General features: G+C 39.8%; 5 protein-coding genes, 1 long non-coding RNA gene and 1 pseudogene across 6 annotated transcripts; 3 read left to right on the top strand and 4 right to left on the bottom strand.

Annotated features, from left to right (window-relative positions):
• Positions 1-6,904: 6,904 nt before the first annotated feature.
• gpr139 (G protein-coupled receptor 139) lies at positions 6,905-21,916 on the bottom strand. Its single transcript, XM_028455732.1, has 2 exons — positions 21,449-21,916; positions 6,905-8,099 (listed from the first exon to the last, which is right to left on the bottom strand). The coding sequence occupies exons 1-2, from the start codon at positions 21,594-21,596 to the stop codon at positions 7,099-7,101; spliced, it is 1,149 nt and encodes a 382-aa protein (XP_028311533.1). The 5' UTR covers positions 21,597-21,916; the 3' UTR covers positions 6,905-7,098.
• Positions 21,917-32,101: 10,185 nt separating this feature from the next.
• On the top strand, positions 32,102-41,129 carry proza (protein Z, vitamin K-dependent plasma glycoprotein a). The gene is made up of 9 exons (XM_028456290.1): positions 32,102-32,257; positions 33,724-33,844; positions 34,984-35,132; positions 35,211-35,235; positions 35,300-35,413; positions 35,484-35,618; positions 38,142-38,257; positions 38,943-39,060; positions 40,232-41,129. Exons 2-9 carry the CDS (start codon positions 33,766-33,768, stop codon positions 40,765-40,767), a joined length of 1,272 nt encoding a protein of 423 aa, XP_028312091.1. The 5' UTR covers positions 32,102-32,257; positions 33,724-33,765; the 3' UTR covers positions 40,768-41,129.
• Positions 41,130-53,302: 12,173 nt separating this feature from the next.
• gprc5ba (G protein-coupled receptor, class C, group 5, member Ba) lies at positions 53,303-73,790 on the top strand. Its single transcript, XM_028454836.1, has 4 exons — positions 53,303-54,040; positions 66,760-67,792; positions 68,022-68,143; positions 70,574-73,790. The coding sequence occupies exons 2-4, from the start codon at positions 66,760-66,762 to the stop codon at positions 70,616-70,618; spliced, it is 1,200 nt and encodes a 399-aa protein (XP_028310637.1). The 5' UTR covers positions 53,303-54,040; the 3' UTR covers positions 70,619-73,790.
• Positions 73,791-77,277: 3,487 nt separating this feature from the next.
• iqck (IQ motif containing K) lies at positions 77,278-94,989 on the bottom strand. The gene is made up of 10 exons (XM_028455019.1): positions 94,968-94,989; positions 93,566-93,679; positions 93,355-93,482; positions 93,139-93,274; positions 92,254-92,351; positions 90,512-90,564; positions 90,318-90,395; positions 90,112-90,196; positions 81,317-81,428; positions 77,278-77,582 (listed from the first exon to the last, which is right to left on the bottom strand). The coding sequence occupies exons 1-10, from the start codon at positions 94,987-94,989 to the stop codon at positions 77,308-77,310; spliced, it is 1,101 nt and encodes a 366-aa protein (XP_028310820.1). The 3' UTR covers positions 77,278-77,307.
• Positions 94,990-95,219: 230 nt separating this feature from the next.
• Positions 95,220-112,487, bottom strand: LOC114468357 (SUN domain-containing protein 1-like; annotated as a pseudogene).
• On the top strand, positions 108,566-108,991 carry LOC114468358 (uncharacterized). The gene is made up of 2 exons (XR_003674639.1): positions 108,566-108,676; positions 108,935-108,991. It is a non-coding gene; the product is annotated as an uncharacterized LOC114468358 (long non-coding RNA).
• Positions 112,488-115,508: 3,021 nt separating the features above from the next.
• LOC114468237 (SUN domain-containing protein 1-like) lies at positions 115,509-142,849 on the bottom strand. Its single transcript, XM_028455018.1, has 15 exons — positions 142,719-142,849; positions 142,508-142,635; positions 142,292-142,427; positions 141,294-141,365; positions 141,078-141,171; positions 140,269-140,327; positions 139,482-139,639; positions 139,098-139,394; positions 138,918-139,004; positions 138,262-138,477; positions 136,858-136,942; positions 136,145-136,260; positions 135,894-136,061; positions 115,908-116,000; positions 115,509-115,831 (listed from the first exon to the last, which is right to left on the bottom strand). The coding sequence occupies exons 1-15, from the start codon at positions 142,768-142,770 to the stop codon at positions 115,718-115,720; spliced, it is 1,875 nt and encodes a 624-aa protein (XP_028310819.1). The 5' UTR covers positions 142,771-142,849; the 3' UTR covers positions 115,509-115,717.
• Positions 142,850-144,179: the final 1,330 nt, after the last annotated feature.

Genomic DNA, 144,179 nt, shown 5'->3' with positions numbered 1-144,179 from the left:
TTCTAGTTATATTTACTATTATCTTTATTACATTTTAAGCTACAAGTTGTACGGCTATCTGAACAAAATGTTTTTAAGGTATATCTATCTATATATATATAAACGATTAAACAGCAGTCTGCATTAATTAATTAATCTTTTCAAAACATGTTTAGCTTTTTGTTTACGCACGAGTGTTGCCCAATTTTCTGTCATGCATTTAAAGTCAGCTATCAACGTTATTCATGGAGGTGCAACAGTAGATCTGATGATGGGCACAACTTCCTGTGTGATAACAGATACGGGCGCTGTGATGATTAAGATTATTATGCTTTTTTTCTTAATATGTTACTCACATTATAACCGGAAACAGAATTGAGTTTATTTTATAATTAATTAGAAGTGTATAACCTTGTTGTGTTGTGGCTGCATGTTCTTTATATTGTTGATTTTATACAGAAAGTAGCACCTATAAACATATTTCATCATTGATTCTTCTAAGAATCAGGATGAGATGCTTTTAAACTAAGTAGAAACACTAACACGTTCTTGTTAAGGTTTCCGCAGTCATCCTTGAATTGTGTCTTTTTCTTCTTCTTCTTGCTGATGAGAAAATGAAGGACATTTTACACAGAGTGGCACATTTTAGCTATTCTTTATTCAATAAAAAACCTATAGAAGTACAGTTCTGTATACTTTCTCACAGCACAGAAGTACATATACTTTATATTTTTCCAATACATTCATTAGGAGAGGAAAAACTGATGCAGGCCTAAAGTCACTCCAGTACAATCAAAAACACAGTTTCAAAACACTGTTATGAAGTGAGGTAAAATACTTAAAAAGAGTCATTCTGTAGAAAATTACAATCAGAAAATACGCAACAAAAATGCTACAAGCATCAGTCGCACATTTGGATAAATTACAAAACATATTACAATACTGTGCTGAATGTAGTATATATGATTAAGATTAAATATAAATAAGCACTTTACTTTTTAGACACATTTAGTTTGATGGAACAAACTGTTTTGAAAGCCTCTTTATTTACATTTTGTTCTTTCACTTTGTGAAGGTCACCCACTGGAAGGATGAACCTTTTCAGTAATGATACAAAAACTTATAAACTGTTATGATAAGAAATTATTATTATTATGAGGTTTTGCCTGCTAGAGAGAACTGATCACGTGGCTTGCACCACAATATAATAAGCACCATGATTTTGGTGATGACTCAAGAAGTGTAATAATATGATACAAAACAACCTGAAAAATACAACACATTGAATATCAGCACTTTGGAAAAATGGTTTAAAGACAAAGTAGCTGAATTTTAATGCAATCTGATTTGTTTTTGCACCAGAAGAGCAACAGAGGTTTGACATTATAATGTCCCCTTGAACAGAGTTGGGATAAATGGAATTGTAAGCAATGCATCTCAGTTTAGCAGTAAAGTACCGTAGTTACTTTCCTCATTGGCTGCATTTTGTATATTGTCTAATAGCCAAACCTGTGCATGACCTTTAACAGTTCATGTAAACCTTAAAAAATCCATCCTGTCCCCATAAGGCACACTTTTTCCTACACGTGTGTACAGGCTGTTTTAGCTTTAGGGCCATACTTGCTACAGATACAGTACATGCTAACAGACACACACTGTGAAGCACAGCAAGAAAGACACTGAGGGGCGGATTCACTAAGATCTGAAATAAAGAGTGGTAATTCAGTTGCTTCCCTAAATCCTTTAGTGACGCAGTTTCCTCACCTGCTGCGCGGAATTCACTAAGATTGCAGCAATGATTAGTGCACGTGCAGAACTGGTGCAGACCGCCCTTATTTAAATGAGCGTTTTGTACATGTTATGTTGAACACGGAGGGTGAACATGAGTGCCGCGGAAGCCTATATAAAATGTGAAGCAGCAGAATTGGAGGTGTTGGAGCAGATAGATAGATATTTTTTATTCATCCCGCAGTGGAGAAATGCGCGTGATTGTGACTGACGGATGGGTGCATTCGCGCGGCTGATCGCATGCATGTGTGAGACTGTAATTGGCGGAGAAGAGATGTGCATGCGTGCGGCTGATTGCGTGCGTGTGAGACAGTGACCCGAAGAGGAGAGATATGCGTGCGTGCAGCTGATTGTGTGCATGCATGTGAGACAGTGACCCGAGGAGGAGAGATGTGCGTGCGTGCGGCTGATAGTGTGCATGCATGTGAGACAGTGACCCGAGGAGGAGAGATGTGCGTGCGTGCGGCTGAGTGGGAGACAGTGACCCGCGACCAGCTTTTTACTCTCTCTCCCCCACATACACAACTGGAGCATTTTTTTAATCCCCGCTGTGTTTTCTGTCCACATTTACTGCAGCGAAGATCTCTGCGTGTGTGTTTGCACCTGCTTTTCAGACGTACTATTTTCTGGTACTAAAACTATCACCACAAACAGTTCCAGATTTCATGAATCACATTGCTTGCCCTGCATACATGTATTTGCATTTCCTAATCCCATATTTTTGCTCCCCCTTGGAGATCCGCCTACTATGCATATTCATTAGGGGCAAACGCGCTAAAAGTCGGTGCATTGGGAAGCGCAGCGGCGGCTCACTTCTGATTCCCTGGGTTTTGTACTCCTTATTAGCCCGTAGAGTGACGTTTGCTTTTAATACCACTAAACCTTTAGTGAATCTGCCCCTGAGAGTAGATGGATTATGGTGCACATTTTAGGACATCCTCAGGTCTCAGAGTGAGGTATCGGGTCTCAGGAAAACCTGTCATTTATCAAACCAAACAGACTCATGACTCAGCAAAACCTCCATTAAACAAAAATGTCATCAAATGACATGGCCTCAGGCTTCAAAATAAAGGCTGTAAAACGCAAAATGACTTTGTATTTTGAAGAAACCGGAAATACACATGACGTCATCAATATCTGCTGCTTCGGATATGAGGGTAAGTTGAAAGCTGTTATTTTTTATTTATTTTTAAAAGTGAAGATATATCAACGTTTCATTTAACTATTAATCAAACAATATGTTGATGTATTTTAACTTTAAAAGAATAAAAGCAAAGAACGGCTTTTCAACTTACTTCTTCATGTGTACTTACGGTTCCTTCAAAATTCAACGCAGGATCGTGTTTTACGGACTAAAGTGGTTGAGTCTGACAACTTTTATTTTATTTCACAGTGTTTCATTTGACAGAAGTTTTGCTGAGAAATGAGTCTGTTAAGTCTGATAAATGAGGTTTTCCTGAGGATGTCCTAAAATGGACACCGTAGGATAAAGCAAGATGCAGAGAAATATATTGTCGCCCATTGATAGATTCAAGTCTAGTTATGTGTTTATTAATGCCGGATTGTAAAAAATATAGGACCATGGCATTGATTGCTTGGCACTGTCTGTTCAAACATACACACAAAAACCCACGCACACACCTCGAGTGACAGACCAAAGGACACCTGCTTGTGATGCCCTTTCACCTCTTGTCTAATCCCTCAACTTTGGTTTCCCTGTGTGTCTGTCCCAGGAGGTCGCTGCAACGAGGGGAAGTTTTCCACGTACACAAATGTAATATTAACATTGACAAACTGCTGGGTTTGGTTCAGGCATGAAATACATGTCATGGTAACATTGATCTGGTGGCAGCTTCTCAGGCAAAGAAAGAACCTGTTTTTTTTTTTTTTTACAATCGTATTTTTGTGGTGATCACATGCAGGTCATTAGCTAATATTGATCCACACTTAAGCACATATTTTAGCACTTCTGGATCTAGAAGTGACAATCTGCGGGGAATGACACTGATAAAAGGGTGCTTAAGAAGCGAGCTCAACGGTTACTCGTTAATAACCCTACAGCCATCTAATAATGCTCAACATCCACATGGATTCAGTTCTAGGTTTCCAATTACGTCAGTCGATTTTATGATGACAAAGGAGAGAGAGAAATGGTTGCAGTGAACACACAGCCAGGAAAAACCGAGTTGATCAGTTATTGAGTGAAGAGGACACTTGAGAAATTAACATTAAGCAAGAGCTTTTGACTTGAAGTGGGAAGAAAAGGGATGAGCGAGAGGAGTGGTGAGGGGATTTAGGAACAAATGGCAATCCTAGCTCCTTTATCGACAATGCAATTGTAGAGAAAAAAAATCTATTTGTGAGGAACAAAGTGAAAGTGTCGCACCAGTTCTGTACAATTGAAGTAAAAAGAGTGAAAAATGGGAGGCTAGGATTGGTTTTATTCTGGTAAAAACCATCTTTGAGTCTCATGTTTTCCACTTCTTCTAAGATATGGGGCGCTGACTTTGTGGCGACACTCTTGTACTCCCATGTTATATGTGATTGTCTTTCTTGGACAGGATGTAACTGGAACTGAGCACTCAGTACAAGCAGAGCAGAAAGAAAATCAAATTGAAACTTAAGCAGAATTTCACTTTCTGTAATGTGTCCTCGCAAACGTTCTCCAATTTGGCAGAACGTGATGCTTTCTAATCTTTTTTTATTTTAACATTCGGTATAAAAAACAGTGCTCCATCAGAGATTAAAAAGTATATTTTATTGATCAGTAATCGGTGATCGTATTGGCTGCTACCACTTTCAAGCTTTAAAATCTGATCTTAAAACCCTTAGTTTTGAACATTTTATATTGCTTGTATTTCATTTAAATTTAATAAATTATCAATTAATCACTATCCCTTTTTGCAACAAGGTTCATGTGCCAATTTAGGACGAAAGGGTGCTCAGTGGCAGGAAGATCAGTTAACATTGGTGTGATGGTATCAGGTCATAGAGGAAGTGTTGGCTGTGGCCAGCTGGATCATCAAGATCAGCTCTTCTTTTGTGAATGCTTTATTAAACAAGTGATTATAGTGATAATATTATTCTATTTTGTGGTCCCAAGTATTCTACTCACTGGAGTTACTTTAGGAATAAAAAGCTGATTGAAGAGTAATAACACAAGAAGACACTTTCTTTTACATATGAAGCCTAAGTGTCCTTTGTTAGTTCTTGAAGGACTGAAGTCCTTCTGCTTTTAGATGATCACCTGCATCAAATTCCCTCTAGAACCAAGGTTGGTAAACACTAGTGTAAAGTATAGACAGTTGGTTATCACCTGAGGCATTGATTGTTGAATTCTGCTTCTACATTACTATGTTCTTCAGGGGTGTGACATTACATAAAAGGCTTCATTTTCCTCAACATATAAGAGCATGTTGTTGAATCTCCTCAATGCATTCTAACAGCTTTTTTGGCATCATCTACTGTTTTCCACTTACCTTTAGTACTTGAAATCTCATAATTACATAATAATATATAATATTGTAAAACAAACACTACATGATGCACATTCACACATTCACATGGCTATAATGCATAAGATTATAAATGTTGAAATAATTGTAATTTATATTTTATCAACCCTGACTCATCTGTTTTTTCAAACCACAATGGCCCATTTTGACATAGATCTACTAGATCTACTAATCATAATTAATTCATTTCTTTCCGTCTGATTTAGCCACACATTTTAGAACAAATTACATTAATTTAGGAAGTATAGGAATCTTTTAATTTGAGTTCATTTTTCAGTCATTTATCCACAAATCTGACCACGGGATTTTCCATTCACATCAAAACTGTCGGACCCATGCTGTTTTATGAAGGTTCGCTATGTAATAGTTGATTACCAAAAATAGGCAGGATTTTTCACAGTAGAATCATTCCACCCTTCCAAAAAAAAAAACATTTATGCCTAATATAATAGTTTAAAATACATTTTAAAAACACTATACTCACTCCTAATGAAGTGTCTCAGTGAATTTAGATTGTTGCCATGTATGTCTTTATCATTGTTAAAGACACAAAGAACATTTGTTAGATTCAAGCAGGGTAACAGAAAACTGTTTTTTTTTTTTTTTCTTTGGGCAGTTCTTCGTTCTCACTGCATTAATGAAGCCTTCAAACACTCCAAAGTTTCAACACAATAAATGTGCATTGCTCTCAAAAGGCTATGCAGTGTATGCTGTGTAAATATGAATACTTATGGCTTTCTACCTGGCAGCACGGTGATGTACTGTATGTGATTTTAATGTGGTACAGAGTTTTACAGGGATGTTGAAAGTCGCGGCTGCATACTGTAATAGGATAAAAATAATAGGATTAAACACAATTTTAGATTTATATAGAGACCTAAAGGGTTTATGAGAAGTTCTGTAACATCCATTATACTGATCCAGACAACAGGGGACTATCTAATAAGAGAAACTTCCTCTGATATCAGATATGTGATAATTAGATTAGTAACACCTTGGAGTCTCATCCACCCTAATCTTTACATTTCACAGATGTACAATAGGTCTACTAGTCAAGTCTAGAATTATGACATATTACACCAATGGCAACAGTAGTGTGGAGAATGAGACAGAATGGGAGTATTCTTTGACTTTGTTGGCCATGGCAAGTGCTAAGATGACCTCTGCACACACAGCCACAAAAGGACAATTAGAAAGAACTATTCTAACTATCCAACATCTTCTTTTACCATGTTAAAAGATGGCTCCTGTGTGTAATTGTACAGAAAGTTCCACATCACTAAAGATGCCTGCTGTGAGCCGTAAGATCAGTGGTAAAGGCTCTGTATGAGTGGACAAAGCGACTAAAATCAACGGCACAGAAAGTTACATCTGCTATACAGATGCCATCAGAGAGCAACTGTTACAGGCCCAGAATGTTTACTTATCACTTTAAGTATCACAAATTATAGCCTAAACCCTCCATCAGTGTTTCTCTAACAGTCATAGACACACAAAATCATTTTTGTGTTGGATTTCTTAACAATCAGATTCGATCTGATGCCAGTCGCTGCTTCTCAAAGACTTTATTGAGGATTGGAGCGGCTGTTTTCCGCACAGCTGCTGTTTGTTTTTCCGCCCTGTATGGTGTACAACAAGCGAGCCACTTTGTTATCGCTCAAAACTAACTAAGCTGACACCTCTGCGCTCTCCAGGCGTGTTGACATTTTCAAACCACAAAAGGGTCTCATGTGAGCATGACAAGTTGCTATGGAGACAAAGGCAACATGTGCTCCTCAACGACTGGCGGTGGTGACGGCAGCTGGTGGCTCAACACTCAGGAGGAAATACAAATTGGTTTGCCATTTTTGTCATACTGGTACACCAACATCTTGATGCAGTGGGAGTTGGCTGGAGAGATCCAAGGACTGCTTGTGATGGAGAAATTGTGGCTGGCGTAGAACGGCTGCTGTTGCTTCCTGCAGTGGACTAGCGCACGCAGCACATTGGCCGCCATGCTCCGGAAACGTTTACTGATGAAGCAGTAGAGGAAAAAGTTGACGCCGGTGTTGAGCAATGCCAGCATGTTTGCCAAGTCAGTGAGCATGTGGAGAAGTTGGCCGGCGCTCGGCGAGGCGGGGGGCGGTGAATAGAAGTGGTAAAGGATCATGAGGGTACGTGGTGCCCACAACACAGCAAAAAGAGAGGTGATAGCAAGGAGGATTGCTGTAGTCTTCCCGGTAGAATAACCACGGAGACGGAAACAGTTGCGACGTCTGCGCAGCTTTCGAACGATGACGGCGTTGAGGGAGAAGAAGACGGTGCAGGGGAGCAGGTAGACAGTAGCGCAGTGGGCCCACACCAGGACGTGCTGGACCACTGTTCTCTTGCTGCCCTCTACTCCACCACCACCACCACCATCATTGTCACCGCCCCCAACACCTGGCAGGCTGTGCCACAGCTCAGGCCACCAGTAATAAGGTGCAGCCGAGATTAGGCACCCAACATACACGGCAAATATCACCTTTCGAGTGCGGGCTGGGTAGGACACTGAGTGATAGCGTAGCGGGTGGCACACAGCAATGTAGCGGTCAATAGTGAGAGGTACGGTGATCCATATGGAGGTGTGGATCGAGCAGAACTCCAAGACCTGCACAGCACTGTTCAACAATGGCGGCAGTGGCGTTGCCAAAATAAAGTCTTCTAATATGAAGTCGACAAAAACTATGAGCAGAAGAACCAGGATGTCAGCGGCTGCCAGAGCAAGGAGATAGTTGTAGGATGACTTCTGACGACGAAGCACCAGCTGGGACAGGATTACCACTGTTAGGACGTTAGCTAAGAGGAGGGGGTAAAGCAGAGGATGATGGGGAGGAGGGTTGTTGAATGGAGAACAGGGGAGTTGACGTGGAGGGAGAAAATATAGGGGCATTGAGGAAGGGATTGGTGAAAGTTAGGACAGGGAGGAAAAACAAGGAAAATGAGCGTTAGTAGGCAGGTAAGTGAAAGAGTCAGCCATAAACATGACAGCAAGAGAGTTGACACTAAAGAGACATTTTCTACATCAGGTAAATCTAGGGTTTGGTGAGTAATCACATGCAAAACTAAAAGCATTTTAACAAAGTGCATGCAAAATAAATCCCCTGCCATGCAACCTTTTCTCACAGTGTTAGCCAAAAATAAAAAGGATCTATCTTTCTAGGGCAGTTATTGACCCAGCTCTCTTTGACTGTAATCTTCCTCTAATTTGTTGTGCCCTATTTTGTTCACCTCTGCTCTGTAATTCCAGCAGTGTCTCTGCCTTTGGCCAAATTCATATAGAAGCATAGAGAAAACAAAAACATGACATAACAGACAGTCTCAGAGCTTCTCCAAGAGCTGAAAGGAAGACCAAGGACACCTCGACAAGCCGCCAAATTTCTCTTTAATTCAGAGACTTATAAAACAGACAAAAAAGACACGCACACAATTGTGGACTATCAGAGCGAGTTGGAGCACTGAAAAGAAATCCCTCACACACAAAGATAGAACCATTCTCACAAACTGAGCCTGGTTGGAACTGATGAAACGTTTAAGGGACAGCATTAAAGAGAAAAATGGATTTTATTGTGGCCTAGTCACCAATGGTGACCTACATTTTTCCAGTGACACAAACCATTTTCAAATACCAATTTTCAACAGTGAAAAAAAAAACCTTTTTTCGCCATCCAATGCCAGAAAAAAAATTGCTGCATGCAGAGAAGCTCAAATAAACTACGGAATAATGTATTACCAAATTTTTCAAGAAGGGACGAAATGGTGGACAATTAATCTTGTAATTTTTTTTTTAAATCTCTCTAAATATATATTTTAATTATGTTATACATTGGAGGGAGTATAATCATGAGTATCAGAGTAAAATGTTATGTTTTAGTTATTTTAGCTATAATTCCCTTTCTATGAAGCAGCAGTCTTTCAGTCAGTGCACCTGAGTCCATCTATTAGACATTTTTCTTTCTTTCACTCACCTTTGTCCAACCTTTTATTTGGTCTGTGCAAGCTTTTCCTGTCTTGTTGGATAGGGTATGATTTAACCATCCAATACCTCAGTGAGCCATCTATCTCCCTTTTCTGCTTTATTTTTTAAGATGAAGACCAACAGGGAGCAGTGACGATTGCCAAACCAGATCTAGATTCTACAACAAGGTATTTCACACAATTTTAAGTGAAAATGTAATATCCTGGTTTAGTCATGTGTCTTCTTTTTGAAACAGAGGTCATTAAGGTCCCACAAAGAGACACAACCACAGCATTAACAGGCAACACCGCTGCTTATATTGCAATTTTGTTGCACTGTATTGCTCATGTATTTGACCTATTCCGACATGCTCGTCTTATATTTTTTTAAAAACAACAATTTGACACAAATTAAAAATTCCAAGACGTCTGGTGTCAGGCTCTAATAATTTATTCAATTAACAAATACAAATGCAAAAATCAGTTGTTGTGTAGCATAAATGTTCAGTGTGCGCCTTTAGGCAAGTGTCCTTTTGCACTTAGCAGCTGCCACTGTGTGTGTGTGTGTGTGTGTGTGCGTGTGTGCGTGTGAGACTGATCCCATTCCTGTCTGCATAACTGATCTGGGAATGGATTAGACATGGCACTTTAGAGTCTGGTGCTTCACACTTCACAGCCTCAGGCGCTATCAACTGATTACACATTAGAAACTCGCCCTCAGATAATGACTGAAGATCTGCTTGCAAGACTGAGAGAAAGCACACAGACATACTAAGTTATTTTATATAAGTGTGACTTTTAATATTCACACATAAACATGCGGATATATGCCAATTCATTAAACATCCAGCCTCAATAACCACAAATAAGGTGTAAAAGCTGCTTGCAAGACTCAGCAAGTCGATATGAGAGCACATGTGGAGTCAATACCACACGCCTCGATCACTTATTCAGGAATAAATTGCTTTCATGTGTTTTTTTGGTTTGTCTTTCATCCTTTTGGGGCCTGTACTACGAAGCTGGATAAATATATCCGGTAGGCTTTACACTGATCTCATCGGTTGCATCGGATTGGCCGTTATTTCACATCTTATGCAATTAATGTGATTGGCTGTAATGTCTTAATTCGCCGATCCGATCAATGATGTCATTGTCATGATGAAACTTTCTGTAGATGCTCCCATTGCATTGTTTTATCCGTCTCATTTACACTGAAGAGTTGTTTGCCTTACGTGACACGGCTTTATTTCACTTTTGCACAAAGGTGAAAACCTATGCGCGAACGGCAAAAATGTCTCGGTTGTAGCGAAGCAGCTGAGCGCCAGACTTCTTCCCAAGTCTACCGGCTCTGAAAGCGGGGACAGCGTCTGCTGTTAGTGTCTGTTTGTATGTGTGTGCGTGCGTTCGTGCATATTTTGTTTATTCAGCCCGAGCATGTTAAAATGGAGAGTCATAGAGCGGAGTGATGCACTCATTGACTTTCGCTTTTATACCGTAGACTTCTGATCATTTCAGGGTGGTGGTGGACACAGAAGCACGTGCCCCACATCCGCTGTGCACCTGTGAATAAAGACTATAAGCAACAGCAGCTTCTGCCATGCCACATTTAGGAAATATGTATTTGCTCCTAATGCTAATGCTGATGGAGGGTTCATGTAGTTCCAGTGTGGTCTGCCTGCACAGCTTCATCTCCAACTCTCTTGTCGTTGAAGCTATCCTCAGATTCGGGGTTAACTCCTTTGCTTCACAGCAGTCATTGAGTATGACATGGGACTCCGGTTTAATTCAACAGCTACAACGTTTTTTTTCCAATCACTCAAAAACAGCATACAGCTTATAATCGATCTGCTCCGGTCACATACGCTCCCTCACTTCGCACATTATCGAGCGACCAGCACATTCATTTGCAGTTAAAGGGCCACGCACCCACACACACACTGAAAACAAATGTTATGTTCTGGTCCTGCATGGAAATTCTTTATCTCTTCCACTCCTTCACAGTCACATGGCACCGTTTGATTTCCCATGAATCTGTATCAGGGAGTACCGAAGGAATTTGGTTGGTACCTAAAAAAACAACCTGAATTCATATGATCGGATTGGTGATGAGTGATATTATTTTTTTTAACTCGCTGATCGGTGATCGGCCCAAAAATCCTGATCGTGTAAAGCCTAATATCACAGTCACCCGTTTGGAGTTTACGTTTTACAAAATGTGGAATAACAAGGGAGGGAGGAATCATAACCTTTTCAACTTTGACCCTCTAAATGAGGCTAAAGAGATGTACATCACTATAGCACAACCATTATGAAGTGATTAACCCAGTGATTAACCCAGGTGATTTCAACCTGAATGCGTACGCGCTCACATAAAACAGGTGGAGATTGGAGCATCTGACCAATCACAAACAAGGAGAAATTGTGCAGAGCAACTTTTGTCACGATGAGGAACAATTCTTTGAAATATGAAGAATTAAAATCCATAATTCAGACAAAAGCAACACTGGTTGCTGCAGAAAAAGTAGGAAGAAATGAGTGCTGGCAGAGGAACTGCTTCTTTCAACTCAGGAACATCTCCAAACTCAGGAAAATGGTGTCTCAGAATGATTTGGAGCTTATCATCCATGACATTGTGTCTTGACGTTTAGACTATTGTAATAGTTTATTCTCATGTCTAAACAAAAAAGAGCTGTCTCAACTGCAACTAGTGCAAAACTCTGCAGCAAGAATCCTGACCCATACAAATAGGAGGACTCACATATCCCCTATTCTAAAAGAACTTCATTGGCTGCCAGTGTCTTACAGGATCAATTCTAAAATTCTCGTTCGAGCTTTCAGAGCCTTGCAGGGTCAGGCTCCTTCCTACATCAGTGATCTGATCCAGCCTTACACCCCTGCTCGGGCTATGAGTTCTGTGGATCAGTATCTGCTGATGGTTCTTCTAACTCGATTTCGGACCAGAGGAGACCGATCCACCCAGGCTGTTGCTTCCAGGCTTTGGAACAATCTTGCACTCTCTCTGCATTTCATTGACTTTGTTGACACCTTCAAAAGCCTAAAGACTCATTTATTTGTTCAAGCTTTTAATTAGCTTTTCTTGGGCTGCTATGACATTATGTTTTTGTGTGTACTGTTTGATTCTATACTGTATATTGTGTACTTTTTGATTTTAAGCTGTGTTGTGAAGCACTTTGTGGCTTTTTGTCTGTGAAGGGTCCTATATAAATACAACTTACTTACTAGATAATTGATGACTATACAAGATGACGCATAGGTCAACCGAATTACTGTCTTTGAAGTTTACAGTGGAGACCAAAACAAAATTTCTAGTGGCAATTTTGACATGTTTCCTTTCTTTTTGGAGTAAATTATGTGATTATATGATTCAATGAGGCATGATTTTATCTAATAAAAACAATGTTGTGGGTAGCATCGTAAACTTTGTCCTCAACAACACAGAATTATGTAGGAGTATTGACTGATTTCAAAAGTTTTGAATAAGAAAATAAGGTTTATTTTGTTATCTTGTAATCATTATTATTATTGTTTCTTTTCTCTCATAACTTTTTCTCTATAGCAATCAAACATCACAGAAGTAGATAGGCTCAGTTTGGTTTTTCATTATGCTCTGGGAATAATGATCAGTTCTTCTTCATATTCCATATATATATATATATATATATATATACTTTACAGCCCCCCTGTGACCCTCAGGTGAAGAAGCTTTAATAATTGGTAGAAATTCATAAGCATTTTACCAGAATCGTTTCAGTTTGACTCGACTCGTGCATCTTGTCCGTCACTCTGCATCTGGTTGTGTATTATCCTGTAAAGGATCTCCAGACTTTGATGCCTCAGAAAAACAAAGGGGGTTCCTTTGCAGGATTTACATTTCCATGTTGTGTAATTGATAATTCATTACATTTATGACGTAATTATAGTTGTATTTGTAATTTGAAAAATCTGTTGCTGTTGTAATCATAATGAATTTGTAATTGAGTTCAGGTAACTGACTTTGTAATTGTATTTGGAATGGAAATTCTGTGAAAACTGTCAATTACAATTTAATCAAACGCAAACCTGTGGAACCATGATACTGTTCTATGGCTTATATATACGTAGTTAAAAATCATTCAAATGTTTGATATTAAACTTTCTAACTGTCCGTTTTCTTTAAGATAACTTAACCATTTAAAAAAAAACTTAAATCAGGGGTATACTGACACAAAAAAGGCTCAAACACCCACACCAAATATATTAATATCAATATTTTTATAGAGAAGGAAGCCTAACAAAGTATCCAAGATGATAAACAGTATTTTTTAATGTATTTTACAGCTGATTTAAGACATGGGTCAAAACTTTTCATAGGAGTTGCAAACAGAAAGCCAACACAAGAGGAAAGTTACGTGTTATGGGGTTATTAATTGTGATTCATTGAATTTAAACTTTAGTAATTGAAAACAAAATTGTAATGCATATTCAGGGGAAAAATACATTTAAAAAAAATTTAATTGTAATTTAAAAAATGCCGTATCACCGTAATCATAATTGAGTTGGAATTGAACATGGATAATTGAAGTCGAAATTGTAATTGAAAAATGTAATTGACCCCTACCACCATTTATTTCAGTTGAGTCTTACACTATTTTGTTGCTTTTGAAACACGATCCATCTGCTCAGAGTGCAGCGGGGTAAAAGAGGTTGCAGTACTGGGTCCTTCTCAGCAGGGACTGTAAACACGTGCTGGAGGGATTGTGCATTGTTAGTTTTTTTATTTCCATAATTGCAGGGGAAACAATATCCAGCTGTGGAAGCTGGCAAGACTAACCTGGTGATCCAATTTTAAGCCGTGCGTGTGTTAACGTTCAGTTTGTGTGTGCATGTGAAAAAGATGACTGACCACTTTGTCTGTTTGTGTGGGAGCCCCCCCACTGCTCCTCTAATACAACAGGAGACAGAGCCATTGACGTTGTTTAGTGGAGAGAGCGAGGCTCAGCATGCTCCCTGAGGTGTGGAACGAGGCTGACTCATCCCGTAAAAAGACGTGTTCAGATGGCCGGCTGACAAATGGCACAGGGAGTTTTAACCCCTAGACAACTGGAGATTAAACCAAAGAAACAGTCAATCTCTAAGGTAGAAAGAGACAGTCGATGTCTTTCTAATCCAATAAAATATAAAAGAATTGCAGTATTTAGGTTAAGATGATACTTTCATTTTTTTTCAATCTTTGTCATTTGGAGGAAATTGAAGTAAGGCTTAACGGCTTATCAAGAGTCTAATAAAATAGAGACGAAGCAGAAGAGAATGATGAGATAATAGATGGAGAGGGAAAGAAAGAGTGGTCTGAGGAAGGTCACACAGAAAGGGAGCAGGTGATTGAGGAATGGAGAAGAGGATTAGAGAAAAAGCCAGAATGAGACGACACACAGTAATCAAGAAGAGGCGGTAGAAGGAAACGAAGAGAAGGGGTGAATATCAAAGCTTGCTTCAAAGGTCACGGGCACTTTGTTCCTGATGACAACCGTTTCCCTTTTGTCTCCTATATGAGTGTCCAACCGGACATAAAGCAGGGAGAGCTTTTAATTCCTCTGAACAAAAACCAGGACATCATCCCTGCCACAAAGATGATGCAATGAATATTTTTAAATAATGCTTCATAAAGACTATGCTGATTTCCCCCTCATCATAAGAAGAAACATCAAAGGCTGCTGAAAAGGACATCCTTCCTATTAATGCTCTTTGGTTACAAAATGACCCAGTAGCTTTCATTTTAGCCAAGCCTTATTGTCTGTGCCGTCTGTAGTAAGGAACATTTAAAGGAACCTATAACTAAAGTATGATCTCACTCTGAATCAGGCAGTTAGAGTTTAGACTCGTCATGAAGAGAAAAAGAAGCCTTGTGAGCTGATGATAATAATATTGATGACTGCAGTGCTCGACTCAACTCAGCAGCCGTTCATTCTACACACATACCACAGAGGGAGTTTAGACACGATTCTCCTCACATCAGATATTAAACTGCAGTGATGTGGCGCAGCTAGTAAGCACAGCATGTGAAACACTGTCACCCACGCTCAATGGACACTCAACCCAAATTACAACTTAACTCAACTTAAAGACTGTTATGTAACCTTTGCTAGGAGGAAAGAAAGACGATTCAGAAGCTGCATGTGCAAGAATTAGCATTTTAAATGCATGCTTGTGGTGCTCGACGTGTTTGACAGACTGTGATGTAGTGAATACTTAAAGGCATCCGATCGTTACTGTCATAGAGCGTTTTCCTTGTTCAGCTGTAAAGGTATCCAAAGCTGATAGTGTCATCTAAATGTTCAGCTGACCAAAATTTTCAATGTCTGATTTCTTATTTGTCGTTGAGCAAGAAAACCCCGAAAATTGGTCCCTCGAGCATCTGCTATATTGTGGGAACCGACACGGCAACACTTAGGGGAAAGTATAAAAATAATAATTATTATTGTTATCACAATCTGTCCACCGTAATGTTCCTGCATGGTCTTCTTAGAAATAATATCATAATGTCCAAGGAACTGGATGACATAACTGAGCGTTGGATTGAGTCTCGCTTTTCCAAAACAGTGCCTCTGTAGCAGGGCCGTATCCCTTCCTCTGTCCTCTTGCAACCATCCTGTAACGTCCCACTCATGACAGGCTCCCATGCTTATTATTCGGGGTGTAACGTTTTGTTTTAGCAATGATTTGATTCAAATCACAATTTGCTGTTGCCGATTCATTTCAAGGATGACATTGGTTGATTTAGAACGATTCAATACGAATCGATTCAGTAACTTTTTAGCCAAAAATAATAATTCAACCAGTGTGACTGGGAAATATAAACCTGAATACTGTACAGTACAGGCCAGGTTTCATAGATTCCTGATGTTTCTTGTAAGGGAATCGTCTATGAATTCATTATGGCCAATAACAAGTAAACAACATTTAATGACAAATATATTCACATTTTATTTGAATAAAGTCCAACCAACATTCCAGTTTAAATGAACAGGATGTTAACTTTTCTGCTCTCATTTTTAATACTTAGGGGCGGATTCACTAATATCTGAAAAAAGGGTGGTAAACCAGTTGCTTCCCTAAATCTTTTGGTGACAGTTTCCTCGCTACTTTTCGCTTTAACATGATGGTGAGCCTGAGGCAGCTTCTGCAGAGCTAATGCTAATGAGCTAATGCTAACATTGCTGCTGCTGTTGCAGTGAACGCTGTCAGAAGGCCTGGTGGCCGACGGTGGACACAGAGAGCAACTCCTTTAGAATATCTCCATCTTTCCTTGTATCGACACAATAGATTGATTACCTTTATAAATGATTTTGAATCGCTTAATGAACCAAGAAGGCCAACTTGCCAAGCACAGATCGCTGTAGTTGAATCGTAGGAATAAATAGATTAATCGATCTAATGGATGAATTGTTACACCCTTACTTATTATCTATTCCCAAACACTGCAACCCTCACTTGTCCATTAGCATCTGGATAGCTTTCTGCACTCTTTACATCTCTTTGTTATCTAATCACAAACTTCACCTTTGGAGTGATAGTACCGTTTACCATGCTGTCCCACCACACATGCCCCGTCACTGCTGAAGATTGAAAGATCAATAGCTTAACCTTAAAATTAATGGAAACCTATCTCTCCATTAACTTGCAGCTGACACCCGCCCCACGCTCCAGTGTGGGAGTCCAGGTTATTAGCAATCAACATGCCTGACCTTTTCATTTTGGGGTGGGGCGCGGGGGTGGTGGTGGTGGGGGGGCTCCAAATCACAGGGGTGTTGGTCATACTGCTGACAGCATCACAAAATCTGTTACAGTGAGAAAATGTCCTGCAGTAGGTGAACGTGCAGATGGAAGACAGAACCTGGGAGAGGTTCACACAAAGTGACAGAAAACAAAGACCTTTGAGCTTTTGTTGTCACACATGGAGTTCACGCCAAACAACCGCTAACTGAAGTCTTTCTGTCTGAGTCACATGAAGTCAACAGATCTAATCCTATCCTGCAGAAACCCAAGAGACAATTTTAACTTAATGTTTCAAATTGTGTATTTTTATAAGCCACCTTGTGCCCCAATGTTTAAAGTGTCTCCCTTTTTATACCACAATGAATGAAATGTTTAAAGTAACAAAGTGCCTTTATTCAACTAAATCAATGTGATAAGTGGAAAAAGTTATCTAAAACAAACATTTTGAACTGGATCAGATCTCTTGATATCGGCTGGCTTTATGACAGCCTACTAGCTGAGAAAACACCCTGTTGCACCATTTTTGATAATGAAAAACTATTCGTCAAAGCTAATATTTACACATCACGCTATCTTCAACACAGAGATTTATCTGATAATTCACCTGGAAGTATTATAGCCGGAGAGTCCCGTGGAAACAGATGTCTAGGCTCAGACGACTCATTTTCCCGGACCTCCATTAAGCTCCTCAGCATTGCTCATCAGCTGATGGTTACCCACTCTACAGTTTGTGTCTTGCATGTTAATGCATTGGGAGATGCCGTACTGTACAGCAGGCTTTACTCATGTAATCCCAACATGTCAGAGACTGTACCATACAGCCAACCATGCTGTTTGCTATGTTCACACACATCTGTTCTGTCTTCAGCTCTGTGGTTTAGAGACAAGGAAGGAGGAAAGAGTGAGTTAGAAATTAATTAAAAATGTGGCAATTCATTTTAGCACCGTCGCTTGTAGCGCCTCCACTCAGGGCTCTTAGAGGTGCGACTTCACCATCATTATTAATCTCTCTTTCTCTATTAGCACTCTGATCCTTCTTTTACCTCCAATGTTCTTTTTTCCTTTTCTAACTTGTCCTTACTTTTCTCTCTTTACAATCTCAGTTTATCATTTCTCATGGTCACAATAGTCTTTCATGGTCACTTGACTTGGGTAATCAATTTTTTCATTACCTGCCTTCGTCTTCTTTGCAACGTCGCCCCCATCCAAGCTTTTCCCTATAGTGCATCATACCACTGATGCTGGTTTTTACACAAATCTCAAGCTCCATAACAAAGCTACAGTTCTGTGACAAATCTACAACTCACACATGCTGCACTCATGAAACATTCATGAGTCAGGTTCACAGTGGAACAAACTCTGTCATCGCGATTGAACAAGTTTACCTTGCTGCAAAGCGTCAAACCCGATTCCCAAAGCCTCCAATACATGGCAAGATTCATGTAACCATGCCTCATGCGTTACTGTCACTGGCTGAGAATTAACAAACAGCTGATTGCATTTGTGGAGACGACTTGGTTTCAAAATCCAATTAAACTCCAGCAGAAATGTTAGTGGAAAGAATTAACCTCACAGCATTTCAATTTGCCAATACAAGAACGAAAACTGTGCAGTATTCAAGGCAGTCTCGTGGGTTCTTTACAGCTGGAGTTCGCATCGTGGGTTGTCATCATGAATCAGGGAGGGTGGAGCACTAACTTTCCCAGTATCAGGTTTACAAATGCATTCCCCAAGCAGTAAAATCAACACAGTATAGATCTTTAAAGGTAGAAGTATCGCCACAGGCTGTCTTGATCGCTTGTATTGCTACGGGTAAAATAAGTGAAACATTGTATTTCAATCGTTATGAAAATTTTCCTTATAAGTTATGCATTTAGGGCGTTCATTCTTATAGTGGATAAAGGAGGAGGGTTTTTATGTGTCAATGTAAGAGTTGCGTTGATTGAGTTTTTTGGTAATATTAAGAAAGAAATAGATACAAAATTCCTCTCTGATTTTGCGACCATTCAATGTCCAATGTCAAGGATTTCCTTTTTTTTTTGAGCAATTTTGTATTTTACAATTTATCTTGGTATTTCTCCCCCTCTTTTAAAAGAGTTGCCTTTATTATCTACTTTACTCCACTGTGGGACATTCAGAATATAATACTGTCGTAGCCGAAGGTAAACCTTTATATGTAAAAATATCATTATACCTCACTGTTTGATGAATACTATGCTGTAGTGTGGCCTGCAGATCTAGTCGTATTTCTTATTAAAACCTTTTTTTTAACCTTGAACATCTTTAGAAATATTGTTTCATAATAATAATTCACATACTTTGGTTTCACTAAAAATACCAACACAAATGACTACCCTAGTGGCCATGGACTGGTTTGATTTCCAAAAATAAATAATCACAATGGTCAGGAATCTTTGGGCTCACTCAGTTTTTACAGTGGTTTTATGAGCAATCAGATAGATTAAACACATTACATATGTATAATGTATACATCATTTAAAATTATGGAGAGCCACAGTGTGTAATGAATGTGTTTTATAACATTATGTTGGTAACATACAGTGATCTCATAGCATGCAGCACCATTGACGAGTGATTGTGCAATCCAAGGCTGTAGCTTTGTGCCTCACAGTGATGTTCATTTCCTTATTTAAACTAAAAATGTAAAAATTCAGCCGTTTTTAAAGAAATCTTCAAAATGGTTAATTCAACCAGTCAGTGAATCAATGTTTACATTTAATTCATTTTGTTAATATTTGTTGTTTCTTTAGTGGATAAGAGGCAAGGCGCTGCCTCACTTGCCTCCCCTTGACTGCAGGTGCTTACATTACTATAATAATGGAACCATGTGGTCAAATAAAAAGAGAAGAATTTGTTTGGCTGTTTCTATTGGCCTTGTGACACAATGACTGTCATTATCTGGCCGTTGGTGGTTGTTTTTTTTGTTCATTTTGAGTTTCAGTTGAGGTCAATTTAGCGTTTATCTGTCATCTTGGGGTTTTGTGGAGTCAGTACTTTCACCTGTTTTCAGGGCTTCGATTTATATTGGGAAGTGTTATTTTTTGTTCAATCATGTCAGCCCGGTTTTAGAAAAGAGTTTATGGTTGGTTGTCAATTCTTAGTTCTCAGTATTGTCTTTGTTGTTAAAGCTTCATGTCCATATCTTCATGTATTTACGTCTTGTGCGTACGTTTGCGTGAGAGAATGAGCATTCCTTCTGACAGAGATGGATGATACACTTTCATTAGTTTCAGGTGTGTTGGAGCAGGAGGAAATGTAAAACCTGTAGGTTAATGTCTTGGGAACGGGATCGTGGTAGGAAATCTGAGTCCTGTTGTTAATCCCTGCAACTATGTTGGTTATGTTTTAGATAGACACACGGACTCTAGAGAGAGAGGTCATGTATCAAATGCTCAAACCTTAACATTTTACATCAGTCCTTTTCAGAGGTCATTTAGGATTTACCATGTGTCCAAGGTTTTTCATTACTAACCACAGAGCAACACAGTCATTTACAACTTTACTTCTGCAGTCAATTCAGAGACTCAATCTAAGCACACAAACATGTCTTTGAATCAGAAATCTTGGTGTGAACCAATGCAGGCTCAACAAGAACATGCAAACTCCACAGCTAAAACCCGCGACTTGCTAGTTTTGAGGCAGCAACAAAATGCACAGCTTCACCATGTGCATTCACTTATATATGTTAAAAGTGAAATATTTGGCCATAGGACTAGAAATGGAAAAGTGAGCAAACAAATTGCATGTGCGTTGATTTAACGATGGTGTGTAGTGAACGTGCATCTCACAGTCTTTTTAACATCTGCAGAAGCCTTGATGGATGTCCCTCGTTTAGCTGACCTCCAAGTTGTCTCCCTGTCTGTCCCTGTTACACACACCCACACACACTCAAACACAAAGATTGCGCCTGCCTGTAGAAGACCATGATGTAGATCACACAGAGAAACAGAGAACTGATCTAGTGTAGTGTGGTGACAGAAGTGAAAATAAGTGTCATCATTTGAGGTCATTGAGATAAGCCACGTAACGTTACATTGTCCTATCAACAGATGAAGCTTTTCCTTGATAACATGTTTCATTACACGGAGCATGAAGGGACTAATGAGCTGCAAACTCTAGACGAGCTCAAGCACACAGACGAATGCCTACAAAGTACGTACGCATGCAAGTGACAGCCACAAGGTCAGAATGACAAATCAACAGTGTTCACAAAGTGACACCCATGAGCATGTGCATGACACAATCACTCAGTCCTGCAGGCAAGTGCACAGAAAATCAAGATGCAAAGCATACCTCCTGCCAACCATTGGTGCAGGCTCTAATCAGCAACAAGCAGAGATTTACACAGAATGAGATGTGACAAGACGCACACACAGACCTTGGCATGCGTGTCTTACCTGGCAGGCCAAGACAGAGCAGAACACTGTAGAAGATGACCGGCAGTGGTCCGAGGGGGCATCCCTGGGCAACCTCCTGGGGATTCTGTCCTGTGCTCCAGGTGCTCCTATTTGGGGAGAAAACGGGGAAAATGTGGCTGTGCTCCATGGTCTGCTTCTTGTCCTCTTCAACAGCAGAGCTCAGAGTTAACAAGCGCAGCTACAGGACTGGACTGCCCAGTAGCCGGTTTGGGAGAGAGGGTGCTCTGTCCTTGGGTGCCAATCAGCATGAGTATGTGTTTGTGCAACACAGCAGGAACTTAGTGTGTAACGAAGGATGGAAAAAGATGGAGTGAGAGACTCAACAGAGAGGGGGGAGATGCAGAAGATGATATGTGTTAGTAGGTGATAGAAAGGAAGGCGGCAAGAAAAGCTGAAAAGGAGGCGTGAAGTGGTGAGTGTGGAGGTAAGAGTGGAGAGGGGAGGATGCTGGCTGGATGCTGTGTGTGGAGGGGATGAGAGTGAGCTGAGAGCACAGCAGGAGGAGGAGGGACGAGGTAGAGAGAGGGAGGGATAGAAGTAAAGGAGAGGCGTCAGGTGGGAGGCGGGGGTGCACCGAGAGAGGCATGAGCGGGTCTGTGGACAGAAGACAGATAATAAAGCTGATGAGGAGACAGATGTGACAGATGAGGTAAAGATAAAACGATTTACCTCCCCTGTGTTAAAGGACAGAGCATGGTTGCCCTTATCAACGTGTCTTCTTGGAAGTCACATGTAATACCGTAGACTAGATTTTCTAATGGTTTCAACCAACACAGAAATCTCTCAAATTTATGTTTTGACATCTTATCAACAAGTCAAATTTCCTTCTAAAAATGTCATCATGCATGTTGTAGTAAATAAAGGATGAGATCTGCAGCTCCATCTAAGTTGTCGTGCAATAAGTATAATTTTCACACATTCTAAAATGTGATCATCAACACTAGGCTAACACGACAACATCAGATTCTTATTTCAAGATTCAACGCTTTAACAGTACAGCTTCTCAGACACTGTGTTACTGTTTTATAAATAACATCAATTTCATCTGCACCTTTAGAATCCTCAAACCCTAAGAATGATCTGCCGATAGGAAGAAGAACAAAATAATGGTCCTTATTTGGATGGTTTTCATGGACAAAATGTCTAGAAATACCAATGAAAAATATAAAAAGTTGAGAAAATAATTTTTTTTTCCTGATTCAAAATCCTATAAAAAGAAAAAAATCCAGAATAATTAAATAATTTGGTTTCATGACACAATCCTGTATTTAAAAACGATCTGATGAATGTTTGAAAAGGTGTAATTATATATATATATACACACACATATATATGGTTAAAAATGGTCACAATGATTCCATAACACAAAAGGTGGTGAAATACCTTATTTAGCTTTCACTGATTAATCTTTTCACTTAATTTCAACTTTTTACTCAACCTAGAATGTAGAATTTGTGTGACAAAAATAAAATAAAATGCATGACAAAAACCACATCGAGCAGTTTAGGATACAGCTGCTGTTGGTTAGCCTGACAACATCAACGGTTTGAGAGCTTTAGGTGTTTCTGTACCAGATATGCATGCTTCTCTTATCGTTCAAGGATTCTCTCAGAAATAAAATACCATTTCTAAATCCTAGGAGAACAGAAATGCATGTGAGTTTGTCTTTATGTGTAGCCCTACCTAACAAAGACACCACGCTCATTTCACATCTACTCACTGTGTGCCTTCTCAGCACAATACAGGCATACATTCTCCACGCCATGAGGTAAACACAGCCACACTGAGCACATGCCCCCCATCAGAGGGAAGTACTGGATGTAATTTATAAGGTAGTGGGCAGGCCTTTGAAGAGGACCTGAGGGCTAGATTAAAGACATGTAGACATTAATGAGGTTCACGTGGAGGAAAATGGGTCAGTGAAGTGATGACAAGGCTAGCATGGGATCACTATGTACCATCGTTCTACCTGTTTGATGCTTGATTTCTTCACTTTTGAACCAGTTCTGCACGGAAACCAAGCACAGTATGAAAGGAAAACCTGATTACATCTGCTGCTGGTTGACCTGCTTGTGCTGAAAGTGCTTGAGTCAGACAAAGACGGAGAATAAAGGTGTGAAGGGAGCCATCAGCAGGAGAAAGGAGCCGTGCACGTGCAACCGATTCTTTTCTCATACACTTGAACACACGAGGGACGCAGGCAGGGGAGCTCTACGATTAGATGTTAAATAAAATATGACCCGATGACGTGAATTGATCACGTAGAAATGTGGCGATGAGGAAGGTGATTCTTCAAGAGTCATTCATGTAGTCGTGCACTGCACAGCGCCCACAGCGCCAGCCTGCTTTCAACCATCTTTGGTCCTTGTTATAGAAATTCAATTCCAGTAGAAAAGATTGTTGCTGTTAAAGGTATTGGCAGGGCTGGTGTTAATTATAATTGTAATCGTGTAAATTATTGAAATCTGTTGCTGTTGTAATCGTAATTGAATTGCAATTGAGTTCAGATAATTGACTTTGTAATTGTAATTGTCAAGAATATTTGATTAAAAAAAACTGTCATTTACAAATTAAATGCAAAACTATGGAACATTGTTATAGTTCTGTGGCGTACACAGAGGCCTATGTAAAAAAACCATTATTTAAACATTTTTATTATCACGTTTACCTGTCAGTTCTGTTAAAGATCATTTTACCATTTCAAGAAAAAGTTGGAATCCAGGGGTGTACTGATAGAAAAAGGGCTCAGACGCCCACACCAAAAATATGAATACCAATATTTTCATTGATTAAGAAGCCTAACAAGCTAACCAAAAGATCAGAAACAAATTAGATGATAATATTTTTTAGTGTATTTTACAGCTGATTTAAGACATGGGTCAAATCTAACCCGTTATCATTAGAGATGCTAACAGAAAGCTAACACAAGAGGAAGGTTAAGTTTTATGGACTTATTTATTAAAGGGTCAGGAATTGTGATTAATTGTATTTGAACTTTGATAAATTGAAAACACAATTGTAAATGACTTTCAGGGGAAAATAATAATTGTAATTTTAATTATAATTGGAAAAAATTCCAGTCAGTAGAAGTGTTGTAATTAAATAATTGAAGCATAATTTTAATATAAAAATGTAATTGACCCCAACCTTGGGTGTAGGTGTGCCTTATGTATCGGCTGCTAGTGGATTCAACAGAAAACATGAGTGTGAGGATATTTGAATGTGTGATCAATTATAGCAGTGTGGCATTATTGTTGAAAACCAAAGCAAGGAGATGGATAGTTGTTATGTATTTTCAGGTGGCTCTACCTTCACCTGGCCTCATTACTTCCTGTGGTGATTTATGTTGATGAGGTCAGAGGTACAGCAAGTTTATGAGAGTGTGCGTCTTATTAAGTATTACATCATCATTACATACATCCTCTGGGTATCTCAGTGTCAGGTTTCCTCCCGCGGATGAAGAAACACTCGAGCATACAAGACCAAATGTGATTTTGTATTTTTGTGGTATTTATACTTCTGCAGCAACATACAACAGCTATTATCATCATTGTCGTGTTATCATTGCTACTACAAAGTAGGACTGAACGATTAATTGCATTTGCGATATTATCGCGATATCATAAAAAGCCATTTTCTAATTGCAGAGGCTGCTTTTTTTTCTTGTCCTGTCTTGTACTGTCCTGTTAAGTTCAGAGAGTGTTTAAGATGTGCAGTCCACATGTTTACATGTTTCATGAAAAAAAACGTGAAGTTAGATGTGTTGAAGAGGTAAAGCCACAGATTTGTTTGCTTTATTGTTGCAATCTGTGCTTTAAATTTTACATTTTCTATTTATTTAAAGTTTAAATAAATCTGAAATTGTTTATTAAGAAACAGAGTGATTTATTGCTTGTGTTCATTGAAAAATACATGACAAGAGGCCCTTGAGAAAATAATTGCATATTAAATTGCATTCGCAATATTGAGGAACAAAATAGCAATTAGATTATTTTCCAAAATCGTTCAGCCCTACTACAAAGTCCTTTGAAATGCAGATTTTAAGTTGCATTATAAGAGTTTTACATCCATCCATGAATCCTAAGGGGTTGGGAAATATTTGAAATTTCTATAGTAGCATAAAACATTCTGTAAAAAGCAAAAGATCCAGAAAAGCGAAACCATTTGGTTTTCCGACACAATCCTGTTGTAATAAATTCTCGGTGATGTTGATATTTAAAAATAATCTGAAGAATGTTTGAAAAGGTTTAATCATTTGAATAAATAAATATATATGGTCACAATAATTCCATAAAAGGATGTCAAATATCATAATTAGCTTTCATTCATTAACCGAAAAATAAAATGCATGACAAACAACGGCCTCTACATACTGGAGGACAAGAAAGTCCCTTGAAATACAGATTTGCAGGTGCATTCTAAGAGTTTTACATCCATCCATGAATTCTATGGGGTTGGGACATATTTGAAATTTCTACAATATGAAAATTTCTCAAGAATAAATATTATTTCTTGTTTTTAAACTATGACAGCACGTTGCTTCGGAGTTTGTGTGTGTGTAGAATGAATTTGTGCAAACATTTGCTGCATTATATCTGGTCAATTATTGAGACGTGTCAGTCTGATGAGGAGCACAAGGTTTAGAGGAGCTCCAACGAAAACATTAATTAAAAAAGCATGATTGAAATTCACAGTTCACAGTGAATAATGGAGACCCTGAAGATGTACAGTGGAAGGCATTTCGATTTCAGCCTGATAAACGCATTACACATTTGTCAAATATCAGGTGACATTAATTATAGATGCTGTCTGCGAAGCCCGGGGTGTTTGCTTAGTGTGCTTGTTGGACTAGACCCTGGGTTTAAAGAGTACAGGGTCAACAAGGTTGCACGCGAGTGCTCTGCTGCTCTTTCACTCCTGCAACCCTCCAATTTAAGGTAGGCACTCAAAAAAATAATGAGACCCCTGGAAAGAAAGGGGAACAAGACTAGGAGAGAGAAAGAGTGGGTGAGATTAGAGACTTCCAACAGGCAAGGGAGTGATGAATAAAACATAATGGAGAGAAAGAGAGAGAGAGAGAGAAAGAGATGGAAGAAAAATTTGTGAGCGATTATTTGCAGCTGTTAACAGGTCAGCATACATATGCTCAGTGATGGACAGTATCAAAGTACATTTACAGTATTGTATTCAAGTACAATGTTTGAGTATCTGTACTCTAGTTGAGTAGTATTTTGGAAGGATACGTCTTATTTTTACTCTATTACATTTGAGAGAAAATTTGACTTTTTACTCCTCTGGGGAACTTCATCACTCACATTGACAATGATTGACTTTGTGCTTTAGGTTTATGTTTCCTAACACAAACCTAAATGTTATGATAGGTAATTAAACATCACATTGTGTTAATCAGTTGTGTTACTATTGGGCAGAGGTGTAAAGAGTACTGATATAACCTACTCAAGTAGAAGCACTGTTACTTGATTGAAATTGTACTCAAGTACAAGTACAAGTCAGTCATATGTAAAATACTCAAGTGCAAGTAGCACAATTAAATAGTACTCAAAGTAAAAGTTACTAGTAACTTTCACCCACCATGTTTATTTTTGTAATAAATCTTGATACGGTTCCTTTGCATACAGTAAACATCTCATGTATAAACTTAAAAAGGTAGACGAAGTTTACATTGCATTATGATACTGTCGCCTTTGGCCTATGTTTAAATGTAAATATGTCAGAAAGATGCGGCCAGGGATTTGCATCATCATCAGTCCCTCTCTCTCGTAGTGTTTTCTCTGGACTGTCTCCTATACCGTGTATGGTTTTGATTCATATTAGCAGCAGTGGCTTGTTCGTCTTCTGAGAAAATAACCTCCATTCAATGCTGTTTTGGTGCCGTGCATTATGTTTAATCTGGTTAGTCGGCTATGATGTGATGCCTTGTTGTCTGGTCATTTCATTTTTTGTAGTTTCACAATGTCCGTTGATCATTTTAAAGCAAAAAATAATAATTTGCTCAGTATTGGTTGGGCGTCAAAATGTAAATTACTTTACTTCTTTTAAAATGTACTTAAGTGCAAGTAAAATGACTGGTTTATAAATAGAAGTACCCATAAAAGCAAATTAAATAACAGTAATGTGAGTACTTCTAATCCATTACTTTCACCCCTGCTATTGAGTATGTGTTGCATTGTTGTATAAATAAATGTAACAAATTGTCCATAAGTCAATTCTTAAATGCACTTACTGATGATGAAAATTACGTTTGAGATTTTTAATTATTTTTATTACTTAAAGCTATAGTTGCTAATCTGTGTAGAAACACTGTTTTACTGGGTGAAATGGTCCTTCCATCCCCAGAGTAGTCAGTACATTATGTATTCAGAAAAAGGAATGAAAAGAATTAGACCTCTAATCCAGCCGCGTGCCTGTAAAAACTTTGACCAATCCCTGCTATTCGGTCCGATTGGGAAGAACCAATCAGATGCCTTCATATGTCTAGTCTTGCCCACACGCCCCTTGGTCCCTCCCCGTGACAATAAAAATACGGTTTACTTACATGTGAAGTAATTTGGTTGATGTCCAGAATGTGAGGGTGAGGCTTTGTATGGAGCACTGAGGGGAGAGGGAGGAGCTTGGAGGAGGGGCCTCTTTAAAATCTTGCAAACTCTCCAACATTACAAACTACAACTATTTCTAATTCAATTAAATCAGTAATACCTGACTGAAAGCCGCAGTATGTAAGTAAGTATATTTGGCTTCACTTGGTCAAAAATCCATAATCATCTTTGAGCATATTGTAATTCAAAGTGTTCTGATAGAACAGTTAAAATTTACATCTTCTTTTGGCTCTGTGTTTGAAGTTTAGAAATCCAGGAGGCACAACAGTTAGACGGCAAAGCAAGCAGGAAAAGGAAGACCAACGTGGTGAAGCAACAGTCCAAAGTCTCAAACATACTCAGCAGGAACGGACTCTGTGGAGGGCAGGGCGAAAGTCCGCCCCACGTACTGGTAACAGAGGGGATAAATCGCATGTAAACCTAAGAGAAGCTTATCCAATGTGGAGAGAACGAACGCATTTAATTTGAGGTCTGGATGCTGAGTCCTGTGGGCCTGTGGCGGGGTTTCTAATAAGGCATGATCTAGAAATCAGACTCATAGTGACATCACGGTGGTTAGTGTATCTGCAGCCATCAACCAAGCCGCCGCGGGGCTGATAATGTGGATAGAGGATGGATACCCGACCGAACCCTGACAGGACCCGACGGCACCAAACGGGTTGGGTTCGGACAGATATTTATTACTGGTGTTCGGATTCGGTCACATAGTGTCGTTTGAATGCAGCGTTCTTCCTTTCCTGCTGCAGCAGCTACAGCCCTGAAGAATGCAGCTTCAACTGAAGCAGTGACAGCAGGATCCACGTTGGAGGGAGAATGGAGCAGAGGAGGACAATTAATAAAGGAATACACCACTGAAACATTCCTTTTCCTGCACAATAACATGAATTATGCTCATCTTTGACACATGGATTATGTAAATAGATCCAATGGGTCTCTGGTGTGCACTGCATCCCTGTTTGTGTTTGACGTTCGCTGGTTACCCCTGTGCTGATCTGATGTTGACATTATCAGTTGTTTGTTAGTGAAATCGGTGTTTACCACTAAAACAAACAAACATATGTCATTTCTTTGAGAAAAAAAAAAGAGTTTTTTCCTGTTGGGTCGGACGTAGATTACTGCAAGACCTGTGCACATGCCTCTGCATACATCTGTGGAACCAAACAGTAGTTTAGTCCACCGCGCTTGTCTTCTTTCAGTCTCCAAATCAGTCTTCTTCTGATTCTTTTTTATTTCCGGGTGTTGGAAATTGGACCCGGAACAGCAGTACAAAATGTATCTCACAATCTGTTCAAGGCAATAGGGAGAAATGTGTGTGTGCTCATTCTCTTTGGTTTTCAACGCTCAGTCATCACCCATTAGCATTAAAAGACTTCAAATTCATTTTTCCCACAAATCCTGCCCTATGCTCATTTAAATAATAATTGAACTAAGTTACTTTTACTTGTATTGGAATTGTTTTTGAGTGTCTGTATTTTTACTGAAGTAATGAAGATCAGTACTTTGTCCACGTATGAATAGTTCAGTCATAGGAAGTATTAATGTGGTGTATATATGAGTCTGTGCAACACATGCAGGCACCCAACAACTACTTTGCTCTGAACTTTGGATAAAAAACACCAGGGATTTTTTTTTTTACAGCACTTTAATTTACACATTCACATGGATGCTTGCTCAGACCTGTTCTCCCACTAACACACTTTTCCCAGAGATGGATCTCTCTGGACATGTCCAGACCCTGCCTGTCATCCCACATCAGAGACCAGCTGGTCAGAGCAGACTCGTATAAATTCTGATATTGGACTTGGGAAAATGAGACATTTATCGTGAGTGCAGCTGAGACTAAAGCCAAATGGCATTCTATGTAAATTACATTGCTCTCCCAAACACTAACATTATAACAAGGTCAAGGAAGAAGGACTTTGCTTCTTTCTTTCTGCAGTTCTTCTAATCTCCACCAATAATCGGCGCTCACTTTAATTTTCAGCTGCATGCATTAGCTGCTTTGTACAGAGCCCCACTCAGCTCTTTAGTCGTGTGAACTAAAGTGTGTTTGTTTGCTGTGGTGATGTTATTGATCACTTCAAATTGCATTCTGTGTTGTTTGTTCTTGTGTGCATGCTCCCTACTCTGATCTCACTGCATTGATAAGGGGCATTCAAAAGCTCAATAAACACTGAAAGTGTTTAACAGGCAGAAAGCGAACACTTGCTTTTTAAATGCATATACATTTCTTTGATTACTAGAGGTTTGATTTTGAGATGGGTTTATTACTTTTTCTCTTGACAAGTGAGCATATAGCATGTCAGCTGATTGTTAAATTAAAATGAATTATATTCTTACATTTTTGATAGGTCTTTTAATTTACAATAACTGTGTTTGTACAATTTCTATCTATCTGCTACTACTACTACTACTACTATTACTACTAGAGCTGGGTATCATGGCCTATTTCCTGAATTGATTTAATTCTGATTAATAAGGTTTGAGTCGATTAATCATGATTCAAATTAAATTCAGTCTTCCAACTTAAGTTGAGGCGGCTTACTCAACGGAGCTTCGTCTGCATCTGCCATGTTTGCACTGAATGCAGTCTTGCGTTGAGCAGGCACAGTAGTCAATGCTGCTATTGTCAGACTATAGAACGAGACAACCTGCAGAGTAAAAAAAAAAATCAATTTCAGCACCTATGAATCGATTTTGGAAAATTTCAATGAAATCAATTTTTTTTACCATCTCTACCATCCAAAGGCAAACAAGACTTTGATTGACAGATCCACCTTGAAACAAACTGATATCCAATCAGGAAGCAGCTGAAGACTGGGCTGGGACGTGCGCGCACTAGCAGAGAAAATGATTCCAAGAGTGACATCCTTTGGGTTTAAAGAATATACCTTGATTAGTTATTGATTTGGAAAAATTATACCTCATTCTACTTCACAGTGTGATTATTATTTGTTTGGTTAACAGAGGAACAGTGTACATTTTAAAATGGCTGTGGCGATTGATACGGAAACGTATCAATAGACTGCCGATCTATTCATACGCAGCGCCCCTCATTGGCCAGTTTATGTGACATGATCGGTGCACCACGTGACTTCAAGTTCCAACGGTTTTATTTTACCTCATATTTATTTTTTGCTACCTCGCTAACTTTTATTTTTGCCCTAACCCTATCCTTAACCCTAGGTAAATACTCTAAAATGTTTATTTTTTTTCGTATATGTATTTTTAAAGGTGGAATTTGCCGTGTTAAATATGTTAAAATGAAGAAAAAAAAACAAATATGACAAAAAGTGGGACTTTTGACTTGTCTTGACTCAGGACTTTAGTTACATGACTTGAGACTTAGTTGAGAAACAGATACTTGTTCCCACCTCTGCTACTACTTAAACTACTAAAACAACAACAGCAACAACACAGAAAATGACCATGGATTTTACCTTTTTAAATTACAAGAGTTGTTTACTCACCTTAAAGTGTACCTGTAGTGATTTTTTAATTAAAAGCGCTATCATAGGATCATAAATATTAGTAGAGGTTTTCAGATAACCTTCTATAAAAGTCTTTGTAAAACAGTCAGGAGTAATAAAAAAAAAAAAAGCTCACAATATCAAGTCCAAACACGCACGGGCCAGATCAGTGAAAGGATTGGGTTCTGACACGCACTACAGAAACCTAAATAAAGAGGAAACAAATCAGGTGGGACCTCATTTAAACACTGCACAGGAATCAATGACTTGACGTCACATCCGGCCGAACATGACTGCTTCTGTATAAAATCAATCAAAAAAAGTACTTCAAATGTGTTTTTGTTGCACATGTGTTGTTTATGAGTAATACAATAAACATGAGTTTTTAACATACCTAGTAGCAGGTTCTCTTTGTCGGTTTTTGACTGCCAAAAAATAAGAAAGTCAAAACCGTCTAAATACGGGAAGCTGTCCAACTTGGCACCCCACAACAGACCCATGTAGTTCTGCCAGAGAACAGTAGATGTGCTGGGTTACAGCGCCTCTCAGCGGTGCATGTATGTCATTACACTGAGTAGAGTCATCAGTGGGTGGTGGTCATCGGTGTTCAGGCTCGGATAAACCCAGCAGTCCGACGTTTGGATCCACAGGCCCGAACTGAGGGACTAACGGGTATTCTCCAGGTTATACCGAGGAGGAAGGTAACGATAATCACCGCCATTACTGCTCTTTGTGTGTGTGTGACGTCACTCAGCGGCGCATCTTTGTCTAATCATGTAAACAAGTTGTTTATTTATACAGGCTTAGGAGGAGCTACATTGTAGCAGCACGATTTATCTCCATCTCTGCTTTACAGATGCGATACGAAGCAAACAATCGACTGTAATTAATGACACAATAACAACTGCCTTCTGATGTCTAACAGATACAGGATGATGATGGACATGGAGATGACTGGTGGTTTTGTGTAAATAAACAAACTGCACATGTATACACTGTATGTATATGGCAGGAGTCACTTTGGTGAAAGTAGTAGCCCAGATAATATGAGCATCATTGGTGTAGCAACTCCAACATTCTTTGCTATTTCACCCAAATGTAGATGAATGATGATGCTATATATACTATGTGGTAGTGGTGTCCTGATCCGATATTGATATTGGATATCGGATTTTATCGGACTGCATCTGAAATCACCGATAAAATTTTCCGCTCCAGCACTTCTCTCCACAGGTGACTGTGGTTCAACCTCCAACAAAGTTTTTATTCAATTGTAGAATACTGCAAATATTATACTGAAGGTTAAAATATACGTAACCAATTGGTTATTAGTAAATGGGTCAGTTTTTCTCATACCTACTGTTGCTGACTATTGTTCTCTGTCTGAGCAACATCACTTGATCAAGCCTTTTCTAACATTCCACACTACAAAATAAGCAATAAAAGTATGTATGATTCGTGCTGATATTGTATCGGATTGATATCGGTATCGAACCGATAGGCAAGGCTGCAATATCGGTATCGTATCGGAAGTGAAAAGGTTTCATCGGGACATCCCTAGTATGTAGGTAGCACCTGCATTAGCAGCAAGTTAAAGTGATGCTGTTATAGCAGCCGCACACACAAAAAGGTGTCATAAGTTAGTGAATGACACCTTACTAATGCTAACGACAGATAATGACAACGTAATGGTCAGCCTTGTGTATAAAAGTCCAAGTAAAGTGTTACCAAAAGTGTTCAAATGGCATTTTTTTGAGCGTCATTTCAAAACTTTTTTTTCCTTACTTTGAAAAGGTTTTTTTTTGATTGAAAATACCTTAAAAACACAAATATAGCTCCTAAAGCATATAGCGCATTATTACCGTTTTATATGAAAACACAACCAAACTGTCTGTAGATCACTGACCTGCTTCAGTTTAGTGAACTGGTTAAAAATTGTTAATTTAAAAAAAAAAAAAAAAAACATGCTCAGATCAGAAAAGATGACGTCTTCTTTCCAGTCCAAATGTTATAATATAGCTTGTATCCCAACATTAATTTAACATCAACACATGCTTTTCCAAGAATATTCTCACAGAATATAGTGAAGTATATACTGTAATACTTCACTTTAAAGCTTGTTGTCTGGGTATTTATTATTTTTAATATGTAGTTTTTGTGTCTTTAGGAGCACCTACGGGTTTGACTGTTCAACACATCCACCGTTACGATGAGGCCACTGATAGCATCTGCTGCTGTGCTGAGTCTGATGGCCTCAGCCATGGCCGCCTTTCAGAGCCCACATACAGGTGAGAGGGACGGGCTCAGAGCTAAAGAAGGCTACCCCACATGTCATTATGTTCATACACATTTATGAGCAAAAAGAGAAGAAACCTCGATGTAGAAGTGGCTCATAAATACATATTTTTACCTTATTCCTGTAGGCGCTACTATGGCAAAACTTTAGGTTCTTTCCAAAATACTTCAGTGAGTAGGTATTGTTTTTTTGTTTTAATAAATTCAAGTGTTTCAAAAACTAGACAATCATATAGCATATATCCAAAGCTCTTATTGTGAAAGGCTTGGGAGTAGAGAAACAAAGACAGTTGTGCTGTCTGTTCAACCGAATTAAGCTTTTTGAAAAATAAATACAATAATAATGATAATAATTATAATAATAACTAGAAAAGCACTCGGAGAGCGTAGACATCCGCCAAGCAGCTCAAGCTCAGCTAACACGCTCAGCTAACATGGTAAACTCAGGATTACCGTGACTACCTGTCAACATTGAGCTGTTGACTCTGAGAGAACAGACATCATCACAAGTTCCACAGTGTGGATGGGAAAATGATGGCAAAAGAAAAATAGAATGAAATATATTGACCGTCTCGGGATGTGTAACATATACAATAATGCAAAAATATTAGTAACGTAATTGATAAGGTTGACGACAAAAATTTGTGTCGAAGCGTCATTTAATGTTGTAAATTACTGATAAAATCAGGACGGCAGCCGCTTTCTGCTTCATTTTTGCTGCAGTACCATAAATGAACTGCTGAGCCTTGTGAAGAAGAATTGCGCAACAAAAGAAGAACCAACCTAAAGTCTCAAAAGTTTGGTACCATTTCACTGAAAACTGAAAAGTAATATGTTAGAATCAAATCAGCAGAAAACCACTTATGTATATATTTTTTAAAAAAAAAATCTCAATAAAATTTTAACACGGTTTTAAAACTGTAATGAAAACTTTTGACCACTGCCTCCAACTCCACGTATCAATCACTCTTGTATTCAATTAGAAATTCACAACTCACAGTTTTTTAAGACCGGATATAATTCATTTCAATTTCGTGGCAACAAAACCTTGTTAAAGCAAAGTTTGATCGTCAACAGTTTCACAATCTGTTGCTGTTGCACAGACGAGTGTAACGTTGAACTGTGCCCTCAGTGTTTGTGGATAAGCAGGAGGCGAGCTCTTTGATCCGTCAGAAGAGAAACATCGGTGGTGAAAAGGCCTCCACCCTGGAGCAGGCCTGCATGGAGAAGGTGTGCACATACGATGAAGCCAGAAGGTTCTTTCAGGACTCGTACCGCACGGTGAGCTAACTTTAGCTGAACTCATTTTTATTGACACGTTTAAGAGTGTTTCTTTATTGCACGTGTTCTTTTACCCAGGACATCTTCTGGTCAGTCTACATTGGTAAGTGCTGCATTATTTTCCCATGCATTGCTTTCCTTCTCCGACTGTGTCTTTCTGTGTTCAGATGGAGATCAGTGCGCTGAGAAACCCTGTAAGAATGGAGCCATGTGTTCCGACAGCGTGGGAGGCTACGACTGTGTCTGCAAGTCGGGTTTTACAGGCGTTCACTGTGAAACAGGTCAGAGACAGATGCCGCTTTTACTTTTCTCCTCATGTGCGAGGTCATCAACTTTTTTTCTGTGATGCAGACCAGACTCTGTGCACATTGGAGAAGAACAAAGGCTGCTCCCAGTTCTGCAAACCAGACTACGTGTCTTATAAGTGTTCTTGTGCGCGAGGGTGGAAACTAAGCCCGACAGAAAAGGACAAGTGTGTTCCTGCAGGTACGCCTGTTACAGAGAAAATAGGAATAACACTTTTAATGCTCTGAAATTCCCTCCCTTTTGATCCTTGCAAAAATGTTATGAAAACTTCCATGGCTTAAAGCAGAACTAAGTAACTTGCGCTTAGCTCTCCCTCTAAAGGTCCCTTTTGGTTATGTCACTGTCATAAACCCTCCACACCCCCCGCCACCTGCCCCACCCCACAGCTACATGCGCACCTTTGCTTTCCCAAGACGGTAGCAACCGATCACTGAAAAATCCTAATACAACAGTGACACAAAGGGTGCTTTCACACATATAGTCCCATGTGACCATGTGAACAGTGTGAAGAAGAGAGACAAGTAAAATAAATGAATGATGTGTGAGTAATATGGAAGGGAGTGTGGAAATGTGTGTGATGTGTTTGTTTGTGTGCTGACAAAGTGGCTCTGAAAATAGATGGATGGATGGATAGGTAGAAAGATGGATGGATATTTGTGTGTGTGCTGCCTGATGGAGCGCTGGGTTGCGAGTGTGTGCATGCCTGTTGCGCAACCACACACACTACGACGACCTTGTGTTTGCTGTGTGTTGCTGCTGAGCTGTCACTACATGGAGTCGCTCCATTCCTCGGACAAAGGTCTTCTCTGCCTTTTTTTTTTTTGCTTGCTCTAACATGATATAAGTTTGAGAAAAGTGAATTTGTAGACAAAATCTAGCATTAGTTTGTATTAGGCTGCGGTAAAGCAGTACGTCTTGCCACAGGGTCGGAGGCAGGAAAGTTGCAAGTGCCGTTTTCTGGCCAGAGACAGCAGGGGGTGGGGAAAAAACCCCAATCACCCCATAAAAACTTGTATTACCCTCACAGGGACTATAAGAAGGATTTATTAAGGTGAAAAAGTTACTTAGTTCTGCTTTAAGGTCTGTCTTTGGTTAGACCTTGTTAAAAGCTGTTAAGTACTTTTGAAGTGATATATATAATAATATATAATAATGAATAAACGGCAGTGAAAATATTACCTCCTTGGTAGAGGTTATTTAATTTTTTTTTTAAAAAAAGAAGTCCAATGCCTATAAAGTCTTAAGAATCTGGTATTAAAAAAAAAAAAAAGAATCTGGTATAAAAATATTGCCATCTGTTGGTAGAAGTGTGAACAGCCTGCAGTTTATTGCATAAATGCAGTACAATACATCTCCTTTCAAATTAAAAGCACACAATTCCTATTTGAACAACAGTTGGCTGTGAATTATTGTATTTACACACAATTAATTAAGGTGAAATAATACAAAAATACAGTTTTTTGTTTGTTCTAAAAGGTTTTTAAATGACAAGAAATCAGAAGCAGTTGGTATTTACCGTGCTTTGATTCTATTGGTCGCGTCAGAATCCGGTTGTTTTAAACATATAGTTAGATAATCAGGCTAAGTATGTTTTATTATGGGCTTTTCCAAAGTGATACAAATTTCAATTATACTTATAAAGCAATTCAGTATCACTTGTTTTATACAAATATAGAAAACAAATTAAATTTTTTTTTTTTTTTAAAACAACCAAAAAAAAACACACGCTTTTTAAGAACATAGCTTATCTTAGAATTTAGGAGGTCGACATATCTACATATTGTACATGACTGCAAGAGATTCAAAAATTACTTAAGTCGTCAGAAACATCCTAATAAAGTCAATAAAGGGCCCCCAAATCTTTTCAAATATATATTGCTTTGACTTATAGATGTATGTTATCTTATCCAAAGATTAGCCATACAACATTTGTTTTAACCATTGGGAGGCACTAGGTCTGTTCATGAAATTACTTTCTGCTTTACTAAATGTATGTTTATCCTGATAAATAGTATCTATAGATGTCAAGCTTGGTCATTAAATTCCACTTAAATGGACCAGTAAGCATATCCATCACAGAAATACAGGTGTATGATATCACATAAATCTCACAATATTCAGACAACAAGGAGCTTAACATACTAGAGGACAAGGATTAAAAATTAAGAGGATTTGAGCAGTAAAACAGGTAGCATCTCTCAGAGGGCAGAAGCTCAAATAGATCATGAACAGTGGAGATGAGGAGTGTCTCCGTTGAGTTTATAGCAGTTATCAACGCCATTGGTTCCTTTCAGAGTTATAAAAGTCTATGTGGGGCTCTGTCAAGGGCCTCCTGCCTCTGTTTATTGTGAGGAAAAACAACTTGTATTATTTATGATGGTCCAGGATATACACAAACGCATCACAAATACGGTCAGAAAGACCGAAAAACTGGTTATAAGTGCTCATTAAAAGGCTGATTTTTACAGATATAGTGGTGAACAAATCTTGCTTTTAAATAAGTGTCATACTTCATTCTGTGTGTACAACATGTAACTTAGAGGTGAGCTTTCACTTCCTGGTCTAAATATTCCATCACTAACTGTTTTTAGACTTCACTCCACAATCTTCAAAGAAACAAAACAAAGATATTACCATGTTTATGTCAAAGTTCCAGTCATGGAATGTGATGCTTCTCCTAATCTTTCCCATCGTGTCTCTCAGGTCAGTTCCCGTGTGGAAAGGTGAACGCTCTGAGCCCGTGGCAGGGTAGGCAGGACTCCATCGTGCGTGGCAACTATGAAGGAATCAGCTGTACGAGCACAGAGTGTCCCTGGCAGGTAGGAAGGTTCACGTGCACACTTACTGACACAAAGGGCCTGTACTACGAAGCTGGATTTACTCTCATCGCACTAACTTCAAGGATTTGTTCCGTGTGTGATGTACTACGTCGCTGGCTAACGTCTTACCAGGCTAAATCACCATGGTAACTTAGGCTGTACACCTAACCTGGTCTGGACCAGGTTATGAAGTGAATAAGATCTGAGCGAGTACAAAGGTCCCGCCTCCTGACCAATCAGTTCTCTTCGAAAATGATCTGCCCATAGTCAATAGCTCCTGGTTGGTGCAGATCTGATGGCTGCGTTTTGGAAATGTATCATCTCACTGCTTTTTCCTGCCTGTGTTTCTTCCTTCCTGCTTTTTCTGCAGCAACAGTGTTTTTGGTCTGAATTATGGATTATAATTCTTCATATCCTTAAAGAATTATTCTTCAATTGTGACGTAAGTTGCTCTACACATTTCTCCGCAAATGTGATTGGTCTGATGCAGCAATCTCCACCTCTGTCACAGAAGCATGCATGTATTCTGTCTGAAATCACCTCATTTAAGTGAACATATTCATATCCTACTTCGTAGTACAGGGGCTTTTTGGTCAGGTGAAGTCCGTTAACGGAGAGATATCCCGGATATATGTATCCAGCTTCGTAGTACAGGCCCGGAGTGACAGTAGTGGTTTGTTTGCAGGCCCTCCTAAAAAGTACCGAGTCACCAGGTTACTGCGGGGGAGTCATCCTGAAGGAGAATCTGGTTTTGACTTCAGCTCAGTGTGCAAAGAAATACACGTCATTTCAAGTTGCTGTTGGTAAGTGGAGGAAACACACAGATATATTTATAGATTTATTCCAACGTGTGACTTTGGGAATATAGTAGTAAACTCCCTGTGACGTTTCCACACTCACTGTTTATCATCGTCTGATATTACAACTGGTGTTTGTAATATCAGTTGTGGGGTACCCCAAGGGTCAGTTCCTGGACCTATAATTTTCTTATTTGAATGGATGATTTTGTGTCAGTGTCATATTTACTTGTGTATATTAATTGCAGATGATACTACCTTATTTTACTCCGAAAAAACATTTCTTGGTAATTGTAGAGATCGAAATGATGATGTTTAAAAAATGGTTTGATATTAACAGGTTGTCCTTAAATATTGGTAAAAATAGATTTATGGTTTTTGATCCAAAAGCATCAGATATTGAGGAATTACAATACAAAGAACAAATTAGATTATGTTTTTGGGTGTTATAATAGATAATAAGTTATCATGGAAATCGCATATAGATTATACAAAAGTTAAAATATCCAAAATTATGGCTGTTTTCCACAAGGTAAAGCTGTCACTGAATCAAAAGTCTTTGTGTATATTGTATTGCTCACTCATGTCTGACTTATTGTATAGTGTGCCTGTAGACCACTACCTGTAAACCACTGTCAAATCCAATGTTTATTTTACAGAAACAAGCGCTGAGACTTATTAGTGGAAGTGGATACAGGGAACATACAAACCCAATATTTATGCAGCAAAAATGATACAAATTTGGTAGAATACAACATTTTAAAAACCACATACAAAGCTCATTTAAAAATCTTACCCACAAATCGGCAATCAAAAATCATTGAGAGAAAGTTATTATGACTTGCGAGGAATGGAGATAATAAAAAAAAAACAAATTGAGAACAGTTACAAAAGAAAGGTGGATTACAGACGGTGGAACAATCTAAATAACAACATCAAAATATCAAGATCATTTAATATGTTCAAAAAGAATGTGAAATGTATTGTGTTGAAGAAATATGAGACAGAAGTATAACTGCGTTGTAGTTTGCCTTTGTTTAATATAATTGATTTGTTATGGAGGAGGGAGATGTTATAAGTTTGACTCTTTTTTTTCTTTTTTCAATGTGGAGGAGAAATAAATGTATTTTAATGTCTTGAATGAAATAAATAAACAAACACATCTGCTTCTTGGCAGGAAAGCGCGCCACAGAGTTTGAAAGCAACGAGCAGACTCTTTATGCCAAACTAATTCACGTCCACCCGCGTTATGTGGAGGGTCGTCCTGAAAACGACCTGGCTGCGATCGAGCTGAACGGCCGCATCAGATTCAGGAGCAACGTGGTGGCCGCCTGTCTCCCAGAAAAAGACTTTGCCGAGAGCATCCTGATGGCGGGAGACTTCCCCGCTGTGGTCACCGGATGGAAAGAGTCCACAGACGCACTCGCTTTCCAAGGTCCGCTTACACTCAACCAGCTGTCGTACCAGTCGCTGCCTCAGTGTGTGGACACTCACTCCACCCTGATGACCAATAAGATGGGCTGCACTCTTCCTAGGGCTAATGCTGACTGCACCATGAGCTCTGGCAGCCCTTTGCTCACTCTGTACAGAGACGTGTTCTTCCTCACTGGGGTGGTGAGCCGGCCTGCACAGGCCGACTGCACCAAAGGTTACATCTTCCAGAAGGTTTCCCGACACCTCGGCTGGCTGCAGACGCTCATGGCTTTACCTTAGACGTCAAAGTTACACGTAATAATTTTTACTAGCTTAGCCGGAATGCTTTCAAATAATATCCATAACTATCCTAAACCATAGTCCTGATAAGAAATGCTATTATATGTGCAGTTACTAAACCATCCACAAGATGGCCCTGTTAACCCAACCAGAGCAGCACGTTCTGCATGTTTTCTTACAACCATAGAAGCAGTGAGTGATGTCTGAATTATTCAGTGTGTGTTTTGTGAAGTGGACTTGGCTTTTAATAGCATTTAAGTGATACATTTTAGCTGCACCACTACCGGTGGAGATGCACCTGATAAAAGTCATTGTAATCACTGTTCTGTGAGTGTAATAAATCCTCACACCACACCCAGTGATGCTTTTGTTGATGTTTTAGTCTCAGTGATTGTAAAGAACTGTTTCCACAGGATGCAGGAAACACATTAGACTTTGTGAGGGAATAATGTAGCTACTTTAAACCAATAAGCAGACTTGATAAGACTTGTTTGACATATTACAGTAAGGTTGGAGTACAATGGTTGGCCTTCCCCCTGGAAAGCTTTGCAGTCCAACATATATGCATCTTTCAATCAACCAACAGTTTAACACTGACACACTCAGGACAGCCTCCTCGTTTACATTTATATTTTGTTGCGACCCAAACCTGCCACAATTAAAAAATGAATAAAAGTAAAAATAAAAAAAAAACAAATAAAATTTTTTTTTTTTTATATGTATGAAATAGATTAATAAATTAAAAAAAATGAAATAAAAATTTAATTAATACTTGTATTTTATTTTTGTTTCCACTTTTATTCATCAATCTATATTTAATTTTTGGATAATATTTTTTTATTTTTGCATTTTTTAACTTTCGTATATTTTCATTTAATTTTCCTTTTTTTCACATTTATTTAGTTCATTTTCAATTTTGGCAGGTTTTGTCTTCCATACCATTGACTGTAATTATCTATTTGAGCTGTTATGGCACGTTCACACCAAACGCGTCAAAAGCGTCAGGTGTACATACACAATATATGGTGGACGCGCTTCTAGGAGTGTCGAGAGGTCCCACACCTCCCATGCGGTGCGTTTTGAAGCTTTACACATTTTGAGATTTCAAGCTTTTGACGTTCGTCCAGCGCCTCCAACACGGCTGACGCTAGAGTTGGGATTGTTGAACTTTTGGGGCATATCGCGGAGCGTCAACCAATCAGGAGCTTTCTCCAACCATGACGAATGCAGAATAATGAAAAAAAAAAGACAGATGGACAGGCGTTCTTCTGCTGGAATAGAGACTCATCCAAACGCAGCTCTAGTGAATCCAGAAACGGCGCTGAGGCGCCCTTCGACAACGTTGTCCAAGCCACAATAATGTAGAGCCGATGAACGTGGTTCGGAGGCGGCGTGTTCAGCAAGGAACTCCAAACTTTATTCTCCATTCAACCACACTTCTCTATAGCCCTCTAACATCACAGTGCACACACTGAGTCACACCAAAATACATCCAACTGGAAACACCGCCTTCTCAACACACTAAGGTTCCCCACCACTTCACAGTCACTGGGTGAATTATGAACGTAACTGATCGCCATCCATCATCCATTGTATGAGCACCAACGACAACAGAGAAGCCCCTCTCCAAAACGTGCTCAACGCACTCTCTTCCCAAGGTGTTTGGACGCGCGTCCAAAGCGTCTTCGAAGCTGGTGACGAGCGTCTGATTCAATGAGCACAAGCGTCCAACTAGGGGCGTGAGGCACGATTTTAACGCCCGAAACGCGTTTAGTGTGAACCCAGCATTAGAGGAACATCCAGAACAACCTGCACAGGAAGAACCTTGAGTTGTCAGCGTTTGAAGATCCACTAGTTTAGCTTTACCATCTTGAACATAAGATATACAGCTACACAAAGAAAGCTGAAGTGGTGGCATGTTTTGGATTGTAAAACTTTACATGAACTTTTTAATTACAAGAGGGGAACCACTAAATAAGCAAATACAGGCATTAAATGAATACCCCCTTTTTTAAATCACAGACAACCTTGCCGTGCTTTGACATACCGCTGTGTTGTCTGGCAACATTTTCCCACGGACGCTATCCTTGCACAGTCTTCTCACAGCCTCCTGATGAACAAGGCCACACCATGTAATGCAGGCGAAGAAAAGAAGGGCAGAAAGAATGTGTGTGAGTGAAGAGCAGGAGACGCCTCCTGACAAAAAAGAAATCGGGCCTGCCACTTTTGATCGGGAGCCTGAAAAGGACAGCTCAGAGAGCCGGGGCCTACGCTGACCGTTACCATGGCGCTCACCAAGGAGATGGCTCCTTGCTCCCAGAAATGGCTTCTCCTTTACCAGGGCCGTCCAGTGGAGATTAATTTAAGTAAATCTCCCTCTTTCTGCTTCTGTTTTCTCTTTATCTGATCATGCTTAGAAGAGAAAAGATATAAAACATGCTCAACATGTAGAGATACTTTGTATGCCAGTGACTGAATGTAGCTTCTCGGGATCAAAAAGCAAGTGCATGAGTTTCATTTCACTCTGAGTCATGTGAGACCACGACTATTTGATTTGAGGAAAGTGGCAGATTGATGAAACATAAAGTACTGGGTTGAAGAGATGGTCAAAGTCTTCCTGATAAAAAGCACTGACAGTTCAAGAGAACCTGGGAATTCCTGACAATGACACAGTGTAGAAGTGGCTCATTGTGTGGACAGTTAGATGGACCAAGACAAGATTAGACATGAATGAACTGGCCTCAGGGAGGTACATTAACAAGACCGTCACTAATGGGGGGCAGTGAAAGCACTCTGAGCCAAAGCTTCCATTCTACACAGATCAAATGTTTCTATTACTGGCTAAGATCTCCACAAAGTGCTTATGTACTTAAATTGGACAACAATGAATTAGCGGTGTGTGTGGGTACATCTGGTCTACTGTCCTACTAAACCAATAATCCCAGATTTCTCCCCAAAAGTTGCGTGCTGTGACCTCAAACCGCCCTGCTGCTGATCAGGGGGTGTGCTTCTATATATATGCATTAGACATGAGCACTTATTTGGTGGTGGTGTTGAGGGGGTTGACGTCAAATGACAGACAGAGGGATTATCTGTCTGTGTGGTGTCTGGTTTCCACACAGGGGGTGAGCTGCCTGTCTGAGAGCTGAAGGCAGATTGACTTCAGATAAAGTCAGAAAGGTTACTTTGCATAATCAGCGTTTTACAATCTTTGATGGTGTACGCCTATGATCTCATTCAACGATCTCCATAAATCCACTGCCACAAAGTCCTCTGCCTTCAGGACTTCACATGCACCGGGCTCACCGGAGAGACCCTATACTGTTAACACCCATCCCAACCCCAACTTGCTCTAAGCCCTCTGTCCCATGCCAAACAGAGCAGCTTCTACATCACTAAGTAATTGTGCATAAGGGTGGAGAGAACACAACACCTCAAGAGGTTTTAGCTTGGGCAGGAAGAAGTGGTTGAAACAGAAAGAAAAAGACAGGCTGTAGACTTTTATATAACTCTGCTGTCGTCTGCTTTCTACCCACGCTCTCATGACTCCAATTGGTTTAATGGTATAATGTTCACCAGCACACAAACACATCGTTACTACCTTTTGTTTTGCATTTAATTAACAATATTTTGTGCCAGAAATGTATCAAAAAGGAGCACAAATTCCAAGTTAATCAAGACTTCTTGACAGCCTAAAAACACAAGATACATGTTTTTGACTTTACATGAGATGTAGTGTCAACAAGTAAATGCTACGATTAATATGTTAAGTTGAGGTTTCATTTATTCAGACAAGATTTTTCAGGAAATTTTTGTCTCCTGGCAACTGCCAGTTTTCATCACTTGACTTACATATAATAGTTTCAGCGAGATTTATTTTGTCTTCTTTCTGACAAAAACTGAAGGTGACAGTTGAAACGTGTCAGGAGATTTTTAAAAAATTGCCAATATTTATTGATGAAGTGAAAGGTACATGGTCAGATGTTGCAAATTCCTAGTTAATCCTGATGGCCTCTAAAAAGTCATGTGCATCTTCAGTCCACTAACCCCAACCAGTCGAAGTGGATGGCTGCCACCTCTGAACCTAGTTCCGCTGGAGATTTCGTCCCATAAAAAAGAGCAAGTTTTTTCTTCCCACTGTCGCTAAATACTTGCTCATGTGGATCTTGTTGGGATCTTTCTTTCGTTCTTTTCTTACTATGGACCATATATTTTGTTAAGCGCTCTGAGATGACTTTGTTGTAATTTGCGCTGTATAAATAAAGTTCACTTGAGTTAATGTGCATCTTGTGTGCAGATACAGTGGTCTAGCCATGAGGTTGCGTACCATGCTTCACTAACGTAAGTGTAGCTATCCATTGGCAAGAGCATTTCACTAGAAACTATCAACCCATTATTGGAATGTTTGGCAATTACAGAATTACAGTCTGACACATCAGCATTCATGTCTCCATCAATGAAAAAACAAGTGGAGGGATTGTCCTGGATATATGACACCTACATAGGCCAGCCTATTTAGATATTCGTCTTCATTCTTGGGACTTTCATAAGGTGTATATACTGTATGTTCACTCTTGCCTAGGGCACCGAATGACCTAAAGCTGGCCCTGACGCCACCAGATATTCTGCCACGCAGTAACTTAGTGCTGCAGTCAGTGGTAGATTCACCTGTTCCTATAGAAGTCTTTATGTTGGGAATTATGTCTTTCTAAGCCCTGCTTGGATAGAAAAGTCTCCTGAACTCACAGTAGATCACATGTCTTCAAGAGTTTATCCACAACAAGGCAACATGATTTGTCTGCTTCAGTATGACCCATGCGCAGTCCTCGCACATTATATGATGCAATGTTAATGTTCAATATAGACAGATTAGTTCCGTGCTAGTGCACAGCGGCTCTACTGTGGCGCTAGATGAAACCACAGGTCCAGGGAGCAGCATATTGCCCGCTGACCTAAGTGCCACGCTATCAGTGTTCGCAGTTTTGGGTTTTCGTGCCTCAAAATAGCAGTGGACATACAGTAGGTCCCCTCTGGCCAAAGTTGCGGATCGTACATTTCTGACACTTTGTTACATTCTGCCACGATTTCAAATCAACCAAACCTGTTGCGATCTGAGTCAATTTTCCAACATGTCACAGGCTTGCTCAACTTCTCAGACAGATAAAAGCACAGGGTGTCAGCATCAAGCTCTGGAGAGAACCTTGTGGCAAACACTCACCAGTTTGGTTTTAAGATTATTCAGATTATTTTGCCTAAATTGAAGAGGGCTTGAACAATTACTGGTACAGATTAAGATACATAGATGTGTTATTTACATTATTGTGTATTCAAGTATGCATAATTGTAAATGAAAACATATTGAAATGCAGAGATTAAAGAAGGAGAATTCTTTCTTTGTACATGTATACTAGTTCTACACTGTGGTAAGTGCTCAATAACCTAATGTGTTAATTCACATTTCTATGATATATTTGAACCATTATTTGTACAGAAATGTCACATGAAAACATTTATTCGTATTACTCTTGTGCATAAACACATTCAACCTTCACAGCTTCTCCTTCTGCCCCTAGAATCGCTTCAATTTTAGGTTGAGCGATATCTGTCACTTTTACCTTTTTTTCCCCGTCTTGACAGGTGGACCTCAAATAGATTTTTGTATACTCTGTATAAACTTTCTATGAATTTCATGTTCTATTAATACTGTACTTGGTAGAATGCCTCAGGATTATTCTTATTTATCTGATCATAATTTAATGCTGATCCTAATCTAGCCATGCTGGATTAACCAATGACTTATTAATCAATGACTTATTTCAAACTTAAAATCAGATCAGTCATAAATGTTTGTATCAGAAAAATGCAGATTTAAATTAAAGTGGTCAACGGACAGCTACTTTCTATGGCTGAAAGATACAAAGCCAAACATTTCTATACATTTCTCCACAAGAAGTAATTTTCTGCTCTGGGAATGTATTAACTGGTTTATAGACGAGAACTGTAAATCCTGGGGTTGCCTTTATTCTACTGACCTCAGCCTGATCCTCAGAGGGTTAAATTCTGTGTGTTGGGCTATTGAGAAACATCCAGGGAACAAGGACAAAGATCTCCAAGGTTCACTGAATAAAACCAAGAGTGAACAGTGTGTGCTGTGGTTTTTGAAGAGGTCAGAAAGGACCTCAAGCCTCATGTCTTTCTCTGTGTATTTCTTCTGGAACATGCAAACCTAATGGAGGTTCTTTTTCAATAAATCTGATTAGGATGCATTCAGTGACCTTTAACATCAATCCTTTTTGGGTGACTGTGTCATTTCAGAAGGTCCTGACCTCGGCAGGTTTTAAGGTCGTGAACAGCCGGAGGGTTTATGTAGACAGATGAGGATTACCCTGCTAGATGCATTAACTTTGTTATCTCCCGTGACCACTTTGGCATATTAGATTACACAGCATAGATGTATTTTGTATGTAAATATGTGACATTTGTCCAATTAAAGGCTATGTGTAAAATTTTTGAAAAAATTAGCATTTGGTTTGGAAGTTCTTTACCGTAATGATATATTGCAGACGCAATGCAATCAAAGTCAAGTTACACATTTTCTCATATCGTCCTCTATAGGTGCTTTTCCAACATTGTTGCAGCAAATCCTGGGGCCTATCCCAGAGGATTTGGGCTTAAGTTACTTTGAACTCCCCATGAATAGGCAAGGCATTAAACGAAATAATTACAAATAATGATTTCTAGAAGTAATTCAAGGAAACGTGAGAAAACAGATGATCAACTGGTGTATTTTATGTGCGAGCGTCACTATGTAATTGGCTTAACATCGGAGAGCTTTTGACGAGGAATGTGAATCTTTGGGTGTCTCACGATTTGATGCGATTCCGATTCTTCGGGTCACAATTCGATTCAAAATCGACTCTCCTTTTATTAGATTCTCAATTCAATCGATTCTCGATTCAAATATAATGTATAAGATAATTTTAAATAAACTGATTCCAATGATGTAATCACACAAAGGCAAAATTAAGACAAAAGATAACATTTATTTATGCTAAACAAATAAAAACTTACTTACTGTACAATAAATAACCTGCATAAGCCTAAATAAAAGCTTTGGATAGCTGCCCCTTTTCTCCAGAAGTAAGTCTCAACTCAGTGACTACAAGAATTGTATAACTGCTTTTGTCCTGTACTTTGTCTGTTATTTGTTGTTGTTTTGGTTTAGTGTTTCTACTTGTATTGTTTGACTTGCAAAAAAATAAAAAAATAAATAATGAATCGATTCCGAATTGTGGATGATTAGAATCGCAATTTTTATGTGAATCGATTTTTCCCAAACCCCTACTTTTGACTGTTATTGTATGAAACATCCCTGCATTACATGTTACAACTCAAAAGATTTGCAGAAAGATGGGGAGATTATATACAAGTGATCCTAAAACGTACTGATAAACTAATGATGGGATTAAATCAGTCGGTGCAACAGGGAGAACTCTGCCTGTGCTTTGTACTATTTATTTATTTAATTGTTCATTTCATGAAAACGCACACCAACATAGATTATGACATCAAATAATATCACAGTCTAAATGAACAAAAATTATGATTGGAAAGTAAGAAGAATGCATTCTTATATTTCTGCCCCTTAACATAATTAATGACCCCACCAACCTTCCCTTATCAATAACCTTTTCTTTTTTTTTTGCCAAACACACATTTTTTCAAATCATTTTGTTGAGCATTCAACTACCTTACACCGACAACAGACATGCACATTAGTCTTAAAGTAGTACGAACTACTTGGTGTTTAAAATCTCGTTTTCTTCTGTGATCCTCATTCTCAGACGCACTCACAAATAACCTTTGAACGCACTCTGCTTTTGCCTTTAGACATGAAAACTAATGTTTGCAATTCAATTACTGTATATCTTTACATTTTAATAACCCTGATTTAACAAAAAAAAAACAAAAAAAAAAAACTATACGCAAACAAGGAAGAATCACCGGGCTTTCATACTTCTACACCCAATCTAAGGCCTTGAACCCTTTGGCTTGTCAAATAGAAACTCTCTGGGTAACATTTCCACTTCCTTTGTCTATGTTGTATACAGCAAGCCTTTAGAAATGGGTTGTGTGTGATGCTCTCTTCCTGCTGATTTTCAACACATGCATCCTGTCGTAGCGGGTTCATCCTGTGAGGTCACAAGCAGTGGAATCAGATGCACAGGGCACTATGTCGACCACCCTGCTGTTACTGGTTTGTTGTGCAGTGCAGAATGAAGCTTGGAGATGGTGAGGCAACATGAAGGGACATGCATGGGTTTTTTTTAAATAAAGGAATGACTGAGAGAAAGAGAACATAAAATAATACAGGGATACGTCCAGGGGTGGACTGGGACAAAAATTCAGCCCTGGCTTTTTGTGTCCAGACCAGCCCACTACATTATCAGAGGACTCCATATAGAAGCTGTTATGCTTTAGTGATGCTCAACATCTGGCTCTTTATGTCTTAATTTGAATTATTATAAACTCCTTTTTTACCTATGTCCTTTGGTCGTTTTGCAACTTCCTTGTCCCATTTTCACAAAGTTCTGACACGTTTATCTTTAGCTACCTTTTGCCAATAAATATCCCTTATTTCCTGTTTTTTGTCCATTTTTGCAAGCTGTTTTTGACACTTTTATAATTTTTTTGTTATTTCTTTAATTTTTTTGGCATATTTTCATCCAAATATGCTAACTTTTGCCCAATAAATACCACTTTTTTTTCTTTTATTTTTCCATTTTGCCTCTTTTTGTTTCACATTTATGCCCTTTTTCACTATTGTTTGGCACATTTTGCTCATTTAAACTACCCTTTACCACTACATACCACCTGGTTCCTCTTTATTTGCCCATTTTTTGTCCACTCTTTTTGTCTGCTTTTGGCCCATTATAGTCTTTACAAATACAATTCATTATAAGCTGAATAACAACATGACATATAGTTCATGTGACCCGTCCTGTCTATGTGAAAAGACATCTGAGCAAGTGGAGACAAACATAGCCCAGTTCCTGCTTCTGAAGTTATATTAGTCACTGACCAAAACACATGATCACAATGATCCAGATTTACCTTGTCATCCTCTAAATAAAGCCACAGGGAACAACAACACCTCAATCACTAAAGGAGTCGGTGGATGCTGAGCCACAAATGATGAATTCTCTACGATCAAAAGTTTCAGGTTTTCAATCATCATGGGGTCAACAGAGCAGATTTAACAACAAAAACAAAACAAAAACTGTGACTTGAAAGATTTTATCTCAGTAGATGAATTAGAGCAGGAAGACACGTTCTCTGGCATGTTGACTCACTTTCTTCTATCGGCATTTTACTGGAATATTCTGGGTTTGTCTGAGTGTATTGTGCAGAGTAATGAGTGTGTTTCATAAAGACATGGAGAGACTTTGACTCAGAACAACATGACGAGCTCGAGTCATGACCTCAACCTGACAAAACAGCTTTAGGTTGAAGATGAATAGAGACGCACCTGCTCATCCAACATCAGTGCCTGACCTCACAAATGTGCTATATTAATAAGCATGTGAAGGGCATGTCAGCTCTATATTAAACCCTAAAGATTCGGAATAGGATGTCATTAAATACATGTGTGCTGATGTTGTAGCAGTCGATATTTTCAGCAGTAGAGTGTAAGGGTGTAGGAAAAAAATGGCAATATGTCACGATATTTCACCGTGCGATTATCATATCGATCCCAAAAAATGTCCAAAAATATATTATTAAAGATGTTCTTTTTTTTGTTTTTTTTTTCATTGCGCTAACATATGCATAAAGCATAAACGCCCAGTTACAAGTGAACCACATCAGACCTTGTTAAACTACCTCACTACTCAATGCATTTTAGCTTGGAAGTTGATCGCACTTTACTTGGCACTTTTATAGATGTATGTGGTTACTTTTCTTTTCTTTTTTTTTTAAAGAATTTAAGAGCTTAACAGAATCAGAATCAGTTGTAGAAGCAAAAGTTAAACTATTTTTTTTGTTTTCAAAGATAAAATATAATTTGACAGTTTGATAAACATACCACTTGTTTTTGATATTTGATACTTGAATTGGTTGGTTAGCGTTTACTTGTTCTTGCAAGTTTGGAAAAAAAAAATTAAATAAATTGTATTTCACACCATTTTGTACTTGTAAAGGTGACATTTGTAATTGCTGACATCGCGATATATCGTGATGTATATCGTATTGTTTAATATCGGGATATATTGTATTGTGAATCATACGTCAGATTCATGGCAACACACACACACTAAAGCGTAACAACCAGAAACATCCATCATCTTGTTGCTGTCACATTATTTGTCTCACAAGCGCAAAATACACCAAGTTGACTCCTTTTCCAGGACTAACTGTCCATCCGACTTACACTCACTCCTTCGCATTCATTAATTATGCTGTAATAAGCCTATTAATTACCCCGTGACTCTGACCTGATGAAGTATTCACAAGGGGACGTGAATTCATTTCCATTTACTGTGTTTAACAATGTGTGAGCGTACGATGACTTCCTCCACCTGTCACCATTTTCCTCCACAATGAGAGCGAGGATGGAGACCGTGATATACGGCACATGTAGTGAAGAGGGAGATCCATTTATCTCCTAAATGGTCCTTGGTGAGGGGTGACTTACCCTACCCCCCCATCCCATCCCATCCCCCACCTCTTGTTCCCATGCTGTCACTCTCAGCCTGCACCTGTCAGCTTAGCCCCACATCTTCAGCTGCCACTCCTTATAATATGCCTTCCTAATGCTTATAACAGCCTGTTAGTGCATGTTTGTATGTATGAGTTTGTGCATCCATGAATGAAAAAGTGGGGAAATCAAAGCCCAGGGTGCTCCCATGCAGATGGGGGAGAAATGTTTTCAGTTAGCTATTGCATTCAAAAGCTGGTACACATGTTAGCATCATTATTAACAGTGCATTATTGCATTAACTGCCTGTGGAGACATTTTTTTTACACCAGCACCAGTATAGTGAACTGGAGACATCATGGCTGCTTCTTCTGCAAAACTGCAGAGGTGTGAGTTTTTTTTTTTTTTTTTTTTTTTGGAAAATCTCTGCAAAATGGTGCCGAGCTACAATTCACATCCTGCACTTGGACAAAAGCAGGATGGGAATCCGGCTTTTGTGTTTGTGTAGGAAGGAGGAGGTGGAAGAAGGAAAGTGGGGGTGTAGCTGAAAGCCTCCTGGGCCTGATGGACTGAAACAGCTGAGGCAACAAGCATGTGATGTGACTGAGAAATAATAGGCATCACAGCAGTCAGCCACTATGTCAAGCTTTCAGGGGTTACCAGAGGGATACAGGAAATCACATTAGACGACTATCAAAATAAGAGAGCATGATTCTTTGAGGAAAAAAGAAGAAAAAAAAAGATGCTGTCAGGAATATATAAAGCCTTTTTTTGATTAATTCAGATTACTGGAATATTATGCTCATTGTTTGGCAGTAATGGTTAGAAACTCGGCTCCATCTGTCAGGTCATCACAAAAAAAAAAGATGAAAAAAACTTTCCAAAATATGCATTAAATAATTTGTTTTGATTATCATCAATACCACTTTTAATATGAATCATACTTATGAGCCATTATATTAGGTCTTCAGATTAGGTCAATTACATTGATTCATTTTAATATTGCTCTGTTCCACTGCATCATTACCTCACAGGTCTTTACAATGCTTGGCCTGGTAATTCTGCTCAAAATGGGGATCATTTTGATGAAGGTTTTTTTTTTTTTTTTTTCTCAATGCAATTAATTTTCCTAAAAGTGGGAAAATTGGAGGAAAGTTATTTAATCGGATGTGATTAGTATCAATCTGGATTGGATGGGTCAGGGATCTCCAAAAGTGCAGCTTTTGTTTTGGTAGCGTAGTAGCTGAAGGCAGAAAGAGCCGCAAACATTTAACGGAGCAGCAGCTGTAATTTAAACTGCTGAAGAACAGAGTGTTTATTCCAATAGAAAGTACAGAATGAGGGCCATTGTAGTAATCCATGGTGTACATAAAATTTCGAACAGATAATCCAGTGTTTTTTAACCCTTGGGTTGGGACACCCTATTGGGGTCGCCTGGAATTTAAACGGGGTCACCTGGAATGTCTCGTAATTGTTTTAAAAAAATGATAAATACATTTTTTCAATATATCAAACACTTTTTAAAATTAAAACAAAACACATTCATAAACAACAGTATTCTATAGTTTCACTTTGTCAAATACAAATCTAGTTATTAATAATAATAATAATAATAATAATAATAATAATAATACAGTTAAAATATATATGAGTTGGCACAGCTTGTCACTAATCCTATCTAGTCTGTATTTATAATACAGTGTAATAAACATGATCAAAAAGTAATTATGTCTTTAGCTTCACCAGGAAAATATTGATATCAAAATAGGGTCATTTCAAAAAGCTTTTATTCTGAAGGATCCAAGCGGAAGTGGAATTGTAATAGATGAAACTGACAAAAAAGTTGTATTTTCTGACATTCAGCTCAGTAGAGCCGATAAACAGTATCAGTGCTGTTGTTTGAGCAGATGCAGTGACGCGCTTTAACGCACAGGGTTTTTATTTGTTAGTGTAAACACTCCCTCCCTGTTTAATACTGTCTAATAATGTGAGGGCTGGACTCAGAGCTGAGCTGATCTGGTAGACCTGGGGGGGCACACAGAGCGCTGTGTGGAGGCTCTGGGGAAACTGTCACTTTTTCTGTGCGCGCACGGATTAACCATTACGCACGGAGCGCAGATTTTGGTGATGCATTCAGCCGGGAGAGGCGCAGTAGCAGCAGCAGCAGCAGCAGTGTCTGTCAGCACAGACACACAGACACACACAACCCGCTCTCATGTTCACACAGTCCGTGCACTTCGCATCGCTGTGAGAACCTCAAAGATGCGCACCGCTGAACAAAGGATTTAGGGGGAAAAACCCAGAACGACGCGTCTTCTGCACCGTGACCCTCACATCTCTGATCTGTTTGGACTTCCACACATTGCCATTTCTCCATCTGAGGACATCGAATACCAGGCTGCAGTCTATGGTTTGAAAACCGGGAGGAACCTCCTGTGCTCATGTGAATGGAGACGCACGCACACGCACTGACAGAGCGCGCTCCGAAATGTGACATTTTAGAATAATCTGTCTCCCAGCAAACCTGACAGCTGTGCATCCTTCTTCTTCTACATCACGTCTGTTGCATCGACCAAGGTACGTGCTGCTTAGCATGAAGCTGGAGAATACTGACCTAAAACAGGGGGGTGGGGGGGAGATGAGTGTATCATGTGCTTTTTATTGTGAAAGCGCCACTATTTAGAAATCTGTGCGTGTGTGAGATGTAAAAAAAAAAAAAAAAAATAGGATGCATCAATTGTGTGTGTGTGTGTGTGTGTGTGTGTGTGTGTGTGTGTGTGTGTGTGTGTGTGTGTGTGTGTGTGTGTGTGTGTGTGTGTGAGCATCCCTGTCAGTACCCATTGAGGACGGGATCGGAAATAACAAAAAGCCGTCGTCGATGCGCCAAAGGTGCGTGAAGTAGTGCGAGTACACCGTGTTACAGATGCACATTTACGCACGGAACGTGGCGCATTATGGCCTTGACCTAAGGAGCGATAAGATACAACAGTGTGTGTGTGTGTGTGTGTGTGTGTGTGTTTGTTGTGTGTGTGTGTGTGAGAGAGAGAGAGAGAGAGAGAGAGAGAGAGAGAGAGAGAGAAGGAACCATTGTGGGCCTGTGGGGTGCTCATGGACCTTTGCATGATTTATTTTCTCACCAGAATCAAAACGTTGTGTGTCTTTCATTGGGCTTCACCCACACACACACACACACACACACACACACACACACACACACACACACACACACACACACACAAAACAATGGCCTCAATGACTGCTTTCCCCTCTACAAACAGTTTTCTGGAACCCCCCAGGGAGCCGCATGTGGCTGCTGGAATTGTTGAGTGGGGGAGAATGGGAAAAAAAAGGAATGGAAAAAACCTTTTACTTATTTTTGCATTAAACTGCTGGTGAGTTTAACTAAAACCAAGGGCAAACCCACTAAGGCCCTCTGTTTGTTGGCCTGGCCCTGAAGAGGATATTTCTAATTCATCAACCAATTGCTCTTTAAAGCCCACTGGGGTCTTGTTACATATAGGGAAGCTTGGGTGTAAATGGATGTCTGTGCATGTCCTGGCTTAGTGTTGTGAATAAATCAGTGAGTGTTGTATGTGCTGGCTTATTTCAGAGTGTTTTTTTGTCATTAATCAATATTCAGAGTAGAGCAGCTTGTTCTCAGAGAACCTCCATGAGCTTCTAAGTCTTCTCTAGAGAAAAGATGGAGCTACAGTATCTCCTCCAGGCTGTAGCCATATGTACCATGTTTGGATGAATGTGTGTGTGTGCGAGAGAGAGAGAGACTGCTTTATGTTTACATGTCACAGCTCAGTTAGTGGTTGCGGGTGCAATAGCCACACATACTGTAGAACCCCGTCTGCATTTGGGTTTATGCACCCGACCCTCCCTTCCTCCCCTTCCAAACACACGCACACAAGTACACACAGATAGAGATACACTCACACACTCAGGGCTGCACTCCTGCACATCCGCCTTCTCCTCTAAACACAATCAAGCATTCTAACCCAAACTCATCTCCTCAGGTTGCTGTGATCAACCTCATTCTCATTCCTTTTCCTATCATGTAAGATTCTCATTCATATCCAATGGAGACACACAGACAAACACATGCAGAGGTGTAAAAACTACTGATATTTCCTACTCAAGTATAAGTACTGGTACTTGATTGAATTTGTAGTCAAGTACCAGTACAAGTAAGTCATACATAAAATACTCAAGTACAAGTAAAAAGTAGCTCAATTAAATAGTGCTCAAAGTAGGGCTGGGCAATATATCAAGATTCAAGATATAACAAGTTTTCTATTTTGGCGATATAGGAAATTACAATATTGCCTATAATGATATATACGTATATATATATATATATATATATATTATAGCTAATTTTGTTTGAAATACTTGTTTCAGGAGTCGCTGTTTTCACTACTTCTCAGAACAGCATGAAAAGCACAGTTAAGGATCGAACACCGCCGCATAGTAGTTTCCATCAAAATCCTACATTTCCCACAATCCTTATCGCTTCTCTGTAGTCCTTGTACTCCTGGGAGGTGTTTTAAAGGTGTGGGTATTTTCGTAGCTCGTCTGCCAGTCTCTCCTCTAAGCTCGTGTTCATCTCTCTTGCTCTGTTTCACCAGGCGGTGAAATGAAGGTCGGTGTTACATTTAATGCAGGTCGATACAATGCCCAGCAGTGTTTTGTGTGACACCAGGTCTTCGGAGAAGTCCGCGCGGTCGTAAATCTGAGTTTTGCATTTAATTGGCCTGGCAGACTCCTCGCGGACTTCGTTTTGCAGGTGTCCGTCCTAGTATGTTCCTAACCCAGACCTTCCTCTAAACAAGCCACACCACAGAATTGTGCAGCTGTTGGTTAATAAATGTGTCTGTGTGGCATTTTGCATCAGCAAATGGAACCCAGATTTGTTTTTTCTGGTCTGACTTTACTTGAAATAAAAATATCAAGATTTATATCATATATCACCATTTGAAGAAAAAAAATATTGAGATATCGCCCAGCCCTAACTCAAGATAAAAGTTACTAGTTACTTTCACCCACCACGTTTATTTTTAGTAATAAATCCTGCCACGGTTCTCTTGCATACAGTAAAAATCTCATGTATAAACTTAAAAAGGAAGAGATGAAATCTTGCACAATTGGAACTTAATTTATTTTCCACAAAGGCATCTGTATAGAATAAATGGTTTGTCAAAATGTACAATTCTTTTAAAAAATGTAATTACACCAATGAATTCAATCAAGAATTGAAAAAAATTCTCAGGCTCTAAGTATAGCTACAGTTATGACGTCTAAAACTGAGAAAATAACCAGCATTCAACGCTGTTTTGGTGCCATGCATTAGAATTAAGCTGATTGGTCGGTTATGATGTGATGCATTTGATTGTTGTCTGGTCATATTATTTTTTTGTTGTTTCACAATGTGAATTTGATCATTTTAAAACAAAAAAAATAACAATTTACTCAGTAATGGTTATTTAAACGGTACTTATGTACAAGTAGAATTACTGTTTTAGAAATATACTTAAAAGCAATTCAATTACAGTATATTGAGTACTTGTAATCCATTGGACTTCAGAAGCTCCAAATCAGACCTCCAGCTTGATTGTAATGTTTAAGGAAAAAAGGGGCAAAGAGGAAAGTGAGGCTTGGGATTAAACGTTGGCGCTGGTAATTGTCAACGTCATTAGCATATGGTTATGATGTGAGCGCAGTCACATGATAATGAGGCCTAATTAGGTTGAAGTCTGAAGATACCGGAGGAAATACTTCCACTGTCAGATGCTTTATATATATATATATATATATATATATATATATATATATATATACTGTATATATATCAGAATCAGAATCAACTTTATTGGCCAAGGGTGTATGAATACACACGAGGAATTTCTTTTGGTGACCTGTGCTCTCTCAGGTAGTGTAACATTAAATAATAACAATCAACTAGAATAAAGAAAAATAAAGAAAATAAATAAAAAATAAATAAAAAAAAGAAGTATAAACATAAATATAAGAGTAGTTAGACTAATATGTGCAAACTAAATAAAAATAACAAGATAATAATAATATTAATCTTGTTATTTTTATTTAGTTTGCACATATATACTGTATATATACTGTATATAGCATCTAGGAAGTTTGTGCCGCAAGTGTGGCATCTTTTTAAAATTGGGCCATTTTGCACTCTGACAAGGACAGGTTTGTTAATTCAAAAAATACTGTACACACGCAGCATTACATTTAATTCTCTGAGGTTACTGTTAGTCGCGTTTAGAGAATGCAAATGAAAACCTCCTGACACCACTTTTTAAAAATTTTAACACCTACTTTTCTGTTGTGAAATTTGTATCCATGTGTGCAAAGTTTGGCGAGAGGGCAAAAACGTGTCACCCTAGGTGTTTGCTAGCGGAGAATGACATGTCTGTGTCCTGATCACTACGTTGCAGCTCTTTTGAAATGTCAACTATGACAGATATAAAATCACACTCATCACTGTTTGTATTGATCAGATACACACAATGGCCAGACATTTACAGGGTTTAGGATTTTAAGATTTCCATTGGGAATTCTAGCTGACTTTGCTTTTAGTTCTCCTTTGTTGTGTCTGACAAATACTGCAAAGTCATTGTAATGAAAAGATATATGATGTACAGTAGCTCAAATGACTGCACCTTTAATAAATATCCCGTCCGAGAAACAAAAGAATATACAATATACTGTAAATACACTTTTCTTGATTTGGGGTTCTTTTTAAGTTCACTGCATAATATGTGCAACCAATATGAAGAAATGATGGTTTTCTAGATTATCTGAAGGTATTCCTGTCAGCAATTATTATTGCTATTACTGTAATGTTCAAGGATATTTTATTTCTATTCATTTTCATAAGTACAGGGGCATAAAGGAATTTTGTGCCAGAGTCACGCGTTTAGCCCTTAAGAAATACAAGAAAAATGTCATAATTAAATAGAGAAAAGCAGATTTGTACAAAATAAGTTTCACAGCAGCAGCAGATGGTGAATAGAGTTCAAATGTGTCTACAGAGCTTCACCAGAGTTTAAAGGTCTAACAGCTTCAGGAAAGAAGCTGTTCCTTATTCTGGTAGTCCTGCATTTGATGCTCCGCAGCCCTCTTCCTGAGGGGAGGGGGGTAAAGAGTTTGTATGCAGGGTGGGTGGGGTCCTCCGTGGTTCAGGAGGACGTTTTTCCACCACACATCTGTAGAAGAAGGTCAGGACTGAGCCCCCCTCGACTAGAACGCCTCAGGAAGTAGAGACGCTGGTGAGCCCAAACCACCACTCCGATACGCAGGGGGTGGAAGCTAGGCCTGGGCGATATGGCCTAAAATACATATCGCGATAATAATTGTTTCTGAATGGGTTATTGTATATACCATAGTCCTTTAGCAAAGCTAAATTGGTTTAAAAAAAACATCATTTAGTTGCGCTGGGTCCTCGGCTTCTTGGGGCTTTCTCTGGTATGTGTGTAGGGGGCGGTGGCTGCCTCTCGGCCTGGGATCTCTGGGGCATTTAAGGGCGCTGCTCAGTCATGGGGGGGGTGGCCTGGGGCTCCTTGGCTCCCTTTGTTTCTGCCAGCCTGGTTGCTTTTTTTGGTCATGGCGCTGTGCTTGGGTTCGCAGAAGCGGTTCTTGCACATACATTGGTCATGGATGCACTGGCACGCCTTGAGCTGTGGGATAAACTGGTACTGGGCTTAACCTTAGACATGTTGATTCCAAATACCAGTTTTAGGTATTACCACTCACTCCTTCCCTCTGTTCATGGCCACCATCATTATACTTAAGCTGGGTGCTCGGGCTGGGCGGTATGACCAAAAATTCATATCACGGTATTTTTCAAAAATTCTAACGGTTTCATGGTATATGATGGGTTTTTTTTTTAATTTTTTCAAGCTTAATCAGGTGTTCACAGCATTTTCTACTGGTTGAGAGAGGAATTACTGCAGTAGATTGACTTAGGATGGTCTATTTTACTGTCATGATTAGTGAATATTGTAGAATAACAGCCCGATTTCGTCTGATGTTAAGGTATCCACGCACGTAACACCCACTGGCTCTTTGCCCCGCTAGCTTAGCTTTAGCATTAGCTTGATTTCTAGCTTTAAATGCTGCATACTCAGTGGTGTGGTGGTTTCTAATGGTGAATAAGGAAGCGTTTTGTTTGCAGCTCCACCAGGAATTATTTCCACATTATAGGAATTGTGACAAATTGTGATCCTTTGCTCTCTTTTTTTGTGTGTTACTGCCAACATGCTAAGCTAACCGTGCCTCCGTGAGCATAGACATGATATACGTTATGTCTGTCCGTGAGTGTTGTCATCCTGTAGCAGAGGCATGCGCACGCAGGCACATGCACACATGCAGCTTCAGAGCTTTCAATGTATTTCTTATCCATTTACACCGTAACTAACACCAGAGCGTTACTGTTTACATTCCTATTTAGAAGTGCAGCGTAACGTTCCGATTGTTGTGTAATCACATACACCGGTACGGTGGTATATTAAAAATTCATATTATAACAAATATATACTGTATACCGGTATTCGGTATGAACCGGTATACCGCCCAGCCCTACTGGGTGCTGTGTTATCAATTTCTCCACACTTGTCACCAGACTGGCTGAACTGATTACACAATATGCACAACTATAACATCACAGCTCACTCTCACTTTAAATCAGTCAACTCTCCCCCACCCCTTCCATTTCTTACCCTGACTCCCTCTTCCCTGTTTCCTTCCCCCTCACCTAGGTGTAACACTGCCCTCTACTTTTATATCCTCCTTAGGGAGGGCTGGTGATGGTCACAATTTTATTTAATTTCAATATCAAAACATGCATTGCTGTCTTAAAAAGATTGCACTACTTGTAGTGTTACAGCATGTGCATACAAAGTGAAAAGAGGAGAAAAAAAAACATTTAAACAAAAACATATATTGTAATTTTGAGAACATTTATTGTGCAGATCTTAAAACACACACTTGACTCTGCACTCTATGGTGCAAAACAGTGCAAACAAACACAAATAACATTGCTGATATTTGAAATAAAAACAGCATCACATGCTGTTTTCTATAATCGAAAATATTGTCAACAACAACAGTTGCTCACTTCTTGAAGAACACACAAAGTAAGTAAATTAAAATAGCTTATAATGTTACACTCTTACTCACAAAAGTTCAAACCTATTGATGGCAAGATGGAGCTTGTGAACGATGCACTACCACATTATCTTCACCACATTGGCGCTGTTGTCAGTGGTAATGCACACCTGAGCTTCTTCTCTGAGACCCCATGACTCCAGCGCATCCTTTACTCTATTATCATACAAAGCTCCGTGGTGCGACTCGACAGCAAGTCTGTATAGTTACGAAATACCTTCATTCACGGAGATCTTTGGGAGCTGCTCTTACAGTTTGGACTTTTCTGTCTCATTAACGTATGGTTTTAAGGTTTTAATCATGTCATGATTCTGCTGTTGTAATGTCAGTTCTATGCTTGCTCTTTTTATATCATAGGGAGTACTCTTTAAAAAGCTTGTGCAATAGAGGTCTGCAGTATATTAGCGCAGACTTGTTTCTTCACTCCTGTGGTCGGACACAGACTGCGTTTGAGTCAAGCGCGTCCTCTGGTTCTCCTCATATTACGTTTTCTTTTTAGATGGTAGAACAAACTGCTCGTGTTCATGTGACTGTTTACTGCAAGATCTGTGCACATGCCTCTGTGTGCATCTGCGGAGCCAGACAGTTTAGTCCACTGTGCTTGTCTCCAAGCCGTCTTTTTCTCATTGTTTTTGATTTCCGGGTTATTATGACGGCTCTCCAAGTTTTCGTGAACGCGCACCAGCATCATTTGGCATCACCATCAGCGTCATTTGACTCCAGAACTGCGCGGAAAAATCAGAACTCGAAATGCAGTACAACATGTATCACACAATTTATCAAGTTTCACTTTCGTAGCTCATCTGCCAGTCTCTCCTGCTTTGTTTCACCAGGTGGGCGAAATGCAGGTCCGTGTTATATTTAATGCAGTTTGATGTGAAAGATAAATGCCGAGTAGTATTTTGTGCAGTCGTAAAATCTAAGCTTTGCACTTATTTGACCTGGTGGACTCCGCGCGCATTTCTGCCCGAGAATATTGGGGCTTTTAGTCACCATGTACGTTACAAATAGAACATTTGGAGAAGAATGAGAATTTAGGGAGTCGTCAAAGCCTCATAATCCTCCTAATTATCAGCACAGTAATTAGACACCATCTGGCTCTGAGCTTTGACTGATATTTATAGAAGGTTGTAATTGTATACGACGACTTGCAACATTTATTCAATTTGTATGTTGTCAAAGTGAAGGCCGTGCAGCACATGTAAACACATTTATGTGTTCACAGCAGTATTATAATATTTCTATCCAAGCACCCCATGCAGTTTAATTGCACAAATATGCACAATGCAAAACAGAGATGGACTTCAGGCTTCTTGGCATTGAGGAAGATGATTTCAGAGAAACATCATCCACGCAGCAGGGTTGACATTATCTGGATCCTTCTTTCTGTTACATAAGAGACCTTGCAAGAAGAAAAGGCAAAGGGAAGAGAGAGTTGGAGTTTGGCAAAGAGAGGAGGAGGAAGGAGTACAATAAAGGAAGAGAAAAACTATGAAATAGAAGGAAGTTAGTTAAATTCAGAAATAAAAAAAGTAGTTGAGTGTCAGAAGACTGAAAATGCTATTTTTATGCTGGAGAAAAGATGGTCTTGAAGAGGGTTTTTTTTTTAATGGAGGGGGACAAAAATGGCTGCATGAAGCGAGTGACAGAGAGAAAAACATGTCTGCAGAAATACAGGGGAGGGGAGGATGAGATGGCAGAATCGTCTTTAGTGCTGCAAAAGGCAGGAGGCTATGTGGTCTTTGTGTGTCCTTACAGCAGAAAGACGAGGCTTTTGGGCTTTTTTTGGGGGGGGGGGGGGGGGGGTCATACAGTGTCTGCCTACTTGTAACTGTGTGTGCATGATTATTACGCTGCCATGTTTTACACAAAATTTGCTTTTCCACCCTGGAAAAAGGAACCTAAAATATCACGCGCTGTAATTGAAATGCCATGTCCTCTGAATGCATTTGTCATGCTTTTTTTTTGCCATTACAAAGGGACACGCTATGTAGAAAATATTTTCAAAAACCTTTGTGGGAGAAGCTTGCTCAGAGTAGGAGTGAGTGCATGTTTCAGTCATTTTTTTGTCTCTCATTGTTTTATTACTACAATCTAGAGATTGGGCGTGACTGTGGTTATCATGGATAAAAAAAAAGCATAATAATCAGAGAAAGTGAGTGATTGGGGCTTTGTCTTGCTTGATCGTATCTCCATGTTACTAAATGTGAGTCTACAGTTATTGCAAAAACAAAAAAAAAGTGAATTAATAAATAATGATAATAACAGGCAGAATAGATTTTGTTACTGAGGAGTGTAATCTCAGAGGGACACATGAAAGAGATCTAGGCAATGAATATGCACAAGACATAAACATGAAAACATGCATCTTTTACTGCTATGCCATCTCTTGGGCTCACTAGGAAATTAATAATGATATTTCCATAAGGTTGTAAACAACCACTTCATTAAAACAGCTTTACAGGGACGATTGACACTTCAAAAGGTAATAAATAACAAGACTAGCGGAATAGCGGACATTAATCTACCACAGGCTTCAGGGTCCTACGCTCTGCTCGAGTGAAATCCTAGATCAGAGGTACTCAAATACAAATCTTAAATTATTTGAATGAGTCAAAGGTCCATTTGGAATATTCAGTCCTTTTATTTCAATTATTATAATTAAATATAATATTATTTATTTTTATATTATTATGTTTTATCACAAATGTATCTTGATTGCTGTATAACTGCACCATTCAAATAATAGTTCTTTAGGCTGAGTCAGTTAGCCACAACAAATAGGGGTTTGCTATTGATGGGCCTTTGGATTTTCAGGTTATAATTGAATAAGCTTCCAAAATTTCTAGATTGCTATTTTTGTTGCTTACGTTGACTTATTATTACAAAATGGTCTCTAAAATCATTACACTATTTAGAGTCTTTGGCGGCTTCATGGCCTTCTTCCCGTAGAACTTAACGTTTGAGAAAAAGTGTTCCCATCTGTTCATGGTCTCCGCAATGCAGTTGGAGTTGTTTGGTTCAAGGATTCTCTGCATCTCATCCAGTACCTGGAATAATGTAAATAGTTTCATAAAAACAAACAAATGTAAGACGTATTCTAAAATCCAGTACTTACATGATCCAATTCTTTGAAACATGGATAAGCCTCTAGGATTTGTGTTGCTCTATCCTGGTCCTTAACAACATCAGATGTGAAGAACCGTCGTCTTGAGTCAAATTCCAGGTTGAGCAAATGCGTCACAGCACATATTTTTTTGAAGGAAAAACATTTTATTTCCTGTTTTAATACTTTTTTTTACTTTCTTAGAGTTGACTTTTTGCAGTGAGCGTGGTTTGTTCACATGAACATTGTTGTTGTTGTTCATCCTGAACGTCAGACAAAAGCCCTCTCAAAATGTTGGCACTTTAAGCAAAGCCTGGAAGCTTCTGTAGCCACTCTCCTAGTTTGATAGTAACACTCCAGAATGCCACATGGACCACTGTTAACTTAAGCCTTCACATCTTCCCTAGCTCCTCTTTTAGCCACATTTTTCTAGTTTCCCATGTTTCCGAAGATGCCTCTATAAATGCATTGTTAATCCCCACTACCTTATTTAGCTGGTCTAACTGCAGTTTGTCAATATTGGTCTGGAAGTCTCACAGAATCTTTACTCGGCTCTTTGAACCACTTTTAGAGGTGTTGACCATCTTGACCATGGGACCTCCATCAACTCAGATGCTGCACAAATGTTCCTGTTCAGGATAGTTACCTAGTTATGGTGCTCCATGTATGTCTTGCATGCCAGTATGATTCACGTTGCTGTCCTAAAATGGATTGTTTAATGTTCCATGTAGAGGAGGTGGCTGACGGTTATTCCATGTATCATATTCTGTCACACCCCAGTTTTTGTGGTGATTAGATTAAGCGGCTTTAGGCCTGATCAGAAGAACAGTAGAACAAGTGCATCACTTTGTCCTCATTTCTACAGTGATGTTATCCATGTGCCTGGCATGGAGTTGTAAGCATTTTGTAATTAATCTATTTAAAGGTCCCATGTCATGCTATTTTTAACCCATCTCCATTAACCCCAAAACATAGTATTTGAGGTTTATTTTCCCAAACTCGCCTATTTTCCAGAGTTTTAGCCTCTGAAAAGTCACTTTCTGAACAACTCTACACAAACGGGCTGATTTGCGTGGGGGCTGAGCATTCACCGGTACATACATAGACTGTAGAAAATACATACTTAGCACTGCGCGAAGGACGCTGGAATGTGTCAATCACGGCAGAGATCTTCCTGGAGGCGTGGCTTCTCCAGCTCAGTGCCGTGTCAAATTCGTCATCAAAGTGGGAACGCGTCATCAAATAGGAGCGAGGTGTTTGGGCTCCCCCTGCATTAAGAAAGGAGCAAATCACCCTCTAACTAATGATTGAGGGAATTAATGAAAAAAAAAAACACTTTGGGCATGTGTATGAAGCCCAAATAACACTTTTATGATGTTTAAAGCACAGAAAAGTTGATTTAGCGTAACATGGGCCCTTTAAGGTTGATCTGTCCAGTCTTGCAGCCTCAAGCCAGTGCTTTGTCAAACAGTAACTACTCTCACCTTTTTGATGTCTTTTCTCAATCTTTTCTGTGTACATTGGCCCATGTGCCTCTTTAATTCCTCCCCCAGGGTTTTTTCCATCAGTTAGAAGCTTTCTGATACAGGGCCGTTTTCTGCCAGGAGTTTATTGCTTCTTTAGCCAATAGGAAGGGATCATATCTTGGACCAGTGATGTCCAGCTATTCATACCTACAGTAGCTCAGATCAGCATGAACAGATCTGCTGTCATTGTCAGGTAATTGCATTTAGAGTTAACTTTGAATGAAAAACGACCTGTTAATAGATGGGACGTAGTCTTCTCCTTACACCTGGTGTGCTTGCTCTTTCTTGCCGTATCTTTTCATAAAACTTGATTTATCTTTACTACCCCTAGTAGTTGCTTCCATCTTCTAGTAGAACAGTTTGTTTTTATAAATGTTGGGTGTCCAATTATCCAAGTTTCCCACATTCTTGCCATGTAACCAGCCATTGCCAAGGATTCTAGCAAGGAAGTCCCCGTGATAAGCTATAATATCTTGGCTATCGCAATAACTAATGGCTGAGTTCATTCCCCTTTCTCCAACATTGCTGATCTACTGCTTTTTCTTTTAAAACATTCTCACTGTTGCCTTCTTAATGTGGTATGTGGATATTGTACTCGGCTTTATTTTCAGTTGTTCAGCTTGTTATGACTGACTGATGGTCAACAGAATTAAAAAGTTCTTCAGTGCAGGATATTCTTAAAGTACATGCTTTGTAAAACAAACATGTCAACCAGCTCAGACTGAATTTCTAAAGCTTCATGACAGCGACATTCCAACATTGATCATCTCAGCTAAGCCCTGAATGGAATGAAGAAATATAGTTTATAGTTATGTTAGAAAAACAATGGCAAACAGAGACATTGTTGAATTGCCACTTTGCTGTCTCGGGGCTACTACTTTAGAAAACACAACATGTTGTGTACTTTTGCTGGAGGCGCTGTCTGTTTGAGTGCTGTGTGTTGTCCCACGAATGCCTGATAGTGAGTGAAATTCCTTGTATGCACTTGTCACGTCCTCTGTATCCTGCACGAAGCTGCCATTGCTCCTGTAGCTGCTCAGCTGGATACGAGACAAAGAGCAGCTCAGATTTGACTCAATTTACAGACCAGGCTTTTGTGTCAGTGTTTTTACATCAAACTGTTTGCAACAAAAAAAAAGAACCTCAAAAGGTTCAGTATTTATATGGCTATAAGGTTACCATAAACGAAACATTATGTGTGTGTGTTTTAGATGTGCAAGGCTGCATGTAATTTCCCGTGCTTAAACCACTGACCTTTGTTTTCTTTTAAAAGACAGCAGGAGCTGATTGTCTGTATTGTCACATTGATGATTACCATGAAAACGAGTGGCTGCTCTGCTCTATAGCTTTTATGACCAGAATGACTCACTTCTCTTTCTTTTTCTGTTTCCCATTTACTTTCTTTCCATCTTGCCCTTTGTTCTGTGCCCCCCCCCCCCACTCTGTCTTCTCTATTGATCTCTTAGATGGCATTCCTACCAGTCCTGCTGCTGACGCTGCTAACTGTTGCTCATCATGCCAACAGTCAAAACTCTGCCGATCAGCCGGAGACGCTCCCTAGAGGCTGTGGCTGGGGCCTGGGGCGCCCCTACACTCTCCTCTGTGACTTGGACTCCATATGGGGGGTTGCTGTTGAATCTGTAGCTGCTGGTGGAACATTGGCTGCCATTTTACTCGCCCTCATCTTGCTGTGCCGTTTACGCCACATCAGTGAGGCTGAGAAGCGAAGTGGTGTGGGACCCATCCTCCTGCTGCTCCTTGGCGTCATCGGTTTGTTTGGCCTGAGCTTTGCGTATCTAATCGAGGAGGACGAGTCCCTGTGTCTGCTCCGCAGGGCCCTTTGGGGTTTCCTGTTTGCCGTGTGCTTCTCATGTCTGCTAGTTCAGGGTGTCCGTCTGCGCCGACTGGGGAGGGAGCGTCGAAGCCCTGGTGGCTGCGCCCTCACTGGTCTGGCTTTGGGTTTGAGTGCTGTGCAGGGGATAATTGCTGCCGAGTGGCTCCTCTTGACCGTGCTGAGAGAGGGAAGAGCTGCCTGCCAGTACCTACCAATGGACTTTTCCCTAGCCTGTAGCTATGTGCTAGCCCTTCTTCTGGCTGCGTTCATCGCCGCCTCCCTGGCCCTGTGTGGGAAGACACATCAGTGGCGCTGTAGTGTTATCTGGCTGCTGGTCGCCTGCCTGATGTCACTGCTGCTGTGGGTGGCTTGGATTGGCTTTTATCTTTATGGAAACGCTTGGTTCGACATGTCCCTGGAATGGAATGACCCGACGCTGGCGATTGCTTTGGTGGCCCAGGGATGGCTGCTGCTGATCTTCCACGCCATTCCTGAATCCCACATTTGCCTGAGACCCCCACCTCGACCCACCGCCCCCGACTACTTTGACACATCGCAGAACTCAACACGAATGAGGGAGACGAGTTTCGATGAAGACATCCCTTTGTCTCACAGACAGTTTGTGGAGAACCAAGGATATGGATACAGTGATGAGAACACTGCAGGTACAGAAATAACACATTATGTAGAGCTGACAGGCATAATTTGTGAAGGGCATGAATGTAGGTCAAAGTGACTAATAGAACAACTGTACATTTTTTGCATGCACAGCTAGAGTTGAGCTCCGGGGGGAATTCTTTGGACCAGCAAGTGTTTGTGTTTCTCCAGGAAAGACAGCAATGTCTGAGTCACTATGAGTGATCTCCATTTGCTACTGTCTTTATCCCATGTCAGGATTGAGAAGTGGAGGTGGAGCTGGCCAGCACAGCAGTAACGCTGGCCCCCGGCCCAGTGCTCCTTTCCGCAGCAACGTCTACCAGCCTACCGAGATGACCATGATCTTGAATGGGGGAGCGGTGAGTACATCCTCCCAGTCCCAGGTACACGCCGCCCTCACGCCGCTCTCTCATTCAACCTCGCCATCCAGACTGCATGCACATTTTGTGCGTTCTGGACCATAAGCCATTGCTCAGGAATGAGGGAGTGGTGTGAATGTGTGCGTGCATCCTGAAGTGTGTGTGCATGCCTGTTGAATTTAGTGGGCACATGCATGATTTGTTACAAATGGTCACTCATCTGACATCAATCTGTGATGAAGAGACTTCTGGTGTATAAATAACCTGTGAATGCCATTTATTCTGTGAGTTATACGACCATCACGTGATCTGTCACACTCTTCAGTTATCAGAATGAATGGTCAGTGTGACCACTGGGCAACAATAAAAAATCTTTACATAATTTACATGGGGTTTTTTTCACTGCTATTGCAGTGAAATGTATGAATTCATTGGATGTTGCTGCTTTGGTTCGATTGCAAAGTTTGACAGGCTGTAGTCATTTTCTTTTGTCAGAAAATTTTAATTACCACACGTAGATACAACGCACAACTACTCCTCGAATTGTGTAGAGCAGACAATTAAATGCTAGTGTGAAATGATCAAACAAATGTCAAGCAAAGTATCAGTATATATTATAATAAATATATAACCAGAGCATAAAAATTACACACCAAATTCCAGGAAAATGATCTCCATTTAACTCACTATTAGATCATACAAATGCCTTTTAGACAATTTCAGGCTCCCAAATTTAGTATCAGTTTGGGCGTTCCTGTGGGATTCACCAGTGCACAAATGAAATGCCTAATAATATAGATTAGTATGTTTTGGTGTGGACTCAGAAGACTGGCCTGCACAAACTCTGACCTAGAGTTTTATTGATACATTAAAGCTGAGAATCCAAGGATTCTTAAACTAGTTAACAATGTTCATTAAAGGTCAAGTTAACACATTTTCATTGAATTACTGTTTTTCAAAATTAGTACCATCATGATTCCTGGAGGCGCTACTTTAGAAATTAATGTGGGCACAACTTCCTTTGTGATTGTTTAAGAAACGAAAATGTTATGCTCCTGTTTTAAAATATACCGTAGCTATTTGGCAATGTTTAAACAGGAGACAGTAAATTAAGATTGCAAGAATTTTGTCTATATCCTGGGCTCTATGTGAAAGGCTAGATGTAAAAGTTGCTATTTGTGGCACTTGAATGGGTTTACCACAATAAAGAGTATTTATTTATTCAATTGTATCTGTATATCGGAATGTATGGTTCACAGCTAGGCCTGGGCAATATAACAATATTAAAGATAGATCAAGTTTTCAATTTTAGCGATATAGAAAATTACAATATTGATGAAAATATGTCAAAAGGACGACAAAAATACACAAAATGACTATAAAAAAAAAACAGGTACACATAAAAATACACAAGAGGATAAGAAAAATACAGACAAAGGCAAGAACATCACAAAAAAAGTTACCCCAAAAACACAGAAAATTACTACAGAAATAAACAATTCAACAACAAAAATACATGGAATGACTCCAAAATATATTGAGTTTTCTATTCTGGTAATATAGAAAATTATAAAATCGCCTATATCAATATATTATTATTTTACATATTATTTTGTATTAAAATACTGGTTTTAGTCATTTATTTCTCTACTTCTCAAAACATGTAAAGCTCAGTAAATTGTCTTTCTGGTAAGACTTTATCTAGTTAAAAATATCAAGGTTTATATTGTATGTCGACATTTTGAGAAAAAATATTGCGATATGAATTTTTGGTCCATATCACACAGGACTATTCACAGATGAATAACCCTGGAAAATCTATTGTGAGCAGCTTGTTTCAGGTTTAACTTTCAAGAATGTAAAAACAGACTTTTAAACCATGTGCAGATTTATTTACAGAAATACACTACTGGTCAAAAGTTTTAGGACACCCTAATTTTTATTGCAAGTCCAATGAAAAGCTTGAAATGGTACAAAGGTAAGAACTGAACAGCCAGAGGTTAAAAAAAGGTTTGGTTCCCCAAAACTGAAAAAAAATGTACATTTCAGAATTCTACAAATAGGCCTTTTTCAGGGAACACAAAGTGGGTTAACAATTTAAAGTTATTCTGCAGCCATGGAGGTTGAATCAGCCTTGAAAGCTGGTGCTACTAATCCCTACAGGTGTTCCAACTTTTCTTGGTTACTTACTTGGAACACACTGTGGTACCAGACCCTCATGAGCATCAGGTGAACAGTATTGTTCCATGATTTATTTTTCAACTCAAATTGCTTATTTGTTCTATGCCTTCATTTCAGAGTGCAATGACACAATAAACTGAATAATATTCAGCAAAAAAACTGTAAAAAATGTGGCGTTCTAAAACCTTTGGTGTAAGTTCGATGTGTGAATCCGTAACTGACTTCATAAAATTACTCTTCCATCTCCAGGTACCCTCTGCCCCGCCCACCTACACAGGTAGGCAGTTGTGGTGAGAGGTTCAAAATGAGGATGTGTGATGGAAAATGAAGAGGATGAAGAGGGTGAGGAGGTCTGGAACAAGGAGGCCTGGTGTGTTTGGAACGGACTTACAGCACAGACGCCTACACGTCCCTTTCACTCTTTGTGCAGACTTAAATACTGACTGTGTGCCAAACAAGTGTTGTATGAGTGTGAAGGAGGTTAAGAAACATTAGAGCATGGAGGACAGAGCTGATGCTTTTCTGCCAAATAAGTCTTGTCTTTGTTGAAGAGTGTCCAAAGTTGAACAATAGCCAGCAGATCAGAAAATAAACTAAATACACCAACTCAGTCCTGAAAGTACTCATAGTCAGAACTCCATATTTGGTATAACTTGCTGCCGTGGCTCCTCTGCACTGAAGGAATCCGTGAAAACTGTGAAATCTTTTGCTTTTTTTTCTCTTCTCTATCCGTACTCTGGTCAGGCAGGATGCCTCCTCACAATGCTGGCTCTCAAGTGGAAACATTTGGCTCTGTCCTCCATCCATCCATGCCGTAGGTGAAGATAGAGCACATGGGCAACTGTACAGCTCCCCCAACGCCCTCCAAAAACATACAACCTATTGAACCTTTCTGGGTGTGTGTGTGTGTGTGTGTGTGTGTGTGTGAGTGGAAAGAGCATGTGTCTGTTCCCCACAGCTCTCATAATGAAGCAGACTTCAACCCTGAGCCTTTATCCTCCCTCTTTGCATTTCTGTGACAAACTCCTCATGCATCACCCCACGGCCGACATGGACACTTTGTAAACACAAACTACAAAGCCTGAACTGCGACTGAACCGCTGCGGACGCTTCCAAACCAGTGTGACATGCACCTGAACGAAGGGATCACAAAGCTGCTAATGAACTACTGTTGGATGGAGCAGGGTGCGTCATGATTGGACGAGGAGGATGCCAGTCACCAGGCGGGAAGGCACGGTTTGATAAATCTAGGTCAGACCTCTGTGCTCTCCCACCATCACCGGTGGCTACTGGCGGTTTGAAGCAGCGAGCAGAAACTGTCACTTTATATCAGCAGGAAACAGAGCGAGGAAATGAAATAGCTTCCTCCATCAATGTTTGTGTGTGTGTGTGTGTGTGTGTGTGCGAGTGTGAGTGTTGGGATTTCACAAGCTTAGGTGGGGGGGGGGGGGGGTGTGTGACAAGAGTCCACGTTGTTATTTGGTGCTAATAAATATTGGTCTACACGAGTCTTCGGTGAGGCAGGGAAGTACAGAAAACAACACAACAGTGATGGAGACACAGCTGTGAGTGACAGGCTAAATTTAGTGTGTGGAGATATCCAGGAGCCTTAGAAAAGATCAGATTTACGGAGCGAGGAGGAGAGCGAAGGATCGGATATACAGTACGAGGAGGAGAAGCAGAGCAGGTGGTGAGCAGAGGAGTAAATTCAACAGTGCAATCTGTGAGGAAGAAAATGGCTCCCTGGTTAGATTGTTGGTGTGTTTGTTGTGTGATGTGTGAGGCGTCCATGTGGATCTTTATTTGGCAGAGCCCCCCCCCTCCCCCTCTCTCCTTTTCCTCCTCCTCCTGTGGTCACCCTGTGGTCGGCTCCAGTCTCCAATCCAAGAAGGACTCTAGTTTCTCTGGACTCTCTGTCTCTCCATCGTGACACCAGCTCTCCCTTCCACAGGAGACGCTGTGTACATAGTGATGCTGTAAAGCTTTGCTTGCTTGTTTACTTTTGCCCCTTTTTTTAACTGTAGGTTGAGTTTAGACACCAGTGACTTACAGGAGAACTGACAACTGCAAATTGATTTCATCCTGTTTTTTTTTTAAAAGAAAAAAAAACCCACAAACATTTTCTTTGTAATTATAGAGTTGCTTGTTGATATATTGTTTTTATTTTTGTCTTGCTGAAGTTTTTATTTTTTAAATTAGCATTTTTAGAAATCTTTGCCAATACAGTGCTAGATATGCTCTTATTTTTCTGTCTTTTTGGTCCGATGACTTTCATGTTGGTAGTGCCTCGTTTTCAAGACAGTGGTCCACCCTTTGCTGTTGTTGGGGTACAAAATGATAATGGATGTTATTATTTCATGATACTGGATTAAAAAAAAAAAAAAAAAAAAAAAAAGGCTGGAAGAATGGAATAAAGTAGTCACTGTGTCAATCCCTGATCTTACAGCTAAAAAAAGACCACAGGTCAACCCTTGACTGCTGCTGTATGTTTAGGTCTTACACACTGGCTCTTCTAAAATAGGACTGCTACTTGCAGGCCAGCTTCATGCCCAAACACAGTTTGTCCCACAGCTCCAGACTTTGTTTGGGCTCATCTCATCATAATATACTGCAGGCCTCAGATGAATGAATGGAGAACCATCCACTTGGTTCTGAAGTGTCAGCAGTAATGGGACAAAGCCACTGTGTATGAGCTGAATGGAGAGGCTTCAATACTTGTGATGTTTTCACTCAATTTGAGTACAGAAAAGAATAACATGATGTGACTTTGTAGATTTTGCACTTGTCGACTACCTATCTGTGCATGCTTATCACCATTTCTACATATAAGACCTTTCTCAGATGTACTTTTGAATACTAACTATTTATGTAAGGGTCATGTGACAGCAATCATAACTTCAGTGTATATCAGATGACACACTTAACGTCTGTGCTTTCTTCAATACAAATAAGAGTTGGTTCTTGAGAAGCAAAGAGATTAAAAATGGGGGGAATTGGTCCAAGACAGAAAGTTTCCCAAAAAAAGGAACCAAATGCCATCATCACTGGACCTAATTATTACTTCCTCTGTTCGTTTGAAGACTCAAGGGTAAAAAAAAAAGAGAATCTTCTGACTGATGTTGTCTCCGTGTTTAACATCAAATAGACTGTGGTGAAATTTTGCACAAAATCTGTATGTTACGTTTGTCATCCCCGGGTACCAGATTTCAACCCCTAACCTCCTCAGGGGTTGACATGTCCTTACCTTGTCCTGTCCCAATATGTCTAGCCTTCAGACTGCTACAGCAGGGCGGGGCTAATATTGGTTTTCACAGCGATGACTGTGCGGTGACGCAGCATGCCTATGTATAGAACATCAACTCCCTGATTAGAAAAAAAAAAACAACAAAAAAAAAAACCACCAACAGTTAACTCTCTTGTTTCTGTAACTTCAGGAAAAAAGTTCAATAAAAGTGTCATGTTTGTAAGTAACGTTGAATTGACTTTTTTTGCATGTGATTCTGAGCAGTGTCAAAATAAAAGTGTGATAGGTTTTTGTAAGGTCAGAGTTTTAGTTAAGTTGTACCAAGATTTGACTCCAGTATGGGGCGAATGGGGGAAAAACTTTTCAGTTAAGTTTTAGTGCTATTTACTACTATGCAAAGTGTTGCCCAGAGTGTAGTTGTGGTACTTGTGAAGCATGAAAACAAACAAATATTACTTTTGACAAAACTGAGCAAAAAATAGAAAGAAAAAGATTAAAGTATTTGAATTAATAATATCACATTATTTCAAGAACTTTGTGTTGCGGGCAGATATTTTACATATACAAATTACCACACTAGGTTTTATAGGATTAGCATAGCAGCCATTTAAAACAAGTTCAACCTACCTTTACCAAATGTTTTCAAAAGAAGCTTAAAGCTGATATTTAGAGTTTCTGAGAAATCTATGTTTATGTATGATTCTTTTGAAATGTGAAAAAATACCTAACTAGTCTTTTGCTATGGTCTACTGCCTGTGGTCATTCATATAAATTAATGTATATACAGTAAGTCCCTCCTTCGTCCTATAGACCCCTATACAAATGGAAACGGTCGCTGACTGTGCCCAGCCAATAGGCTTCAACTTCCTGTTTTTGAGGCTGTCAAAGTGAATGTGGAACTGTGCACAGAAACAAGACTGTTGATTTTGGCTCTTACCTGACCCATAGACCTATATCAATGTGACCCCATGCAACCTTGTTATGTTCCACGATGCGTGTGCAGAAAAGTAGAGGCGTGGCTTACGGTAGATTGGCAGAGGCAGGGGGAGGAAGTGGAGCTGTTGAGGGCGCGGCATCGAGACGTTTCTCAGAAACTCTGGATGTCAGCTTTAAGGCCCCACTGGCGACCTTAAACTTCTTTGGCATCCTGTTGAGGAAGTGTCATGCTTTGCACCCTGTGACAGCCAATATCCAGAACAAACACTGGTAATGTATGCTACTCTTTCACAAACAATAAGATAACAATTATGCATTTTATTTTGTTAAGAAATGAAAGAAAATAAGGGGTCCAACATGGTGTCTTGAAAGACAAACTCTGGCAAGTAACAGACTAACTCATCACAACTCAGATTCTAAATTACAAGCCACTTCAGGACAGATGAGGAAGATTCAAACTTTGTTATGTTATAATGGCATCATGAAATGCACATTATTTGACATGTTGGAAAAATGCTTTTGTCGAGTTGGTGCTTTTCCCTAAAGAAATAGAGAAGTGCCAGATTGCAGCCCATTATAGCTAACTTATTAAAAAAAATGTAGGTAATTGTTACTATTCTGACCATTGCTTATGCTAGGCTCTCAATAGGCCGATCGCTGTGTACTCGGGGTGTGCATTGTCATAAATCTGACAATACGATACGATTCGCAAACTTGCCTGTCACAATACGATATATCCTGATACTAAACAATAAAATATTCATCGCAATACATCGCAATATCTGTAATTACATATTTCACCTTTGCAAGTACAAGATGGTGTGAAATACAAGTTATTTTATTTTTTTTTAAGTAGTGAGAACAAGTAAAAGGTAACTAATGCACATTATTTGATATGATGGTAGAATGCATTTATCGAGTTGGCTCTTCTCTATAGGGAAATATAACTATTGTTGCGTTATAATGACCATTGCCTATGTTAGGCTCTCCATAGACCTCTATAATCACTGTGTACTGTATAATGGTGACAGTGATGCTTTGTGACACCTGATTACATAAATCTAAAACACAATTTTGGACAATGAGTCTGACATGAACATGTCACTAATTTGCATTCATGCAACGCAGCGTTGCAATACACCTTTTATCTAGTGTTTTAAATCAAAGCTATATATTACCCTCCCACCTTCAGCCTCGGATGTAGATGCATTTGTTATCTTGCTCTGTGACAGCCTGGAGCTCCCCACCGCTGCTCTGTGATCCTGTTTCAATCCGACACGGCGCTGCCAGACTCCATGGAGCTGTGTTGGACTATCAAATGTCCCAGAATAAAATGGGCTGTTTTATCACCTCATCCTGTGGCAGCTGTCACCCAGACATCCACATACCTGCAGAGGGAGATACACAACTATCCGTCCTGGTGCACCCCATGGAAACGTGCCAGAGAGGTCGAGAGCACCGTCCATCATGAGGACGCTGACGTCTAGCAGAATCCTGCAGTATCTTCTCCACTGTATCTGTACTTGATTCACACTGTTTTAATGCACAAGCAATTAGGAGACAGCGGCTGAAAGCTGCACAGTCTTTTACTTTAAAGACGTTTTCAGTTCAGCAGTCTTTAAAGTTTTACAACCTAAAATTGAACTCTCCATGACTGACTTTTGGATTAAGGATGAGGCTTGATCCTCACAGCTGCAAAAATAGAAAGCTAAAGATGCAGGGTGCCGAACTCAACAACACATAGGGTGTCAGACTGAGTGTGCTTTCTCTTTTTTTAGCCCAAAGTCATCTGCTTTCACCGCTTTCTTTCAGTTGCATCTTCAGAACTGCTTCTTCTTCTCTTGATGTGGTGTTTTCAGTAGCTGGGTTTCCATTACAGATTTTCGCAAAATAAAAGCGATATTTATAAAAGTCGACCAAGTATATCTGCGCTTTGAACGTGTTTCCATTGAAGGTTGTTTTGGGCAGGAGCCCCGTAACTCCAGTGCAGGAAGATGGACACCCCAAACACTCATAAAACTATTCTTTTGTTGTTTCACGTCTAATGTGGCAGTAATCATTTTTGAGTATGATGCTAAGAAATGTCCCGGCCTCCTCTTCAGTTTACACATACTGCGCCATGCTTCGTCGGAGAGAAGTGGTCATGTGACGTATATTTGCGATTTCCATGGCACTTTTGCGACACATTCAAATATCGAAACGTCTAAAATTCCTCCTCGTGATGAAAGCGTAAACACTTTTTATTGATACTTGAGTGTTTTTCAAAACTCAGGTGTCTCGTTGTGGACAATGGTCGTGCATTTCTAAGATTAAATCACTAAAATAAGACATGCCATGAGACTATTTTCCTTGAAGCAAAGGCTTAAAGTTCAAAGCTCTTCAACATATTTATTTACTTCTTTTTTTTTTCTCAGAAAACCTTTTTTTTCCTTTTTATAAACAGAGGGTTGAATTACTGCCCTGAATGCCATGTACGTCTTTGCTCTGGCCTTGATTATGGGCTTGAGTAGAAATGTTTTGACCTTTCCGGATTTGGATCGTTAAGGGAGAACATTAAGGAAATGTGGCTCTCCTGGGGATTTCGACAAGACATTTGAACCAGTGCGAGAGGAAGGTTTGACTCTGTAGTGTAATAAGTGAACCATGTACCATTCCATTAGTTTATTATGTGAATATAGCAATGCATCGAAAAAAGACAATGAAAGCAACAAACTACATAGACACAAACCACAGACAATGAATCCAGTTGGTGACAAACGTCTTGAATAGCCACTCATTTTTTTGCATTAAAATGTAACCTGATCTAGGTCAGGCTCGGCGACCCTTGTGAAGATACTTTAGTTTGAGTATCATCAACAGGCTCAGACACAGTGAGGAAATTCATCAGTGGTGCGGATGTGGTTTCCTCTCTGATGTATCGACAGGGCGTCAGCCACTCACTGACCTCATGGGTCATCTGGGGGATGGGGGTGTGAGCGACACTGCTGTGTGGGGTAGGGGAAACCACCTGGATGGACACGTCAAAGTCTTCTGACTCTGACTCGGGGGTTGATGAATGATTGGTCGTCACCAAGCCAACTGTGGAAAAACAAGAAGATTGTTATTGAAGTAATGCTTTTTCATATCCAATAGCTCATTGGGAATTGGTGGTAAAAACATCTCAACTTTAAACCCAAAAAAAAAAAAAAAATATTTTTTGGAAAAAGTATGAAATGAAAAAACATGTCTGAGTACACCTCCATATTCCCAAACATAGTACACGTCAGAAACCTAAGCTAGTGCTATTACAGCACACCGTGTGACAAATAAATAAGCTGCATAAGGTGAACATGCATTAGCCTTCAGTTGATTTTTACCTACACCAAAGCGGATATATTTTCAGTGCCGTTCATTCATTTGTCTGTTTGTCTGTTAGCAGGATGATGTTTAAGAAAAAGAAGGATTTTAACCCAATAAATGGGAGATTCCATTTCATTTTTAGAATAGGCTGGACCAACATAGTATAGTCTGTCATCAATGGTGAAATTTCAAAAATTCACATCTCGGCTCGCATTTATTTGTTTATATTTAATTGGATGGGATTATATATTCAAATTTCATCCTCATTAAGTGTGAATCAGTTATGTGGGATTGGTTCCTCAATTACCACAATCTGGATTTGATCTGGATTGCGTATTTAATCTTGATTTTTCCCAAAAAATGAGGCTGCCCATTCATTTAGAGTACCTACTGTATTATTATCATTATCATTATTATTATTATTATTATTATTGGGGACAAAAATGTATTCCAAGCCTTTAAAGTGTGAATGATGATGGCACCATCATCAGAAACTTGACTGATCCAGATAACTGCTAATATGTGGAAAAGAGGATATTGTGCGCTTAACGGAGTTTTGGCTCTCGTTTTCGAACATGCTCGGCTCTTTCAAAAGTCTCACACTCTGTGGCAAGATCTATACTTTTATTAAGGGGCTTTTGTCTTAATGATACATGAAGAACCAGTTAAAAAAGGAGGATTTAATTAGACATGATTTATATATCGTAGTTGCGTTAGTACATAATTTCATGCTAAGCTAACCACAACAACAACAATAACAACAACAACAACAACAAGGCCCAGAATTTCGAGTCTGTTCTAGCAGAGCTCTCACACACTGACGGTAAACACTCAACATGGCAGGTTACATTCAAGGACAGTCACGTGGTGATTCATGAACTGTTGAGGGCTGCATCTGTCTCATGAGTGGTCACCTTTTGACTTTTTGACATATCAGTGTGGGTCACCTATTTGCACTTTGCCTCATTGTTTTTCTCCCCATCACCGACTAACTTGGACTTCAAGCTATAGCGCAGTGGAAGAAAAGTGTGCAGCTGTTGGAGGATCAGCTACAGAAGTGTGTGTACAGTACTGAGAGAAGAGAGGCCATAAATAATTTTGCCCTCCCCCCATCTCCCTCCCTCTCTCACACTCCCCCTTCACCACAGTCCTTGTTTTGAACACGGGGCGCTTATCTGTCAGTGCCAAGGCCTAGCCTGCTCTCACACTGTTGCATCCAAAATAATAAAAGGTAACACCACTAAAAAAAAAATGCAAAAATCAATCAACCAGCAATACTTCACATTCTCAACTTTCTTTTGCTAAAATAAGTCCTAATGAAACGAAGTCTATATATATATACAATATATATATATATGTGTGTGTGTATGTAAAAGTAACACAAAAGGCAACAAAAATACAAAAAATAGACGGAAACTCAAACTTTATCAAAAACAATGCCCCTTTCTTCTCTGCTTCAATCTCATACAATCACGTTCTGTCTTATCTACAACACTTTAAATGTTGTTAGAGGAGAGGAAAAAATTGTTATTATTCAGTATGTCAGACGCACATGGTCCCACACATTGTTCACAGGACCTGCCCAGAATGTCGGCTCAGCGGTTATTGCAGCAGGCCTGTGTGACTGGAAAAATGTTCGGCGACCTGCCACTGCTGCAGTCAGTGTCTTTGTTGTGTGGAATGTGTCAATGCGGAAACAACCTGCAACCACAACAGCACAGCTCATTGTTTACGAGCCACAAAAACAGCCGTACACAGTGTGTGCTGTGCACCCTGTTTGCTGTGATGCCTGAGAACATAAAAAACGTTAGTTCTCATAAGGAGTAACAAATCAATGTGAATTACTTTGACATATGATAACTATTATAAAACCTACTTTTTACCAACGTTTTGAGCAGGTGAGCCTTCGTGTTGGGCTCATGTATATGAAGTTCTATATAGACCCATTTTAATGTGGACAAACATGAAACACGTGACTGATGTGCGTGTGCAGACACCACGTTGTTTACATATGTGAGGCTTGAAAAATGTAAAAATGGCAATGAATGAACCGCTGTTGAGGAAAATAGTTTGAAGTATGTAAAAAGCTTGGGACTAATCACGTCACCAATGACGTCATTTCAACATGGCAGCGCACAGGGTAAAGTGGTCCCAGTTGTAAAAGTTAATTAAATGAATATGGTGCAAAATAATGCGTTTTGTTAGGCATAGATCTTCTAATAAGGACATTTCAAAGGTTTTAGGCCACATTTGTAAAAACAGTGGAGAATCCCTTTAATAATCTTATGTGGAACTGACCGACAGAAAACACCTTGCCACCTCGTGACATGTTTTATAAAAGTGTGGCTTAGTGTAGGAATGTGGAATTGTGAGTATACCTTGAAGGACAAAGTTCAATCCCTATCCTTCAGACTTTAATGCCAGTCAGTCACATTGGACCAGGCTCTGCATTCTCAGCTGCTCTGTGCTGTCCTTTATGTGTTCACACACTTCATTCTCTCTCTCTCTCTCTCTCTCTCTCTCTCTCTCTCTCTCATGTCATTACTTCAGACAAACCTTTAGCTGTAAACACAGTCTCAGCTTCTTTTTACCACTAACAGCCCCTCTCTCAAAAACTACTTTGCTATTCCCTTTTCAGTGTCCCATTCTCTGTGTGTCACTACTTCTTGAATCCTCATCGCTCGGTTATAGAATCAAAGCCCTGCTGGGATAAGCACTGCACGCCTCCATCAGTTTAGGTAAAAGAGGTAAAAGTAAGAAAGTGTCTATTTGTACGGTTGCCGTACGGACAACCCCCAGTGCTATTAGTACATTTACCGAAGTACACGTACCTAGCGTCTTAGGGTTAGGGTTAGGTTATAACCCTATATCACAACAATTGTTAGGGTTGGGGTTAGGTTTAGTTTTAGCCACGTGACCTAAACTGGCCAATGACTTCAACTGGCCAATGAGGGCCACTGCGTACAGATAGAATGTCGGTATATTGATTACTCACGTTACTGTAATTATATGTCTAAATCAGTCATTTTTACTCGTCCTTAAGTACCTTTTAAAAGAAGTAGAATAATCCATTACATTTCTACACCAAACCGTTACTGAGTAAATAATGATTTATTGTTTTAAAATGATCAACAGACATTGTGAAACTACAAAAAAACTGAACTGACCAGACAACAATGCATCGCATCATAGCCAACTAATCAGATTAAACGTAATGCACCGCGCCAAAACAACAGTGAATGGAGGTTATTTTCTCAGGTTTAGAGTTCATAAATGTATCTATACTTAGAGCCTGATAATTTGTTTTATTATTTTGACTTGAATTAATTGGTGTTATTTTATTTTAGTTAAAAAATATAATTATTATTATCCCCGCGATCCTGAAAAACAGGAACAAACGGGATATATCAGTACTCTTTACACCTCTGATTTTTGCTACGTATGACACTAACTAATACTCAGTGTTTACTCACGTTGTTTTTCTCGCTGAGCCCAGAACTTTTCCACTGTTTGGTTGATGTTCATGTTCTCTCTCAGTTTTTTCTGCCATTGGCGAAGCTCCTGTACATCTGGTTGTGACCTGACCTACAACAAACAAAGCGCACGCATGACTTCACTTAAACTAGCATCGTCAATAAGTTCATTAAACAGCAGGTCAATCACTTCTTGGAAACCTCCAGTGATTCATTTAATTGTTTGCAGGCCATACCCTGTAACTTATTCAAGTGGAAACCTATAACAATGGTTTTTAATGGTTAATTGGTAGTTGTTTTTTTAGTGCATGATAAATCCATGCTGAAGTCATTCTGACTGTTTTTATGAAAACATAGCATGCATTGGTTATAATAATATATCAGGAGAGGAGATTCCCCAAATAATAATGTCATATGGTTGGCTGAGAATAGCTTTAATGGTGGTAAACTAAAACTGACCCTGTGTGTCACAAGAGGAAACAAATTGATTTAACCCATTTCCCATGTTAAACAGATCAGTAGAAATTCTCTTAGGAAATAGAATTTCTGGTCCTATAATCAGATGGTTGGTGATTTGGATCCCAATCCATCCTAGACACTTAACAACACATTACACCTCATATATCTGAATGAATGAATCCCAGTGCAATACGTCTACTGAACACAAGAGGTGTTCAGTCAATTTCCGACAATTTGTAACTGTGCAATATATTTATCCTCGTTGACCTCACTGTTTAATTTATTTGTTTATTTATCGTCTTAGTGGTTATCCATCTTTCTTTTCATTTTCTCTGTATCTTGCATCACAAGAGTTGTCTTTTAATTTTGTTGTACCTTGTGTATGATGACAATAAAAGCATATTATTCTATTCTAATCTATTCTACATGTGCTTAAACTTGAAAAATAAAGCTTGATATAAATCCAAGGCTTTATATGTTTAAAGTCTGTCATCTTTTGCATTGATTCACGTGTTTGTGTCAGGGTGTTGCATGGTTAGTCAAACTGGGGATCCTCGGTTGTAACTCCAGGCACAGAAATAATTAATCAGCTTCCTCAGATTTCTCTGCATCCACGCTGAGCCAAACATAAATTAAGCTTTTGTTTTTAGGGGGAAGATGTGGTTCAGTTTTTTGTCCCCAAAGATGCCAGTTTCACCTCTTCATCTCCTCTTTCTACCACTCAACAGCCCCCGTTTCCTCCTTTAATCATCGCTTTCCTTTTTGTCCTAAGGAGGCTCTTTCTCACTCTATTCTTCCTGTGTCTCCGTATATCTCATCTCAGATGCTCATGTATTTGCTTATGCCATCCCTCTTCATCCATTTTTTTCCCCTTCTACTCTGCATTCTTCCTGTTTCTCATCTCTCTCCTCTTTGTTTCCCCTGCTCGACCTCAGATCTCTGCAAATGGCCTGGCTGTGGCAACAATAGTGTTTCTATTAGCGGGTATAAAAGTGGGCCTGTTATATAAGGCTGATGAAGGGTGTAGGATGGGTTAGATGAGCGAGCTCCAATAGTTAATTCACTGGGTGTCTCACTGCCTCAGCAGCCGTTCTGCTGATGGGAGAAAAGCATAGAAATGGAAATAAGGGGTGAGGGTCAGGACGGGTTGGGGGGGTTGGAGTCTGTTGTGTTTGCTCACCATTTGTGAACCATCTCTGATCTCCTTCTTTCTGGTCTCCTTCATAATTTCTATATATTAGGACCGGGCGATATGGACCAAAACTCATATCTGGATATTTTTTCTCAAAATGGCAATACAGTATATACGATACAAATCTCGATATTTTTTTAACTCACTAAAGTCTTACCAGAAAGACAATTCTGGGTTAAATTTACTGATTAAAAATATTTTTTTGTGAATATCGATAATTGTTTTTCAAAATAAAACACACAATCTTAAACGACGGTATTCTATTGATAAATTTAAATATTGGTAATAATAATAATAATCATTAAATACAGTAAAAAAATAAATAAATCTGAGCTAGCAAAACTTGTCATTAATCCTGGCTGCTCTGTATTTGTAATACAGTATAACAAAACATGATCAAATACTGATTCTAGAAAAATAAATGTCTTTAGGGTGGACAGAAATTGTTGATATCAGATGGGGTCATGATCCAAAAGAAAAAAAGTTGGAAACCATTGGATTACACAATAAAACAATTGTGTAGGGTGTTCTTTTTAAGTTGCATCTACATTTTTTCGGACGCCCTTTTTATCTTAATATACACGATACACTTTTTACACTTTTGCACAAGCAGGCCACGTAAAGTTAATGAAGCAGCTCACTGGCCATATGTTTGACACAGTTTTTTTTTTTGGGGGGGGGGGAGGGTAGAAGTTTGTCTGCATGCATCAGCTCAGTTGATTAGCACAGATGAGGTTTTGTGTGGACCCTATGCTTTGTGTTGAGCTTTTGGTAACACCACCTTATATTGCTATCCTAATCAGTGTCAATGCAGACGCGGCAGGTTTTGGTTTAGTGCGAGTGTGAATCACTCACTAGGCTTTGTGTTTGCATTAACGCTGGGATTAAAGCGATTAAGAAACACAACAGACTATCTGACACCTTTCAGCGTGCACATGTATCTCGTTTTTTTGGATGCAACTACTTAACTGTGAACTATACCTGCACGAGCACTGCACATGCACACAGAGTAAGACGCTTTTGGCATAATTATATCTTTTCATGAATCTAATGCAGGAAGCAGGAAGCAGGGCCTCTTGACACAACACAAACCTACAATTTTAAAACACTAATGTCTCACTGCACAGATCTTCAAACTGCTGTGCAGCTCAGACTCGGCTGGGAATCTGGTAAACAAGTATTGGCAGTAAACCAGACGTAGGCCATGGGCTACTATAGATATCCGTGCATTTTATTGTATTCATTGGAACAAGCAGAAGCCCAGTTTTAATTTGGTACCCTATTTGTGTGTTTTATTAGTACACAGATGCTGCATATGACCAAAATATTAAATGCGAAAATGGAAAAATTTGGATTCCAAATGTATTCAAGGGTAGCTCGAAACTTTAAGTCAAAACAACAAGTTCATCCCAACTTATGCAATATTAACATTTCATTTCATGTTCAGAACACCCTAAAGCATTAGAACAAGTTCGGATGAACTACGGCCGGGCACTCGCAACGTCTCCGCACCAGCACGTACCACGTTCCAGAGAATTCAGTCAAATGACTCGGTTCCTCCGAGTAAAAAAAATGGGCTCCATCCATATAATGGAATGTGTCAATGATTCGGTACCACCAACTGTAGCAATATTTGACTCACAAATAAATGAGAAAACAACTTTAATGGAAATTGCCAAAAAAAAAAAAAGGGGGTGGGCCCTTAACACAATTGTGCGAGGCATAATCGTAATCTACGTTGAATTACCTTTGAAATGATATATCACACGACTATGTCCCCATAAGATTGGAAATTACCGGAAATGGGGGGTGGGCCCCCGGGTCCCATTTCGAAAAAAAAAAGAAGGTTCCAAGCGTCTCATCATATTCATTCATAGAGTATTCATATCAAACTGCATTCCAATCTAATGAGAACTAACGGAGTAGTAATTTGAAAAATGGGGGTCCCACTGGCGCCCCCGTGACACATACGGTGTACTGTAATGGGCCCCATTTCTATATTGGTATATGCCAATGATTCGGTACCACCAACCGTCATAATATTTGACTGGCATGATTTTAACTAGTGTACACAACAACAACAACAACAACAACAACAACAACACGGGGGGGGGGGGGGGGGGGGGGGTAACTCTGCTAATGTCGATGTTTCTTTTCCCTTTTGCTGAGGCAACGTTAAAAATGTTCCTATATAGTCATGGTCACATTTTTAAGACACTATGATGCTACAGATTCTGTGCAGAAGAGGGAAGTGACATTATTTCTGCATGTGTGTCACTGCATGACTCTGACCACACACCACAGTTAAATCCATTCATCGGCTGCAACGATCACTCAGCTGGAATCACAGACCTACTTCTGCTGCTCACTATACAGTCTACATGCTTTGTCTGTGTATTTTTTTTCTAGTAAAACACCACTTGGTACTTGAAGTGACCTATTTTGCACACACACACACACACACACACACACACACACGCACACGCACACACACACACACACACACAGACACACACACACACACAACTTGGAGGTAATTGTTATCCTTATTTCACCCATAGAAACACAGTATTTAGCCATTGTATAAACCAGTGGTTCCAAAGCGTTTTCTGTTGCGCCCCCTTTGAAGAAATGAAACTATTCAGGGCCCTGCCATCGCAACAGTTTCAGCAAAATATGGTAGGTAAAAAAAAGTTACTTGATTGAAAATGGTAAAGAGAAAGAACCGCATGATCTACACCAGATTGTTATGGCTTGTTCTCATTTTTTAATATTTTATTGAGTTATTATAAATAAAGTATATCTGAGGTTAAAAGGTCCAACCTTTAGTAGGCAAGTATGTCCGGAGTTAAAATGTTAGGGAATTTTTTCAACTGCAATTTTGTTTTTGGTCTTTTTTCCTTTCCATTAATATTGTATCTCATCCATATCACAAGCCAGTTAACATCTATCATATCGTGTCATGAACGCAGTGTATGGTCCCATTACTCATTAAAAGTGGCTGCCTATTCGGCCGATTTATGATGAATTTTTACATCTATGATCAAGTTAAGGCACTTATTGATATATTTAACTGGTTTCCACATATGCAGACCAAAGCTGACCTTGGAAACCAAATCTTAAAAGTTAAAAAGGAGTTAGCTAAACAGTTAGAAGCATTTGATACACAAGGTTTTTTCAGTGTATTATCATGGATATGGCCTATACGTGTACAATAGGAACACTTTATGAAGATGCCAGTCTTTTTTTCTTGCTGTTTACAACTCAACTAATGATATTTAAATAGAACAAATCATGAAACAACATGTCACACACGCAGTTAGCCAAACTTTAGCAATTCTTAGTCCTAGGGCGCTGTTATGCGTGTGTTTTTGTGTGTATGAGTGTATGAGTGCTAGAATCACAGGCATGGATGAATGGATTAGAGTTGAGTTAAGGCACACAGTGTAAAGATGATTATGTAACATTCAGGCCAAGCAGCACTTTTATAGTTACACATGAGTGAAACGGTGTGTGTGTGTATCATTGCCGCCTCCTTCTCACCAATGTTTTAATGAAAGAGATCAATAAAAAAATGGATGAAATCTCACTCCATTAAAAACACTCTTTCCCATCCCTGCATCTGTGCTCTGTGTCTTCTTAGCAGATCTCAGACTTACACAAACACTCTCACCCATCCACTGCAGTGAGCGCTGCGTCAGGCAGGTTATATAACAGCAAAGTGTATCAGAGTCATGGGGGGAAGAGGGGGCTCACAGGGTGGGAGTGAGCTTAAAGACAATGCTTTTCATTGATCTTATTACTGATTGTATATCTGACAGCAAAATCCCATAATCCTATTATTCTGTAATAAACCCTTACAATTATTTCCACAATGAAACCATCTTCCACCATTGTTCTGAGGTTATTGTTATATATTGTTTGCTTTGAATAATGGGGTTTGAAATATGTGTCCTGATCAGACCTGTAAATAAGATTATAGATTTAATCAAAGGAACAAAAGAGGCTGCTCAATGTTAGCTCATTGTTTGTATTGCCCTCTCACCCCCATCCACCCAGGTCAAACTATGTAGTTTTTGGTCCAAAAATGTGCATATTGTGATCATTGGAGTTTGTAGAGTGGAATGAATGAGGTTAGCTCTGAGATGGACTGACATCCTGTCGCTAGTGTATCCCACTTAGCACACTGAGGCTCCATTTACCTTCAATCATTGTAAGCACAGTTAGACTCACTGTCAAACACTGCATTCTGTCTCTAGGTATTTTGAAAATGAATGTATACAGACAAGAGTAGTGAGGCTTTATCTACTGGTTCATAGTTTCTTGAATTCTTGAGAAAAATCGTTCGAGTTAGTGAGAAATTTTAGACACTGAGAATGTTATGCTATGTCTCATATGATACAATATCGCTACCTCCTCAATAGTCTCCATATATTCTCATCCATCGTTGCTTTAGATGTTTTAACCACAAATGGCCTACTGACATATCCCAAATAATCTATAGATGTATATAGAGCATTCCTGGTACATAGTACAGGAATCAGGATAAGTGGCTGTAATAGATGAATCAATGAGATGTAAATTCCTCTTTTTTTTATCTTTAGTATAACAGGATGCTTTCAGACTATTTTCTGTACTGCTTCTTAAAAGCAGTCTAATGGCAGTTATAATGCTTAGTGCCTGTAATGATGTTGGCGACCCAAAATATCTTTATCTTGTGCGTTGAATAAATCATGATCCTCTGTGCTGTCATTTCCGCCCTCATTGCTGGGTTTCAGATCTTCGCTTTTCTCCACATTTTTTTTTACACAACCCTACCTCTATCACTGTCTTTACATATGGTGATCAAACTTTGCACTGTGCTGCTTCACCTAACAAACTGTATTTATAAGTTTGCTTTCTTTTCTATTCCTTTCCTGAATAGATCTATCCAGAAAGTCTGCACATTCTCTGTAACTCACTTAAATTGTGCAAAGTTGTAGCCAAAAGTAACCCTTTATTCAAAGCTAAACACAATGAAGAATAAAGGGCAGCTGGCTTAATGCTGCCACCTCCTGTACACAAAGTGCTACTAAATGGACTGTTTTTTTAAATTATTATTCCTGTAAACAAATGTCGCCCCCTGCCGGTAGAAAATAGACCAAACGTTGATTTTTAATTTTTTTTTCAGACAAATGACAGCACATCTGATATGGTTTATGGAACAAATATTTCTGCAAGCCCAAAATGCGAGACACATAAAAATAAGATGAGTAGTAGTAATAATAAAAAGAAAAAATATGTTTCATCCAATCAAATGCCTTCACAGTGTCTCTGTGCACAATTAGTGCCTGTGGTGGTGCATATTTCTGCATACGTCTATTTATATCCCAGCATCGAGCGCTTAGAAATTCAATGCCACTAAGAAAGGAATTAAATGCTTTCATCACTGATGATGACATAATCAAACTGCAGCCTGTAGGAGACGGCCTTTCAACACCAGGGGATTATACAACAGCATAGCACTGTGTACTGATGCTGCACTATACTTTACTCTAGATACACAATGTCTTTCAGTTTAGTGGGAAAAATTTAGCAGACTGGCTAAACTGAAGATGTGTGCAAACGACAAAATTAAGTTTCCTCAAACTGATTTAGTTGAAGAAAGCATGCACCTGTCCTACACTCACTCACATTTATAAAGTAATGTATTCAGAGGTGAAAGTCAAATCAAAAGTATTCTTCCATGTAATCCTGTTCACAATATCAGCTTTATAACTGACAGTCATTTCGCATGTCAGAATAGGAGCATGTTGAAAGTAATGGATTCAAAATACACACGTTACTGTAATTGAGTAGCTTTTATAGGTACTTGTACTTTTTTATAAATATTTCTAAATCAGTAATGTTACTTGTGCTTAAGTACGTTTTAAAAGAAGTCGTAGTAATTCGTTAGATTTCTTCATCCAACCATTCATGAGTTGGGTGAAGAGTAAATTATTGTTTTTGTGATTATTTTGTTATTTCCGTTTCATGGTCTCATTGAACATAATTCATATGTTCTTAATCATGCAATTTCTGATCAATGCCCAGCCACTTTCTATAGTTCAAGTTGGAGTATCTACATTATGTTGTTACCACATGACAAGGCACACTGTGTAACTTTTGGCCACTAGGGACCTGTAACTTCAACGTCAAGCGCCCCTCGTGGTCACACGCACCACAGCACTGTCGCAAAAATCAACGGTCAGTCGGGCCGACCTCCCTTGTCTTTTGGTATGCAGACAGTAGTTGACCTGTATCTTCGGGATAAGGATTGGCTCTAAGGGCTGGGTCGCTGGGGCTGGGGTGCGAAGTGGGGCTGGGCTAGTGCCGCGGCTGGAGGAGCAGCCGCCGCTGCCCTCTTCTCCCCCAGCACACGGCCCTCCTCGCAACATAGGTACCGCTCCCCTCCTACTCCCTGGCCTCGCCACCGTCGTCGGCCCCCTTCGCTGGGGGTTGATGCGGCGGCCGGAGTCGGGGCCGACAGGCAACCCGGCGTGCACGGGGCGGTGTCGGGCGCCGGGCGGGTCAGCGGAGGGGGCCGGGTCTCGGCGAGGTCTTTTTAGCCTCCTCAGAAGCAGTTTTAAACTTTTTGCTTGCCTCGAACAGTCGGAAAAATACAAGCAAAAGCCTTAGCCCGATGAGTATATCAGAGCCTGTGGTCACATGACTACGGTAAAGTGATTTGTTCTCAAGGCATTCTCTAGGTCACATGACCTGGCCAAAGACGGTCCGTCTCTCCAAACTTACATGGGTGGTATTTCAAGAGGGAAGCCCCACTCGGAGCAGATACTGTCAAGCTTTGTATATTGGCCTGAGGAATCATTTAAAATAACTCATCTGGGTCAACTCTTTAGGTCACAAAGTTCATGGTGTGCCTTAAGTTCATACATGTAGCTATACTTAGAGCTTGAGAATTTTTATATTTTCTAATTTAATTCATTGGTTTTTTATTTTTTTTGTAAAGAATTGTACATTTTGACAAACCTTTTAATTAATACAGATGCCTTTGTGGAAAATAAATTAAATTCCGGAGGGGGGGGTCTACTATTTAATTGAGCTACTTTTTACTTGGACTTGAGTATTTTATTTATGACTTCTTTACACCTCTAACTGTAAGTACCTTATATCCTCTCCAGAAGGACTGAATGAGCAGAGCAGCCTGATCCTCACTGAGCAGCAAAAACAGGGGGGTGGGGGGCCTGGGACTGGAGGATCAAAGAAAACACAAGTTAGCGTGTGTGTGTGTGTGTGTGTGTGTGTGTGTGTGTGTGTGTGTGTGTGTGTGTGTGTGTGTGTGTGTGTGTGTGTGTGTTTTAGAGCACTCACTGCATGCTGAGCCAGTCTTCGACAAAGGGAATGTTATAGAAGCTCACTGAGACCTGTCCTTTCCTGATGGGATTATGGCTGTGTAAAGATTTGACATGATATTTTAAAAAAAAACATGATTTCCATAATTTGCAATAATAAAACAATTGTGATGAATACTGTGGTGAAAGGTGTGAGTGTTGGATAGCTCTTACTTGTACAGCCACTCAGTCAAAAAGTCACATGGGTTAAATGTTGTTGTTTTCCTCTGAAACGCACAACAGAGAAGCTAACAATAAACATTTGGAGATAAATACTGTTGGAGTCCTGAATTACATGTTTAAAGTTATCCTGCAATGACACGTAAAAAGAGGTCATTAAAATATTCAACTTTTGATCAATATCAAAGTTGTAATATTTTCTAAAAATGTGACATGTCAGTCACCTGTATTAGAAGTCCAATGGTTTCCAATTGAAATTAATTGTATTAAACCAGGGGTGTCAAACTCATTTTATTTTGGGGGCCACATACAACAGTTCAATCTTAAGAGCAGAAAAATACAGATTTTTTGGGGGGGATAAAAGGGCAATTTCAACATTACTCTAATTTGATTTTGCAATGTCAGATATCTGTGACTTCAGGTTCTGGTATTTCATAGGTCCTAAAATGTGTGGCCAATTTTTTTTCCTCAAAACTTTTATAGTAATTTGGAGAATTATTTTGAAGTGCAGTTTTGTTTTGTTTTTTGGGAGTGTGGTAAGGTCTTTTAATTGGGATGGAATGAGAAATCTGAAACTAAATTTTGAGTTGGTTTACATAATGAGTCGTGTTTTTGTTGTAATTCTTGAAACACAATTTAAAAGAAAATCCTCCCGCGAAAGCTGTAGGCTCTAGCGGGCCAGAATTGGCCCCAGGCCTTAAAGGTGCAGTCTGCAACTCTTATAAAAGTGACTTTTTGTCATATTTGCTAAAGCTGTCACTATGTAAGGACAGCTTTACATCAAACTAGTAGTTTGTGTGAAAAAAACAGGCTCATTGAGTCCCCCCTGCTGCTCCTGCAGGATTAACAGATTGCCAGAACACACCGCGACAAAGCAAAAAGAACCAATCAGAGCCAGGATTGTGTTTGATGGACTGTCTGACAGCTGTTGCTCACAGGACCCGCCCCTTTCCTGGAGCAAGAGTGCCCTCTTTTTTACAGTGTATGGTCTGGAGGAGTAGAAGATGGAATCGGTGACTTTTCTGCTTGAAAGGTGATTACTGCTGCTTGATTTACATTATGTTTGATTTGTTAATGCATGTGTTGTTCATGTGCGCACAGCAGCCTCTGTGTGGGCTGCTGTAAGTGACACTGTGTTGTTGCTGTTGCTCAGTGACGTGCAGTCACGGTAGGCAAGGTAGGCAGTGCCTACCCAAGGGTGAATTGATATTTTGATTATTTGTTTTGATTATAATATAATTATAAATTATTTATTTTTCAATTTCCGATAGCCTACAGTACCTATATTTTGAAAGTGTCTGCATTTTGTGCTTTTCATAGCCCATTTCGCTAAACATCGCTATTGCCTAACTGCTGTAAGGCAGAGGGAGGCCACACCCCTTCCCAAAAGCACACGGCTGCTCTGCCTCTGTTTTCATAGCGTGTTTTTATGTGTTTGCGCATGCGCAGTCAGTTCCCCAAGATGAAAACCATTTACGTCCAAAGGCAGCTCTCTAAGCTGCCTTTGGACGTAACCGCGCTATGCTAAATGCTATACGTAAGTTCACAGTGCATTAGTGAATTCAACCACTTGAGGATCTATTGACCTGAATCATTAGGAAAGATTTCATACTACAGTGTGATCACTATTATTGGAAGCAAAACATGTTTTTTTTATTTAAATTCAGTAATTCTGGGGTGTTTATGTTTGTTTGAGTATTTTCTGACTTTGGAACTTTTTCCAAGCAAATGCTCACCTGGAAACAGCCGCGTGTCTGAGCCTCCCTCAGCAAAGCCTCCAATCCAGGCAACAACACTGGAAAGACCGACTTCTCCAGGAAACGTGGGATGGGACCTGATTCAAAAACAGAGTATAGGCAGCAGGACTTTATTAGAAAGAAAACAGGTTGGAGCAAAACTTCGGAACAAAAGGTGATCAAGGCCTAATCAGGGGTTTCATATACAAATACATGGATTAATTATGCACCATTTTGTGACAAAATTCTGGATATATGTGAAATGTTCTTGCAATGCTCTGCTGAGGCCCAAAGATGAATTTTTGCTTCTGTGCTCAAGGGCCAGGCAATTTAAGGCACAACAAGACCACAGCTGTTATCGTGGAAATCCACATTTCAAATGGCTGTCAAAAATTGAGTTAAGAGATAAATCCTTTAAAAACAGCATGGAGAAATAAAGAGAGATATGGAGAGATAAAATCCTGTTACCCAAATGGCGCTCTTTTAGAGTTCATAAATGTAGCTATACTTAGAGCCCGAGAGTTTTAAAAATTTTGAATTAAATTAATTGGCGTTATTTATTTTGAAAATAAATGTACATTTGAACAAAACTTTTTATACAGATGCCTTTGTGGAAAATAAATTGTGCAAGATTTGCTCCCTTCCTTTTTAAGATTATACATGAGATGTTTACTGTATGCAAGGAAACCGTGGCAAGATTTATTACCAAAAGTAAACATGGAGGCATGAAAATAACTTTGAGCACTATTTAACTGAGCTACTTTTTACCTGTACTTGAGTATTTTATGTATGGTTTACTTGTACCTGAATACAGTTCCAATCAACAGTAACAGTACTTCTACTTGACTAGGATACCTCTGCCAATAGGGGCCCTAATAATCTTACGTTGATGGATCCCTGTGGCACTTTCAGACTGAGCACTTGAAGGACACTTGGGCTTTTCTAACACTGAGTAACCAGCCAGTGCAGGGTGATGGAGGAGAGGATCAAAGTCTGCCAGAGGATCTCCATCCTCAGACACCTGTCGACAGGTAACACACACAGGCTCTGTAAAGATAAACATCACATAGACATAACAATAATTTACAGAGCAGAGCTCACCTTAACAGTGGTGAGTCCATAGAACACTGGGGTGTGTTTACTGGCACTGTACTGGGAGACCTGTGTGCTCACTGAGCTGCTGTCTGCCAGCACAGCACTGGGAGGACTGGGCTGCTCGGCTTCAACCTCTTAGCACAACACAAGAAATAAACTTCTTTTTTTCCACTATTAAAATGTATATTTAATAAGATTATTATTGTCGCTGACTTGCCTTCGCACACTTGTTCCCAAAGGGATTTCCTCGCCCGGATTGTTTTTTGCCATTTATAAACGCTTTTCTCGGGTGTTGCTGGTGACTTGCCGACGTAGGAAATGAAAGGTGTGCCTGGTTACCATGACAACCAGTGTCAACGGGGCGGGAAAACGTCATGTGATTTATAACACACCGCGAGAGGGCAGCAGATAACGTTTAAATGACGTTTTTTATTTGTACACCGTTGTAGTTTGGTCAACTAACATTCTTAACATTTAACAACACAGAACAAAAAAATAATTATAAAAATGAATTATTAATAATCATAATAATGACAATACATTTTGAAAATAAATATAGGTTACAATTATATACAATAAAAATACAATATATGAAACAAAACCTTATTGAACAGAATACAATTTATATGTAATTCTAATCATATTTTAGGTTTTGTTTTATATTTGTATTCAAGAAACTTTGATGAGAATGACTGCGTATTGTTAATTACACTTTTATTTGCAAATAAAAAAATTATAATAGATTTTATTGCTGTTGTTAATTTTTTATTTATTTATTAAAAACACTTCTAAGAATGACTTACTGTGTTTGATTCCTATTCAAGCACTTTGATGAGAATGATTGTATAATTTTACAGGATACACATTTTATTTTTCAAGGTTGTGTGCCTTGAGTTTTTTTTTTTTTTTTTTCAATGTAAAGTTGTACCTTGGCTAAAAAAAAAAATTTAAAAAAATGATGTAATATGCAAATAATTGATTAAAAATGACTCCTTACAGTAAGAGTGTAAAAAAAAGTCAACGACGGAAGGAAAAGCAGAAACTTAACCATGGTGTGATAGGCCACATTAGACATTGATGCAGAAGCAATGCTACAAATCCTTCAGATGAGCTCAGTCACAATGTGTCAAGAGTCATGGAATGGTTTTATGTTAATAAATCCAAATTGCTTGGTAGTAAAGTCCATATGCATGTAAAGCACTTACTAAAAATATAAGGGAAGTAAAAGAAAAAATAAACAAGACAGTCATCAACATCCCCCACCAGATTGGATGTCATAACTCACAACCTTTTCCTAAATATTTGAAATCTAAGAACTGAGATGTATACATAAAACATTGTCAAATCAGAATATAAAATTATTAACTATCTTAATCGGTTTCTAGGAAAAGCTGTCCCATTTGAAGATACCTCAGAGTAAAAAACGAAACAAGGGCATTAACTCCGGAAAAATATTATTTTCAAACTCCATCAAGGTATTGATACCCTGAAGCCACACACCAAATTTCATTATCCTATCTTAAACAGTTTCTGAGAAAAGCTGTCCCCTTTGAAGATACCTCGAACAAAGAAAAAAAACAAAAAAACAAGGGGAATTAGTCCGGAAAAAATAATTGCACGCTTCTTATTTTTGAACTTCATCAAGGTATTGATACCCTGAAGCCACACACCAAATTTGGTTATCTTATTTTGAACAGTTTCTGAGAAAAGTTGTCCCCTTTAACTGGGACTGAAGGATGGACGGAGCTCAAACATATATCCCCCTTCCACACTTCGTGGATAATAAAATATCCCCTACCTGATCTTTATATAACATTTTCTTACACAGTTACAGTCATTCAGCAAAAATAATTCACAGACCCTCTTTTTTTTTTTTTCAAAATTAAAATCTTTAATGGAATATATTCGAAAGCAGGTAGGTCACTTTATGACTGAACAAAAACAACAATTTACCTTAAAAAAAGTCCCAGAATGTTTTAAAATGCACTGAAACAGCTAATGAACAAAGATACTTTTTAATGACTAAGTGGGAACTTTGCTTCAATAACACATAACTTTTATTTCAACTAGTCTAGAGAGAGGTGCCCAGTTCATCTGTTTAGTAGAAGTAGGTTAAACTATGTACAGGTGGGATAATGATGTCAACGACGAGAAGGTAATGAAACATGGGTCACTGAGAAGAAGGTTTTCCATGGACCCTGAAGCGGTACAAGCAAGTGTAATCTGGGTGACCTCAGTTGGACAACACACGCACTTCGATGATCTGGAAGGCCTTGTTCTGCTCCTGAAAGAGTAGAAAGGGTGCAGACTCAGCAAATACTCTATTTTTCATTTGCCTTCCTAAAGGGTTACCGAGTTACCTCAACATTGAAGGTTTGTAGTGATTCCCCATCTTCCTGGTACGTGTATTGGCCCAGAAGCTTCCCCTCTTCTTGGGACTCATCATCAAGACCCTAAGCAGTTAAAGATTTCAGAAGAATTAATGCTTGGCATTTGTATTGGATTATTTTTCACTGGCCACGTTTACATGAAAGCATTCATTCTCCTTTAACAAATGAAAATGGTCATTCCAAATGAAACTTCAATCTGAATTAGGTCGATGGTTTATTTCCTAATTAAATAATTCCTCTATCTTGTAAACGCTTAATTTTGCTTTAAGTTACGGACAACGTATGGTCATTTATCTCCTTCTCCTCAGCTGACGAAAGTGAAAACATGTTATTGTCGAGCTGCTGCTTCAAAACTACAATCAACATAAAAGCAAAAACAGTTCTTATTATGAGGTCTTCTATGTTGTAGCCGAAAAGAGAGGGTTTGTTGTGTGTTTTTTTCCATATTGGCGAAATACGTCATGTTCGTCCAATTAGAACCCTTCCCAATCCCAGGACCTAAAGCGGAATTGAATAAAGCCAAATAAACCTGTTTTCGATGTAATCCTCAATTTGAAATTACTATTTCCATGTAAACATGAAGCAGAACACTTTAATTCCAACTTAATTTAAATTAAAAAAACTTCATGTAACCGTGGCCATTGTATGTTTTAGATGTGCATCTTACATAGACAGTGAAGTCGCAAGGGGCACTTGCGATTTTTCCTGTCAGGGATAGAGACTTTGGGATGTGCTCCACGCTGAAGGATGAGGGCACGATGTTCATGGATAACCGGATCACCAGATAGCCTTGGGAGCCCTTAAATGCCCAGCAGAGACCTGAATACACATCAGGCTGATGGAGGGAGATTAAGAACTTGTAATCAACAAACACATACTGAAAAAAAAAATTGACAGTGTTACTAAGTTGTATTTTACCTGGATGGCCACACGTGGAGACTGTGAGAAGTACCAGAGGGGCAGGCCGAACAGACTAATCAGGGCTGCCTTTGTCTTGTATGTCTCAGAGCAGCGGGTACTGAGGATGCTGCCACCTAAACACATACAAACAAAAAATATATTCCACAAAATAACACTTTAGAGCCAAAAACAATGACCAGAGATGAAAAATAAAAAAAAATGATAGAATTTCATGCTCAGTGGACGATTTAAAACACGACAAAAGATGCTGTGTGAGTTGATTTTTCCCTGAAAGCTTCCAAGGACTGATTATCACTGAACGCACTGGCCCTTCTCTGAGGAATTTGTGTTGAGTCTGCAATTTCTTTAGACTCCAATTAGTGAGATATTCCATCACAGAGATTATCAATATTGCCCATTCATGTAACTTAACATGCTGTCGTTTCAAACACTGGTGATTGTGACAACTGGATTTGTGCCAAGTTTACTCCTTTCTTAACCACATGTTCAGTCGTCACACTGGTTTAGAGGTTTTGTGGAGAGGCAGCATTTCTGCATCTATAACCAAGCCTCTTTCTTTAGATCCAAATCTTCTTGTTAATTTATGTAAAGGTTTCTCAGTAAAAGAAACCATGCTACGTTGCTCGATCCTTATTGCATAAGAGACAAATATAGCACAAGACCAAGTTATGTATTGGTTATTCCACCGTTCCTGTTCATTTTCTGTTTACCTGCAGACTCCAAAGCATAGTCCACCAGGCCTATCTGATCCTGGGAGTAGAGCTTCAGCGCATTCTGTACAATCAGTTTCACATGCTGATGGAGAACAAGAACAGAAAACACACAGTTAAACAATACAGAGAGATGACTAGGGCTGTGTTTGCAATCGCATACTAACGTAATACACGCTACATAAGCAGATACTGTCTACTGCAAACATCCTGTAATGAAAAAAAACCCTTTAGCACACTGACGCTAAATATCTGTTAATTCACCACCTATGAAAGTTCTGAAAACAATTTAAGTGAGAAAGTGACCAAGTAGAATTAAACATGTGGTTTGATCCATAAAACATTTGGAAACACATTTATAGCCCACCTATACCCACTATATTAGGTATGGGCCTCCTCAGTTCTTCCTATACCATTAAAGATTAATAAAAATAAACCACTATTTATTTTACTAACTATTAAGTCCTATGTACTCTTTAAAGTGCTATATTAACTCTCATTACCCCTTTAATACACTCAATGATCAAATCACAGTCACACACACACACCTGTAAATATGCAAAATGACCAAACTGTAAATTAAGAGTGAACTTATACTTTACTAAACATATTAACAAACAATATACACATCTCTGCAACAAGATCACCTCTGTCTGTAAGATTATGTACTATACTAAGTGTTATGTGAGGGGCCCACTCACCAATCACACACACACTCACACTAGCCGGCTTATTTAGCAAATAAAACCTAGTAGTTGCAGGCCTGAGTGATGCTTGGGAGCGGTGAGGCCCAAAACTTAATGGCCACTTCACTCTGTGAGCAAAACAAATAAAAAGGGTACCTGTTTGAGTAGTTCAGTGTGTGGCTCACATTCAGGTGTAAGTGAGAAGAAACTCTGCCCTAAGATGGCGGCCGAGGCAAAGTCTCCTCCAAGATGGCGGCGGAGGCAAAGTCTGCTCCAAGATGGCGGCGGAATCTCCGTCGGCTGGTCCAGGCCTTCTCTTCCGCGAGTGATGTCCGTAGAAAAGATACACCCAAAGACACTCTTCTGGCAGTCTTTAAGCACTTCAGTTACGACTAATATTCACATCCAGGCTGGAATGATGAAAAGTAGTCCTTGTAGCAAGCTGAGTTAGCAAAACTACTCCTCGTGTGCAGCATCCACCTAGCCAGTGAATGCTAAAGTCTGTGCGCTAACCCGTTTCAAAGTCTCAGAAATACCTTACTGCAGGACGAATCTCGGGCTGACAAAGTCCATAGGTAATCCTCCAGGAAGCATGAAACAAGTGTACAGCACCGACCATTGGGTTAACAGTCCAGAAACTCACTTATTCTTTCGAACAGCGGCACACATCTCTCACTCTTTTTCTCCGGTACTCGCGGTCAAGCTAATGCATCTCCTAGCATATCATTTCCGGTTTTTTACTCATGTAAAGCTAATACAACAAATGACTGGCAGCAGTTGTATACACAGCACTTCCTTCTAGCTCTTCACAATAAAACAAAAATAAAATACACCAAAGGCATCTTATACTTTACATGTTTTTAACTTATACTTGGGTACTTTTAATAGTTATGAAATATTGTTAAACATGAATGAAACACTATTTTTACCCATATTTATATAATATATTTAACTTATTTATTTTTAAACTTTAACATACCTTTTGAACTGTATCAATGCATTAACATATTTCTTTGGGTTACACATTTTATGTCAATATTTCAGAGATTTTCGGAAACCCTCCATTGTGCCACTGACAAACTTCTGGTTAAACAAGAGCCTTATTTACAAACGCGTTAAAAACTAATGGAAGACAAGAAGAGATGCTTTTATTTTGAAAAGGGGAAGTTTGATTTTTAGCCTGAAGATGGCCCAAGAAGTTTTTATGACCTGATTGCAATGCATCATGGGGCGGTTGAGTATGACTAGTGTGTCCACTAGGGCTGTATTCAACCAAGGAAATGGTTGGTTGACCAAGACTCTGGCACATGTAGCGATTAGTCAACCAAAAAAAATAAACTGAGAATGAATGAACAGGTGGAGGAGGACGAGGAGAAAGAAAAAGAGAGACACATATTTTGTTTTGTTTTTTTTGTGGTGCCAATTTGCTTTTAAACACATACCATTTATGATATGAACCTTATTCAAGCTTTGACCAGAGCCTGACAAAGAAAAAGTGAAACCTACAGGTCCGACAGACATTGGGTATTTATATCAGAGCCTGACCTGAAACCGACAATTAAAACCTATTTTTTCCTCATACAAAAGTCATATTTACGTTTGTTTTAGTGGTAAGCCTGCTTTTATTAATAAACAACTGTTAATATCAACATCAGATCAGCGCACGGGGAAACAAACGCACGACAAACACACTCGGGTGCGCAGTGCGCGCTGCAGCGCCAGAGGCAGCAGTGGATCTATTTCCATAATCCACGTATCAAATATAAGGATAAACTGTGTTCTTGTGCAGGAAAAGGATTGATTCAATACTGGATGCTTGTGTTTCAAGCACGTCTTAATTCGTTCCGTCTCTGCTCTGATCCGATTTTTTTAATTAATTTTTTTGCAGCCAGCACTCACTCACACAGCTGTTGTTGGACATAGAATCATGTTTAGGCATTAAATAACTACATACTCATTTTGACGTCAGACTAAGTATGAGTAGTACGTTAGTATGAGATTTTGAACACAGCCTCAGAGTTAAAGCAGCTTCATTGTGAATTATACATGCTCATTACGTGTTCATTTCTTACCTTCTCAGACAGTCCCTCAGCAGTGGTGGTGTCTTGGACCGTCCCAGTTACCTTCTGGACTATGTACTCCTCAAACTCAGTCTTGTCCGACATCTGCGCTCGACTCTGCTCAAGCTGCAGGGAAATCTTTCTAAGAATGCTCTGCTCCAGAGCCGTCAGGGACGCCTGCAGGTCAGGTGTGGTCACGTAACGCTGAGACAACCAAAGGATCAAAGACTCGGGCACCTCCCCCTGCTCCTCTCCTGATCCAGTATTATCAAAGAACAGAGCCTGTAGCTGTTTACGCATCTGAGCGGTCACCTGAGAGGTTATCTTAATGGAGAAAGTAGAAATACAATGTCAAAACATAAGAAAATTGCTTGATTTCCTCAAAAAGCTGCATTATTGTGAAATTTAATTCACAAACGTTTGTATTTGTGTTACTCACCGTCTCCTGCAGCGTGCCCAGCTGTTCACACTTGCCTTTGCATCCCATAACACCTTGGAGATCGTGTCTGATTTTACAGAGTTCTAGTTCCAGTCGCTGCACCTGCGCCAGCAGAGCATCGTGCTCCTTCTGCTTCACACCCTCACTGAGTCAAACACCAACCATATTTGTTAGCTGCTTAGCTTTTGGAATAGCTTGTACACAAGAGGTTGAAGAGCACGTCACAAAAACATTGAATTGATTCTCTTCTTAGTTTTTGTACCTGACAGAAAGTGTGTCAGCTGATGAAGTCACAACCTCTTCCTCTTGTTTCTGTGTGTAACTGACCCCTGGCTCACTTATTTGGAATCTTAAACACTGTTTTATTTTGGATATAGTTTGGACTTGTTTCTCTTATGTTCAGACTGTCATTTTCATGTGTCAAGACAACTCATCCCTGCAGTTACCTGTAGTCTCCACTGGTCATCAGGATTCCTTGTCGGTGCCCTAAACAGCATGGGTTTTAGGACCCAGCAGGAGCAGGCTCACTTGTGCAGGGGGGATTAAAAGGGGTGTTTACCCAGATGAGCGGCGTTTTTTCTGTGTATGGAGAGCAGTGGGAGAAGCAGCTGTCAGCAGAAGAGGGCGATCGATCAGCCACAGCATGGCCTATGGAGACACTGAACTGTGAGCACCAGCAGTGTACTTAGGGTGGGGTCAGTCCTCCAGAGGAGCGGTGTGTTGGGAGATCGGGCTGTCAGCGCGAGCTGTCAGATCAATCTGCCAACGCAAGGAGTGAGCTCAGACACGGTGTGATCTGTAAAAGCGGTGCGCCTGCAGACGAGTCACTACGTAATAAAGGATTCCCTTTAACGCCCTTGGTGAGCGGAATGAGGTACGTTACGTATCATTTATTTGGCCTTACTGCAGGTGAAGCGGGTTGAGTTGTCTTGTTTGTACATAAGTTGTTGCATTTATTTGCTTTGTTTATTTCTTAAATATGAATAATTGTTTTTAGATTACAATAATGAGGATTGATAATTACCTGTCTGGTTTTATATGATTAAAATGATTAAATAAAGTATGTTTGTGAATTGTTTGCACTGTACAAAACTATAAAGTTAAATAACTTGTATTGTGTATTGTCTTGTAATTTGCATGGTGCTCTGCTATGCTCAACGGTGAAATAAAGAGGCATTGAGAAGCATCAGTCGAGACTCCAGCATTTGTTAATTCAACCCAAGGGCCGTTACAGTGAAAACTCAACCCCATATTGGAGCCATCTACACCCAAGACTCAACCCAGTCTACACTTCAACTGACGGAAAAAGGAAGATAAGGAACTACAAAGCCACACACACACACCTTCAGTTGTAGCGAAAGACTTTAAGGGAGTGTAAAGAAGGATATTTGACTTGAACATTGATGGTTACGGTCATATGGTTTTTTTTTTTGTGCCTTTCTTTTAGCATTTTGAGAATCCAGACATTGTATGCATTTTTTATATTATAATATAATTATTGCTACCTATAATTAAATTTAAAAAAAAAAAAAAAAAAAAAAAAAAGTTTGTTTTACTGTGCAAAGTCAAACCATGTCACTCGATGCTGAAACCAGTGAACCTTTAGACACGCAACAAGAGATAAAAAGTCCTCGTCACAGAACGCTAACCCACAAGGCCAAGGAGACACGTGAGCAGACTGTCAAAAATAGGAAACTGGCTTTTAAGAGGGATTATGATTCTTGGAAACAGGAAGCAAAAGGGTGTAGAATAGCACTGAAGTCAGCCTGCTCCCCAGACGATCTCATTAAAATTAAAAGGGAAATTAGCACGAAACACCATTTAATACAAAGCCATTATGAATCTCTCTTACGCAACCAGTCCACTACTCCAGAGATTGTGGCCAGAATGGACACTTGTGCCACCTTAACTGAAGAGATAGTTAATTTGGTCGATAAACGACGAGAAACTACCGAAAGGTATAACGAGAGATTTGAAAAGGAAAGAGTGAGAATTGTCTTGAACAAAGAACAATATGGGTCAGTTTTTGGGCTCACGAACACAGAAACGATAGTCTCAGAAGCACTACAAGAATCTGACTCATCCAGCCTACTTTCCAGTAGCTCCAGTAAAAAACTGGATGCAGAAGCGGAACTCGCAGCTACGCGTGAAAGAGCAAAGGCGATGAAAGACATTCAGGTTCAACAATCACAGCTCCTTAAACTGGAAAATGAATTTAAACTTGAAGAGGCAAGGTTGGTTGCAGACCTAGAGCAGAAAAGGCTGGAGAGGAAATCAAAATTAGAAGAGGAGCGAACCAAGTTGGAACAGCTAAAGGCCGAAAAGGAAATCCAGGTAGCAGCTGCTCGAGTGAGAGCGTATGAAAACCCTCAGAATGACTTCAGAGAAGCAGAGGTTATAAACCCAGAAGCTGAACACGTGGCTCCACTTAACCCGAATGCCCCCTCGTTCCAACCTCAATCAACACCTCTGGGAGCAACGGCGGCTATTGACGCTACAAATTTAGCTCAAGCCTTAGCGAGCTCATTGAGCATGAGCCGTTTACCAGTCCCTGAACTGACAATCTTTGATGGAGACCCTATGAAGTTTGTTGACTGGAAAACATCGTTTATGACCCTTATTGACCAGAAACCCCTCCCTGCAAGCGAAAAAATATTTTATCTGAAAACTTATCTCACTGGAAATGCATACAAAGCTGTAGAGGGATTCTTCTATAGGAACTCAGAGGATGCCTATACTGGAGCCTGGAAGATCCTACAGGAGAGATTTGGGGATCCCTTTGTCATGCAGAAAGCCTTTCGAGACAAGCTCAACAAATGGCCGACAATCAACGCAACTGACCCCATAGCACTGCGGGAGTTCGCAGACTTTCTACGAGGGTGTGTAGAGGCTACTACCCACATCAAGGGTCTGGCAATTTTAAATGATTGTGAAGAGAATCACAAGCTGCTTAAAAAGTTACCAGAGTGGGTTGTGCGGAAATGGAGCAGAATTGTCACGGATGAATTAGATGGGTCAGGCAATTATCCGGATCTTGAACGTTTCTCACTGTTCTTAAATAGAGAAGCCCGGATAGCCTGCAACCCTATAACCTCCCCACTCCTCATGAGTATGAACACAGAAGAGGAAAGGCTACTTAGGAGGGTGAGAACTCTAAATACTTATACCCAGCCTAAGAATTCCAACAGAGAGATGCAAGCTGCCTCAACAGATCAAATCAGACCACCATGTTTAGCTTGTAAGGAGGAGACGCATGGTATTGCTAGATGCCTCACATTTATTTCAAAGACTTTGGAAGAAAAGAGAGCTTTTATTCGGGACGGGCGCCTTTGTTTTGGGTGTTTGAGGAAGGGACATGTGATCAAGAACTGTAAATGGCGACATACGTGTGCCTCGTGTAGTCGTCGGCACCCAACGTGCCTGCACGATGAAGGGAGACCAAGGCCAGTTGAAGCAACTGAGGCAGACTCACCCCCAACAATTATTTACAGAGGTGAACAAGTTCACAGTGCTGTATCCCATGCATCCATTCAGCATGCACCGGCTACCTCCAGTATAGTGCCAGTTCTGGTGTCCTCGGTGCAAGAGCCACAGAAGGAAGTCCTCACGTACGCATTACTTGACACGCAAAGTGATTCAACATTTATCCTTGAAGATCTGCTTAAACACTTGAATGTCGACGCCCAGCCGATAATGCTGAAGCTCAGCACCATGACAACAACAAACACGATCTCCGCAAGCAACAGCATTCAAGGCCTACAAATCCGGGGACTCCATTCTGTAAAACACCTCAAAGTAAGACAAGCCTACACGCGGGGATTTATCCCGGTGGATAAATCCTACATCCCATCAAGAAAGACAGCATCACAGTGGCCTCACCTTAAGCACCTGACAAACAAAATGCCCCCGCTTCAGGACTGTGAAGTTGGATTGCTCATTGGTTACGACTGCCCGTCAGCGTTGGCCCCACTGGAAGTCGTAACAGGGGGAGAGGACGAACCATTTGCACAACGCACTGAACTTGGGTGGAGTATCATCGGCTCATCTAACCCTTTGTTGGATAGGCAGAAAAGTCAGAGTTTTGTACACCGCGTCACAGCAAAAGAAATTCCAACCCCACCAATAACGGACATTTTAAAAATCTTGGAGTTAGATTTTAACGAAAGAATTTATGAAGATAAACAAGTCTCCCAAGATGACGTCCACTTCATACAGTTTCTCAGTAGTAACATCAGACAGAGGGAAGATGGACACCTTGAGATGCCCCTCCCCTTTAAGAACAACAATCCACCTAAACTCCCAAATAATAAGAGACTAGCCGTTCTTCGTCTACAATGTCTGAAAAGAAAGTTAAAAACAAACGAACTGTATTACAAACACTACAAGACGTGCATGGAAGAGATGATCAGCAAGGGCGACGCAGAGTTGGCATCTACACCAATGGTTGGAGAGACTGTTTGGTATCTCCCTCACCACGGGGTATATCACCCAAGTAAACCAGAGAAACTGAGAGTTGTTTTTGACTGCTCTGCACGATTTCGTGGCATCTCCTTGAACGACAAGTTGCTAACCGGACCAGACCTAATCAATTCACTGGTGGGAGTCCTCTGTCGCTTTAGAAAAGGGAATGTAGCCATAATTTGCGATATAGAAAAAATGTTCCATCAGTTTCCTGTTACCCAAACATGCCGCAATTACCTGAGGTTTCTATGGTGGAAACATGGAGAATTGGAAGGAGAACCACAAGAATACTGGATGGCCGTCCACCTCTTTGGAGCTGCCTCATCTCCGGGATGTGCTAGTTTTGGTTTAAAACACTTGGCACGAGAACATGCCGTCGAATATCCAGCAGCGTCTGCCTTCATTCAGAAAAACTTTTACGTTGATGATGGGTTGACTAGTGTGCCATCTGTTGAAGAGGCTATGACATTGATAACTGAAGCAAAGGATTTGTGTAAAAGAGGGGGGTTGCGCCTTCATAAGTTCAACTCCAGCCACAAGGAAGTCCTTAACTGTGTGCCCCCCTCAGAACAGGCCACAACCCTTGAGCCTCTTAATCTGATGATGGAAGTTATTCCTGCAGAACATGCTCTTGGTATTCAATGGCTGATCGACCAAGACCGCTTCACCTTCAATATTAACCCCAAAGATCGGCCCCTCACCCGCCGTGGTGTTCTGTCAGTTGTTTCCTCCTTGTACGACCCTCTTGGGTTTGTTGCCCCCTTTGTCCTAATTGGGAAATCCATTCTTCAGGAGCTGTGCCGCAGGGGCTTAGGATGGGATGACCTGTTGCCAAATGATTTGAGAGCAGAGTGGGAAGAGTGGAGGATGGGTCTTCAGAAATTGAAGGACATAAAGATCCCAAGATGCTACCACCCGCAAACCTTCAGCAACTTGGTTCAAACAGAACTACACCACTTCTCTGATGCCAGCACCAAAGGGTACGGTGTATGCTCGTATCTTAGGTACAAGGATGACAATGACATGGTTCACTGCAGTCTCGTGGCAGCAAAGGCCAGAGTGGCACCAACAAAGCTAACTAGTATCCCTAGGCTGGAGCTCACAGCTGCGGTGGTTGCGACCAATCTTAGTGTCATGCTGAGACATGAGTTGAACATGGAAATCGACAGAGAACTTTTTTGGACAGACTCTCAAGTGGTGTTAGGCTACATCAACAATGAAGCACGAAGATTTAATGTGTTTGTCGCAAACCGGGTCCAGCTGATAAGGGATAACACCAACATCAGCCAGTGGCATTATGTTGATACAGCCGAAAACCCGGCTGACCATGCTTCCAGAGGCCTTTATGCAACACAAATCCTTAGTTCCAACTGGTTCTCTGGCCCCAAGTTTCTCTGGGAGCAAGAAATTCGTCTAAAACCCCATCCCACATCAGAGCTGCTCATTGGCGATCCTGAGGTCAAGACTGTCCTTGTATCAGTGACTCAAGCTAGTAAGAACATGGACATTCTCAAGCGCCTGAGTAGATTTTCCTCATGGACCAAGCTCCTTAAGGTGGTTGCAAGGATCAAGAGACTTAAACCAAACCAGAGACAAGACGGTGAGGTGGTGAGCGCCCAAGAAAGGGAGAGAGCCGCTCAAGTAGTGATTGAACTTGTTCAGCAACAATCCTTTGCACAAGAGTTGAAGATGCTTAAAGAGGGAAAGTGTCTTCATGGTTCCAGCCATCTCTTCTGCCTTGATGCCATCTTGCGTGAAGGAGTTATTTGTGTGGGCGGGAGACTAAAACAATCATCCCTCGGTGAGGAATTAAAACATCCAGTTATCCTTCCCAGGGATAGCCACATTACCATGCTGATTCTGAGCCACTGCCATAAACTGACATATCATCAAGGCCGGAGTCAAACCCAAATGATGGTCAGAACATCTGGATTCTGGGCCGTTGGTGGGAGTAAGCTAGTGGCTAAGCTAATTCGAAATTGTGTGCTGTGCCGGAAACTCCGAAGACCCACAGAAGAACAACAGATGGCAGAACTCCCTGCTGAGCGTACTGAAGTTTCGGCTCCTTTCACATGCAGTGGAATGGACTGCTTTGGACCTTTTCTAATTAAGAAAGGCCGCAAAGAATATAAAAGATACGGCCTCATTTTCACCTGTCTCTCCTCTCGCGCCGTCCATGTTGAAATGTTGGAAGATTTGTCTACTGATGCTTTCATAAACGCCTTGAGGTGCTTCATCAGTATCAGAGGGACTGTTCAGCAACTTCATTGTGATCAGGGTACAAACTTTGTGGGAGCCAGAAATGAGTTGAAAACAGCACTCAAGCAATGCGATACCAAGTCCTTGGAGGCCTTCTTAAGTGAACGACACTGTCATTTTGTTTTCAACTCCCCCTCTGCTAGCCACACAGGTGGCGTTTGGGAACGCCAAATTCGCACCATCAAGAATGTTCTAAATGCCACCCTGAGTCAATGCCCAGGCAGACTTGATGATGCCTCGCTTAGAACATTGTTCTACGAGGCAATGTCTATTGTCAACAGTCGCCCATTAACGGTTGATGGGCTTAACGATCCCATGGCACTTGAGCCGTTGACACCCAACCACCTCCTTATGATGAAGACCAGAGTTGCGCTGCCACCCCCTGGAAAATTTGTGAAAGAAGACCTGTACGCAACAAAGAGGTGGCGTAGAGTCCAGTATCTGGTAGAACAATTCTGGAGTCGGTGGAAGAAGGAATACTTGATAAATATCTCTATTCGACAAAAATGGCATGTACCACGACGTAATTTGCGGGTCAACGACATTGTCATTGTTAGTGACGATCACCTCCCAAGAAATCGATGGCAGCTAGCCCGAGTAGTCGAAGCCTCACCAGGCAGCGACGGGTTAGTCCGTCGAGTCAAGATTAAAACCGGGACACAGAAAATGACTAAGGGTCAGGAGCATCCATCTAAATTTTCTGTAATAGAGCGACCCGTTCAGAGATTAGTGCTCCTCCTCGAGAGAAACTGATGGGTCGGGTAGCCGGGTTTTAGGGATCAGTGGCAAGGGGCGGAAATCCCATAGGAGTCAGAGTTGAGGGCTTTGATGGGATTTGGTGGGAGTGTAACTGACCCCTGGCTCACTTATTTGGAATCTTAAACACTGTTTTATTTTGGATATAGTTTGGACTTGTTTCTCTTATGTTCAGACTGTCATTTTCATGTGTCAAGACAACTCATCCCTGCAGTTACCTGTAGTCTCCACTGGTCATCAGGATTCCTTGTCGGTGCCCTAAACAGCATGGGTTTTAGGACCCAGCAGGAGCAGGCTCACTTGTGCAGGGGGGATTAAAAGGGGTATTTACCCAGATTAGCGGCGTTTTTTCTGTGTATGGAGAGCAGTGGGAGAAGCAGCTGTCAGCAGAAGAGGGCGATCGATCAGCCACAGCATGGCCTATGGAGACACTGAACTGTGAGCACCAGCAGTGTACTTAGGGTGGGGTCAGTCCTCCAGAGGAGCGGTGTGTTGGGAGATCGGGCTGTCAGCGCGAGCTGTCAGATCAATCTGCCAACGCAAGGAGTGAGCTCAGACATGGTGTGATCTGTAAAAGCGGTGCGCCTGCAGACGAGTCACTACGTAATGAAGGATTCCCTTTAACGCCCTTGGTGAGCGGAATGAGGTACGTTACGTATCATTTATTTGGCCTTACTGCAGGTGAAGCGGGTTGAGTTGTCTTGTTTGTACATAAGTTGTTGCATTTATTTGCTTTGTTTATTTCTTAAATATGAATAATTGTTTTTAGATTACAATAATGAGGATTGATAATTACCTGTCTGGTTTTATATGATTAAAATGATTAAATAAAGTATGTTTGTGAATTGTTTGCACTGTACAAAACTATAAAGTTAAATAACTTGTATTGTGTATTGTCTTGTAGTTTTCACGGTGCTCTGCTATGCTCAACGGTGAAATAAAGAGGCATTGAGAAGCATCAGTCGAGACTCCAGCATTTGTTAATTCAACCCAAGGGCCGTTACACTGTGCTTTGTGCTCAAACTGCTGCTGCTGCTTCTGTTGCACCTCCTAAAAAAGAAAAACAAGTGTCACTAACAGAAGAGGTGGAATTTTCAGAGTCAGAAATGAAGGTGAAACAATAACCTGTGAGTTTTTCTATAGATCCATTGATCTGCATAACAACCAATCTAGTATTACAAGTTTTTTTTTAATGTATATTTCATATTGTATTTCTTTGACATAGAATTTCATAAATCATAAACTGATATTCTTAGGGGGCTTTCACATATATAGTACGGTGGGTTGTATACAATATTGCTGTATTTTAATTTAGTATGGTTGGCTTTCAGCACAAATATTGTGTAAGTAAGTATAAAATCTTGTTTATCCGTTTGCAGTGAAACTTTCTTGAATTCATTAGGTGTGCCATGGTTCAAAAACTTTTGAACACTATGAGAAATTTGTGTGTTTTGGCCAAAAACTGAATAAAAGTGCCAAATTTGGCCTGCTAAATTCAAAATTGCAGACTTCCTGTTGAATTTAGATTTTAGTTCTCTTTTACATTTTTGCTAGTCATGGTCCAATGCATATACCTACCAAATGCCATCTAGTTCAAACCAGTGGAAAGTTATAAACGCTAGGTGGCGCTAATGAGTCCTGACATTGCATCAATAAACTACACTTTAGATTTTTCACCAAACTATACATTCCTGCCAAATTTCATGAATCTGCACCGCCGGGAAGGGCCTCAAAAACCCAAGTAAAGTGTCATAATAATAATAATAATAAAAAGGAACAATAGGGCCTTCAGTGCTCGGGCCCTAAAAACACACAAATTACTGCATAATAAGAAACCATTTTTACATCTAAATTTAGATGTAAGGCTATACTAAAGTCAGCAGGCTCCGGTCTTCAGTGGAATAGTTGTAAATCTGCTGTACATACCTCTGTTTTGTCAGAAAGCGCTTTGATAAGCAGCTCTACATCTGCCAGTCGAGCAGCCTGACCCTGTTGGAGTCGTTCCTCTACACTCTGTGAGGAATCAAACAAAAAAAATCACCCAAACAAATACTCGCTAATTCAAACCAATATTTGAACAGTGAGTGTGGATCTTCTTGTTCTTACCTGAACTCTGAGAGTGTTCTCCTGGTCCAGCTCTCCACGCAGCAGCTTAATCTTCTGCTCCAGCAGGGAGGACACCCACAGACCCAGGCTCTGCTTGTCCGTCTGTGTGTGGAGCTGCTCCTTCAGGGAGCCGTAGAGACCCAGAAGCTCAACGTGATGTTTCTCTTTTCTCTGGTCGCTGTGCTGGATTAGCTCCAATATCTGGTCGAGCTGATGATCCATGTGCTTAAGATGCTCCAAGGCCAAAGCAGAATCCGTCTCAGGGAGACGAATTGGCTGTTGGAAAAGAAGGAGAAACTTTGCCACTTCAGTTTTACAGCACAAATCACAAATCTTATTTTAGCAAAATGTCACTTTTCTCTGGAAATAGGTCATTGCTTTTACCGGCACTTGTGAGGCTGGGGTGGCTGGATTCCTGTTCATTGTAGTATCTGACCCTGGGACAGGAAGAGGAACAGAGGTGGTACTTTGCTCCAAACCAGGCAAACCCTTGGCTGGAAATGAAGAAAGGAAGGCAAGGGATGGACCCCACAGCCATAAAGCTACAAGGAGAAGATACACAAACTTAGCAATCATAATGTTCACTCAGATAATAGTCATTCAATAAACTCAGTCTTTGCTAAAATGTCTTAAACAGGAGAACTTTTAAGGTTTAAATTGTGAAAGTAATTGTAAGGAGAAAATAATGAGAATGTGAAGTCCAGTACAGTGTTTCTCAAATACCCCTAGGGGTATGCGATGGCACTAATGTGTGTTATCACTCATTAATTCCATCATTATGCTCTATAGTTGTTTTTTCACAGAATTCTGAGCGAAATGTTGTAGTTGGTCAAAGGGGGTACTTGGATTCAAAAAATAAGAGAAAGAAACACTGGTCTAGTGGCTCTAAACACGTCATAACTAGCAGCATATCTATTTATAAAACAGATTTTAAGCTTTTTAACACATAATTTAAGAATTTAAATTGCCTTATTGCTTCTTTATTGTATACAGCTAAAAAACTAAACTGCACCAGAGAAATGATCATGACAAATCTCAAGCATAACCATCTGCCCACACAGGGGGTGTTTGCTGATTATATCACCGACTTCTACACCACCAGCTTTCCTCTGCGTTCACTGCATTATAATCTGATGTGAAGCAGTGAGATGCTGCAGGTTCTCAAACTCACCCAAAAAGAGCAGCAGGGGTAAGAGAAGCCACAGGAGGATCCACAGTTTGGGAAGGATTCTGAAACACAGAGTCATAGAGAAGGTTATTACTCAAATCAGAGAAGGAAGGTCAGAAAGATCCATTAAATTATTGAAACATCTTTAAAACAAAAACGGGAAAGATGTGGAAATCAAAAAATTGTGTCATTCTAAGAATCCTAAAAGCTAAAGTTTTGACCTAATGTACAAATTAACCTAAAGTGAAAAAACCTACATGTAAGCTAAGTCTTACTTCAATCCACACTCTCATAGACATGTTACAGCTTCAATAGGAAAAGGTTCAAACTAATTCTAAAGGGAGGATAAATTCTGGTTGAACTTTAAATGATAAAATATAGTGAGGCACCAAAATTCCAGCCACATTCTCGGCTGAGAATGGCCCAAAAGTACATTTTCGGTTCTCAGAAGCTGATCTTCACCAAGAACCTAAATGCAATTTGTGTTTTAATGAGAGAACATATTTAATTAGACTCTTTCAGCAGCTTAGTCAATTATAGGCCTGAACATTATTATTTAACATATGAGTGAAGTCAAGTCAAACTTTTATATTAAATTGTACATTGTTAGAATATTCTTTGAAGCATTAATAGTCATTTATACAATTGAAATGTTTTAATTTTAGTGAGGTTAGTACACATTCAGAGCCAGAAATGCAATTGGACTAATAACTTGCAATTTTCAGTTTTCTACCTTGGTTTTACCATTTGCGGTTTTCATTTCAGTGCATTCATAATAAAATATACGTGTGTTAATGTGTAGAGATTCTCACCGTGTCAAAAAGAAGACGTTGAGGGCAGACATGAGATATACCAGCCCATACCATCCTGTTGCGAGTAGCCAGAAAACTTTCCTGACAGCAGCCACTGTTGAAGTTTAAATTATTTATTTAAGTAGAGAGAAATTTGAAATATATCAAGATTACTTTGAAGAGGCAAAGTGTAAACTGAAGATGAACATTTCTGGGTAGAAAAGACCAAACTGTTACCTGGAAAAGCAAAAAGTGTCCAGAGCACTGCCAGTAAACTGTGTCCAGCATATCCCACGCCTGATCCCAGCGCTCGGCACAAATGAATCACATAAGAAGTTGGTTGGCAGAGACAATCACATGGAAGACACAAACACAGCAGGGGCATTATGTTCTGTTCTGTTGGGAGTTTAGTTATTCTGTGTCTTTGTTTATTTTAAGTCTGTCATGAGTCTGCTTAGTTAGTCATTGTTTACCTCCTTATTCGCTCCCTGTTCCTTGATTTTGCCTGTTCCTGTTCATGTTTTTCTGCCTGCCCAGTTTTTCTACTCTCCACAGCTGCTCCTCGTTCCCTCGTCAAGTCAGAGGAGGGTATATATACTCCCTCAGTTCAGTCAGTCGGTTGCGGGATCATTGTGTTTGTATGTTGTCTCTCCTCCTCGTGTCCAGGCAATTTAAGGCACAACAAGACCACAGCTGTTATCGTGGAAATCCACATTTCAAATGGGTGTCAAAAATTCAGTTAAGAGATAAATCCTTTAAAAACAGCATGGAGAAATAAAGAGAGATATGGAGAGATAAAATCCTGTTACCCAAATGGCGCTCTTTTAGAGTTCATAAATGTAGCTATACTTAGAGCCCTAGAGTTTTAAAAATTTTGAATTAAATTAATTGGCGTTATTTATTTTGAAAATAAATGTACATTTGAACAAAACTTTTTATACAGATGCCTTTGTGGAAAATAAATTGTGCAAGATTTGCTCCCTTCCTTTTTAAGATTATACATGAGATGTTTACTGTATGCAAGGAAACCGTGGCAAGATTTATTACCAAAAGTAAACATGGAGGCATGAAAATAACTTTGAGCACTATTTAACTGAGCTACTTTTTACCTGTACTTGAGTATTTTATGTATGGTTTACTTGTACCTGAATACAGTTCCAATCAACAGTAACAGTACTTCTACTTGACTAGGATACCTCTGCCAATAGGGGCCCAACAGGGGCCCTAATAACCTTACGTTGATGGATCCCTGTGGCACTTTCAGACTGAGCACTTGAAGGACACTTGGGCTTTTCTAACACTGAGTAACCAGCCAGCGCAGGGTGATGGAGGAGAGGATCAAAGTCTGCCAGAGGATCTCCATCCTCAGACACCTGTCGACAGATAACACACACAGGCTCTGTAAAGATAAACATCACATAGACATAACAATAAGATGCAGTATTTACAGAGCAGAGCTCACCTTAACAGTGGTGAGTCCATAGAACACTGGGGTGTGTTTACTGGCACTGTACTGGGAGACCTGTGTGCTCACTGAGCTGCTGTCTGCCAGCACAGCACTGGGAGGACTGGGCTGCTCGGCTTCAACCTCTTAGCACAACACAAGAAATAAACTTCTTTTTTTCCACTATTAAAATGTATATTTAATAAGATTATTATTGTCGCTGACTTGCCTTCGCACACTTGTTCCCAAAGGGATTTCCTCGCCCGGATTGTTTTTGCCATTTATAAACGCTTTTCTCGGGTGTTGCTGGTGACTTGCCGACGTAGGAAATGAAAGGTGTGCCTGGTTACCATGACAACCAGTGTCAACGGGGCGGGAAAACGTCATGTGATTTATAACACACCGCGAGAGGGCAGCAGATAACGTTTAAATGACGTTTTTTATTTGTACACCGTTGTAGTTTGGTCAACTAACATTCTTAACATTTAATAACACAGAACAAAAAAATAATTATAAAAATGAATTATTAATAATCATAATAATGACAATACATTTTGAAAATAAATATAGGTTACAATTATATACAATAAAAATACAATATATGAAACAAAACCTTATTGAACAGAATACAATTTATATGTAATTCTAATCATATTTTAGGTTTTGTTTTATATTTGTATTCAAGAAACTTTGATGAGAATGACTGCGTATTGTTAATTACACTTTTATTTGCAAATAAAAAAATTATAATAGATTTTATTGCTGTTGTTAATTTTTTATTTATTTATTAAAAACACTTCTAAGAATGACTTACTGTGTTTGATTCCTATTCAAGCACTTTGATGAGAATGATTGTATAATTTTACAAGATACACATTTTATTTATCAAGGTTGTGTGCCTTGAGTTTTTTTTTTTTTTTCAATGTAAAGTTGTACCTTGGCTAAAAAAAAAAAATTTAAAAAAATGATGTAATATGCAAATAATTGATTAAAAATGACTCCTTACAGTAAGAGTGTAAAAAAAAGTCAACGACGGAAGGAAAAGCAGAAACTTAACCATGGTGTGATAGGCCACATTAGACATTGATGCAGAAGCAATGGCTACAAATCCTTCAGATGAGCTCAGTCACAATGTGTCAAGAGTCATGGAATGGTTTTATGTTAATAAATCCAAATTGCTTGGTAGTAAAGTCCATATGCATGTAAAGCACTTACTAAAAATATAAGGGAAGTAAAAGAAAAAATAAACAAGACAGTCATCAACATCCCCCACCAGATTGGATGTCATAACTCACAACCTTTTCCTAAATATTCGAAATCTAAGAACTGAGATGTATACATAAAACATTATCAAATCAGAATATAAAATTATTAACTATCTTAATCGGTTTCTAAGAAAAGCTGTCCCATTTGAACATACCTCAGAGTAAAAAACAAAACAAGGGCATTAACTCCGGAAAAATATTATTTTCAAACTCCATCAAGGTATTGATACCCTGAAGCCACACACCAAATTTCATTATCCTATCTTAAACAGTTTCTGAGAAAAGCTGTCCCCTTTGAAGATACCTCGAACAAAGAAAAAAAACAAAAAAACAAGGGGAATTAGTCCGGAAAAAATAATTGCACGCTTCTTATTTTTGAACTTCATCAAGGTATTGATACCCTGAAGCCACACACCAAATTTGGTTATCTTATTTTGAACAGTTTCTGAGAAAAGTTGTCCCCTTTAACTGGGACTGAAGGATGGACGGAGCTCAAACATATATCCCCCTTCCACACTTCGTGGATAATAAAATATCCCCTACCTGATCTTTATATAACATTTTCTTACACAGTTACAGTCATTCAGCAAAAATAATTCACAGACCCTCTTTTTTTTTTTTTCAAAATTAAAATCTTTAATGGAATATATTCCAAAGCAGGTAGGTCACTTTATGACTGAACAAAAACAACAATTTACCTTAAAAAAAGTCCCAGAATGTTTTAAAATGCACTGAAACAGCTTATGAACAAAGATACTTTTTAATGACTAAGTGGGAACTTTGCTTCAATAACACATAACTTATTTCAACTAGTCTAGAGAGAGGTGCCCAGTTCATCTGTTTAGTAGAAGTAGGTTAAACTATGTACAGGTGGGATGGTGATGTCAACGACGAGAAGGTAATGAAACATGGGTCACTGAGAAGAAGGTTTTCCATGGACCCTGAAGCGGTACAAGCAAGTGTAATCTGGGTGACCCCAGTTGGACAACACACGCACTTCGATGATCTGGAAGGCCTTGTTCTGCTCCTGAAAGAGTAGAAAGGGTGCAGACTCAGCAAATACTCTATTTTTCATTTGCCTTCCTAAAGGGTTACCGAGTTACCTCAACATTGAAGGTTTGTAGTGATTCCCCATCTTCCTGGTACGTGTATTGGCCCAGAAGCTTCCCCTCTTCTTGGGACTCATCATCAAGACCCTAAGCAGTTAAAGATTTCAGAAGAATTAATGCTTGGCATTTGTATTGGATTATTTTTCACTGGCCACGTTTACATGAAAGCATTCATTCTCCTTTAACAAATTAAAATGGTCATTCTGTTGTACGTTGTGTGTATTAATCATTCATTCATTATTTTGCAAAGAAGTGTTTATTTAACCACTACAGCTATATGCCTGTCCTGATGTGTCACGCCTATTAAACTGCCATTATTATAAAAAATGATAGGAAAAATGTTACACAAGAAAAGTTATGACCATCTGGTGCTAACACTTCTATTTTCATAAAAAAAGGGATACTGTGTTTTGCTAAAACGCCTTGTGCAACCTTTTACACTGTTGTACTCCCGTTGAACCATGACATCTGCATATATGCATAACCTTTTGTACTCTTGTATGCCATGACATCTGAGTGAACTTGAAGCATCTGTTACACCAGTAAGGCATTGAAAAAAAAAAAAAAATGTACTTGTATTCTCTTTTCCTATTCGCTAAGGCGGTCAGGGCATGAATTATGACACACTATCACGCCACGCTTCTTGCTATATATATCTCACTGATTTTTACACTGAGGGAGCTTTTTAGAGACGGACATTCTAGTTGTTCGGCAGGCCCCTGTCCGTTCTTGTCGGCTGTCAGTTCAGGACTTTGATACTTTGAAACTTGTGATTGACTTTTGATTTTCTTTTTGTTTAATTTTTGTGAAACCTGTAATAAAATATATTAACTATTAAGAAGCCTTCTTGAGTAAATTAACCGCCTGCAATCATCCACCTGAGACAGCGCCCGGGTTTTGAAAAACACACTTCTAGACCTCTGGTAAGTGAAAGCCCCCTCGGCTCCTTTCCTCACAGAGAAGGGAAAGGGGGGGGGCTAGCTCATACTGTTGTAAAAAAGAATCGTTTCCAGCTTTGACCTACACTGGGCAGGTCTTTATATCAATCTCAAAAATAAAAAAGCGAGACTTCTCATAGACTTTCTATAGGAGTAAACACAATCAGTCCTTTTCTTTATTAAGGTAACACTTGATAGAGGATAGGCAGCCAGCCTCGGTGACAAGGTAGAGGGGGAATTCTTGTATTAAGAACGGCAGTTTTAGATCCCCTACCGTTATAAAGTCCCGCGGGCTAACGACATGGCGCCCATACGTGAGGGCACGACTAAGTTAACCTGTTAGTCCGGGAAAAATAAAACGAGTACCGAGTCTAATTAGAAAACCTACGGAGTGTCCCTAAATAAAGGAGTAGAGAGAGAGAGTCTCATTGTCCTGCCATACTGGTTGGCAGAAGGAGGGTGAATAAGATTGGCTTTTCACTCTGTGAGGAATAAAGGATAACTCAGTACGAAAGTAGTGGAAAAATCTCCAGCTCTCTAGTAATTGATACTCTGGCAGGCCTGATCACCCTGAACGGAGTGTGCAAAGAAAAAGAGTGGGAGATTAGAAGCATAAGGACTAGACACTTCGAACACCAAATCGGAAAGGTATCTTTTATTAAAAGAATCAGGTTAAGGTAAGCCTATTCAAACACGCGTGTAAAACAAAGGGGAAAAAGGCTATTGGAGCCCCCCTCTAAGGAGATACCTCAGTCTCCGCTTACGGGAATACTGTGAAACGAACGTAAGATAAAGCAATGGCGGAGGGTACACAGTTACCCCCCCATTTCACTCCTGTTCGAAGAATGTCGACAGGAGGGTTATCGACGGGATCCACCGGTACTAGAGTGCCAAACAGAGAAATTGAAGCCATAAGATTCGATGACGTGATTACAACAGTGAAAGCGAACCTTGGAGACACATTGGTGGCAGAAATATCAGGGCCCAAATGTACTATTTTAAACCCGAGAAATCCCTGTGGGGAAGACGGGGGCGGAGTAGCAAGATGGGTAGCCACACGATGGCCCATCTCAGTCAATAAGGATATAAACAGGAGAGATATTAAGACAGGAAAGTATTCCAGAAAAACGGCAAACGAAGTAAGGATAGAAAAAGAGGAAATTAAAAATGATGGGGTAATAGCGATAGTTAATGGGTATTACTCTCGTTTTTATGATAAAGATCCAAAATTAAGTTGGGACGAATTAGGAGAAACATTGGAAGCTGTCTTCGAAGCGGTAGAAACAAAGACAGTAGTGACTACTACGTGGGGAGATGGATTGTTCGGATATCCCGACAATATGGCCAGGAAAATGATATATGAAGCTATGAGGAATTGGTTGAGCAAAGGTGCAGGACGTCGGATTATATGGGTCCTACAAACCAGAGAAAAATTTCAAGAAGCAAACACCCTCCTGTCTCTGCATCATACAAAAATAGCAAAAATACCTGAGGAGGACCTCGGCTACAAAATAGAAGGATTAAAGGTGTTGTCAAAGACGCGGCCAAGGTCAAAATCAGCAGAGAGGGGCGCAAGGTCTGATACAATAGGAAGAGACGGAGGCAAGGGTCAAATAAAAACAGCAAAGCCACCTCCATATGAAGAACCACAAGCGGGAGCATCGCCGTACAGTACAATAATTACACAAATAATGCCTCTTACTCCCTCAGCCCCTTATTTCACAGACGAGGGCATAATAGATGCACTAATAGAAGAGGGAGACGGAGGTCTAAGTAGTAAATACTTAGTAACTACTGAGGATGAGGGAGGCAGCTCCGGGAGTGAAGAGGAGGATGATGAAGGGCTTGTGCCTTTCAGGGAGGATAATGCACAACAGATGTGGTTAGAGAGGAGAGCTGCAGAAGCCTATCGTCAGTGTAAAGATAAGACAAGGCCAAACAATAATGAGAGCAGAGAAAGAGAAGCTCTCCTAGAGAGTAAATTAGAGCAATTAAAATTAAGATGTGAAACGGCAGAGCAAGAGCATAGGAATGCTAATAGGGAAAGGAGGAAAAAAGAAAAAGCGGATCAGGAGCGTCATCTCAGAGAGTTGCAGAAATTAGAAATTGAAAAGGATATTCAAATAAGGGAAGGAGAAATAGCAAGCAGATCAGCTGAAGAAAAAAGAAGGCTTGATTCAGAATTACAAAGACAATCTTTTCAGGAGCAAATTGACCAGTACAGACAGGAACTAAGCTATGCGGAGAAAAAATTGAGACATTATGATCATATTGTAAAAATGCAGGAAGAAGAGGCGAAAAAGCGAGAGGAAATAATTAATATTTGTAGAAACTCCGGAAACCTCCCTGTCCCCGGGAAAATAAATAAAAACCTGATGGAAATAAACTCCGATGAGGAGGAGGACGAAATTGTCGGAACACCATGCCCTCCCCCGCCCCAGAAAGAATTAATGATGACAACAGAAAAAATGACTAATCTACCAGATAAAGAGGAGTTAAGACTAACAACTGAAAATGGCCAGATAAAAATAATAAACAGCACTTCAGCAAAATTTGAGATACCACGGAGATACGCATATGTCATCTGGGTAAGAGACTATGAGACAGGCTCAGCAACCAAAATAAAACGTGAAAATAAGGAAGACTTCAAGAAAACTACGGCTCATCACGAATATCGAGAGGCCGAAATTAGGGCAGGAAGGATAGCACCGGATGAAGGAGACAAAACAGGTATAAGGGGTTATAACCCACCAAATGGGAACATGACGGCGGGCTATGTCTGTCTTCAACCACGAGGACAGGATAGACTGCGGGATCAATTAAAAATGATAGGAAGACAGGAGACTCGCCTAGTATTAGATCTCAACTGTCAAAACACATTTCCAAAAGAAATGGGAGGAAATAAAAAGGCTTATGAAACAATAGCTATATGGTTAGGAGTAACCATAACCGGAGTAGAAAATACCCTCTCTAGTGTAATACTAGTATTAGAAGACAAAACAGGAAGGATAATTGAGGACATAATAGAGAAAATAAAGGCAACAATGGATTTGGCTAACAAGGAAAGAAGGGAGGCTGGTAGACACATACAGGACAGGTCTCCAATTATGGAAACACCGCGGGTGAAAACAAGAACTCACCTGACACCCGAGGCCCAACCTAAAAAGACTACTGCCTCCACACCCAGAGTAACTTATGCTCTGGAAGAGTCATCGGAGGAAGAAGACGTTTTCGAACCAGAACCAATAGGTCGGTCGACCCCAATTTTACCACGAGGGGCACATAGGATTAAACCAAAGAGAATATATGAGCCCTACAGATCAGAATATGAGACAGGAAATTTAGAGCGGCCCGTGAGGAGCAAACATGCGTTGGGGAAAAGTATTGACTGGGGAAAATACGACAACACGAAATGGCCATGTAGGGATGGATCTTCCCCAAGGCCCCAAGGGAGAAAGGGACATTGCCTTATCCCGTCCAACCACATTCAAGACTGGGAAACTAAATCTCAGGAATGGGATGATGATGTTGAATTTCCAGAGTACTATGCGGAAAACATAGATAAACAACATGCGTTAGAATTATCTTTCACTCCTAGTGCTTCGGAGATAGCTAGGTGGCCCGGAGTGTCACAGTCTTTTAAAAAAGCCTATCTGGCGCGGGGATACGATCACCTCAGGAATGCCCACCGAGATGTTGTAAACAGTATCAGGAGCCATTCATATCGATCAGACACAAGTGGGAATGAGGGCCTAGAGGATAGCGATGATGACGAAGAAACAGAAGAACACATAGGGAATGAGAGGAGTAGAGAAACTGCTGCTCATCAGAGGACATGCAGAAAGGGGGGTCGGAGAGAGGAAGATTCCTCATCAGATGAGGAGGAAGTGAAGAGAGGACGTGAGCCTAAAAAGGAGAAGAAGAGGCCTAAACATAAGAAGAAGCATGATATCAGTATACAACTGGCCACATCTATGTTAACTAATAAAGCTTCAGACTCAGAGGAGGACGAGCCATTAGGGCTGGTCCTTAATTTAGCAGAAATCATGAAAATGGCAACAGAAAAAGAGGCCCATGAGACACCAGGAGAATATGCAGTGAGATTGTTGGATGTGCTTTCAGTAAAATATCTAAAGGATGCAATGGTATCAAAGGCTATAGCAAATAGAGAAAAATTTGAATTAGGAAAAGGAATAACTCTATATATGCTTTCTAAAGGAAACTCCACCCATACTTATCAGGATCCAGTCAGAAAACTGACTGATAAATTAGTGAAGCAATTTAAAGAAGGAAAAATAGATATTCTCCACGCTATGGCTCAGATGATAAGTAATGAAGCTAATGAGACGCAACAGGTGGAGTTTCTCACACAATGTAATGATTCAAGAATAATAGAGGTGGCTGTGGAATGGAAAAAAATGACACACTCAGAGAGACAAGACAAATTAAGAACAATTGATACAATAAGGGGAATAAGGAAGCAGCAAAGAGAAGAGAGACAGTCAAAAAACGAGTTACGGCGGCCAGAAGTACGAAACTCTGGCCGCAACACAGACGGTCAGTTTCCTCCAGCCAGACAAGAGAGGAATACAATGGGAAGTCCCAAAATAATTCAAACACCAAAGAGACAGAGCTCATTTGCATCACGACAAACATATCAAGGAAACCACCGAGAAGAAAACCCTCCGAGGCTGAATTCAACAGCGGGAGGCCAGAGGAAGGAAAACCCAAATCAAATCAGACCCGAAATACCAGGGTACTTTCCGCGAAGAAATCAAATAGTGGGACAGAGGACACGGGAGACTCAGAAAGGTCAGAAACCAAAGGGTTCAGGAATAAGGGAAGGAGCCCCTGCCTGTCCAAGAGTGTCGGACGAAGATTTTCAGAAAATGACAAAGGCAGAGAGGGACAATCTAATGAAAGAAAGGGAAGAATGGAAGATGAAGTGGATAAAGGACTATCAGGTAGTTCATCAAGCAAGAAGGAGCAAAGCACAGTAACGCTCCCGGGGTGTGAAATAATCGAAAATGATATAATAGGGTGGCTAAAGATAAACGGTGAACTTCAGGGGGTCACATTAGACACCGGAGCAAATATGTCCATCTTATTAGAACCTTGGACAGAACCCATGAGTAAATATGCCTTAGTGGAATTAGCAAATGGAAAAGAATGCACCATGCCAATAGGAAAATTCAGGGGCAGGGAAGTTTTAATAGGTCCCCATGCACTGTTGGCCTTTAAGGATATAGACTGGCTGGAAAAAAATCCAGTAAGATGGATGAAAGAAATAATAATTCCAGAAGTGTTACAAAACGTAATAGATAAATCTGAATTAAGTGATAAAGAAAGATTAATGAACATACTAAGAAAAGCAGAAGTGGCAAAATTCAAAAATGATGTAGGAATGATGAGGACTCAGCCATATGTTATTAGGGGGACGATGCCAGGAAAACAAAAACAATATCCATTGGGCGATGCCGAGCAGGAATTTGTAAAAACAATACGGGAATTGGAGGAACTGGGAGTCGTTAAAAAAGTAGACGAACCGCCTTGCTTGATGCCCGTTCAGGCTGTACCAAAAAAAGATGGCACCGTTAGAGCAGTACATAATTTGAAACAATTAAATGACCTAACGGCAAAAGATGTAAGACAGATAGTAAATCCAAAAGTCACAATGATGAGCTTAAGGCCAAAAAGGTACAATACCACAATAGACTTAGCTAATGGATTTTGGAGTGTACCGCTGGAAGAAGTGTCACAATTGAAAACATGTTTTATGATAAAAAATCAGGGATACTGCTGGACACGCCTACCCCAGGGATTTTGTAATTCTCCAAATGCTTTCCAGGAAAGAATGGAAAAGCTATTAGTAGGACTTCCAGTGCAAGTTTATATAGATGACATTTTCTTCTCCACAGAAGAAGAAGAAGAACACTATATACTGTTAGGAAAGGTGTTAGATCGCCTAAAAATAAACGGAATGAAAATAGGCCTCCCTAAATGTGAGATAGGAACGAGCTCCGTGAAGTACTTAGGTATGACAATAGGTAGTGAATCAATCCAAATGGTCCCTGGCTACCTAAACAATCTTGAACCACACACCGTAAAAGATTTGGAAAGGGCTATTGGAAAAATGAGCTGGGTTAGGTCCACAATTCCTGGGTACCCTGGAATTGTCAGAAGGATAGAAGAAATAAAATTAGGACTAAGAAAATGGGATATAGAGAAGAAAAAATTAATAGAAAAAAACAGAAAATTAACCACAGAGGAAAAACAACTCTTTCAGGCCACAGTACAGCAAGTAAAAGAAGCTGTAAGAACGCTATCACCTGTCACGGGGATAGACCCGGTGACGCTGAAAACAGTGATGCAGGAGGACGGGGGATGGATAGAAGCAACGGAGGCAAGCAGTGAAAAGCCCTTCATGTATTATTCACATCGATTCTCAAATACAGAGCTAAAGTATGCTACAGTAGAACAAGAACTTTTGCTGTTATGGAAAGCATATAAAGAAATGAGAGCAATGTTTGGGGACAGAAGAGTGGTTGTAGAAACGGAAAATCCTCTGACAAAAGAAATTCATAAAGGGTCAGTAGAATTTGCAAAGGCATATCAAAGTAGGTGGGGAAAATGGACTTTGATGTTACAAGATAAACAATGGCGGTTTACGTTAGGAGAAAATAAAGGAAAAATCAAAGACATCCAAGAAGAAAGTCCACCGGAAGAATGGGATGGAATATATTCCATATTTACAGATGGAAGCATGACAGACAAAGATGAGATGGGCAAATGGGGCTTTATAGTGTATAAAAAGGAGAAGCAAGTGTGGCAACAAACAGGCCGAGAAGGCAAAACCGCACAGGAAGCTGAAGTTTTAGCATTGGTGAATGCGCTTCAGTATGCAAAAAAGAGAAAAATAAAAAAGCTAAAGATCATATCAGACAGTTGGTATGTAGTAGACGGAATAAAAAATAATCTACGATTTTGGAAAGCCAGAGACTATCAAAACTACCGAGGTAAAGAATTAGGACATAAAATACACTGGATAATTATTGCTCAGTTATTACAAAAAACACAAATATGGATTGAGCATGTAAGAAGTCACACAGGTCAAAGTGATTTTGATCATGAAGGAAATAAGAAAGTGGATGACCTTGTGCAAGCAAGGAAGAGCAAAACAAAATTAAAAGGAATAAGGGGGGTGTCCCTGCTGTTTCCTGAATCCTGGAGAAATCAAAGGGGGAAGATAGAAATACCCGAAATAGATAGAGAAAAATACCTAAAAACCATCCATGATATGCTCTTACACCCTGGGACAGAAAGAATAAAAAGCTGGTTGCGAGATCAGCAAGTAGAATTAAAACATTTAGAGGGAATGTTCGGTGAACTTCGTAGTAATTGCGAAAAATGCGCAAGGAAAAGAAATCTGCCACCTATGAAATACAATGAAAGGCCAATATCAACAGAAGTCGTGGGAGTGTCGGCATCTATGGATGTGGGACATTTACCAAAATTTAAGAAATATAAAAAGTTCTTGGTAATAGCAGACAATGCAGGAGGAAACACAAGGATATTTCCGCTGATGCATGAAACACAAGATGAGGCAGAAAAATGCTTCCTGTCTTATCTCCAGGGAAACATGACCATAACCAAAATAAGGAGTGATAATGCCACAATGTTCTCCGGTTCAAAGTTTCAAAAACTATTGTACGACCTTAAAATAGAACATGTTTTTTCGATACCTTATCAATCCAATACAAACGGCGTGGCGGAACGAGCGGTTAGATCGGCAAAAGAAGCAATAGCTGTGATAGGGAAAGGCTGGTGGAGGCCTGAAAATTTATTTTACATCAATCAAATATTAAGCCAGCCTAAGCACCGTAAAACAGTTACCGAATTGACCCAGGATTATCCTGTGTTACAGGCAAAAGACGAGGTGTGGATAAATAACGGGGAAGGATTCCGGGTAATCGATCGACAGGAAGGTAACGTGATATACACTACAGATGGAGGGAAATATCACCCCAAGCAGGTCCGAATTAAAAGGCGGTTTAAGGAATAAAGATGTAATAGAGATTGATAGGCTGGGATCAATTCCAACAGGACCTCCGAAGTTTATGACATCGAAAGCTGCGATGGACCAAGCGGTTCTTCCCACATGGGAAGTTCCGTATCACCCTTCGGAGGTTGATGAGTTTTACCAGGTCTTACCGAACGAGGCTCATTTGACCATGGGATTGGTTATATTGTCAGCCCCTTGGGATGAAATGATAACGGTACGAGTATTATACCCAGGACATTCTCCTGGCTCTCTCCCAGAAGAAAGGGAATATCAGCCGGGGAGATGTTGTCTATGTATGGAGGAAGTTTTCTGTCTCAGATGGATGGGTAGAAGACAGGACAGGAGGTTAGGATATGACTGTCAGCCGGAAGGAAAATTGGTAGGACTGGAATTGGCCGGGGCCTGCCGAGTTTCATTCTGCACCAGGTGTTGGGATAATTATGGTGCCAGAATGATGTGTTGTCGTATAGACAGACATGAGTGGCCATGTAACTGTGTGGCAGGAGACGGTGGCAGTCTTCTTTTGTGCAGGAATGTACGCTTGGAGATGGCATCACTCCTGGCACACAGGACGAGCCACCAGTATCGACATAGGAGGTCAACGGGAAAATTAGCCCCGTGGAAACCAGGGACTCAGAAACATATGACAGAGAGAGGAGAAGTGGAGAAGTTAAAGGAGTTACCTCCTAAAATAGTAACACACCTGAAAGATGGTGGTGCTTCTGCTAATTTTGTAGGAAAAACAGAAATGATAAATGAATTGTGTGATGGTTGGAGGATTCCAATAGCTTTCAAAACTAAACGTAGGTTTGCTAAAGATAAGGTAGAGCTCACAAACATAGGAGAAAAGCTAGGAGAAATGATTATAGCCCTGCAGGAGGAAAAGGAGGGAGGAAAAATTGAGGAATGGACGCCTCAAACGCTAAGTGCATCACAGAAAGATTGGATAACAACGGGGAGTGTGAATCCGGCTGGGGACCCAATGAGGGTTCAAGTGATAAAATGTAAATTAAGTATCTTAGTGGGGTCTGAAGTGACAGGAAAAAGAAAAGATAAGAGAAAAACAGAAGAGAGATATGAGGATCTTTATTTAATTATGGAGGTTCTCACTCAAAGATGCATAGAAAATAAATCTAACATGAGTCAGATCATTGCTGTAGCTGCTAAAGCATGGGTCCGCGGTGGAATAATCAGGACATCAAAATTAATGCGGGTGGCTCCAAAAGATAAGAAAAAGAGGCTTAGGTGGCTAACGGAATGGATAAAAAGGAGAAATCAAACAGAGGATGATGACCTCACGGGAGCAGAAGTTGAACCAAGGGAGACTTGGGTGGATGCTCCTGTGAATGCACATAATAATAAGGAAAAGGAAGGATCGAGGAGAAAGCTTGTCTTTAGTGAAGAAAGAGATGTAAAAAGACCACAGGAAAACGAATCTGATAATGAATAGCGTCAAAAAAAAAAAAAAAAAAATATAGAGAGATAAAAATAGAAATGGAAAGATGTGAATAATATAAGGAAATAATTGTGGTACTATTCTCGTTACAGAGAGAGAAGTCATCCCATCGGAAGAATGGAACGGCTCCACCTAATTTGGAATAAAAGACATTATGATAAGGAGGCTAGAAAGGTATTATGGGAAAGAGATTATATCAAGGATATCAAAGAAAACAGACTTAAACCTTACGCCATAGCCGAAAAGAATAGGAAAAGAAAGGAATGGAGGCGGAGATGGGATGAAAAATCAAAAATAGGGATAATCAGTAAGGCCGTTGTAATCTTTCTGATATTGACACTCCTCGGCCTATTAACGGCAATTGGAGTCAGGACATGGATGGAACTAGGGAGGACAGGTTCCATTAAACGAGTGGTTAAAGAGAAACTGGTTAGGTGTAAATCATGTAATGTATATACACCCAGGGCAGAGGTAGAGATCCCCATCCCTTTTGGCACTGGGAGAAAGATGGTCTTTGATCAAGAGAGATACATAAGAGGAGGGATCCAATTCCTAGCTCTCACCCGAGGCTTGGTGGGAAGATGTGACAGGGAATTTTTTCTCCCTGAAATTACGGATCATAAATTAAAACAAGGGCATAATGAGGGAGATGAGAATAGGCGGCTTAGCTGCATTGAATATGACCAACACCCGAGGTCAAATCGGCCTGACAAATGCCTAAAGGAATTAATGTGGAAAAAGCTGGTGCTAAGAAACAACACAGCTTTAATGGAAAATCTTATGGATAAAGGGGAGGAAATATGCAGGAAAATAAGACTTATAAAGTTAGAAATGGTTAAAAGGGGCCTGAGTGACTATAAAGGAGAAATAGGCTATGCAATAGAGGGATGTATTTCTCTGTTCCCGCACCCACGGGGTGTAAGGTCAAAGGAGGAGCAAACACTGTCTCCAACGGGATTAGTGAGTATAAACATTACAAAGCCACAAAGTAAAATTTCACCTGAGTCACCTATAAGGAAGATAAACACAACAACTCCCCCGACGGCTGCATTAGACAGTACAAATGGTAATATAACAAATAAAGGAAGTAAGAAGTGTGTAAAGAAAATGGAAACAATGAAACTTAACGGATGCAAGATAACCTTTGAGGCTTATCAGGGGCCATGCTGTGAGGAAATGATAATGAGGATAATGGAACAACTCTCAAGAGTGGCCTATAAAAACATGTGTGAGGCAGTAAGTGGGGACATGAAAATATACACGTGGGAAGATTATGAGGAGATTTATGGCAATACTAATAAAGAAGGATTTGTTGTGAGAAAGAGTCGTATTAGTGAAAAGGAGGGATATTTGATCCTGTCAGGGATAGAAAGGAGGAATACTTCAATAGAATGCAGGTATCAAGCTTATAGCCAGATAATAAGGAAAAAATGGGAAATAACTAAAGAAAAGTTCGGTATGTATAAAACATGCCAAAAAATAGACGAACACTCCGTGTGGAATGTTCCATCTCATGATGAGATCACAGAAGAACAGTATAGCATTGTAAAATATCCGTATGCGATTAATGAAGAGGTTTTTGGTAATTTTAAAATAGAATCTTTAGAAAATAAGGCTCTGGTTTATGACATTAGGACTATGCCATTGGTGACCCCGGGGTTTGCAATACAAAAAGACAAGGAGAGCTCAAAGAAAATTAGATGGAAACGTGGTATTGGAAAATATAGGGGACAAAAATGTAGCGTGGACGCCGTAAAATGGTATGTCAACATTTTCCAGAAATGGAAAGATGTGACAAGTAATTGGACTAGGAATTTCACATATGGTAATGGGACGCAGTGTAAATCAATAAAGTTACAGGAGACTATTTTGGACAAAATAATGATGCAGGAATTTTGGGATAAAGAATTAAATGGGAACCAATATCGTACAAGGAATGATAGTCTGTCACGGATTCAAGGGAGGAAATATTGGATTACACAGGGAAACGATGACAGAAATCCTTTAAGACATTGCGTTTTCTATTACAACCAAATTCCGGTGAGAAGATTGACCAATGGCGATAAGTCAGTTGAGTTGGGACTTTATAAGGAGGAGGAAGTCAAACAATGTTTTTACCTTAATGCCTATAATACAACGCCAATGTGGGCATCCAGTGTGGCACCTGACACCCATGTGATACCAACGTTATACCCACATATCAATACTGCCGAAGGATTAGGAATATGCAATAGAAGTAGTGAAGACTGTTTTACTGCTAATTCCGCGCTTAGAGGAGTCTATTGGAAGTGGCTATTGTTTGTATTACCTTCAGAAAAGCATAACGCAGGGGAAAATCCTGCTCGTCACAAAAGACATACAAAAGGTCCTGAGATGATGAAATTTCTTCAGAAATTTCCTAAGGTTCAACAAAGAATCATGTGGTATGAGACGGATGAGCATCAGGAAAATGATCTGTTATGCCAGAGTAGATATGCAAAAAATGGAAGGAATCTTAATCCCACCGACAAAGGGGGTAGCTGTTTTAGGCAAATTGTTGGGATAACGGTACCTATGATGACACAAAATAAATACAAAAAATGGGTAGAAATTAACCAAACAGCATGGTGGGTAAAGGCAAGGAGATGTATGTCTCTCACACTTGGGGTTGATTTGACGCAGGCTACGAATGCATATAAATTAATACTGGAAGTGGTCTTCAGCAACACCAGCAGAAAGGTAGCTGAAGAACCGTTTAGAAGTGATTTATGGGAAGAGGCGATGTGGAACTGCAGCGGACACCTACCTATAAATCTCACAGAACTAAGAAAGGAAGCAAAGATGAGGCCCTCTGCATTCTTTGAAGCCTGGGAATGGAGTCAATTAGCAGGTTTATTACTGGGACAGAATGAAGGCTGGAATAGTTTTGATTCGGCTGTAATGGGAGTCTTAGTGATTCCGCACCTGATAGCAATCCCTAGGGAGGATGGGTCGGTGTTACATAAATTTTTGGCTTATCCATTGCCTCCCGAAGACCATGACGGTTTGGAATTTTTTAATGAGAGGAACACCTTTGATTGGAAAGGAAAAATAGAAGTTAAGAAGGATTTGGGGAGTTTCTCTGATGAGATCAGGGTAGAAAATATGACAGAATGGGGAGAAGCAAGGAAGGAGTTTTTACCAGAGGAGATGCGCATATTAATAGAGGACATGCATATACGTTGGCAGATGCAGTTCTTTTATTCGTACCTGACAAAAACTACTTTTGGAAAGAGACAAGAGTGGATGGATGTGATGAAAATGTATAAGGCATACAAAGCATTTTTACAAAGAATAGAATATGAGAATACAGAGAGTACAGGTGAAATCTGGATTAAACCTTGGGCAGAAAAATTAGCTGCAAAAAAATATACATTAACAAATGAAGATAGGAAAATCCGCCATCTACTCCCAGACTTTTTGCACACAATTAAAAAGCATCACAAACACCAGGGTGAATGGAATTGGCAAGACTTCATACAGTCACCGTTCCCCTATCAAATGACTTTCCTCTATACCACCGAGAGATCATTATTCCTCACGGCACCCATAAATGATTGGAACGGCGAAAAGGATAATGAGACAATATTTAAGAAATGGTTGCCACTAACTCCTGATGCTCAATGGCATCAGCTTCGCTGGTCTCACGAAGATGAATCATGGAATCTGACGATTACAGAGGCGGCAGGTGCGAGAATAATTGGAAAGAAACCAGTAATAAAGAATGGTGAGACTTATGTAGAAAATATATGGAATACAGCTGAAGTTGAATGGCAACCTTGTAGGATGAGAGGAGGCGAATGGGAGTGTCTTAAAGATAAAACTCTAATACAGGAACTAAAGAAAACTGTAAATTCCACATATGCCTTTGCATCACACGATATGCTGACCGAGAACAGAAGAGGGATGTGTGTGATTCCCGGAAAGCATGTGAGGGTACCTCACTGGCCATCCCATGTGGCGTCTGTCGGATGGTTACAGGGAATAGACATAGGAGGATTGATGTATGATAGATTGAGGTTTGTTAGAAATGTGCTTTGTGATGGAAACAAATTAAAAAATAGGGAGAAAACTGTTCCAATTTTTCAGGAATGGAAAAATGATAATACAAAAATGAAACTAAAAGAAGATAGCCCATGGTATATCCCAACTGATACTGTGAGGAATTGTGCAGTGTCAGAAATCGATAACTCAAGAATTGTACTGGAGGCCTCGGATGATGTTTTTAACTGTGAAGCAATAGGGAAGCATAGTTATAGAGAAAAGAGTATGGAAAAAAGGGGGACAGGCCTGCCAGCTTGGAGGATGTTTGGGGCTATGATGATCGGGGTCGCCGTACAGGGAGTAAAAAAGGGAGTGGTTGAAACTGCTCAAAATGTTTGGTGGTGGACCAAAGAAATAATGTGGTACCTTAAATGGATAATGCTAGCTATTGGGGGTATAATATTTTTGGCAGTAGTAGGAAAAATATTAGCAATTTTAAATTGCTGCAGAAAAATGTGCAACTGGGCATTTAGTAGAGCAGATAGAAGACACGAAACATTAGTGACTCAGTCTGCCAGGAAGTTGGACAAAGAAATACAAAAGAAGAAGAAAAGGCATCGTTTTAGGAAGAAAGGAGAGGCCCTTTAACCAGGGGCCTCCTGCTCAGCAAAGGCGTAAAAAAACATCATAAGATTGGGCGTTGACAGGGCGTTCCCCGCCCACGGGGGGGGAATAGAGGGCTCCTCTCAAGAGATATATACTGCCCATGAGGCGCCTTTCGTTACTCTTGCACAAGGAAACGACCTGCAGGAGAACTGATAAGCAGCTAACAGGCGACTGACAGAGACCTGACCAGATAAAAGGAGAATAGAAATGGCTGAAGCAACACCCAATTTCTACCATCCGGTAAATATAACAACAACTCTCACATCCACACCTATGCCTTGCAGCACGGCACTAAATAAACCTTTAGAGGGTACACTGGTTTTCAGCTGTTTAATACAACTGATATTGTGCTATGCTAATACAACAAAAATATTAAGAAACAACACAAATACGAATATGGATTGGGAATTTTGTAGTAAGGAATGGGAAAAGTGTGAGAAAAATCGACTGACAACAACTGAGGCACTAACTGCCTACTGCCACCACTATGTCCCTTCGGATGATACACTTGTGTTCCGCTGTTTAATACAACTGATGTTGTGTTATGACAGTGAAATTCAAAATAACACAGAAAGAATAATAGACTGGCAACTTTGTGCAAAGCAATTGGAAAATTGTGAGGCAATGACACTGGCACTTAACGAAAACCCAGCTGTCAGCCATGAGAATATAATTCTAAAAATTAACGCAGACTTCTTTCTGCTGGCCATAATAGCATGTCTATTGATTTTGATAGCGAGGAGAAACAACTTAATTGAATGGATAAAGGTTTTAACCTCATCAATTATGATAATTGTGGTGGGTATTCTCAGAAGATTCCTGCTGAGAATCACACCTTTACATACCTCCTTAGTAATTTTTTACATTTTATTTGGTGGCCTCCCTACCCGCAATTGGCAGGATGAATTCTGGATTGCGACCACAGTTATATACATCCTAGATATAATTTTAACTATAGTTAGGATAAAGACAACAAGAGTTAACCACTTTCGTTTTATAGGCGCAGGTATATATTCAATTTGTTTTCTATTAATATTAATAGCTATGTACAAAAAGGGATCGGCCCTCAGCAAAAAAATGACAAAAAATTTAGCAATAACATGGGGGTTTTTTATCTTCTCAGGAATCATCATGATAATTATGGGACAACCTACACAAGTTTTGGCCATAGCCTTTGTGGGGTTCGTCATAGGAATAAATCACCATAAAAGATTGATAGTACGGGATAGAAATGTTATTGACAGGGGAGGAATCCCCTTGCATAATATTTAATTTCATGCTAATGTTTGAATTCTCCTCCCCCATCATAGGACGGAAAATTGGTGCCCCGCGACATGACACTTCTACCAGAAAAAGCAGAATGGTACACCAAACAAATAAGGATTGCGGATGCAGAGCACGAGAGATCCCCAAGGGATTATGCTCCTGTGGGCGTCAGTAAAATGAGAGAAATTAATGACGATGCCTGGTTTTGGATGTCTTTCAGGCTTAACAAGTATAGATCTGATGGGAGAAATGGAGAGTTGCGCAAAGTGATTTGGGATACCTCAGGAATAAGGGGACAAGATGGATATTTAAATGACACGCCATACCCTTTCCGTAGGTGCGTGGGACTAAATCTCCCTACACCAGCATGGATTAGAATTAATGGGGCCCAAAGAGAAAATAAGAATATAAAGACTACAATGATCATGTCCAAAGGTTTATTGATCCAAAACGAAAACAGAGAGTACAGATCTGCCTGTTTGGAATTAGATGTTGACGGTAATCCCTTTATATCAGAAGACAAACCCCTGCATTGGCACCCAGGGGTTCTACCGTGTGACGTGATGATACCAAATGGGGCCACAATGGCAGAGGCTTTTGAAACTGATACAACTGGCTTTTTGCCCTTGTATGAGTTGCATCCTCGAATGGGAGTAGAGTTGTGGGAAGTGTTAATCAACCCACAGGATGGGGGGTGCCCATTTTGGCTTTTCGGGCAGAGATTATTTTTAATGACACCAGAACCTTCAGTGAGATGGAACGATAGGGAAATGGCCGCTAGGCACCCCGATTACAAAAAGCAATCGGAAAGGATAAGCTGGGGTTTACGAGGCAGCACACGCTGGTGCCACACGGGGAGGAGGTGGTCTGCTTCTATGACATGTGACAGGGTCAGAATGGAAAGCGGCCCCCTGAACTCGCGGGATCTTAGATCCACTGATTGCGGGGGTCCTGATTTAACGTACTGGGGGGATGCTTGGGTGCCCCGCAATAAAAAAGTCTATGAGACACCCTTGACCCTGGGGAATTACCCCTATCCGGACAGGGATACTCCTTATTTCTTCAGTGAAATTACTGAGGGAAGGATGAGTTACCTGAACCCCCATCTTTACCTAATGACGAGAGCAGAAGCAAGGAAAGTTAATTTTACTGCACTCAGACAGGTGAGGGAGTTAGGTGATGGAATGGAGACAATTAACATCGGGAGTGACTACATCTCGTTTTACCAGAAACGTTACCAAAAACAAAACAGAAAAAACAACATCCTTGAAAAAAACAGATGTGGGGATATGTCCAAAATTCCTGCCGTGGCTCGGTTCCTGGCATTAGGGTGGAGCATGAGTGATGATAAAGACATAGAAGAGAAACTTAGCATTGAGGACGGGGAGGGAAGTGATTCTTCTTCAGGAGATGAAAAAGCTGGAGTTGGTTCCCCCGCTAAAAGACGAGGAGAGGATGGAGATGATATGGGTCCGGAGTGGAAAAAGGAGAGAATGGCTCTGACTGAGGCCCTGTCTGTGTCACCTCCTCGTGCTGTCTCACAGTCTCCTGCGTGTATGGAGATGGAATGGGAGAGAGATGACAACACAGGAGAGATCTTCTTTGCCGAAAGGGTGGCCAGAATATCCCCCTTCCCCACTGTGATGAAAGTCGAGTCTGCTGAAGAAGTGGCTGACTGCTTTCCCCCGCTGGAAAATGAATCGGATGATGATGGGGCGGAGCTGTTGGGTGCAGAGACATTCGTGGGTGAAAGGGGGGGGGAGGCCCCCAATGAAGGCATAGAGACAGTGACACCTGCCCCGACTGATGACAGTCTGGAAAGACTGGAGCGGGCGTTCTCGGTTCTCAGCGTCATACTGGAAGACGTCAGGGGTGTCGTTATGTCGGTTGTGAAGGAGGGTCTCACCCCGCCACAAGGGGCCTCGGATGCCAGCAGGCTCTGAGAAGTAATTCCGTAAGGGGTTGACACCCTAGACGGGGGTGGCTACTCTGGAAACACCCGGCGGGCGACAGCTCTGACCGATGCCGGTCATATATGCTCATGATGATTAATAAGGAGGATGTTGTACGTTGTGTGTATTAATCATTCATTCATTATTTTGCAAAGAAGTGTTTATTTAACCACTACAGCTATATGCCTGTCCTGATGTGTCACGCCTATTAAACTGCCATTATTATAAAAAATGATAGGAAAAATGTTACACAAGAAAAGTTATGACCATCTGGTGCTAACACTTCTATTTTCATAAAAAAAGGGATACTGTGTTTTGCTAAAACGCCTTGTGCAACCTTTTACACTGTTGTACTCCCGTTGAACCATGACATCTGCATATATGCATAACCTTTTGTACTCTTGTATGCCATGACATCTGAGTGAACTTGAAGCATCTGTTACACCAGTAAGGCATTGAAAAAAAAAAAAAAATGTACTTGTATTCTCTTTTCCTATTCGCTAAGGCGGTCAGGGCATGAATTATGACACACTATCACGCCACGCTTCTTGCTATATATATCTCACTGATTTTTACACTGAGGGAGCTTTTTAGAGACGGACATTCTAGTTGTTCGGCAGGCCCCTGTCCGTTCTTGTCGGCTGTCAGTTCAGGACTTTGATACTTTGAAACTTGTGATTGACTTTTGATTTTCTTTTTGTTTAATTTTTGTGAAACCTGTAATAAAATATATTAACTATTAAGAAGCCTTCTTGAGTAAATTAACCGCCTGCAATCATCCACCTGAGACAGCGCCCGGGTTTTGAAAAACACACTTCTAGACCTCTGGTAAGTGAAAGCCCCCTCGGCTCCTTTCCTCACAGAGAAGGGAAAGGGGGGGGGCTAGCTCATACTGTTGTAAAAAAGAATCGTTTCCAGCTTTGACCTACACTGGGCAGGTCTTTATATCAATCTCAAAAATAAAAAAGCGAGACTTCTCATAGACTTTCTATAGGAGTAAACACAATCAGTCCTTTTCTTTATTAAGGTAACACTTGATAGAGGATAGGCAGCCAGCCTCGGTGACAAGGTAGAGGGGGAATTCTTGTATTAAGAACGGCAGTTTTAGATCCCCTACCGTTATAAAGTCCCGCGGGCTAACGACACATTCCAAATGAAACTTCAATCTGAATTAGGTCAATGGTTTATTTCCTAATTAAATAATTCCTCTATCTTGTAAACGCTTAATTTTGCTTTAAGTTACGGACAACGTATGGTCATTTATCTCCTTCTCCTCAGCTGACGAAAGTGAAAACATGTTATTGTCGAGCTGCTGCTTCAAAACTACAATCAACATAAAAGCAAAAAAAGTTCTTATTATGAGGTCTTCTATGTTGTAGCCGAAAAGAGAGGGTTTGTTGTGTGTTTTTTTCCATATTGGCGAAATACGTCATGTTCGTCCAATTAGAACCCTTCCCAATCCCAGGACCTAAAGCGGAATTGAATAAAGCCAAATAAACCTGTTTTCAATGTAAACCTCAATTTGGAATTACTATTTCCATGTAAACATGAAACAGAACACTTTAATTCCAACTTAATTTAAATTAAAAAAAACTTCATGTAACCGTGGCCATTGTATGTTTTAGATGTGCATCTTACATAAACAGTGAAGTCGCGAGGGGCACTTGCGATTTTTCCTGTCAGGGATAGAGACTTTGGGATGTGCTCCACGCTGAAGGATGAGGGCACGATGTTCATGGATAACCGGATCACCAGATAGCCTTGGGAGCCCTTAAATGCCCAGCAGAGACCTGAATACACATCAGGCTGATGGAGGGAGATTAAGAACTTGTAATCAACAAACACATACTGAAAAAAAAAATTGACAGTGTTACTAAGTTGCATTTTACCTGGATGGCCACACGTGGAGACTGTGAGAAGTACCAGAGGGGCAGGCCGAACAGACTAATCAGGGCTGCCTTTGTCTTGTATGTCTCAGAGCAGCGGGTACTGAGGATGCTGCCACCTAAACACATACAAACAAAAAATATATTCCACAAAATAACACTTTAGAGCCAAAAACAATGACCAGAGATGAAAAATAAAAAAAAATGATAGAATTTCATGCTCAGTGGACGATTTAAAACACGACAAAAGATGCTGTGTGAGTTGATTTTTCCCTGAAAGCTTCCAAGGACTGATTATCACTGAACGCACTGGACCTTCTCTGAGGAATTTGTGTTGAGTCTGCAATTTCTTTAGACTCCAATTAGTGAGATATTCCATCACAGAGATTATCAATATTGCCCATTCATGTAACTTAACATGCTGTCGTTTCAAACACTGGTGATTGTGACAACTTGATTTGTGCCAAGTTTACTCCTTTCTTAACCACATGTTCAGTCGTCACACTGGTTTAGAGGTTTTGTGGAGAGGCAGCATTTCTGCATCTATAACCAAGCCTCTTTCTTTAGATCCAAATCTTCTTGTTAATTTATGTAAAGGTTTCTCAGTAAAAGAAACCATGCTACGTTGCTCTATCCTTATTGCATAAGAGACAAATATAGCACAAGACCAAGTTATGTATTGGTTATTCCACCGTTCCTGTTCATTTTCTGTTTACCTGCAGACTCCAAAGCATAGTCCACCAGGCCTATCTGATCCTGGGAGTAGAGCTTCGGCGCATTCTGTACAATCAGTTTCACATGCTGATGGAGAACAAGAACAGAAAACACACAGTTAAACAATACAGAGAGATGACTAGGGCTGTGTTTGCAATCGCATACTAACGTAATACACGCTACATAAGCAGATACTGTCTACTGCAAACATCCTGTAATGACAAAAAACCTGAAGCACACTGACGCTAAATATCTGTTAATTCGCCACCTATGAAAGTTCTGAAAACAATTTAAGTGAGAAAGTGACCAAGTAGAATTAAACATGTGGTTTGATCCATAAAACATTTTGGAAACACATTTTATGTCAATATTTCAGAGATTTTCGGAAACCCTCCATTGTGCCACTGACAAAACTTTTGGTTAAACAAGAGCCTTATTTACAAACGCGTTAAAAACTAATGGAAGACAAGAAGAGATGCTTTTATTTTGAAAAGGGGAAGTTTGATTTTTAGCCTGAAGATGGCCCAAGGAAGTTTTTATGACCTGCTTGCAATGCATCATGGGGCGGTTGAGTATGACTAGTGTGTCCACTAGGGCTGTATTCAACCAAGGAAATGGTTGGTTGACCAAGACTCTGGCACATGTAGCGATTAGTCAACCAAAAAAAATAAACTGAGAATGAATGAACAGGTGGAGGAGGACGAGGAGAAAGAAAAAGAGAGACACATATTTTGTTTTTTTTTTTTTGTGGTGCCAATTTGCTTTTAAACACATACCATTTATGATATGAACCTTATTCAAGCTTTGACCAGAACCCGACAAAGAAAAAGTGAAACCTACAGGTCCGACAGACATTGGGTATTTATATCAGAGCCTGACCTGAAACCGACAATTAAAACCTATTTTTTCCTCATACAAAAGTCATATTTACGTTTGTTTTAGTGGTAAGCCTGCTTTTATTAATAAACAACTGTTAATATCAACATCAGATCAGCGCACGGGGAAACAAACGCACAACAAACACACTCGGGTGCGCAGTGCGCGCTGCAGCGCCAGAGGCAGCAGTGGATCTATTTCCATAATCCACGTATCAAATATAAGGATAAACTGTGTTCTTGTGCAGGAAAAGGATTGATTCAATACTGGATGCTTGTGTTTCAAGCACGTCTTAATTCGTTCCGTCTCTGCTCTGATCCGATTTTTTTAATTAATTTTTTTGCAGCCAGCACTCACTCACACAGCTGTTGTTGGACATAGAATCATGTTTAGGCATTAAATAACTACATACTCATTTTGACGTCAGACTAAGTATGAGTAGTACGTTAGTATGAGATTTTGAACACAGCCTCAGAGTTAAAGCAGCTTCATTGTGAATTATACATGCTCATTACGTGTTCATTTCTTACCTTCTCAGACAGTCCCTCAGCAGTGGTGGTGTCTTGGACCGTCCCAGTAACCTTCTGGACTATGTACTCCTCAAACTCAGTCTTGTCCGACATCTGTGCTCGACTCTGCTCAAGCTGCAGGGAAATCTTTCTAAGAATGCTCTGCTCCAGAGTCGTCAGGGACGCCTGCAGGTCAGGTGTTTTGGCCAAAAACTGAATAAAAGTGCCAAATTTGGCCTGCTAAATTCAAAATTGCAGACTTCCTGTTGAATTTAGATTTTAGTTCTCTTTTACATTTTTGCTAGTCATGGTCCAATGCATGTACCTACCAAATGCCATCTAGTTCAAACCAGTGGAAAGTTATAAACGCTAGGTGGCGCTAATGAGTCCTGACATTGCATCAATAAACTACACTTTAGATTTTTCACCAAACTATACATTCCTGCCAAATTTCATGAATCTGCACCGCCGGGAAGGGCCTCAAAAACCCAAGTAAAGTGTCATAATAATAATAATAATAAAAAGGAACAATAGGGCCTTCAGTGCTCGGGCCCTAAAAACACACAAATTACTGCATAATAAGAAACCATTTTTACATCTAAATTTAGATGTAAGGCTATACTAAAGTCAGCAGGCTCCGGTCTTCAGTGGAATAGTTGTAAATCTGCTGTACATACCTCTGTTTTGTCAGAAAGCGCTTTGATAAGCAGCTCTACATCTGCCAGTCGAGCAGCCTGACCCTGTTGGAGTCGTTCCTCTACACTCTGTGAGGAATCAAACAAAAAAAATCACCCAAACAAATACTCGCTAATTCAAACCAATATTTGAACAGTGAGTGTGGATCTTCTTGTTCTTACCTGAACTCTGAGAGTGTTCTCCTGGTCCAGCTCTCCACGCAGCAGCTTAATCTTCTGCTCCAGCAGGGAGGACACCCACAGACCCAGGCTCTGCTTGTCCGTCTGTGTGTGGAGCTGCTCCTTCGGGGAGCCGTAGAGACCCAGAAGCTCAACGTGATGTTTCTCTTTTCTCTGGTCGCTGTGCTGGATTAGCTCCAATATCTGGTCGAGCTGATGATCCATGTGCTTAAGATGCTCCAAGGCCAAAGCAGAATCCGTCTCAGGGAGACGAATTGGCAGTTGGAAAAGAAGGAGAAACTTTGCCACTTCAGTTGTACAGCACAAATCACAAATCTTATTTTAGCAAAATGTCACTTTTCTCTGGAAATAGGTCATTGCTTTTACCGGCACTTGTGAGGCTGGGGTGGCTGGATTCCTGTTCATTGTAGTATCTGACCCTGGGACAGGAAGAGGAACAGAGGTGGTACTTTGCTCCAAACCAGGCAAATCCTTGGCTGGAAATGAAGAAAGGAAGGCAAGGGATGGACCCCACAGCCATAAAGCTACAAGGAGAAGATACACAAACTTAGCAATCATAATGTTCACTCAGATAATAGTCATTCAATAAACTCAGTCTTTGCTAAAATGTCTTAAACAGGAGAACTTTTAAGGTTTAAATTGTGAAAGTAATTGTAAGGAGAAAATAATGAGAATGTGAAGTCCAGTACAGTGTTTCTCAAATACCCCTAGGGGTATGCGATGGCACTAATGTGTGTTATCACTCATTAATTCCATCATTATGCTCTATAGTTGTTTTTTCACAGAATTCTGAGCGAAATGTTGTAGTTGGTCAAAGGGGGTACTTGGATTCAAAAAATAAGAGAAAGAAACACTGGTCTAGTGGCTCTAAACACGTCATAACTAGCAGCATATCTATTTATAAAACAGATTTTAAGCTTTTTAACACATAATTTAAGAATTTAAATTGCCTTATTGCTTCTTTATTGTATACAGCTAAAAAACTAAACTGCACCAGAGAAATGATCATGACAAATCTCAAGCATAACCATCTGCCCACACAGGGGGTGTTTGCTGATTATATCACCGACTTCTACACCACCAGCTTTCCTCTGCGTTCACTGCATTATAATCTGATGTGAAGCAGTGAGATGCTGCAGGTTCTCAAACTCACCCAAAAAGAGCAGCAGGGGTAAGAGAAGCCACAGGAGGATCCACAGTTTGCGAAGGATTCTGAAACACAGAGTCATAGAGAAGGTTATTACTCAAATCAGAGAAGGAAGGTCAGAAAGAGCCATTAAATTATTGAAACATCTTTAAAACAAAAACGGGAAAGATGTGGAAATCAAAAAATTGTGTCATTCTAAGAATCCTAAAAGCTAAAGTTTTGACCTAATGTACAAATTAACCTAAAGTGAAAAAACCTACATGTAAGCTAAGTCTTACTTCAATCCACACTCTCATAGACATGTTACAGCTTCAATAGGAAAAGGTTCAAACTAATTCTAAAGGGAGGATAAATTCTGGTTGAACTTTAAATGATAAAATATAGTGAGGCACCAAAATTCCAGCCACATTCTCGGCTGAGAATGGCCCAAAAGTACATTTTCAGTTCTCAGAAGCTGATCTTCACCAAGAACCTAAATGCAATTTGTGTTTTAATGAGAGAACATATTTAATTAGACTCTTTCAGCAGCTTAGTCAATTATAGGCCTGAACATTATTATTTAACATATGAGTGAAGTCAAGTCAAACTTTTATATTAAATTGTACATTGTTAGAATATTCTTTGAAGCATTAATAGTCATTTATACAATTGAAATGTTTTAATTTTAGTGAGGTTAGTACACATTCAGAGCCAGAAATGCAATTGGACTAATAACTTGCAATTTTCAGTTTTCTACCTTGGTTTTACCATTTGCGGTTTTCATTTCAGTGCATTCATAATAAAATATACGTGTGTTAATGTGTAGAGATTCTCACCGTGTCAAAAAGAAGACGTTGAGGGCAGACATGAGATATACCAGCCCATACCATCCTGTTGCGAGTAGCCAGAAAACTTTCCTGACAGCAGCCACTGTTGAAGTTTAAATTATTTATTTAAGTAGAGAGAAATTTGAAATATATCAAGATTACTTTGAAGAGGCAAAGTGTAAACTGAAGATGAACATTTCTGGGTAGAAAAGACCAAACTGTTACCTGGAAAAGCAAAAAGTGTCCAGAGCACTGCCAGTAAACTGTGTCCAGCATATCCCACGGCTGATCCCAGCCCTAGGCACAAATGAATCACATAAGAAGTTGGTTGGCAGAGACAATCACATGGAAGACACAAACACAGCAGGGGCATTGTTATGTTCTGTTGGGAGTTTAGTTATTCTGTGTCTTTGTTTATTTTAAGTCTGTCATGAGTCTGCTTAGTTAGTCATTGTTTACCTCCTTATTCGCTCCCTGTTCCTTGATTTTGCCTGTTCCTGTTCATGTTTTTCTGCCTGCCCAGTTTTTCTACTCTCCACAGCTGCTCCTCGTTCCCTCGTCAAGTCAGAGGAGGGTATATATACTCCCTCAGTTCAGTCAGTCGGTTGCGGGATCATTGTGTTTGTATGTTGTCTCTCCTCCTCGTGTCCAGGCAATTTAAGGCACAACAAGACCAGAGCTGTTATCGTGGAAATCCACATTTCAAATGGCTGTCAAAAATTCAGTTAAGAGATAAATCCTTTAAAAACAGCATGGAGAAATAAAGAGAGATATGGAGAGATAAAATCCTGTTACCCAAATGGCGCTCTTTTAGAGTTCATAAATGTAGCTATACTTAGAGCCCGAGAGTTTTAAAAATTTTGAATTAAATTAATTGGCGTTATTTATTTTGAAAATAAATGTACATTTTAACAAAACTTTTTATACAGATGCCTTTGTGGAAAATAAATTGTGCAAGATTTGGTCCCTTCCTTTTTAAGATTATACATGAGATGTTTACTGTATGCAAGGAAACCGTGGCAAGATTTATTACCAAAAGTAAACATGGAGGCATGAAAATAACTTTGAGTACTATTTAACTGAGCTACTTTTTACCTGTACTTGAGTATTTTATGTATGGTTTACTTGTACCTGAATACAGTTCCAATCAACAGTAACAGTACTTCTACTTGACTAGGATACCTCTGCCAATAGGGGCCCAATAGGGGCCCTAATAATCTTACGTTGATGGATCCCTGTGGCACTTTCAGACTGAGCACTTGAAGGACACTTGGGCTTTTCTAACACTGAGTAACCAGCCAGTGCAGGGTGATGGAGGAGAGGATCAAAGTCTGCCAGAGGATCTCCATCCTCAGACACCTGTTGACAGATAACACACACAGACTCTGTAAAGATAAACATCACATAGACATAACAATAATTTACAGAGCAGAGCTCACCTTAACAGTGGTGAGTCCATAGAACACTGGGGTGTGTTTACTGGCACTGTACTGGGAGACCTGTGTGCTCACTGAGCTGCTGTCTGCCAGCACAGCACTGGGAGGACTGGGCTGCTCGGCTTCAACCTCTTAGCACAACACAAGAAATAAACTTCTTTTTTTCCACTATTAAAATGTATATTTAATAAGATTATTATTGTCGCTGACTTGCCTTCGCACACTTGTTCCCAAAGGGATTTCCTCGCCCGGATTGTTTTTGCCATTTATAAACGCTTTTCTCGGGTGTTGCTGGTGACTTGCCGACGTAGGAAATGAAAGGTGTGCCTGGTTACCATGACAACCAGTGTCAACGGGGCGGGAAAACGTCATGTGATTTATAACACACCGCGAGAGGGCAGCAGATAGCGTTTAAATGACGTTTTTTATTTGTACACCGTTGTAGTTTGGTCAACTAACATTCTTAACATTTAACAACACAGAACAAAAAATAATTATAAAAATGAATTATTAATAATCATAATAATGACAATATGTTTTGAAAATAAATATAGGTTACAATTATATACAATAAAAATACAATATATGAAACAAAACCTTATTGAACAGAATACAATTTATATGTAATTCTAATCATATTTTATGTTTTGTTTTATATTTGTATTCAAGAAACTTTGATGAGAATGACTGCGTATTGTTAATTACACTTTTATTTGGAAATAAAAAAATTATAATAGATTTTATTGCTGTTGTTAATTTTTTATTTATTTATTAAAAACACTTTGAAGAATGACTTACTGTGTTTGATTCCTATTCAAGCACTTTGATGAGAATGATTGTATAATTTTACAGGATACACATTTTATTTTTCAAGGTTGTGTGCCTTGAGTTTTTTTTTTTTTTTCAATGTAAAGTTGTACCTTGGCTAAAAAAAAAATAAAAATGATGTAATATGCAAATAAGTGAATAATTAAAAATGACTCCTTACAGTAAGAGTGTAAAAAAAAAGTCAACGACGGAAGGAAAAGCAGAAACTTAACCATGGTGTGATAGGCCACATTAGACATTGATGCAGAAGCAATGCTACAAATCCTTCAGATGAGCTCAGTCACAGTGTGTCAAGAGTCATGGAATGGTTTTATGTTAATAAATCCAAATTGCTTGGTAGTAAAGTCCATATGCATGTAAAGCACTTACTAAAAATATAAGGGAAGTAAAAGAAAAAATAAACAAGAAGACAGTCATCAACATCCCCCACCAGATTGGATGTCATAACTCACAACCTTTTCCTAAATGTTCGAAATCTAAGAACTGAGATGTATACATAAAACATTATCAAATCAGAATATAAAATTACTATCTTAATCGGTTTCTAAGAAAAGCTGTCCCATTTGAAGATACCTCAGAGTAAAAAACGAAACAAGGGCATTAACTCCGGAAAAATATTATTTTCAAACTCCATCAAGGTATTGATACCCTGAAGGAACACACCAAATTTCATTATCCTATCTTAAACAGTTTCTGAGAAAAGTTGTCCCCTTTAACTGGGACTGAAGGATGGACAGAGCTCAAACATATATCCCCCTTCCACACTTCGTGGATAATAAAATATCCCCTACCTGAGCTTTATATAACATGTTCTTACACAGTTAGTCATTCAGCAAAAATAATTCAC

The sequence above is a fragment of the Gouania willdenowi genome, chromosome 8, assembly GCF_900634775.1.
Source record: "Gouania willdenowi chromosome 8, fGouWil2.1, whole genome shotgun sequence".
In the NCBI taxonomy this organism is placed as follows: domain Eukaryota; kingdom Metazoa; phylum Chordata; class Actinopteri; order Blenniiformes; family Gobiesocidae; genus Gouania; species Gouania willdenowi.
The sequence above is the reverse complement of the archived record's forward strand: the minus strand, read 5'-3'. Positions and strand labels throughout refer to the sequence as shown.

Coding starts and splice junctions, on each gene's coding strand:
- gpr139 (XM_028455732.1), bottom strand. CDS start 21,596: ATGGAGCACAGCCACATTTTCCCCGTTTTCTCCCCAAATAGGAGCACC. Junction 8,100..21,448: donor GCTCTGTCTTGGCCTGCCAG/GTAAGACACGCA, acceptor CCCTCCTCTTAG/CTAACGTCCTAACAGTGGTA.
- proza (XM_028456290.1), top strand. CDS start 33,766: ATGAGGCCACTGATAGCATCTGCTGCTGTGCTGAGTCTGATGGCCTCA. Junction 35,414..35,483: donor AGGCGTTCACTGTGAAACAG/GTCAGAGACAGA, acceptor TCTGTGATGCAG/ACCAGACTCTGTGCACATTG. Junction 39,061..40,231: donor GTCATTTCAAGTTGCTGTTG/GTAAGTGGAGGA, acceptor GCTTCTTGGCAG/GAAAGCGCGCCACAGAGTTT.
- gprc5ba (XM_028454836.1), top strand. CDS start 66,760: ATGGCATTCCTACCAGTCCTGCTGCTGACGCTGCTAACTGTTGCTCAT. Junction 67,793..68,021: donor CAGTGATGAGAACACTGCAG/GTACAGAAATAA, acceptor ATCCCATGTCAG/GATTGAGAAGTGGAGGTGGA. Junction 68,144..70,573: donor TGATCTTGAATGGGGGAGCG/GTGAGTACATCC, acceptor TTCCATCTCCAG/GTACCCTCTGCCCCGCCCAC.
- LOC114468237 (XM_028455018.1), bottom strand. CDS start 142,770: ATGGCAAAAACAATCCGGGCGAGGAAATCCCTTTGGGAACAAGTGTGC. Junction 142,636..142,718: donor TTGGGAACAAGTGTGCGAAG/GCAAGTCAGCGA, acceptor TGTTGTGCTAAG/AGGTTGAAGCCGAGCAGCCC. Junction 141,172..141,293: donor GACACTTTTTGCTTTTCCAG/GTAACAGTTTGG, acceptor AAACTTCAACAG/TGGCTGCTGTCAGGAAAGTT.
- iqck (XM_028455019.1), bottom strand. CDS start 94,989: ATGAAGTTCAAAAATAAGAAGC. Junction 93,275..93,354: donor ATGGACTCACCACTGTTAAG/GTGAGCTCTGCT, acceptor ACCTGTCGACAG/GTGTCTGAGGATGGAGATCC. Junction 90,565..92,253: donor AGACACGCGGCTGTTTCCAG/GTGAGCATTTGC, acceptor TGTGCGTTTCAG/AGGAAAACAACAACATTTAA.